The sequence below is a fragment of the Talpa europaea genome (assembly GCF_964194135.1).
Source record: "Talpa europaea genome assembly, chromosome: 14".
In the NCBI taxonomy this organism is placed as follows: Eukaryota; Metazoa; Chordata; class Mammalia; order Eulipotyphla; family Talpidae; genus Talpa; species Talpa europaea.
In genome coordinates, this window is record NC_140082.1 from 49101166 (window position 1) to 49245344 (window position 144179).

Below are 144179 nucleotides of genomic sequence, written 5' to 3' on the forward strand. Positions count from 1 at the left end.
AGCCACACCTGATCCATAACCACAAGCTCCTCTCTCTGTAACCAGCCCCACCTGCTTCACTTCCCTGCCCACAGTTCTTTCTTCCCCAATCCCAAGACTCCCTACAACTGTGTGTGATGGTACTGCAGGTGACATTTATGTCTCCAGCTTCTTGAGGCCAAGACGCATGTTGCCTGCTTCATTTTTCAGCCCTAATGATCTGGTTTTGAGTTGGGCACATTGCTATTTGTTCCACAGTTGATGGACCAACAGAGAACTACAAAACTGTGTTTTGTCCTTAGTTCACAGATTTTTGAGAGCTGGAATGACTCACTTTTCATGTCAACTTTTTCTTTTTTAAGAACTGGGGTACAGGCCAGATGTGCGGGAGAGTGAGAGGATTCACCAGAGACAGAGCGGGGAGCAGAACAGGCAGATCTACTAAAATATACTGCTGAGGGGAACAGGGGGCGAGACAGGAGAGGTCTGCTGCGCCATGTGGGTTGCTCCCCAGCCTGCTGGGGATCGAACTTGTGCTGCAAAATCCGCAGACAACCTTACAGCACTGCGCTCAACACCCTGTGCCACCAGGGAGGCCCTTCATGTCAACTTTTTCCTCTTTGTTTCAAAGACCTTCCTGTGCTCTTTGCCTCTCACTGTGCCAGAGCTTCCCGGACCACCCCACCTCAAGTATTATCCCCAATAGTCCCTCGCATGGTGTCTCTTTATTCTCCTTTATACAACCTACAAGGACTGGTAAGTATATGTTCACTTGAGTACTTATTTTTCCCAATGGAATGTTGTAGGGTAAGTGAAAAAGTATCAGGTTTTTCCACCCTCCTGCCATTAGCGTTGATGATGGATCCCTGCAGTCCTACATGCATGCCTGATGGCAGACATCTGGAGTGGGGTGTGGGCATGCATAGGTGGGCACACCTGGGCTAAGAAAATGGGCTCATAAGGGTGGAGTCACAGGGAACAAACGGGGGAGAAGAGAGAGAGAACAAGAGAGAAGAATGAGAAGGCCAGAGAGCCCAGAAAGAGTGAGGACTTGCCGGGGGCTGGGAGGCCTGTCAGCCTCTTGGCCCCCTGGTACCCCTGCCTGCCATGTACCCGGTAAAAGCTCAGTAAAAGCCTGAAATGCCATCGAGGGTTCCAGGACTCTTTGTTACCTCTCTTCTTCTCGGATCATAGAGTTCCTGCTCTGTGTCTTCCTGGTACTAAAAATGTAAATTCCCCAAAGGCTGGGGACCATGCATATTTTGTTCACACACATTTGTTGAATGAATAATAGTTACTTCCTTTGTCATCATTCTCTGAGCACCAATCGGGTATTGAATGAAGAGGGGCCCAAATAAGTCATCAGGCCCTGGGCCCTGGTTTAGGCTCAGTTACCCTTGCCAAGTTGTTCTGTCCACACTCTGAGTTAGGCCTCAGTTCTTTAATTACAAAGCAAGGATAATGGTTCTGCGCCTACGTGTTCTCAAAGACTGAGGTGAGATCATTTTAGATTTACTGTGTTGTTAAAGTTTAAGCCTGATACAAATGTGACTAATGATAGATCCCTTGGGAGATGGGTTCATGTCTAACTCTCTTTTTCTTAATTTTTGTGAATAGGCCATATAGATACATGGTTCAAAAAATACCAAAATACACAAAAATGTATAGAGTGACAGATTTCATTCCTCTGTCCTCACCCGCCCAGTTCCACCCACAGCTAAGAATTACTATTGGTTTCTTTTGTAGCGTTCTAGCCTTTCTTTATACATATATGAATAAACGCAAAAATATTTCATCCGCAGGATTGTGTCTTATACTTACAAGTTTTCCAACTATTTTGTTCTGTTCCAATACTGAGCACATCTCCAATAGATAGCTGTTGATGAACTTGATTTAAATAATGGATATTTGTAATATTGTAATTTGTAAGAAAAATGTTGTAGGATAAGGTAAAAGGTATCAGGCTTTTCTGCCCTCCCGCCATCAGGATAGATGAGGGAACCCTGTGATCCTGAATGCATGCCTGATGGCGGGCACCTGAAGTGGGTACACCTGGGCTAAGACTGTGCTTTTAAGGGTGGTGTCACGGGGACGCCAGGAGAAGCCAAAGCATAAGCTGAAAGAGAAGCCGAGAAGCAGCAGAACGAATGCTAGAGAGCCCAGATAGAGTGAAGACTTGCTGGGGGCTGGGAGGCCTTCCAGCCCCCTAGCCAGCACCCCTGCCTGCCATATGCCTGGTGAACCCCAATAAAAGTCCTGCAAAAAAATCACTGAGGACTCTGACTGCTCCTTTACCCAGTCTGCATGGGATCAGAAAACCTGGTCTGTGTCCTGTTCCGCCCTTACAAATGTCTATGTGATCATTTAGGTGGCCAAAATATATTGCTCATATATATTTGGTCTTTGACGAGGATTTCTGGGTTATCGCTCCCTCAAACCTTGGAATCTCCTGAGGGTTAAAATGAAAAAAAAAAAAAAGTGTCTTTTGTATGTTAATATGGTGGCTTTTGGACTTAAGGATCTGGCTGGTTGCCAAGCAGCTACTCAAGGATTGGAGTTTTTAGTTCCCCACTTTCTACCTCCAGATAGGAAGGCTAGAAGTAGATTCAACCACCAATGGCCAATAAGTTCATCAATCACCTTTATGTAATGTAACCTCTATAACCTCCCAAAAATAATAGGGATGTATTGTTAGATTCAGGATCTCTAGGGTGCTAATTTCCAGGGAGCAGGAGGATTTCATTTACCCCTCAAGCCAAATGCATATAACCACATATAATTTATAGGGGGGAATCCATATTGCAGTAAGCATAAAATTCAATTGGTATGACAAACCTCTTGGCTTTGGCCAACTTTGGTAGACTGGCAATGCAAAGCAGGCAGGATTGGGTCCACTGAGTTCCTGGCAGCTTGACAGCTGCAGGGGCAGGAAATACCACTGCTGGGGGAGAGTCCCTGCAGCTCTCACGTAAATCTAGAGAAGAAGTCAGGTTGTGGAGTCCATAAGCATCTCAAATTGCCTCAATTTTGGTGTCTATATTTGCATCACTTTTCAGAGGCATATTATGAGGATCACCTATTAATTTTAATTTCAGTAGAGCCTTTCAACACAGACAGAATTTATCTGTCCTTCCCTGTTGCATGTCTGGTTATAAGTATCTTTGTAAACAAATGGTATTTGTCATTAATATTGTAATTTGCTCCATCTCATTTACCCTCACCTTTCAATCAGTTAGAGTCATTACATTATTGATGCATATGATGGGGATTCAGAGATCTTCCAGGTTGGTAAACACAGGGAGGTTTGGACAGAGAGGATCTCTTCCATCTGCTGCTTCTGAGTTAAATCCTTTTATAATAAACTGGTGAGCTAATAAGTGAAATATTTCTGATTTCTATGAGCTGCTCAAGCTAATTAATCTGACCTGAGGTGGGGTTGTGGGGACCTCTGATTTATAACAGGCAGCCAAAAGTATAATAACTTGAGGGGAATGGGGTGGGGTGGGGCAATCTTGTAGGACTGAACCTTTAGGCCGTGGAGTCTGATGCTATCTCTGGGTAAACAATGTCAGAATTGAGGTAAATTCTCCAGCACCCTGGTGGTGTGTGGGAATCTCCTGTTGTTCATGAGGGTGAGCCCCTCCCTCCAGATTGAAAGTAGAAGGAAGGCCTTATACAATTACACTTTAGAAAGAAAGGTGACTTTGCAACATGCATTAAAGATGAGCAGACAGCCATGCTGAAAAGGATGGTTCCAACTGTTAAAAAGAAACTGTCCCCAAGTGGAGTCATTTATGCCAAGCTCCATCCAAACTTAATACCTAATCTAATTGCTGTTTTAGTCCCTCCCAAAAGTAGAATTTTAAACCAGTCAATTTGGAATTTCCTGGTCAACACTAGTGAGTTCATCTGCATGATAAGCCCCCTTCCCCATGCCCCAAGAGAAGGTGATTTTGCTAGAAACAATCATATATTTTGTAATAACTTTGTCCCACTCTTTCTAACTATAAATCTTCCATTTTGTATACCTACTTGTGGTATCTCTCTACTTGCTAGATGGGATGCTGCCATATTAAAGAATCATTGAGTAAAACCAATTATGACTTCAAACTTATTTGAATACAGTTTGTTTTTTAATACAGTTAATAATCAACACCACATCTTTACTGCTCCAATTCAACACCAGTCCCTGCATCTGGGCTTTTGTTTTATTTTACTTTTTATTTTTGACTTTTATGAATGTAAGCAGTTTATTGGGAAGCCTCAATTCAATGGTTGTTATTTTTGATACTGACCCAAGGGTCTCACTGCCTGATGAACATAAGGCCAATATTATGATAGCAGCATTTCAAAAGAAAGGACTTACTTGCAAGTCAACTAGCAAGGAGACAGGAGTTAAAATTCAAATATGTTACCCAGAAAAATATGTACTAGGAGGGAGTAGCATTAAGAACAGAGAAGTTAAACTTTATTTTTTTAAAGATTTGATTTTTTTATTTATACAAGAACCAGGGTACAGACCAGAAGTACATGAGGGTGAGAGGATTCACCAGAGACAGAGTGGGGAACAGAACAGGCAGACTGACAGAAATACACTGCTAAGGGGAGCAGTAGGCGAGACAGGAGAGGTCTGCCATGCCATGTGGGTATCTCCCTGGCCAGCTGTGATTGAACCCGCACTGCAGAGGCTGCGGACAGCTTCACAGCACTGTGCTCAACCACCTGCACCACCAGGGAGAACCAGTTAAACTTTATTGGCTAACGAGTAGACCAAGGGCAAAGGACTGTAGACTTGGCTAATGTTCATTAGATAGTTACAAATTGCCCACATGGGGGCCTCCCCTGGTGGCGCAGCAGTTGAGCTCTGGGCTGCGAGGCTGCCCGGAGCCTCTGCAGCGCCGGTTCGTTCCCTGGCCACCGGTGAGGGTCCCACAAAAAAACCAAAAAACAAACAAAAAAATTGCCCACATGGGGAGAGGTCCTTTTCAAGAGACCAGATCTTCCTGGTGAACAGACACCTCAATTCTGAACATGGTCTGTGTGGCTCTCTTCCTGGTCCTGGAAATTTATAGTCAATTACTTCTGTGCATTTGGGCTGTATGACTCATAGACAGGCGTCTTGTTCTGTTGCTTCTGTGAAGACAAGCTCCAAACGTAGTTAACCATGCCCAGCTGTTCCTGCTGAGGTGGATTGGCCATGGTTTCACAAGGATAAAATCAGTTACTTCATGAAAAGGTCTTAGAACAGAGCCTGGCATAAAGACAAAACCCAATGAGCACTAGAAATTATCATGTGCACTCTTACCTCCTAGCTACAAGTCACCTCAAATGACCTACTAATCCTTGAGTTATGGACTGAATTCTAGCTCCCTGAAATTCATATATTGAAGCCCTAACCCCCAGCACCTCAGTGCTGTATTTGTAGAAAGGGGCTTTGAAGAGGAATTAAGGTAAAACGAGGTTCTCAGAGTGGACCCTAATTCAATCTGACTGGTGCCCTTATAAGAGGAGACAAGGACATGGATACAAACAGGAAAGACAGGGAGAAGAGGGTCATCTGCAAGCCAAGGAACAAGACCCTCTGGAGAAACCAGCCCTACCAACACCTTGATCTTGGATTCCCTACCTGCAGAATGTTACAATGAATTTTTCTGTTTAAACCACCCCCTGTGTGGAGGAGCTTCCTTATGGCACCCCTCCCGAACCAACACTCCTTGCTTAGTCCCTCATTTCCCAAGAATATTAAACTGGAGAAGTTTTGTTTTTGTTTTTTAGTCAGGCCCTGTGCAACCAGTAAGCTAGGGATGTGCCAGGAGCATTTCCATCAGAAGAGGACCTGGAGGAGTGTCACCTGGAGCAGGCTGCGCAGCGCCTATCCTAGGATGTCTCCTCTTCCTGGGGTGGAAGCCGCCTCCCCGGTCAACTCTTTGAAAGTGTTCGTGCAGGGGCCTTGCTGGTGGCTCAAGGAGTTAAGACGCAGCACTGTGAAGCTGTCTGCAGCCACTGCAGCATGAGTTTGATCCCCAGCCAGGGAGGTGACCCACGTGGCACAGCAAACCTCTCATGTCTTGCCCGCTGCTCCCCTCAGCAGTGTGTCTCAGTCAATCCGCCTGTTCTGTTCCCCACTCTGTCTCTGGTGAATCCTCTCACTTCCCACACCTCTGACCTGTACCCCAGTTCTTGTATGCATAAATAAATAAATCTTAAAAAAAAAAAAAAAGAAAGTGTTTGCGCAGAGCCGTGGTCTCCAGAGCCCTACCATTGGGAGAAGCTGACCCTCAAACCAGGGAGACAGAGCAAATGCTGGCCTGGAGTCCTGCCTTGTCTCTTCCTTAATCCTAAGCTTTGATTTCTTGGTTAACCCACCCACTTTAATGCTAAAGTTAATTAGAGGTGGTTTGTGAAGTTTGCAACTTTAGAGACTAATACAGTCTCTATAGAATATGATGGTAACTTAGCAGCTCCTTGTTAGTAGCTGTGGGCAGGCCTTCAACATGTGCCAGTAGTGCCAGAATGTTCCAGGGACCAGGGGTCTTGGCACCCCTGGTTCTCCAACCTGCAGATATCACTCAGATTCCCCATCCTGAGGCCGAAGTGCCCCCGCCCCCCGGGACTTTCCTGTGTCACATGGGAGTGTGTGTCCCTTGAGTTTGGGCATCTTGGGCTCCTCAAGGCCCAGGCTGGAGCTGTAACTACCTCAGCATTCTCAGAACCTGCCATGTTACTGGCTTGTGTGTTGAATTTATCAGCTGGGAAGTCTGTGCGACTCTCGGCCTATTCATAGTGCTTGTCCTCAGTTCCCAGGGGGTCCTGTAGTGCCCACAGAGATGGCAACTGCAGGCCAGCATCAAGTCTCTAACAATTTGCAATTGGAGTCAAATGGAGTCAAATTGGAGTCAAACCAAGACCAAATCTATAAAGAAACTTGTAATTAAAATGCCACTGCAGAGTGTCTACTTGGGCATCTCTTACTGAAGTGGCCAGCTGCCTGCTGGCCCTGGGCTGGGCTGACCAGTCCAGAGCCTGGCTGTATATTAAAGGATCTCAGGCTAGGGAAGGGGAAGATGGTGAAGGGAGTTGCAGTTCATGAAGTCACAGCTCTGCTGCACCACACAAGCTGTGTCTTATCATGGTTGGTGGGGGGTGGGTGATCACTGTTTTGAGGGCAGCATTGGCATGGGCTTTGTGGTTCAGAGTTGACATGGGCTTCCTGGGCCAGCTCTGCCCTCTGTGAGCTGTGTGCCTATAGGGAAGGCCCCTAACCTCTGAGCCTTTCTTCTCCTATTAGCCAGAGAGTACAGTATTGTAAATTAATTGGGAGGTGCTGAGAATGAAATACTCTGCAGGAAAGTGCTTTAACACCTTAAAAAATGATTGTTGTTAGTCTGCTTTTTTGGTTTATCTCCAGCCTATTCAATATCATTCTCTCTGGTCCTTTGAACCCCCACCTTTTCATGTTGTGACCTTTTCAGAGTTATCCCAGACTGGCTCACCATCCTTGCTCATATTTTTATATGAGCTTTTACCCTTTCTTTCTCTATTCACATCTCTAGATCCTACTCATTTATGGAGCCTTTCCTGACTACATTTTTTTCTTTAATGTTTTTATTGAGTTAACATTGGTTTACATCATTGTTTCCATTATAGAAGTGTTGGAAAATTCATTTCTGTTGTCCAAGCCCCCATCTATGGTGTCTTGTTATGGCAACCCTAGCAGATGAATAGTATGTTTTCTTATTCTCAGTTCAGTACAGGAGAATGGACATACTGTTGAAATTATCCCTGGTCCTGTTTGCACATTTTGCAAGCACAATTAGCAATCTCTTTGTTTGGGATCCACTTCTAGATTCTTTTGAACCAAAGTATAAATTCTCTACACTAGAAGGATTGGTCCATTTCCAGGGTGTGTGTCCTACTCTCAGCCTCTGCCAGTCAAATCCTACCAGCCCAGCCTGCCAGATGCCCAGCTGGCCCCTCCCCAATTGAGGAGCCCCTCAATTGGCCTTGTTTGCCTTCTCTTCCCTCCCCATCCCGGTCTCCAAAGTAGAGGACACCAGAGGACTGGGGGACCGTGGGCAGGGAACACATTCTTCCCTTTTTATTTATTTATTTTTTAATGGTTTTTTAAAAAGATTTATTTATTTATTTATTTATTTTTTTATACAAGCACTGAGTACAGTCAGAAGCACAGGAGGGTGAGAGAATTCACCAGAGCCAGAGCGAGGAACAGAACAGGCAGACTGACAAAACACACTGCTGAGGGGAGAGCAGGCGCGGCAGGAGAGGTCTGTCGCACCATGTGGGACCCTCACAGGCCAAACAGGTGCTGCAGAGGCTGTGGGCAGCTTCACAGCCCAGCACTCAACTGCTGTGCCACCAGGGGAGGCCCCCTTTCTTTCCTTTTAAACATAAAGCAGGCACTATACACAGTACAGGAAAAATGCAAATGAGACTCTGGGTGTAGCTGAGTCCAGGGCCCCAAGAGCTGATCTGCAATTTTTTTAGGATGACTTTTGTTTTCCTTTATAGCAGACTGTCTAAAATATGAAGATGACTTATAGATCTTAGTACTCACAACAAGAACCTTACAACAAACTGGGTAATGAGTGTGATCAATTCAAAGATAACTGAAGGTTAATCACAACTTGAGAAAACATGAGATGCCCTAAAGCCATGAATCATAAATGAAGGAAAAGTTCATGGAAGTTTCCCAAACTGACAACAATCCTTAAAATCTACAATAAGGAATTGTCTAACTTAAACTTTGCTGATAAAAAAAAAGAGTTGAGCAATCATGCCGGAGAAAAAGTTATCTCAATTATCACAACAGAAATCATATTACAGAGTCGTTCTTACATGAGGAGTCAAAAAGTATAGGGAAAAGGTACTGAGAAATGCCTCAGACAATAAGTAAAATTGTTATATTATACTCCTGTATTTTGTGATGTTCATACTAGTCAGCTTCTTAAAATGTACAATTTGTTGCTCTAATATTTACTTTAGTGCCTAATTTTTTTATTTGTAGTATTTTTTTTTCTTCCCTTAAAGAGACTTTCTGGTATTGAGTACATTTCAAGATCTGGCCTCTTCAGCTTTCTCTTGCATGACTTTTTATATACCCTCACCTCATTCCTTTTTGCACTGCCCTGTGCATTACTCTCTGGACTGAGATAGCCCAATTGCTCTCAGTGGATAAACATGTGTATGACAGGGAGACCCGCAGTGTGATCATAATAACTGCTTTTTCCTCCTGTGCATGAATCTTACAGACCTGAAAATAAGACATGGTTGTAATGATGTGGACATGTAAATAGAATGTGGACCTAATGAAGTTCCACAGGAGGAATGCAGGCATCTCACATGACTTTTCAAGAACTAGATCAAGTTTTCTTTCCTCAAACTTGAGCAAAGCATTTACAATGACTCCCCCTAAACAGAATCATGCTAACATGCTTTAGGAAATTCATTAAAAATTCACTTTTTTAGGTAAATAGACAATATTCCATGCTCTTGACCCAATTTATACTGAGTTCCCTTTTTATCCCAGATCCAATTAACACCCAAGTTTCAATGAGGTTATATAATTGTTAATGTGCAGCTGAGGGTACCCAGCAACTCCAGACCCAGGGACTCCAGACTGTTAAGGGGTGCATGCTGTAAATGGGGTCTGGGCAGCTACAGGTAAAAAGGCAAGCAAAGCATAGTCTTAGCATGAAAGGTTTTTAATAGAATTGGTGTGCAGAGAAAGAGAAGAAAGGATTCCAAATAACAGATTCCCAATAAAACTATAAAAGTACTCATTCCCTTGCGGACAAATGCCTGGCAAATAGGCCCGGCCCGAAGTGGGGCTGTGGGAACCCAAAAGCTTGCCACAAGTCTAAGGCACCTTCTGGCCGGGAACCCTAAGAGAGGGGTTAGGCTGTTACCAGAGTGCTGGGACAGGAGAGAGTCAATTCAAAATGTGCCACATAATCCCACATGAAACCAAGATAACGGCTGCCATTGTCCCTGCCAAGGGCCAGGAACAGCCTCCCTGTGTGTCTCTCAGCCAAGCCACGTGTCTCTTCCAAATACCTTGAAGATGTTGTCGTGCCCCCTCCTAAACACCCCCCCCCCCCATTATATAGTTGCCTCACTCCTTCCCAGGTGCCTCTTGTCCGGAAGGCTGGTTCATGGCCTCCTGGGAGTCTGATCCAAGGCAGCTGTGTGTAGCAGGGGTGGGGAAAATGGCACCTATTCAAAGCTCTTCCCCCTTTCATGAAGATGTATCTGTAACTGAATCATTAGGTACTGATTCAGGATTGTCCCAAATTGGAGGTTGTTATAAATAACCCCAGTAGGGCTACCTGAGTTGAAATCTGTTATAAAATCTGGGGGGGGGGGGCAGCTAAAAACATTCCAGCAGAACTCTCCCACCCGCTTGTGACTATGCAGGTGGCTCTCTTTTTCTTTCTCCTTTTCCTAATAAACCTGCCCCTTTAAAATGTAAAAAAGGAAAGGGAAAAAACCTACAAAAACATTGTAACAAAGAATTATGGTGAAGTTGCTCAAGGTCACTGAATTACACACTGGATAGGTGAATTTTATGATCCAATAAAATTGTTTTTAAAAATCAGATAGTTGATGGCTTTTAAATTTAATTATAATCATGACAGCAAAAAAAAAAAAGGTATACAAAAAGTAAGATTGATTGAAATGGGAACTTTACACAAGAATAATCTTAGCTTGAAAAAATACCTTATCACTTATGCTATCTCAACTACTCCCCTTTGAATCTCTTAGCATTCCTGAAACTTTTGCAATCCTAAACAGTCAGTTTAAGATTGCAGTTTAGACTGAAAACCCACAGGCTGACTTTATCCTGAATGGCTAAGAACAAAAATTACAGACAGCAAATCAGTTGCTTGTTCAATAATGAATCAAACACTCTGTGCTGATCACAGAAATTAAGTCTATTACTTTAGCCTTAGCTAAGGGAGACACATTGTTGCTTAGGGCAAAACAAATGTCTTTTAGGTGTGAAATCTGGAGACAAAGTCATGTGACTTTAAGATTTCTGGGTTGAATTTTTAAAATATAAAGTAATAATTCTGTGGCTACTTTCACTGTTTAAGTAATTTCATCCAAGAATTTGCATTAATACAAAATGGAAATACTTTCCATTTTCCCAAAAGCAGATCCTACTCACTGGACCCATATTCCTGGTTAGTGTGTCTGTGCAGGGGGCCCCTGTTAATATCCCAAGCTAGGCAGGCTGTGCTTGGATTTGTTGTTTCTAAAGATCATATATTTTTGTAGCTAGAATCAGCAGTAAAGAACAGTGCCAAGTGTGTTTTCCCAGGAAAATAACAGCAAGGACTTGTTTATTGAAATGAGTCTCTTGCCACCGTGGGAATCCTAGTTCCACATCCCTTCGATGAGGAACACAGGCTGATGTGTTGCAGGGCATGGAGCATGGATGGGGGCATGACCAGCAGTCTGTGGTCAGTAAGCCTGGGGCAGCTGCACAGCTGGGGGTTCCCAAATGCCTGGCTATTCTTTCAGGATAATTCAGAGCTGAGAGGCCTGGTGGTAGCTGGATCTCAGTAGCCAGCCAAGGTGCAAAACAGTCCTTCTTTGGCTTGCCTTCTCCTTACCCTTTAAATATTTGAAAGAATGTCTTAGGATAGCTGATAGATACTAAAATAAGGTAACTTCACACATATGTTATATCCTTTCCCAAAGAGTTCATTCTAAATTTTTAACAACCTGCAAACAATCATCTGGGAAGATCTACAAGATGGGAAGATAATTTTGGTCTCCCAGCTACTTGTTTTGCAACCACCCCAGGCTGGGTAGGTTCATTGTCGGTTCAGGCAGCTTAAAAGAGAAATTTGGAGCTCTTGGTATCATCCTGACAGGTTTTTTAATAGTATACAGGGGAAACAAACCAGCAGGGAGACCACAACTTGGGTCCCTCTGCGAATCTCTATACGCTCTTTCCTCTGGGCTGTCTCTGGTATTCTCTTGTGGTCTCTTTCTCTCGTGGCCTTGGCTCATGTCCTCATAGCTGTTCTTCTCTGTGTGACGTTGCCCTTACAGCCTCCGCCTCCAGGCTCAGGTGTGCCCACTTGTTCATGCCCACACCATACTCCAGGTGTCCACCATCAGGCATGTGTGCCCCGTGCCCACGCTCCTAACCTCCTTCTCCATTCAAGTCCACAGGTGATAGCCACAGAGGGTATAAAAGCCTGACTAATTCACTTACCCCACATACTGAACTCCCTTCCTACACTGGGGATTTCTACTTTAGGAAGTAGATACCCCCACCAGAAAAGCTGAAGATGCTAGGTTTCCATGTTTGCAGCTGCTATTACTGCTGGTAATGGGGGCCTATGTTCCAGATGCCAGTCAGATGGTCCTGCCCCAGAATGAATGGGAGTTTCTTGACTCAAAGAAGCAGGAGCTTCATAATCTAGTCTAGAAAGGAATTCACTCAGCCAACACCATTTAACCCCTTCCCCATGCCTGAGCTTACCCCTGAGGCTGGTCATGCCTAATAGGTGCTTTCCTGGATTCCTTTGTATTTCTAGATGGCTGTTGGCATACTGCTGGCCCTGGAGATGTAGGAGGAGACCTATCATGAGATTTCTTGGAAAACTCTTGCCTTCCTAATATAGGAGCCACCCTTCTTTGGTAATATGTAGGGATGAAGCAATTATCTTGCATCCATGGGGAGACAACTCGGAGCATCAAAGTCAATGTGCTGAGGGTGATAGAGCAGCTTGAAACAGTCAGTGCCCCTGGGAGATTTTTTAGACAGTTGAATCCATGCTTGCAACATCTGACTTCTAAGAAAATTGTGCAAAAAAGTAGTTCTTTACTTTTACCTGTCATTAGCCATGTTACTTAAAACAGTCTTCATTCCTAACTGACATAGGCTGTTTCCAGTGTCCAGCATTGGCGTAGCTGGTGCTGCAACTACCAGTTGGAGCCAGTGGTGGTAGCAGCAACATTGTTATAGAACCAGTTCTGCAGCATTATTTTCGGTTTCATTCCTCTTTCTTAACCTCAACTCCTTCAGAAGACTTGAAGATTTTGTGAGCTGTATAATGAGCCTTTCAAGACATTCTTTTTCTACTTAAATGAACCAAAGTTTCATAAGAAAAAGAGATGAAATCATTAGATAGGTTCTAATCCAATTATCACTGACTTCCTTATAAGAAAAAAAAAATTTGCCCTCCCCCCCACAGAACATCAAGTGAAGATGAAAGCAGAAATCAAGGTTTAAAAAAATTAGCCAAAACTTATTTTTGTTGCTTACAATCAACAACTCTGAGAAAAAAAGAATTTGATGCCAGGAGAGATGACAGCAACATATCCCAGGGGATGGGGGAGAATTTGAGATTATCTGATCTGGTTGGATCTGCAGACAATACAAATTCAAATAGTTTTAGACAGTTTCTGGCACAAATGATCACGTGCCATGAAAGTTACCCAGAACAATGAAGTTGCCACAGAAGTTCAGGTCTTTAGAAATCTACTGGTCGCTGTTGAATTAAGGGCACAGTGAATCTAAGAACTTTGGAATGGATTGATTGATGCCCATGGCTGAAAACTTAGGAAATGAATGACAGGGCTTATATTCCAATTCAAGGTATAGAATGAAAACCAGGGATTTTCAATGACTACACTCAAAGAATATCTTATCTTCTGCAACCACAATGAAACCCAAGGGAGGTGCTGTGGCTTCTTGAATTACAACATCTACTAGATTCGCAACTTCCTCTGGTCTTGCTTTGATAATTTGGGGGCTGATTGGAAAGAGTGAAAACTGGGAGATTTCGAATGGGGACTTAGGGATGGAGCACTCACTACAGAGAGCTTCCCTTGTCACAGGAAGTAGCTCCTTTCCCTGTAGGAAAAGCTGTTTCTCACCTGCTTAAATATCTATAATGTTCTTGTCTGAGGAAGTCACTTTGCAAGGGAAATTCCAGTCCCTTTCCCACTCCCCTCTTCTTATTGTCTTCAGAACAAAACCAGAGCTAGATAGCACCCTGTTCCTCATGGTACAAAGCCGAATCAGAGTAGAGGAGACTGTTACACCAAAACCGAAACAAAAGTGTGACTTTTATATTGATACAAGTCTTGGGAATACATATGGGAATTAATTCTTAGGGTGTTAAACCAGGGAGGAAGGAACAGGATCTCTCCCAAGAGATTCTAGGTCAATGTACATTCTGGAGCAATGGGAGTGGATCTAACTGCTTGCTTCCTTGACTGTCTGAAACCTGGAGGAACAGTTAAGATGCCTGAATTTCCTTTGCATAATGTAGAAGCAGGAACCCAAGAAAGTAGGATTTGGTGTGGATATATTGTGTATGGCTTACCACTTCCCTAATCATCCCTTGATAGGGACCAGAAGACAGTCCTTTCATCAAATCATTGAGAAATACATTGGTGAGTGAAGCACCCCCACCTCTTACAAGCACTGTCACGGTGATTTTATGACCATCAGGGATGTTGTTGAGACATGCTGGTTGAACCATGCCCTTCACCCCCTCAGGATCCCAGGTGCCAGAGGCCAGAGGTGATACAACCACCGGGATAGGTGAGGTCATCTCAGGTGAAGGCATCCATTGTGATACAACCAGTTCCAGGGCCAATCTGGGAATCAAAGTTGCCTGCTCATCATATAGCTTTGGCAAGGAAGATATCTTTGGCAGATCATAAGTCCCTAGGACCTACATAATTCACATGACAGAACAACAGACAAACAGACAATAATCTTGCATCCATGCTTAGACCTGAACTTAAATGAACAGAAGTTGCAAATTCTTACAACATCCCATCTACCTCTTCATTTTATGTGGAAGATGGCCTTAGAGAGTGACAAATCTTTACCATAAACTTACTAAACGGCTGACTTCAATGCAGCAAACCCATACAGCCCCTAGAGGAAAATGCTTCCCCTGTCCCCCTTCCCAATAAGCAGAGAACTCCAAAAGCTGTTTTGTTTACTCTGGCAAGTATGACTTCCCATCTTGCTTCAGAATTATGTTAACTCTGGCTCCACGCCACATTTTGGTCTTAGTAAGATAACTAAATTCTGCCAATGATGTGAAAGTGGATTCATTGTGCGGTATTTCTGGAAAGGCTCGATAACCAGGAGAGGACAAGAGACCTGGAGTCCTCCCATGTTCCTCTTAAAGCCAGGCTCAGAGGTGGACACAATGGTTGGAGAGCCGGCAGCCATCTTGGAGTCTAAGGCAGTCTTGGGAATAGAGACTTTCATAGTAGAGGAGAATATCAGAGTCTGGATCTCTGACTGACAAACCATATTCTTTCAGTAAAGTGAAATAGGAAGAGGTCTTTTTTGTTAATGTGCTAGGCAAGCCTGGGGAAGGTTTTGAGAAACAAGACATATCTTTTTCCTAAGGAAACTTATAAAAAAAGTTGTTGGGGGGGGGAGCATAGTGACTGACAATTATGCAAGCATGTTCTGTAAGTACATGCATGGTGCACCTTAGTCTAATTCCCAGTAGATGGTGGGTGGAGTGATCTGGGAAGATTTTCTAGAGGCACTAACCCCTTTACAGATGAATAGGATTTGACCAGTTGTAGAAGGAAGAGATAGAAATAATTTTGTTGACCCAGGAGGTTTAACACGCATTAACACCTCTTGAGTGGACAGGTCAGGGAGGTAAGCTAGAGTAGGAGTCTGGACTTTGTCCTCAGAACAGAGAGGGGCAAAGGAGTGACATGGCCAGCTTTATTCTTAGACCATTCCAGTTACTCTGGGCAGAATGGATTGGTGGGAACAAGATCAGAAAAGAAATTTCATATTTTTACTTTGAATAGTGACAGGGAGAGAGGGAAAAAGAATAGAGGAACTGGAAAGGCGTTTGACAAAAATATACACTTGGCCTTGATGAAGCATCTGTAATATATTGGGAGTATGTAAATATTACTTAGGAGGAAAAGCAGGGTTGGATCTAGGATCCATGGGACCCTTTTCTTTATGAAAAACACCCTCACAATTAGGCATGGAGTAGATTATTAATATAAGGTGGTAAAGAAATCACAAGAAATTCCTGGAGCCTTGGCGATTCATAGCCCTTTCTTCTCTTTACCCAATTGCTCGCCAAGAAATGCTTTCAGATGGCAGCTTAGCACCTCATCTGTGCCCAGAGCACTTACAAGTGCTGTCACCTCTGGTGCAATGCCAGAGAGGCATAAACGCCTGCTGAGAGACCCACCCAGTCATAGCAACAGGGGGTTTGTTGATCTGGGTGACTGCTCAACCTACTGGTTGTTACTGGTCAGGGTGAGAGGCAACCCAGAAGCCCCATACCGGCCCACTCTAAATAGGTTTTGCCATCAGCCGCATCAAGACAAAACATACTCTAGTCCATAACACGTTCAGTGGAAAGGAATTTTAATACAATTAGTGTAATACAGAAAAGGGAAGAATAAAGTTTCGAAATCAAGCATCCAAAGTTGCCCATTCCCTCATGGGTAAATGTCCAGCCAAACAGGGTTAACCCAAAGCAGGGCCACAGAGGGTTAACCCAAAGCAGGGTTAACCAAAGCAGGGCCACAGGCACGAAAGCCTGCCACAACTCTAAAGCACCCTCCGGAGGAGACCCATAGAAAAGTGTCATAAGCAGGCATAGACAAGTCTGGGAGGAAAAGAGCAAAATCAAAAACAAGATAAAAGCTGCCATTGTTAACCTCCCCACGTCTCCCACCCACATCTATTTCAATGGTCCAGGACAAAGAAGCAAGTGCCATTTTTTTTCACGTCCTCTGTTCCATGTACCTCCTCCTGGTCTCCTAGCACCCAATCCTCTTCCTTACTGCTCCAATCTCCTCTCCAGCTTCTCACTGCTCAGCTCCACCCTCCCTTGGATGAGTAGGAAACCTGGGGCTTCTCCTTTGCCGGGGGACCACCCTGTCACAGTTGGGATGTCCCGTAAATGTGAGGCACATCACTCTGAAGTCCCGCGGGCTACATCGCCAGCCCGCCCCTAGCGTTCGTGGCACCAGCCGCTTTGCTGCAAAGGGAGGGCGCAGCATCCTCTCCGGAATCGCGATGCGGGACGCACTGCAAGGAACTCTGCAACCAAGATGAGGCAGCATCCACATGCAGCGCGATCCTGAGTACCCAAGCTTGACCTCAAAATCGCAAACCTGGCCTTTGTGGTTCAGAAATAGACATCACTCAGCAATACATTTCCAAGGGGAAAACGCCAGCCAGCTCACGGCCGGAGCCGTCCAATTTCACTATTAAAGGACTTCCAGCAGTTGTTTTTGAAAGAAAAGATTCAACTTTTGCACAAAGCGCCCTGGGCACAGTTTCGGAGCGGCCTCAGGTGGGGCACCTGGGCGGGAGGTCCAGGGGGCTTCGGCTAAGGCGCAGGGCGGCGGCGCGCAGGGCTCAGGGCGCAGCGCGGGGGGCGGTGCGCCCGCGGGTGGGCGTGGGGCGCGGGGCGGTGTCCCGGGCGGGGCGGGGCGGGGCGGGGCGGGGCGGGGCGGGGGAGCGCCGTGCGGGGCGGGCGTGCGCGGGGCTGGGGGGCTGGCAGCGCGGCGCCGGCTGGGGGGGCGTCGGGGGGCGCACAGTGCGGGGCGGGGGCGCGCGGGGCCGGCGGGCGCGCGGGGGCGGCGGGTTCGGCGCGGCCAATCGCAGACAAAGGCCGCCCCAGTGAATCATGTGGTGCCGGGGGAGGAAGTGCTGCTTGTTTTCTTTCCTCCAGTCGCCCGGCTCCGGGAGGAGCGCGATGCCCGGAGACCCCCGCGCGGGGAGCGGCGGCGGGCGCCGGCCCCGATGAAGCCCGAGCGCCCCCGGCAGCGCCGCAGCGCCCCCGGTCCGATGGCGGCCCTGCCGTGGGACCCTCCTGGCAACGACACGCTGCAGCCCACGCTGACCCCGGCCGTGCCCCCCTACGTGAAGCTCGGCCTGACCATCGTCTACACCGTCTTCTACTCGCTGCTCTTCGTGTTCATCTACGTGCAGCTCTGGCTGGTGCTGCGCTACCGCCACAAGCGGCTCAGCTACCAGAGCGTCTTCCTCTTCCTCTGTCTGTTCTGGGCCTCCCTGCGGACCATCCTATTCTCCTTCTACTTCAAAGACTTCGTGGCGGCCAATGCGCTCACCCCCTTCGTCTTCTGGCTGCTCTACTGCTTCCCGGTGTGCCTGCAGTTCTTCACCCTCACGCTCATGAACTTGTACTTCACGCAGGTGAGTCGCGGGGACGCTCACCTGGGGCTGGTGGCGGAGCCACGGGGCCGAGAGCGAGAGCGAGGGCAGGCGGATCTGGGCTCTCGGGGAACAGTATCTGACTCCCCTTCCCCAACGAGGCCAGGGAAGAGGACAGCGGGCGAGCCCCCACTCACCAGCCTCCGCCCTTACTCAGCTCCGCATCCAGTCGCCAATCCGTGGGTCCTGGGCGCGGCGGCATCTTTGTGCACACCCAGCTCAGAACTGGCACCGAGGGGTGCCCTCTAGGGAGACTTGAACTCGATTTTCCTCTGTCCCCTCATCGAAAGGCACCGCACCCCGTGTCCCGAAAGGTCATCTGCAGTTGGCTTCTGGCTTTGAATGGACACTGGCTTTTTATTTTTATTCTTTTTAGAGATTTATTTATTTATGCGTACAAGAGCTGGGGTCCAGGCCAGAGACGCGGGGGGGGGGGGGAGAGGATTCGCCAGAGGCACAGTGGGGAGCAGAACAGGCAGATTGACCGAAGTACACTGCTGAGGGGAGCAGCAGGCGAGACTGGAGAGGTCTGCTTCCCATGTGGGTTGCTGACTGGATGGTCAGGGATCGAACTCGTGCTGCAGAGGCTGCATATTGCTTCATAGCGCTGTGCTTAACCCCTTGTGCCATCAGGGAGGCTCTGACATTGGCTTTCTAAAAAAAAAAAAATTTTTTTTTTTTTTTTTGAGTGGGGCAGGGAGGGACTGTCCTGGTTTGTATGAGACATTTGGAACTTCCAGCCCAGGAACCCCACTGAACTACAACTTACTAACTCATTCCACAGGGTTGCTAAACAGCAGTCTGGGGTAACACCCTGCTCCCGAGCTGCTGCTGCAGGTCAGGCTTTGTTGTCTGAAGTCTTCTGAGACCCCAAGAAAAAGCTGTAAAAGTTTACTGAGGCTCTTTTACTGGCGCACTCGAGTCACTTTATGAGGCGTGTTGTTAATAAGTTAATGGGAGAACATTCAGCTGGGCTTGGCTGCTGTGACCGCTGACTTAATGAAAGTGCAGTAATTGTCAAGTACTTTGCAAATACTGTGTGAAGTTTTTTTTTTTTTTTATAAAGGCTTAATAACACAATACCATGCCCTTCCTCATTTCTGATTCCTGTCAGCTTTCCAAACTCTAAAATGTCCCTTTCTCTCTGCTCAGGCACCAGTGTGTCATGATGAGGGTAATCCCCAAGGCTTCTCATGGGCCCAGGCTGAGTGTAGGCAGGCATGCCTTTCCTTTTATCTGTGTCCATGTTTCTCAAAAGAAAATGTCTTTGGTTAAGGAAAGAAAAGAAAAGGTAGAACAAGGATTGCCCTGTGTAGGGGGAGCCCCTGACTGAAAATTTGGAGGAAATAACTTTTGGCTAAAAAATAGCCTATGTACCGTTTAGTAACGATCACAAACTTATCAAAAGGTATACTCAAAGCCTTCATAGAAAACCAGTGCATCCGCCTGTTTTCCAGTCCCCAGTAATGTACATGATCTCCAAATGCTGCTTCTAAACCTGAAAACCACTTTCGACAGTCTGAGACATTGCAGACTCTAGTTATTTAAACTGGATTGAAAGGGGTGCTTCCAGGAAGGTAGCAAAAATATTTCAAGAGCTATGACTGTGGTCACAGCACACCTTGAGATCTTCATTCTTGTCCCTTTTTGAGAGAGAGCGAGAGAGAGAGAAATGTAGGGCAGCGCCATTGCTGTCTGATAATCACATGCAAATTCTCCACTTGGAGCTGGATTAGGGGCAGGACTGCACATTTTCTGCACCATCTGCTGGTTGGCAAGTAAGTGCTGAGTGAGGAAAAGAGTGACCAGTTAGACAAAGCCAGTCAAGCAGAAAGGCCCCAAGCCTTTATATCTCCAGGTCTTTATTCTTCTCTGTCTCTGGAGTGACTGACAGGGAAGCTGGCACCTCAGGACTGACACCACAGAGCGTGGCAGAACAAAGTCCTTCCTTGACTTGCTGACAAACGCACAGATCTTTCTGAGTAGGAGACTCCCAGCTCAGACACTGCTCTCCTCCACACCCCTTCCCTTACACAGAGTTTTCAACCACAGGCGTCACCAGGCGGGCTTTAAGAATGACTGCCAGTAAATCAGATTTTGGAGGGAAGGGAATAGCAGAAGTGTGTGCTTAATATGTGCTAGGTGCAGTTTTAGGTGATTTGTCTCAGTTATTCTTTCCAACAACCCTCCAGAGAAAGTACTGGTAGTGGCACCATTTTACAGAGGTGGCTCAGAGATTAAATGGCTCACTCAAGGTCCGTGCATGGTGGAGCTGAGGATTACACCCCCTCTGTGACATCTGAGTGTAAGACTTAACTTTTGGCTACAATCTTTGAAACCTACAAGGGAAAACATACCCTTTTCTAAATGTTAGCACCTGTTCTCTAGGAGCTTAGCCTCCAGCTGGGTAGACAGAGTTTGCACATACATTAAGTAATAACACAAGGGACTTAGGGGAGCATATATTTGAACGTTAGGAGACTTCAGGGGACTCGCCAGCCTCAGAGAGGAGGTGGTGGGTTTGCACCAGCTCCCAGGTTAGGAGGTTGGGTGGCAAAGAGGAAAGGGCAGTGGAAAGTGCCCTGTGGCCTATGTGGCACTTCACTGAGGGCTCCAGTTCTGGCCACTGGAGTTGTAGTCTTGTCCCTCCTGCCCTTCTGCGGCCCCCTCCCTGCTTCTCCCCCCCACCCCCGCCCCAGCACCTACTGCACAACTGTGAGTAGCTCTGGCCTGGCCGGAGCCTCCCCTCTTCATGTAATCCAGTACTGAGGAGACTCAATTTGATTGACTGTTTTCCCCACTTCATTGTTATAAAACTCGGTTAAGTCTCTTTCTATTCAGCCATGACCACTACCATGCCCAGTGGTGAAAGCTTTACATGCAGTGTCAACCTGTCCATTCCTCTCCAGGGCAGGCCAGGCTTAGAGTCCGGGTTTGGGCTGGAAGGGTGTGTCCTGCGCTCTCAGCCTCTCCCCCTCCATCTTGGGAATCTGACTCTTCTGGGCTTGGCCCAGGAGGTTGGGGGCAGGGTTGTCTCATGTGACTGTCTGCCTGGTCACCTCCCTGTCTCGCTCTGCCTTTGCCTCTGTGTGTGACTCTGCCATGTCTACATGGTGGGGTCAGCTTCATCCTGGCTCCCTGTGCTCATCTCCTCTCCCCGTTCCCCTTCACCGGGGCACCCAGGTTGGTGCCCACCCACCACCTCTCACCTGCTTCTTCTCACTCTGCACTCTGCCTTGCCCCCTACAGGATCCCAGGGGACAGCAGACCCCATCCTCCAAATTTCTCAGACCCCCAAGACACAGGCTGGTCTTGGCCAGGACTCCCCTTCTACAACCCCTTTTGCTGTGGGGTCTACACCTTTTAGGCCTATATGTTCCCAGCTCAGTGAGCACCTGGGAAGTGGGGGGCTAGGGCCCCTTTCTTTTTCATTTCCCTGAGTTCCTAAGGAGCTTTCTCCTCACAGACCAGGGGGGAGGCCCATCATGTCCCACGTGAACTCCACTCTCCTGCTGACAAGCTGCTAACTCTTTTCCTCATGTCCCTTCACCTTCTCCACAGGAGCAAAGGCAGGGAGGTGGCTAGTAGTAGGACTGGTTCTGCTAATGACTCTTAGGATGTCCTTTGTGTGGAGTATGTGAGCCTGCCCCCAGATGTTTGGGGCTTTCCTTGGGACGTGGAATATCGACTGCCTGTTTCCAGCCTGGCCCTAGTGCCAGGTCTGGGCTATAGCCAAGCTCCCACTCAGCTGCCTGCTATGTCAGAAAGTGGTTGGACCCAGGCCTACATGGGGCATTTATGCCAGAGCCTGTTCTTCTAGCACCATGTTAGTTGTTGCCTTTATAATCCGCCTTAGATTGGGGAAGACCTTGACACCTGAGGCACAGGCTCTTCGTGCTGAGGTATTGGGGTGTCTCCATTGCCAGGCTTTTGAGTAGTGCTCAGCAGCAGAGGCCCCTCACTTCTGTGCCAGGGCAGCTCATGGGGCAAAGGGTCCTGTGTGGCGGGGTGTGGTGAGGCGGTGGGCTCGGTGACACCCAGGTTGTTGCATGTCCCAGCCATTTTCTCTCAGAATTGAATGTCTGGACCTCAGACTTCTGGGGTTCCTGATTTTGTTTGAAGGCAGCAGGCTCAGCTTCCCCATGGTTCAGCCATGTGTTAAGCCCTGTGATAAATTCCTGCCATTTCAGTTAGGTGGTTTGCGGAAGGAAAAGGAGAAGTGGTCCCTCTCGGTTGGGGGAGAGGTGGCGTGATTAATAGATGCTGACACAGCTGGGACATCAGACACCATAGTGTGCGGCTGCAAGGGAGTGTGGGGGCTACCTGAGGCTCAGGGTGGGTGTTGGAGATCACCATGGGGCCTGGGTGTCCCGATGGCAGTGAGGACCTGTCCATCAGGAGGCAACTCTGAACCTGGAAGGGGAGGGCAAAGCTAGGTTCGAATCCTGGCTTTGCCCAGTAGCCAGTTACTGACCTCCCTGACTGACCAGGGGCTAGAAACCCTGGCATTTGTTCCCCCGGGTTGGAGCAGGTTAAAGGAGATCTAGTCTGTGCAGCATCCCTTTGCTCTTTCTACACTAACAACCAGACGAGGCTCTTGCTTAGATACCAAAAACCACAGTCCTGAAGGTCAGGCCCCAGCACTGGTTCTGCTCTTTTCAACCCTGCACGTCATTAAAATGACTTACCACCAAGTTATAACTTTTAAGTTTGTAAAATGGCAGTGACACTTGGCACAACACTTAGTGAGGGTATGGGAATCACCAGCTCCTCCCAGCTGCAGCCCTTGAATCTTAGAACTCAAGGGAGTAGGAGACTCAGCAGCCCAATCCTTCATTTTGCAGATGAACCATCTGAGGCCTGGAGACCTCTGGTGACTTGTCCAAGGTCTCCAGCCAGCTGTAAAGAGCTGGGACAAGGTCTGGCATCCCTGAGCCTGTGCTTGCTGCATATACCACCCCTAACTGGAAATGCATCCCGGTCCTCATCCTTCCTGATAGAGACGTAGAAGGCAGCCACAGTTGACTTCAGGGACTGCTCCCCCTCCCCCGCATCTCCACCATGAAGAGACAGGTGTGATTTTAGGAGTATAGAAATAGGCCTTGCTGTGACTCTTGGCAGTGGATTTATTCGAGAAATATTTCCTGAGCGCCTATTGTAGGCAGGCCCTACGCTAGCTAGGAAATGTGAAGAAGGAAGCTTCTGTTCCTCTTGAGCTTAGGAACACACCAGGCATGCCTTTGCCAGTCCCCAAGTACCTTATGTCAAAGCTGGGACCATGGTCACCTGGCACAGGGAATATTCTTGATCTTGCCTCTGTGCTGCACACCATGGGCCCTGGCACTGTCCCCTCATGATCACCCAGTGGGTGCACAGCTACCAGGAGTGTACATGCGTGCACGCCTGTGTGCAGGCACACACCGGACCCAGGAGAAGTTTCCTTTTCTGCATTCAGCCTACCACCCACTACCAGCACCTCCCAGGAAGTAGCTTCCTAATTTTACTTCTAAAAATTTCCCCCAACAAGAAGCCTTCTAATTATACAATCCAGTTTCCTGAGCTCTCTCCTCTAAGCACTAGTTTTTCCTTCTTTCCAACCCCATTGTTGTTTGGTGCCTAAGGGGTCATCCACCCTGCCAAATTAAGGTGAACCAAATTTCTCTAATTCCCTCCATGCTCTTGGGAACAATTGGACTACTCAAAGTGTATCTGAAATCCAAGCCCATTGACCACGAAGTCTTGATTTCCCAACAGGGCAGACTGAGCCAAGCGCTGCCAGCTTGGTCTCTGGCAGTGAGCACAGACTGGCGGCTCTTAGTCCCCTTGGGAGGCTCAGTCTGGGTCCCATACACCCCAGTATCTGCAGGGTGTAGCTGCGTCTTTTGTTTTTGTTTTGTTTTGTTTTTTTAATATTTTATATAATTCTTGCATCATTTTTCATTTTTGCACAATGTATGCATTTTCATTTTGGTTATATTCCCCATACAGTTGTACCCTCCCTATTTTGACCCTCGTCCTTCCTCTCCCCGCCCCGGGGTAGTGTGTCTCTGGTTTATCATTGCTTGTTGATTTTGATTTTTACTTTGTATTAATTAGTCTTTTTCCTGGTCCCTTATTTAGGTTTTCTAAATTCCTGCAATGAGTGAGACCATCCGGCATTTTTCTTTTTCTTTCTGACTTATTTACGTCTTTTTGCTCCCTTGCCTTTGCTGAGTCAGACAAGCAGAGACTGGCAGGGAGAAAGAGCTTTGCCAAGGCTGGGCTGACCTTAGCTGTGTCTCACAGCGGCCCCCTCTCCTGAAGGCCTCAAGGGCCCCCCACCATCTAAACACCCAAGGTGTCCCCCTTGTCCCAGCCCCTGGCAACCAGCCAGCAGTCTGCTCTGCCTCTCGGGAGTTACCTATTCTGGATATTTCTCATCAAAGGAATCAGATAATACGTGGCCTCCTGCGTGTGCCTTCTCTCACTTAGTGTCCTGTTTTCGGGGTTCATCCATGCTGTCATCCCTCCACTCTAAGGGGGGGTGACCTTCCACTGTAAGTGGTTCCCACTGTTTGCCCATTCCTCCCAGCTCCCAACCCCAGGGACTGCTTGTGCCCAAGGTGAGGGAGAGGCTGAAGGGAGGAGGACAAGGCTGCTCGTTCAAATACCATCACCAAGAGACTCTTAGGTTCTTTGAAAACAACGCATCATGTGATCCTAAGAGCTGCCTTCCTCAGTCAGTTCCTGTTCACCTCCCAGTTCCAGTGAGAGGAGCAAGGCCGCTTCCTGGTTTGCGGGGCCGCCTCGGCCCTGACGTTCTGGCAGGTCAGCTTTCTCAGGACAGAAATAGCCTCGGCAAACAGTTCAGACAATACCCAGCACACAGGCACCCGCAGAGGTCTGCAAGGCCTTGTAAATATTTTACTTCTTATTTATCTTGTGGCTAAAATTTAGAGTCTATTAACCCAGGAGGACAGATGAAGTCCGCGTGGTTTTTTTTTTTTTTTTTTTCCTACAAATGGGTTGATTTCCTTGAACTTGTGCCTGAAAGGAAGCAGCGAGCCCCTGGCAGTATCTTTGCCCACGCGTGGTCTCTTTCGCATATTTTTTGTTTTTGTTTTGTTTTTGTTTTTAAACATCTCTTAAAAAAGATAAAAACTATTCTTAGCTTACAGGCCATATAAAAACAGGCTGCTGGACTTGTTCTAAGACAAGGTCAGGACCACTTTTATTCTGTTCATTTGGCCAGGACACATATTCGGGCAAGTTGGGAAGAGGCTGTGGATTGTTGTCTCGGGGTCAGAGAGTGTCATTTGCTCAGTGAACAGCTCGCCATCACATACATGCAGGTCTCTGGGGTCTCAATGTGTGGCGATCGCTGCTCTAAAGGGTCACTTCCTATTGGGAAGAATGGACATAAATAGAAATGAGTCTTATGACCCACCTGTCATCCACAGCACACAAATGAACCTGTCCCCTGCCTGCTGGGGGCCAGGGAGATGCAGGTGTGGGGCTTCAATGGCCTTGATGTCATGTGATGGCATCAGCTGCCCCTTTTAATGGCAGATACACTTGCTAAGAGATGGTCTGTAAAACACAGGGTAAAAGTCCACCCAGCTCCCTGGGCTGGACTCCACCTCATAAGCTGCTCCCAGACCTAAGTGCTGTCAGGGGTCAGTTTCCCCTCAGGTGATGGCTGTCCATCATGGATGACCAGCGGCAGAGAGACAGGCAGGGAGCGCCACCGGCCCCCAGGAGCCAGGCTTTGTTCAGGACCAACTCCTGTCCTGAGAAAACGTCTGTGCACCCTCCCGGCTTTCACAGAGTAACATAAATTGCCACTGCACAATAGAACATAAAATCAGCCAGTTTGATAGGCACAGATAAGGGGCATTCACACACTCACTTTGTTATGCAATTCTCACCTCTATGTGGCTTGTGAATATTTTCATCCCCCCCAAAAGACAGTCCCTCCACAGTCATCAGTTGCTCCCTGTTCTCCCTCGCCCCTGCCCCTGGCAGCCAGCCACAGTGTACTCTGCCTCTCTGGATTTACCTATTCTGGATATTTCACATCAGAGGAATCGGACAAGTGATCATCTGTGTCTCACTCTTTTGAGGTTCACCCATGCTGTTGATGCACCACTGCATCGCCCCCCTTTAAGGTGGGGTGATCTTCCACTGTGAGTGGCTCCCACAGTTTGCCCACTCATCCCAGGGTGGGCAGTTAGGTTGCTTTATCACGTGTGGTTGAGTGCCTTTGATTCTCTAGACACTAGGTTAAACGAGGGTCCTGCATTCATGGAAATTAGTGTGGAGCAGGGACAACAGACTCCATTGTGCCAGTAATGTCTCCATTGTGGCGTTGACTCAACTGACTTGGTGACAGACCTTATGGAGTGGCTTGTAGCGTGGGGTGTTTCCAGTAGAAAGCTGGAGCTGCATTTACTCCTTCATTTCTAGGATTCTATCTCTGTGATTATGCCACCAAAATACATGTTTTAAAAAGAACCAGTGGCCCTTGCTACTATATAAGTATAAGCCAATGTCTCGACCCTGGTTTGGTCAAGCAGCTCCCTGGGGTGCAGCCCATATCAGGATGGGAAGGTGGTGCTTGGGGTCCCCTGGGGCCATGCAGAGAAAGTACGTCACTCCTCCCACCACAGACAGCCCTTCCCAGTTTTGACCACATCTGTTGCTTCCTCCCTGCTAAGAACTAACTTTCTTAGTTCCTTCCATTGTGGTTGATAAGATGGGGGGTTGACCCTTATCACAGCGGTGTCCCATGGTGAGTTGGGACTGTTGTCTTGCTCTCAGCAGACAGTTTCTCTCTCACTCCACGTTGCCTCCTGTATGGGAGGAACCACAGCAAGTCTGTCTGGGGCAGGAAGCAAGGACGCCACCTAATACTGTCTCTGTCCATTCGGGCTGCTCTAGCAGAATAGTGCAGACTGGGTGAACTAAAGAGCAGACATGTAATTCTTACAGTTCCAGAGGCTGGAAGTCCGAGATTAGGGTATTGGCACGGCTGACTTCTGGTGAGGGCCTCCTTCCAAGTTGTAGCTGCTGACTTCTTGTCGCTGGAGACCAGAGAGAGTTCTCTGAGATTCCTTTTAGAAGGGCACCGATCCCAGTCATGAGGGCACCAGCCTCATGCCTTCAAAAGGTCTCGTTTCTTAATATCACACTGAGGGTTAGGATTTCAACCTATCATTTGTTGGAGGGTGTGTGTGGTGGTGGTAACACAGCCATAAAGCCCATAATAAACACCGATCTGCTCCTGGCAAGGGCCAGAGTTCCCATGAAACCAGAATTTTCCTTACTTCTGAGGCAGAAAGTTATTTTGTGTGTGGGGAGGGGCAGAAGCGTTGCCATTGCTAACAGAGCTTTTAAGTGCTCTGCCACCAGGACAGGGTACAGTGTCAGACATGATTGCCCCCAGTGTGGATCCTTCCTTCATGGAGCCAGGGGACACCCTGCCTCACTTCCCCTGCAGAGAAATGTATCTGCCATGTTTGATGTGTTACCTTATTTAAGCATATTTGGCACAATTTGGGGCTGGTAATGATGAGCTGCAATTGTGGCGGGAGTGGTTCAGAAACAAAATAGCAGTAATGTTACCTTTTGTGGCCACAGCCCTTCCCACTCTTGCTCTGGAGAGAGCATCCTGCCAGGGAGGCCCATCTGGGTGAGTAATCTCTGCCTGCACCAGTGAGTGGGCAGGTGCATCCCTGCATGGCCTGTGCCCCAAGGAGTCAGTGGACATTGGCAGGACTGTGCTGCTCTGCCTGTGTTGTCCCTGCGGCCTGCTGGCCTCCTTGCTCCACAGACAGGTGGGGCCCACTCTGAAGCAAGGCTGAGTGTCACCAGGTGGGGATACAGGGAGCCCTCCAGAGAGCCACTTCCTGCCTTAGTTTTTCAAAGTAGAAGGCATCTTAATGAATATTTATACTAATCATCTTATCTTGTAGATAAAAGACAAAGATAGGTCAGGAGAGTTCATGGGGTGAGCAACTCAGTACCCCAGCCAGCTGCGCCCTTGAATCCAGATTCAGGTGACAAGAGACAAGAGAAAAGCAGAGAAACTGCAGAAAGACAGGGCAGGTACCCATTTATGATGTTGTTAGGTTGATTTGGACAGAGACTCACTCGCTAGGGTCACTGGCCCGCTTGGGGCTGCCTGCCCGGCCGGACTTTGTCAACATGAGCCGGGAGCCTTCTGGGGGGGGGGGGCCCAGCTGGCATGGGCACTGTTTGATGGAGACACAGTTCCATTTGCAAGGGCAGGGAGATGCTTATGAGTCCATGGAGGGATGGAGGAGGCAAAGGAACTCAGCCAAAACAGACAGGAATCCATAAGGAAGGGACGAGGCAGCCCTTTATCATGAACTAAAAGAGTCCTCAGAGAAGCCATTGAGGTGTGAGGCTGGCTGCCTGCCTTCATGGGGTCCACAATCTGACTGTGAGGGTAAGTCTGTCAGCCTGTCTGTCTGTCTGTATATATATCTCTCTGCTTGTCTTTCTTTCTCCAGTCACCTGGATAGGCTATGACAGAGGCACTTTCAGGAAGGCTGAGAATACTTCCAGGGAGTTCTGGGCTTTACACAAGTCCAGAGCAGAGGCACTGTCGCTGTTGTCCCGAGATTGCATTTAGAAGAAACTTGTCTAAGTGCTGGGGACTCTGTGCTCCCAGGGTAGGTATAAGGCCAGGAAGTGAGCAGAACTCGGGACTCCCAAGGCCACAGCCACACACTTAGCAAGTTCACAGGCAGGAGCTGACATGGTGTAGCCTTAACGCTGGAACCCAGTCACCTTCTTGGGAGCCTCAGACACCTGGCCAGCCTGGGACATAGACTGCACACCTTGGCTTCAGGTTACTGTTCCCCAGAATTATATGACATGGACAGCATATTCCTTTTTCCTTCATGGGGTCCCATGGCTTTAGAAATATGGACCGTCTCTTCAAACATGGAGACATTGCCCTCACCTTGGGTTGTTTAGAGAGTTGACCTCAAATGCTGGTCCCCCTGAAAGGTGTCCTCAGTGCTTCTTCGGGACAGATGCTGCATTTGGCTGCAGGAACTCTGGTGGCTGTGATCTCTTGCTCTGGTGAATGAGATGCTCAGCATGTGGAAAAAGAGGCAACTGACTCATGACTATCACCCTAAGAGGGTGACAGGACCTTGGGCTTTGCATAATTTCCCCAATATATCAGGAAGTGGGTAACACACAGGGACCACGAGAGCAAATAGCAAATATGTCAGTGGTTCCTAACCATTTTGTATATGAAAATTCCTTTTATGGTCAAGAAAGCTTTTATGGTCACAGTTCAGTCGTTATACATTCAGAAACATGGTTTGAGGACATTTACAGGACTAATAATCATAGCAGGGACAGCAGATGTATATAAACACATAGGGTCTATTAGATGGCAGGCATTTATCTGAGTGCTCTACTTGTATTCAGCTGGTCTGCACAAAAATCTATGAGGTGGTTACTAGTGTCTCATTGTATACAAGAGCTACTTGAGGCACAGAGAGGTTAGGTAACTTTTCCAAAGTCACACAGCTGATGATTATTGGTAGAGCCAGGATTCAAACCCACAAGACCCAGCCCCAGAATCCACACTCTTAACCATCTCTAGTTGTCTCCCTGCTGGAGAGGGGACACACAGTTGTGACCTGTATATGGAGGAACCCTGTGCCTTGGTGAGGAGGCATGAAGTAGACCTGTGTGTTTCAATCTTGATCCATTGCACACACACCATGTTAGGTGAACAGACACATTGCAGAAGGAGATGGAAGGCTTTAATGCAGTTGTTTAACTCACGTGAAAGACCATGCAAGATAGTAGTATATATTGTTTGGGAATACATACACATATAGTGAAAGAATAATCCTGCCTGGGTATGATAACACCAAATTCAGGTCATGATGACCTTTGCAGGGCAGGGGAATGTGTGCACAGTAGCACAGTATATAAGATCAGGTATCAGCCTGGGCTTTGGGGCCGCAGCCTGTGAAGGGTTGGGTGAGGTGGGAGGCATTGTGAAGCGTCCACTCTGTCATTTATCTCTAAAAGGGCTGCAGTTCAGGGAGTGGTGGCACCAAAGTGAAGGCTTGGAGGCTGAGGTATAATATTTATTTTTTGGGGAGAGGGTGATTTATAAAGCAAAATGGCTACATAGAGAAATTCCGAAAAAAGGGCAAGTCTGGAGGCATAGTGCTTCATTTCATCGTCACAGATGCTGCCTGTGGGGACAGAAGAGATTACTTTTGTTTAGTTTCACTGAATGCACAAGGGATACTGTCATACCCACAAAGAGTAGCTTGGGACGTTTCTGCCAGCACCGCCACCATGACATTAAGAAAAATGATTATAAGATAGCAAATGCCAACTCGAGTCAGTAGAAGAAAAAACCAGGCGGGCAGGAGTTCAAAGGGTGGGAACAGAATCAGTGATATTCAGGGATTGTAATTTATTAGGGGGGAGGCAGAGTTCAACAGTTACTTCTAGAACTTAGCTCTTTTGGCAAAGCAAGCACGTCATCCACTAATCTCTGGGCCCGCCTGCGTCATCTGAAGGGTGGGTGGAGGGCTAGGGGTCACTGAGGGGGTTCTGAGGGCAAACACAGGTTCGGGGCCTGCACCCATTGTCTGGGAGAGCAGAACTGTGACCCAATGCAAGCAGTCCAGCTTCCTGTGGACCAACCTGGGGGTGTCTTCCCAGGCCTACCTGGAACTCAGTCAAATGAGAATCAGAAGTGGGGACACACACAAGGTTATCCCCATACTTGAGTTAAATCTTCAGTTATCTAGCTTGGCTGTCATTGAGGTTCGTTCTAGGCAGGACTTTTAAAGCAGTACAAATGCCGGGACCTAAGGGCGTGGGTGATGTGGGAGAAAGGAGTTTCTAATGGAAGCTGCTGCTGATGTCTCCAGCTCTCCTCCCCTGTCTTCCCTCTCCCTCACCACACAGGGAATGCCTGCAAAACTCTGGGGTGCTCACAGACTGTGTAGATGCTGAGAGAGGCCAGATCCTCTTTTACACCTCCTTATTTGTTTCCTGATCAAGTTTCCTAAGGAGCAGCTGGGATTCAGCCTTCACTTCAGAGTTCCAGCCTGGCTTCCTCCCCCGACTTCTGTCCTGCCTCAGTTTCCCTTCTGACTCTCCCTTCCTCCTCTCTGCCGTCATCAGACTCCTGGTCATGTTTGGGTCTCTCAATCTTGAAAACAGCCCTGGTCTCCTTGAATAATCTCTTTCATTTCACAAACATGATTTTAAGAGGTAGCTTAAGTTCTACAGTTGACTCACAGCTCCCACTTTCTCCTGCCTGTTTCCCTCCTCCAGGGCCCTTCCCAATTTGCCAGAGCAGGTGGCCAGTCGCTGAGGTCATTCTGTCTACCCTTCTGGCAGCTTGGACACCCTGACTGTCCCCCCGACCCAATCTCTCTCATGGTTTCTGAGGTCTTGATGCCCCATGCTGCTCTGACTGCCAGGGCCACTTCTGTGGTCCTCACTATTCTTTTCTGTTGATTGAGATGTAATTCATGTTCCAGACAATTCTCCATCAAGAGTGAACTATATTCACTGAGTTGTGCAGCTGTCATCACTATTCACTTTATTTTTTTAAAGATTTATATATTTATGTATACAAGAGCTGGGGTACAGGCCAGAGAAATAGTGTGCGGGGAAGGAGGATTCACCAGAGACAGAGTGGGGAACAGAACAGGCAGATTGACTGAAATACACTGCTGAGGGGAGCAGCAGGCCAGACAGGAGAGGTCTGCTGCGCCATGTGGCTAGTTCCCTGGCCAGCCAGGGATCAAACTCAGGGATTGAACTCGTGCTGCAGTGGCTGCAGATAGCTTCACAGTGCTATGCTTAACCCTTGCGCCACAAGGGGGGCCCACTATCCACTTTAGAGCATTTTTATGTACCCAAAAGAAACCCTGTGGCCAATAGCATCCCTTCCCCATTCTCCCCAGTCTCTCAGACTTAGACACCCACTCATCTGTGTTCTGGAATTTTGATCTGCTTTAAACATATACCTTCATTTTTACTTTCTCTCTCAACTCATAGTCCAGGCCCTGCCCCCCTCTCAAAGCACAGATCTGATTTCTAATTGCATTAACTCTGCTGAAAGCCTTCTGTGTTCTCTCACCCAGGGAGGTGCACAGTCCTGACTCGCATCCAGCCTAGTCTCACTGCTGCCTATACTGCGGTCCCCAGGGCTTCACTGCTTCCCTCTGGCCACCTCCTCTCCCTGCCTTCTCAAATTTCCTCACACCCCGACAAGACCACATTGTACCTCCTTACACCTCCCTACACCTCCCCCATACCTCTCCACTCCGGAGCACACCATCCCATACCTCCCCACAGCTCTGTACACCTCACATCACCTCACATCTTCCCATACCTCTTTACTCCTTATATCACCTCACACCTCCACCTTCCTCAAACCACTGGTGTGTCTCTGCCTAGTTCCTCAATTTCGTAATTCTTCAGTCTAGATGAAATGCTCAGTGCCAGTTAATACGATGTGAACACTAATTTGAATGTGAGGACAATTTGAATTTTTATCTGACCTCATTTGATCTTCACTCACATGGTCCTGGTCTTCCTGCTCTCTGGGTCTGTAGGCCTGATTTTGCCCTCAGTGGATAGAACCTTGGCTGTCAGTAGCACCATGACACATAGGAGTGATTAATCTGCCTGTTCCTGCTCTGGAGGCCTCTCCTCCTCCCAGCAGAGTTGCTGCTGAGGTCAGTGGGAGCCAGTGGGAGCCGATAGGAGATGGGCAGTGAGATAAGAGGTCACCAGCAGGCCCGAGGACAGGAGTTGGCCTGGGAGGTTGAGCTCTAGTTCTGGGCATAGTCAATCTTAAATGAAGTCTCTGGGAGCACAGAGTGGGGTGGGGTGTGTAGGAGAGTTTGGATTTATTCTTTTTAAACTTAGTCCAGACTATTCATGAGATTTAAAAAACAGTGTTATGTAAATATTAAGTTTTGTATTTTATACAAATCAATTTATATATCTATATTGATATACATGTCAGGAGTTGCAGCTTAAAATGCTAGGAATTTAAATACAGCTTTAAGGAAGTTGAGGTTAAAGATTAACTGGCTTGGGGGCAAGGAAGGTTCCTAAGCATGGCTTGAATAGGCCCAGTTGATATCAAGGCATTTAATTGGCACTGATGATACAGGGTGGGTAGAGCTTTTATAGATCATGGCCAAGACTTTTTTTTTTTAATTAATTAATTTTTTAAAAAAAGATTTATTTATTTATACAAGCTCTGGGTACAGTCAGAAGCGCGGGAGGGTGAGGGAATTCACCAGAGCCAGAGCGGGGAGCAGAGCAGGCAGAAGGACCAAAGTACACTGCTGAGGGGAGCAGCGGGCCGCAGGAGAGGTCTGCGCGCCATGTGGGACCCTCCTCCGGTGGCCGGGGAGCAGCCGGGGATTGAACTGGCACCACAGAGGCTGCGGGCAGCCTCGCAACCCGGCGCTCAACCGCTGCGCCACCGGGGAGGCCCCCCAAGACTTTTAATTATTTTATCACCTTTGCTTTTAGCCTGGAAGGTTGAAATGATCCATTTAATATCTGATTGTACCCTTAGCTGCGGTGACTTCTTCACCTCAGACAGGGATCTGGACTTAATGATGAAATTATTTTTTAAAAGATTTATTTATGCATGCAAGAACTGGGGTGTAGGCCAGGGATACAGTGGGTGAGAGGATTCACCAAAGACAGAGTGGGGAGCAGAATAGGCAGATCTACTGAAATACACTGCTGAGGGAGCAGCAGGTGAGTCAGCAGAGGTCTGCTGTGCCATGTGGGTCACCTTCCTGGCCGGGGATCGAACTCGTGCTGCAGTGGCTGTGGATAGCTTCATAGTGCTGCATCTTAACCCCTTGTGACACCAGGGGGGGCCCAATGATGAAATGACTTAAGACTTTTGAGAGGCTGCACGAGTCCCTGTAGGAGGTTGGGGTGGGATAGAGCTTTATGTTTAACCTGTTCTCAGCTGCTTGATTTCTGTCCATATTCATGGAAGCCATGACTGAGCATCATGTTAAAGTTGTCATTGCTTCTTATTGTGGTTGTTATTATTGTGCATTAATTATCGTTGTTACTGTTATTAAGACTGCAGGAGATATGCCATCCATGCTTAGGGCCACAGGGCAGTGGTTCCCAATTTTGTTCCCTGAAACACTCATTAAGAAGACCTTAAGCCTCCAAATAGGTTTGGGAAACTGCGGCATACCCTGTTTCCCTTGAAGGTTTACAGAAGAGGTTCTGGGAATGCCTGCAGGGGTAGAGAGTGAGCTGTTTAGCCGAGCAGTTACTAAATCGAATCACATGGCATTTAATTCCAGTAACAGTTATTAATTCCCAATTCTGTGGAAACACCTTGAGAAGCCCCGCCTTCCACTTGAAAATTCTTGCAAGTGGAATTTTGGGACAAGGCATATGCATGTTTATAAAGCTCTAATACTGGACCAAATGTTTGACAGCTATGACTGGGATCCTGTCTATTCCAGGGCAGGGCTTTCTAAGAAGGGTGTTCTTGGGTTCAGGCTGTCCTGCTGTTACAGAAAGGGGTTGTTATAGAAGAATCTCCATAAAATGGGGAGGTTCCATGCTTCCTGCCCCACCTAATGAAGGGTGGAGCAGAGCAGTCAGGAGAAGCTACAGGAGACTTGGAGAGACCGGAGGAGGCACCTGGAAGCAAAGGGCATGCTGGTTTCTCCGCTTTGGACTTGTGCTAGGGGCCTGAGAGACGTATGAAGCTGAGACATGCAGAGACACTTGGAAGAGAAACGTGGGTGAGAGACAAGTGGGGAGGCTGGCAATAGCAGTTGCTACCCTGATTTGTACTTTGATTTTTCTCCTTTCATCCCAGACTTGCCTGGCTCCTTCTGTCCCTTTCCTGTACTTCCCTGCCAGAAGGTGCCTTGGATTTATGACAAGTTTTCAGGCCTTAGCAACCCTGCTTCAGGCCAGCCCTGTTTGGCTGGGCATTTGCCCACAAGAGGATGGGTAACTGGGTGTTTTATTGGGAAACTATTACCCTTTCTTCTCTTCTCTCTCTAGGCACACTAATCCTATTGAAGTTCTTTTGCACTGAGAGTATGCTTTGTCTTTATGCAGCAGATGGCAGAAGCCCTTTAGAGCATATAAGTTTGGGGGGCCCAGGGCGCCCCTCAGTCTGCACACTAACATTGCCACTCCCATTGCCACAGCTGACTGTTCACTCCATTCCTCCATTGAACATGTGAGGATTGAGCTGCGGGGGGCCAAGGGTGATGGGGGGAAGTATTTCTTTTTCATAAAGGATGATAGTGAGTAGGTAGCCTGCACTTCCAGGTGGAACCGCGTGTCGCTGCTTTTGCAGCACCTGGCTGGGAATAGCATGCTGCAGATCCCAGCCCAGAAGGCCAAGCACTAGCCAAGTGGTGGGAGTGAGCTGGGGTCCAGTTGACCTTGAGTTGACCCTGGTCCACCCATACTCCTGCCTTCCATCTGGGTCTAGGAGCTGGACATGCAGGACAGGGCAGGAGAGAAGAACGGGCACTGTGCGGCTGAGCCCACAGCTGGTGAATCAGCTACCTGTGCCCCCACCAGTTTGGAGCCAGAACCTTTCTGGTTTGCAACTTCTCTGTGGTCTTGTCTCTCCGAATCTTAAGCCTGCAATAGGACTATCAGCCTATTGAAGGTGGGTTGTTCATATTTTTCTTTGATTCCTGACAGTACCTTGCATAGAGCTGAATCCATAGGAAAGGACCACCTAGTTGTGCCCAGCAGGGGGTTAAGAGGGTCACTCCACCCATGGAGTGACCTGTGGGTGGTGGCTGAGCTCTTCTGCAGGCCATGGTGAGCAAGAGTAAACCCAGCGACATATGCTGAGGCTACCTGCCTCTTTGGAAGCTCCTTCCCCACCCCTCCCAGCATAGCTAAATCTTAAAACGATATCAACTAATAGCCTTAACAAGGTCAAATGCTTTTTTAAAATAGCATAGTTTCTTTTCATTTTGCTATTGGTGAAGAATTTTCTTAGTTATTAAAAGCAACACCCCCCAGAACTGTGTCACAGAAGAGCGCTTTCTGAGCGTTATTACCTTATTATGAATCAGTATTTTGTCACAGAACTTTGGAATCATGTATCAATCTATTATTGGTTGTTCCTCAGAGAGGCTATTTTTTGGCTATTTTGTTTTTTTTGTACGCGTGGCATAACCTGTAACCTTTACTACAAGAAGTGTTTTTTCCTCCTCCACCTTCCCTTAAACCTCTCTGACCCTTCCCCTCCCTCTTAACCTCAGAAACCACACTTTGCTTATGCATGTCTAGCTTGTAATTATTTTGCTTTGTCAATTCATCTACTATGATTCATCATTTTACTCATTTATGAAAATGTGCGGTATTTATCTTTATCTTTCTGACTTATTTACTGCTCATAATTTCCACAAGCTCCTTCCATTTTGCAGTGAATGATCAGTTCCTCTTGTAGCTGAATAGCATTCCCTTGTGTGGATAGACCCATCTTCCCCGTGTAGTTATGCCAGTGGGCACTTCACTCACTTCCGTGTCCTTGCTAAAGTAAAAAATCCTGCAATAAACCTTGTGGAGCACATACTTTTGGAGGTGGATGATGGTTTCCTATTCTTTTTTTTTTTTTTTTTTGAAGATTTAGGTTTCCTATTTTTTTCACTAAATACCAAAGAGTGGGATTACTGGGTCATTTGGTAGTTTCCTTTTTAGATTTTTTTTTAAAAGATTTATTTTATTTATGTATACAAGAACTGGAGTATAGGCCAAAGGTACAGGGGGTGAGAGGATTCACCAGAGAGAGTGGGGAGTAGAACAAGCGGATGCACTGAAAGACACTGCTGAGGGGAGCAGCGGGTGAGACAGGAGAGGTCTGCTGCACCATGTGGGTTAGCTTCCTGGCCGGGGATTGAACTCAGGCCACAGTGATAGCTTGACAGTGCTGAGACTTAACCCCTGCACCACCAGGGAGGCCCCTCCATTTTTCATTTTCTAAGGTAAGTCCAAATGGTTTTCCAAAATGGCTGCACCGGTTTATGTCCCCACCTACACTGTGTAAGGGCTCAAGAGAGGTTGCTTAGTTGGAATATCTCTCCTTATGGACCAGGGAGAAATACCAAAGGTATTGCGACTTACCTAAATCCCATGGAAGGATGTCAGATAAAGCTGTACCCAGCACCCTTCAAAGCAAGGGATTGGACTTATGCCATCCATTTGTGCTGTTAGCAGCAATTTTAACTAACTTACGATTGAAATCTTATCTCCTTCCAGAAAGGATGTAGGACAGAGACAAAATGCATCCAGAAACCAAATAATTCTTCCATAATTTTGGAATGCTCATCTTGTGAAAAAAATTTTAATGGGGGCAGGTAGATTTGTTGATTATAAAAACTGTAGGCACAGCTGTAATTCCTGTCCCCGCCAGATCCAGATTCTGTGCATTCAAACTGTCACAGCACTGTGGGTACCCGGCCTCTGGTTTTATGCCTCACTCTGACTCTTTTGGTGTCATGCAGATATTGTAATCGCCTATTTCTGTATGTTTTAGATTAATGATTGCAGAGTTATTCAAGAATTTTAGGTCAGGCGGTTTCCTTCCCTCTAGGACACTATTTCTCAAGAGGTGGTCAGAATTATTGAGGCAAGGAGCTGATTAAAATGAAGATTTCTGGGCCAGCCTGGTCCCAAAGGTTGGCACTTGGGAGGGGGCTTGCATCTTTATTAGTTCCACAGGATGTTCTCCTGCACACATTAAGTCCAAGAATGAGCACCTAAGGGCCTCAGAAGAACATCTTTAAGAGGCCCTCAAAGGGAAATGGTTTCTACTGCACACGTCTTCTGGGAATTGGCCCATAGAGTCATGTGTAATGTCATGTCATCTGCCCCTGTGTGATCTGCATCAGCCACCTTGGCCGGGCCTTTGGGATCCACTGAAGGGTTTCCTGTGGTTACTTGCAGATATCCCGCCAGCAAGGTGATTTCTCACTGCTGCTTCCTCCTCAGTCAGGGGGCAACGTGTCTCATCCCTTGGTGTCCCCACAGGTCCTGGGTTTCCTGTCCCTCCTCCCTCCCTCCAGAAACCCCCACTCACTCTCCGTCCTGTTCTCCTTTTGTCCTTGGCTCTGAGTCAGGCAGTGTGCTCCTGCCCACAGGGACTTGCAGGGGCTGAGAGCAGTCCGAGTGCAAAGTGAGCTGAGAAGAGGGAAACAGTGTGTGTGCCTGGGCGGGGTGAGCGAAGGGAGTTGGGGGTGGCGGTGGGTGAAGAGGACCTTGAAGCTCGTTGCAACAGGAATGCCGTGCAGAAGGCTTGCTTGGAAGCAGGCAACACATGGCTTCTGATACCAGGTTTCTCTGGGAACATACCCCCTCTTCTTCATGCTGCTAGACCCCTTTCCTTTTCCCAGTGCTGCTCCCAGCCCCAACACCAGGGCAGGGTACTGCTGTTGTCCCCCCACCCCCACCCCCCGCACCTCTACCCTCTAACCCAGGCCCTGGAGAAGCTCCCACGAACACACTGGACCTAGCAGCCATGTCTTTTGGGGCTGGAGCTTGAACTGACACCTACTTTGTCCTCTCTTCACCTTCTCAAAGGCTCCCCTGGGCCAGAGGCTACTGCTGTGCTGCTTCGGCCTGTGTGGACACGTTAGCAGTTGTGCAGGCTGCTAATGAGCAGGAGTAATCCCAGCATGCAGCTTTTCTCCTATAGGAAATGAAGGGGCTTGACTCTTCTGTAGCGGAGACATTTTAAGTGTAGCGTTCCCTTATACTCCCTTGTGCTCCCCCTGCGTAAACCGGGTTCCTTGGGAAATGCTAATGCAGCGTGAGGGTGGCCTGCTGCTGCGCACATTGAAATCTTCAAATAAGACAAGTACTTGGCGGTGGTGAACAAGTCAAACCTTTCCTTTTTTTTTTTTTTTTTGCATTTTATTTCTATTTTTTTAAATATATTTTTTACATCATTTTTCATTTTTGCACAATGTATGCATTTTCATCTTGGTTATATTCCCCATACAATTCCCACCCCCCTTATTTTGACCCTAATCCCTCCTCCCCTCTCCACCGCTCCCCCCACAGTGTGTCTCTGGTTTATAGCTGCTTGTGGATTTTGATTTTTACTTTATTACTTTGAAAATGGTAGGTACAGCCTAAAAGTTTAGCTTAAACTTTCTCACAAAGCAGACATCTCAGTTTCAAAAACTGTCCCAACTCTTGGGTATGAAGGGAAAGGGAAATCAGTTGAGAGGGAAATCAGATATCAGCAGATCGTGTCTCCAACCACCATGTTTTTCTGTCATTGCAGGTGATTTTCAAAGCCAAGTCAAAATACTCTCCAGAATTACTCAAGTACCGGTAAGTCTGCACCCCAGGGTGCTTCTATCTCTGATGGTAAGTAAAAGGCTCACATGTGAGGCCTGTTTCTCCAGGGGTGGGAATTGCACATCACTGTGAGCTGCCCCAAGCAGACCTGCTGCTTGTTTTGAAAAAACAAAATCAAACTGAGTTAATTTTAATGCTCTGATTTATTTTATATTTTAACGATTTTATTTATGCATACAAGAACTGCGCTATAGGCCAGAGGTGTGGGGGTCAGAGGATTCACCAGAAACAGAGTAGGAAGTAGAACAGGAAGATCTACTGAAATACACTGTAGATGGACACAGCGAGCGAGCCAGGAGAGGTCTGCTGTGCCATGTGGGTAGCTCCCTGACCGACAGGTCAAACTCGTGCTGCTGTGGCTGGGATTGCTTCATAGTGCTGTGCTCAACCTCTTGCGCCACCAGGGAGGCCCCTGTTTGACTTTATTAAATGGTTATGAATCAGGCAGCATTCCCTCTAGCAAGTAGAAAGGAGTCACAAAAAGTTGTACAAAATGGAAGGTTTTTATAGCTGGAAAAGATGGTGGGACAAGAGAAGAAAGATTTCAGGCTGTCACCTTTCCTTGGGTAAGGGGAGTAGGAGGATTTTTATGCAGATTACCTTATGAGTGTGGACCAGAAAATTCCAGATTGATTAGTTTAAAATCTCACTTTTGGGAGAGGGTAAAACCACAGTAGGTTAAGTCGTGGTGGGGCTAGGCATAAACGGCTCCATTTTGCCCGCCCGCTCTTTTTTTAACATTGCTAAGTGAGGGGCTGTAAGCATCTTACCCATTGCATGAAGAATCAGCTCTCTGAGTCACCACTTGCTGGGTCTGCAGCGTATATACCTTGTTTAGAAATAAATCTTTGATTTTTTTTTTTTAATAAATAAAAAATGTGAGCCAGATTTTGCTTTTCCCTTTCTATAAGAAATCTAGGCTACTGGGGGAGAAATTTAAATTGGCTTCACAGTCCCAACTCTCCTGTCTTGGTGGGAGGTGGTCAAATACTGGATTTGCTGGCAGCACTGGCCTGCACTTCCTGTCCTGGTTCCAGCATGTCCTGCTTGAGGCCAACAGGGTCACGAGAGTGTGTCTCCTCTGCGTTGACTGACCAGCCAGAAGCTGCTGCTTCTGGTCATGCAGCAAGGTGTTCTGCTCAGATGTGCGGTCACACTTACTTTCTTGTTTTTGGTCTTTTTCTCCCTATCGGCTGGTTATTGTAACCCTGTGGTTTGGTTTGAAAGTGTTTTTTGGTCAATGTACAAAATGTTTTTCCCACGGAAACACACTCTTGTGATACGGTCTCCTCCCCCCGCCTTCCCTTTTAAAATTCTCTATCTCCAAATCTCCCTCTTAATTCCAGAACTTCAGGCCAAGGGGAAAGGTTATGTCTTGCAAGTTATTTTTCTTTTCATTATAAAAATTACAGAAGCTCATTGGGAAGGTGATAAAATAGAAAAAGACAGCAAATATGTGGATTTTGACATATGGAAAGAAAGAAGACATGTCTGTGAACTCTCCCCTTACCCCCAACCCTAAGGAAATAAAAGGACGTAATCCACTGTAGGTTTTCATAGACATTTTCCAAGACAAATCTGATACCTGATTGCATTTCCAATTTTGCTTTCTGACCTCTTATTTTCGTGTTCAATCATAAGTAACTTTTCCATTGTTTCACATCTCACACACCTTCTGTTTCTTTCAGACAGTACCAGGTTTTTGCTCAGCAAGTGGTCCTGTAGGCTCAGAGAATAGGATTTGATCAGAAGAAATCCAGAGGGCAGGGAGGTTTGAGAAAACAGAATGACCAGCTTGCATAAAGACAGGGAGTTGGGGGGCACACAAGAAGGGTTTGAGGGACAGTGTGAAGACTGACTTCATTAGCATGTGGGGTGCCCACAGAGTGGTCTGGCTCCAGAGTATAAGGGAGTAGGGGCTTAGGGTGGGGATGAATTCGGACACACAGTGGTCTCTGGCCAGAAGGTGTGTGGGAGTGGCAGTGATAGGAGAGGGCTCCGACAGGAGACAGGAGCGGGTAAAGAATGGGCTGAATCTGATAACCGATTGAGTGGGGGTAGAACACGGATTCAAAGAGGAGCTCTATGGTTTCAGAATCTGCAAAATCACAGCGCCTTTAAGCCAAGACATGAAACTGAGGACTGACGTAGCAATGTTCCTTTGGTAGAATGTGGGTTCTGAAAATTGTGTGACAGACTTTGCCAGTGGATAGTAAATTATTAATTGTAAGACATAAAATCCCATTCAAATTAACTATGCTGTCAGGAATTATTATATAACCTTGATATGAGGGCAGGAAATAAAGCCACAGCTGTACCATTGCCCCTCCCCTGCCCCCAACACATGCCCTGTCAGTTGCAGTGTCTGGAGCTGGGACTGGACTCCATATCCCATGTCCCCATCTTTGATGGATTTTGAAGACTCCCTTGTCATCTCTAGCTTCAGAGCTACCTTTTGTTGATGGTTTTCTGTTTTGGGACTTGCAAGCATAATTAACATAGGCTTTTTTTTTTTTTAAAGATTTATTTTTATACAAGAACCAGGGTACAGGGTACAGATGCGTGGGAGGGTGAGAGGATTCACCAGAGACAGAGCGGGGAACAGAACAGGCAGACTGATGAAATACACTGCTGAGGGAGCAGTGGGCGAGACAGGAGAGGTCTGCCTTGCCCTGTGGGATTCTCACCAGCCGGCCGGGATTGAACCTGCCCTGCAGAGGCTGTGGACAGCTTCACAGTGCGGTGCTCAACCACCTGCGACACCAGGGAGGCCCTAAGCCGTTTTATTTTTGAGCTGAGTGGTCTGTTCCTTATTTGCATGTTGAGGACTGATATCTACCTGAAATAGACATGATGGGGACAGTCCTGAAAAAGAATTCAAGGCTGATGATTTCAGTTTTAGTAGATCTAAGAAATCTTTGTGTAGACTATACACAGTCCCTTAGGAAGTGTGTAGCTCAGAAAGACCACGTTAAAAATGGCCAGCGACTCAGCCTGCGTCCATTCAGCAAGTCACAGCAGACCACTGCACCCCGTAGCAAGTGTGCAGTGAATGTCCCCAACATGCCCACTTCATCAGTGATTTTTTTAGAATAAAACCTTTTCCTAATTTATCTCAATCCTGAAAAGCAAACTGAAAGGTAGATATTGTTTATTGTATTTCCAGATGACACTAAGGCTCAAGCAGTTTGATTTCGCTCACGTTCATAGAGTGTAGAATTCCTCGTGCTCTGAGAAGCAGCTGCTTCTCCAGCCTGTGTGCCTCATGCTTAGCTTGTCCCTGGGAGCAGTGAGGTGCTTCCCCTATCAGGGACACAGTCTCATTCAGTCCTCACAAACCTCCCAGCAACAGGAAAAGGGAGGTGCAGAACCTTCCTGAGTACAATCTGCAGTCCGTTTGTAATTTGAGTCCAGGAACTACCACTCCAAAAGGCCATGCTTTTTAAGTGTTTAACTTTGGTGCATGTTTTGCTTTGCACAGTTAACTAGACAATATCCCATTTCATTCTAGATCGACACCGAAATGTGCAGCCAATGTCTAGAGGTTGTGCCAGCCGCCATATAGGGAACGGTGCCTTCAATTTCTCTCTTGTCTTTTCCAGGCTGCCCCTCTACCTGGCCTCATTCTTCATCAGTCTGGTTTTCCTGCTGGTGAATTTAACCTGTGCAGTATTGGTGAAGACAGGGACTTGGGAGAGGAAAGTTATTGTCTCCGTCCGAGTGGCCATTAATGACACGCTCTTCGTGCTGTGCGCCGTCTCTCTGTCCATCTGTCTGTACAAAATCTCTAAGATGTCCTTAGCCAACATCTACTTGGAGTCTAAGGTAAGGTGGAAATGTGCTCATGCTCCATTAACCTTTTCTAAAAACAGTTTCCTTGTTTGCCAACAGAACTCAACCAATACCTTTCACACCTGACCTCCTACAAATGATTAGCCAGGCTGTGGTGGCCAAAACAGGCATGGAGTCCACCCAACTTTGTATGTGGACGATTCCACCCCAGGTGGTGTGGCCTCACTGAGTGAGTGATGTCTCTGGCTTTATACATGGCTTTTAGAGACTGACATAGGACGAACGAGATATTAGTGCTGGTGATAGTAACAGAAACAGATCTCTAATGTTCACTCTACTCAGGCACTTTTGTAAGCGTCATGATCCTCACAGGTATTCTCCTCACTAAGGAAACTGAGGCACAAGGTGGCTGGGAGCATGCCTGAGATCACGGTCTAGGAGGTAAAGGCCCAGGATAGAGCCTGGCAGTCTGCCTACTGCACCCTGTCATGCTGCCCTGGAGACAGATTCAGCTCACTCCCGGGTGGGCTGTGCCACAAAAGGGCTTCCTTCTGGGGTTCAGGACCACAGGCCTGAATGGGATGTGAGGCAAGCCCCTGAACCCTCTTTTTTTTTCATTGCTATGTTTCACATCCTAGAATCTTCTTTCTCCTTTCCTTTCCTAGGAGTGATGACAAGGGCAGATATGCCATCTGAAGCTAAGGTGCCACGTGCCCCTCATCAACTTGATCCCAAATTCTCCCTTCATTGGGAAGCCCAGTGCAGTATGGAGGCTGGGGGCAGATGCCCCAGGTTCTCCCTGGCTGTGGGTCCCCACCCCGCTGTCACATCTCTGAGCCTTGGCTTGCTTGCTTCTAAAGCGGTGGAGTAGATTCCTGTAGCAATTTTGCTTCTGAAACCCAGTGACCGTGTGTCTTCGGCACACCCTTTCTTTACCATGTGGCCCATCTGGCTCTATCTTTGGCCTGTCTCCCACAATATTTTGTCTTCAGTAGTGAACAGATTAAAATCTGTGCCTCTAACTTCAAAAAAACAGAGCCTTCCTCGGGGTGTTCTGTGATTTTACTGCACTCCTGCACAATCTCTGAAGGTAGTGCTGCAGAGACCTTTTTTTCATTTATAAATTTTGATGAATTTTAGATTAGATTTTGCTTTAACTTTCTATTGTGTGCCTTGTAGGGCTACACAAGACTTTTAAAAACAGATTTTGTGGCATTAAAGGGAGGGGTTAAATTTTTATAGTCAGAATACCACTTGAGATACCCCCTTGCAAACAAGCTAACAAACCACTACTGGCAAAATAAAATCATATCTTGGATTTAGCTAGTGACTTCCAAAGGCAAAACTCAAAAATGTTTAACTTTTACATTGTGTGAACTGCCTAAGTAGGTCTCCTTTGACTGGAAATTAATGGCGTTATATATCAGGGCACAAATCACTATTTGCACATAATTACAAACCCTGAGTCACATTAGGACGCCATTACTCCCAGGCTACAAGGTTTTGGGTTTTGAGGAAGCAAGTGCTCACTGTCCAGACAGTCAGAGCACAGCCTTCCTAGGGGTCGCCCTGTGAGATGGATTGGTTGTCCCCAGGACAGAGGCCAGGTGCTCTGCTCATAGCTGAACATCCTCTTCGACCTAGGCAGTGGTACTTAATAAGCCACCTTTCTTGTTGTATCAAACCTATGCCGTAGGCAACTGGCCCACATTTTAATCCCATTAAAGTCATATGCAAATCAAGTATCAGGATTTAAATCGTCTCTATGACGATCATTTGAATGTGGAATGAGCTGAGGTTGGCAGCGGGTGGGGGTTCCCACATGAGATTGCACTGGCTCAAGCACTTGCAGAGTTCCTGGGATGAGTCAGTTGGTGCTCGGGGAGGAGGCTGGTGTCCTGGGCCCTGAATGGATGCACCCTGACGGCTCCTGCTTTTCCAGGGATCCTCCGTGTGTCAAGTGACTGCCATCGGTGTGACTGTCATCCTGCTTTACACCTCTCGAGCCTGCTACAACCTGTTCATCTTATCGTTTTCTCAGAGCAAGCTCGTCCATTCTTTCGATTACGACTGGTACAATGTGTCCGACCAGGTCAGTGGGTGCCAGGGAGGTGCTGTCTGGCCCACGGCGCTTTGCCTGGCAGCCTTCATGTGACAGAAAGGCATAAGCTCCTTCTGTCTGCTGGAACATGCTAGGTGACCTCTTCATCTATACAAGGGAGTCATAGCACCCACCTTGTCCTAGCGCACATCTTCTGAGAAAACTAGGAAATGCACATGTATGCGCTTGGAGGCATTCATCAGGCAGTGCTTATATCTTTGTTTTTTTAAGTGTTCCCACATTTTTTTTAGTGTTCTCCCTTTAAATGTTAAAGGGTGAAATTTGCAAAGGTAAAAACATTACATTCAGGTTTCAGAAAGTTGGCACATATAATCTAATAGCCTTTGAGGAAATTAGGACAAACGACTGACGATATGCAGGTGTTAGAAAGAGCTCATTTTACTAGTGGTCTCAATGTGATTAAATTGCAAAAGCTCCTTAGGTTTTCCTGGAAAAATATTGAAGACCCAACGGTTGGGTTGTCAGAAAAGTCATGACATATTCTTTCTATGTTTTTCAAGCAAAAATGCGTCATGACTTTTCCAACAGTGCTCTATGTGCAAATCCACTTTGAGAATTCCACTAGTCCTCAAAACCTGGACTACATTAAGACTTGGGAAGATGGCCTCCCCGGTGGCGCAGCGGGTTGAGAACCATGCTGTGAAGCTGTCCGCAGCCTCGACAGTGCGGGTTCTATTCCGGCCGGCCAGTGAGAATCCCACAATGTGCCACAGACCTCTCCTGTCTCACCCGCTGCTCCCCTCAGCAGTGCATTTCAGTGCATCTGCCTGTTCTGTTCCCCACTCTGTCTCTGGTGAATCCTTTCACCATCCTGCGCCTCTGGCCTGTACCCCAGTTCTTGTATAAAAATAAATAAATCTTAAAAAAAAAAGACGGGAAGAAAGAATAAAATGACCATGGTAAGTCAGACCTGTGATCACGGAAAGATGAAATTCAGAAAAGGCACATGTGAGGCACTGCACTTGGAAAGGATGAAAAATAAAAAAAAACGACCCCTTCCACTGCTAATCACATCGATGCCACAAATACAGGCCGGGAGAAAGTTGAGCGAGGTGCTCAAGGTGTGCTCTGTTTTGAGAAAATCAAATAAATATGTAAACTTCTAAACTTCAAACAACGAAGAGACTTAGTCATAATACACAAAGCATTTGGGATGGTTTATAGTAAAATACAGCCATTCCAGGGTAGGTCAGCAGCAGGAAGCCCATTCACATCGTTGTGGCACCATCATCCTGTGGGAATTTTCCATCTCCCCAAACTTAACAAAATATTTTTATTTTTCTTTCAAATAAGTGCTTGTAATTGTAATGAATTTAAAATATCACAATTTTTAAAATTCTATTGTTTCAAAAATATTTATTTACGGCTATCCAGGCCTGTATGTTGTGACCAAAATAATCTTGGAGCAAGCAAAACAAATGCCCACGAGTTGCCCATTATTCATGTGGATTGGCAAAAAGAAATCTACTGTTGAGACATTATAGATGGAATATGAGATGTAAAATTTGAGATGAGCTGAGCATCCTCTTGGAGCTGGGCAGTGATTCTTCATAAAATAAGTTTGAAGAGTAACATCTTCCTAAAGAGTAGCATGATTCGTTTTGGTCACAGTATTTTAAGGAGGATGTAGTAGAGAAAGTAAAAGGATTAGATTAGGTGATTGGCTCTTTGTGGCTCGATTTTGGTGAGTTGTATTTCTTGGAAATGATGGTCCACCTCACTGGTAGACTTGGGCCAAACCTAACTTTGCATGTTAGTCACATAGAGGGAGGGGGGAACATGTCCAGTTGGTCCTCACACTGACCACTGGGTGTAGACCAGAGGTGGGGGTGGGAGTGAATGAATTCACCAGAGACAGAGTGGGGAGCAGAACAGGCAGATCCACTGAAATACACTGCCAAGTGGGGGCAGTGGGTGAGAAAGAAGTCTTCGGCACCATGTGGGTTGCTCCCTGGCCAGGGGTCGAAATCAGGCCATAGGGTTGATAGTGCTGGGGCTTAACCCCTAGGCCACCAGGGAGGCCCAGAACAGTTTTTTCTTAGTGCTAGCCTGAAATAAACTCTAGTGGGTAAATCATAGGATATGGTCAACGTGAAGAGAAGTTTGAATACTGACACGTTTATCCGAGGGACAAGGCTAATAAAGGGATCAGTTCTAGGCTGCTCTCAAGAATTTGGGAGGGGGGACCGTAACATTCTCACTGTTCAGTTGTTAAAAAGAAAATCTGCTTAAATTTGAGAGGTTTAATTTGGCCATAAGATTTTGGAGGGTGAAGATCAGACATGGGCAGTTTCTGTCTCTGAATATTTTGAAGAAGATAATCATCTCTCCTGTATGGTTTAAGTAATCCCCACCTGAGGTCTGGTATTTACTACCTGACGTCAACATGTACATTTTAGAGGCAGGGAATTATATTAGAATTAGCCTCTGTTCATGTTTAGAGTCCAATCAAATCTGTCTTCAGTCGAGTGACTTTCCCTTTCTTCTCCTCCGATTCAACAGGCAGATTTGAAGAACCAGTTGGGAGATGCTGGATATGTAGTGTTTGGAGTGGTCCTTTTTGTGTGGGAACTCTTGCCTACCACCTTAGTAGTTTACTTCTTCCGAGTAAGAAATCCTACAAAAGACCTGGTAAGTGATTTTATGTTTGCAGAAACAATCTGCTAATGCTAATCATAAACCATACTTACATTTTTCTCTTAGACTTCCAGCACAGTGTTTCTTCTCTCCTATTGCAATTTTTTTTTTTAAAAGTTCCTTTGTTTATCTGAGGCCTTCTTTTCCCTTCTCTTTAAGGGGAAATTTTTTTTTTTAAAGATTTATTGATTTATTTATTTATACAAGAACCAGGGTACAGGCCAGAGCGCGGGAGGGTGAGAGGATTCACCAGAGACAGAGCGGGGAACAGAACAGGCAGACTGACGAAATACAGTGCTGAGGGGAGCAGCGGGTAAGACAGGAGAGGTCTGCCGCGCCATGTGGGACCCTCACCGGCGGGCTGGGATTGAACTAGCGCTGCAGAGGCTGCAGACAGCTTCACAGTGCGGCGCTCAACTGCCTGCGCCACCAGGGTAAGCCCTCAGGGGAAATTTTTTTTTTAATTTTATAAAAAAAATGAAAAGTGAGTTTCATTTCAAGGCCTGGAGATAGTGACTCTTTTCCCTGATGCATCACAGCCTCACTATTCTGAGCCCTGACTTGCTGTGGACCAAATATATCAGCTTATGTATGTTTCAGCAAAAGAAACTAGAGAATAGTAATTCAGTTCTTCAGCCCTGTATTATGCTGGATGGTGATTAGGGAATGGGATCTTAGGGAAATAAAAACATTCTGAGGAATTCTAAAGCCACTCCAATTTGGAGTCATTCACATATTTGCTCAGTAAGCTTTATGTAAATGCCTTTATAGGGGCAAGACAGAATAATGCAAAACCTGGTAGAATGGGGACACTCTTGGAAGCTTTACTTCATAAATTATTTCAACCACACTTACTAGTGGTAGAATTTTGAATCACTGATCCATGAAACCCATAGACAAGTACAGTGAACGGTTTTTAGCCAATGTGAGCAAAGTGTGGGTAGTAAAGAAGCACAGATGTTAAACAACTCAGTAAGGAAGCACAGATGTTAAACAACTCATGTTTCATCTGTTTTTTTTTTTTTTTCTGATTCATCTCTAGTCATGGATGTGTGAGAAACAGGGGAAAAAGGTGAAATAGGAGTGGGGCAGATGGCCACAGGCAACATATTCTATATGTTGTTTCTCCACCTTATTTTTAGCTGCAGAACTGTGGTTCTGCACTGTATCTACTTGCATTGGGGACATTTACAGGCTTCTGAAATGTCAGCTCCTAAACACTTCATTGGCAAAAAAATTCGTGAAAGGTTCTAGTCCAATGACTAGGCTGAATCCAGTGCCTGGTATTCCTGTCTTTTCAGAAGATAGCTGAAGTTTTCTGGGACCGTATTTTGCCTAAAGGATAAGACAGGAGTCTCTTAAACAAAAACCTGTGTTCATTAAGGCTTCACTTAGGTTCTGCCTGTTCTTCCCTTCCAGTTTTCATCTCTAGTATTTCAGAGTCTTAGGAACTCCATTCCCTAAACCCAAGGTAATATATATCTGAATCCTATGGCATGAAAGGCTAATGTGATATTATTGCTCAGTGTTATTTTGTTTAATGAATACAGAATAATAATATACTCCAATCTCTACATGTCATCCTTGATCTACGCTGTTCCAACATACTATGGTGTCTGAATGTATTTATTGTTTAGGGTATTATCTAGAACAATGGTTCTCAAACTTGTCTTAGGACACTTCACACTTTGAGGAACCCAGAAAGCTTTTGGAGGTATGCATGTATGTAATTTTTAGAAAATATGGCTGTATTCATTAAGCCCAGAACATGTTACCATGAAAATTATTTAAAAAGAACATTTTTCCAAAACAAAATGAGACAAGAACTATTGTTTTAAAATTTTTTGAATCTTTTTAATGTCTGGCCTACTAAAAGACCGCTGGATTCCCGTATCTGCTTCTGAAATCTGTTGTGTTGTAATGTTTAGGTTGAAGTATATGAAGAGAAACCAGCCTCAAAGAGATATGTAGTTGCAAAAAAAAGCGTTTTAATATCCTTTTACATAACTGTGAATGTTATTCTCTGATGCTATACTCGAACTCAGGTTGTGGTTTCTTAAAAGTTGTGATATGGTATCTCAAGCCAATTCAATGAACATTTTGAATTGTGTTCTTGCTTAACATCTGTTGGTTTATCTTGCACTTTGAATGCAAGGTCTTTTATCTGTGCATGGTTTTATAATATCAAGCATGGGTCATTTGGAAATACTGACTTATTGAGTTACGTAGATCTTCCAACTGTTAACTTTTTCATTACACAATTTTGCACCACTACTGCCACCCCAAACCCACAGACTGATTCATTATTATCACTACTGATTTCATCAGAAAAATCTTTCATGTATTGGGGAGCTCATGATGGGGAACCCAAGTTTCCCAAAGCTTTAATTTTGCTTAAAAGCTCAAATCTGATCGGGGATAATACTTTTAATTGAAGTGACAGCTTACTTAATTCACTTTTGAGATAATTTCTGCCAAATACCCATGTCTGAAAAACCATTGTTTGAGTTTTGTCAAAAAAGTAGCTACAACTCAAAAACAGTTGTATAAGTTCTTTCCCTTAAAACCACCATTTTTACAGCAGAAGTGCTTTATGAATACGTTCTATTTTGTAACACAGACTATTAAAAAGACAGACTCAAGGGCTGAGATTTAATAGCATTAATTTTTATTGCTTCATCAAGGACATTCTCAAATGAGTTGGGATTTTTTTTTTAAATTTTTTTTTCTTTTTTTTTTTTAATAGAGGCATGTTTTTATTTATTTGTTTGTTTGTTTTGTTTATACATGCACTGGGTACAGTCAGAAGCGCGGGAGGGTGAGAGAATTCACCAGAGCCAGAGCGGGGAGCAGAGCAGGCAGAAGGACCGAAGTACACTGCTGAGGGGAGCAGCGGGCGGCAGGAGAGGTCTACGCGCCATGTGGGACCCTCCTCCGGTGGCCGGGGAGCAGCTGGGGATCGAACTGGCGCCCCAGAGGCCGCGGGCAGCTTCGCAACCCAGCGCTCAACCGCTGCGCCACCAGGGAGGCCCGAGTTGGGATTTTTTTAACTACATGTGAGGAATATTGTAACTAGTGCAGTGGTGCCATCTTTGAATATGTGCTACCACAGCGGGTGTACTCACCACTGCTTTTGTACCATTAGTGCAAATGTTCACACATGGAAAAGGCAAATAACGGCCTAATATATGATGAAAATAGTTACGAAAGGCTCTCAGGAACCTCTGGCTTCATGGACACTGAAAACTGCTCATCTGCGGCAGCATGTCAGTGTGTTAAGATGATTCTTTATGCTCTAAACATTATCTTCACATTTACTATGAAGGAGTGAACTCATTATGAATAACGCAATACCATAAACAGAAAATGTACTGATGAGGTCACTCTAATTAGCAGGTAATGTGAGTGTCGTATTTGGCTTGATGAAGCATTAGTGTTCCTGAAATATCCATAGGCAAGACTACCAGAGTTAAATGCCATTATTACATTCACAATTTAGTAAAAATAGCTAATAATTATACATTACTTTTATATATACTAGGTGCTGTCCTAAGCACTTTAAAAAAATATTAAATTCTTTTTCACAATAATGCTTGAGGTAGAAACTTCTTATACTCAGATGAGGAAACTGAGGCTCAGGGTCACATGGCTGGTAGGACAAGAGGCAGGATTAATACACAGAGCAGTCTAGCTCCTCAGTCCATGATTCCAGTTACTATGTTACACTGTGGCCTTCTTTGTCATAATACGGTTTGGAGAAGAAAATGAATTCCTAATACATATGACAGTAATCCTATCACTATCTGCAATCATTTGGAGAACAAAGCCTAATATTCTTTTGGGGCAAGATTTATAGTTTAACTCATAGTCCTTGGCTTATTTAAAAGACGACTCTACAGGTGGGGCTTTTAAAATGTTATCATTTGTTATCCGTAATTTAGTAGGTATAAACAAGCCAGTGTAACAGTATAGGGTGTAGCGTTTTGCAGCCCCTCTCAGAATCCCAAGGTGCTTGCTGTGAGTATTCTTGCACAATATTCTAGACCCAGATCAGAATCTCTGGGGTAGGTTCTGGGAACCCACATCTGAAATAACTTAGCAAGTACCCCAAGTTATTTAAGTGCACTGTGAAGTTTGAGAACCTCTATCATATTTAATGAAATGAGCAGTTTTATTAAGATATAATTCCCTTACTATATAGTTCACTCATTCCACATGTGCAAGTTGGTGGTTTTTGGTATATTCAGGTATGTGCAGCTGTCACCAGAGATCTCAGAGCATTTTTATAAGCTCAAAAAGAAAACCCATACCCTTTATCTTTCTCATCCCCTGCCCTAAGCAACTACTTTACTTTGGTCTGTCTCCCTGTTCTCGATATGAATAATGTCAAATTTGTGGTTCTGTGACTGGTTTCTTACACTTAGTATGTTTTCGAAGTTCATTCATATATTTCATTCCTTTTTATGGCTGAACAATATTTCATTGTATTACTGTATCCTATCTTATTTATTCATTTGTTGGACATTCAAAGGGTTTTTTCCATCTTTTGATTTTTATGAATAGTGCTACTGTAAACGATGTACAAGTTTCTATGTATATGTTTTTTCTCATGGGTACATATCTGGAAGTGCAGTTGCTGATCCTATTGTAATTTTGTGTTTAACTGTGAAAAATCTTTGAACTGTTTTTCAGAGGACGTAACATTTTACATTCCCACCAGTGGTGAAGATTCTGGTTCTTCCATATCCTCAACATTTGTTATCTGAATTTTTTGATTCTGTACATCTTGAGGGGTGTGAAATGGTATCATAACTTTTGATTGATGATTAATGATATAGAACATCCTTTCTTATGCTTGCTGGACATTTCATATCTTCTTTGGCGAAATGTCTGTTCAGTTCTTTTGTCCTTCAGTTGACTTGAATTATTGAGTTAGAAATTGATTATATATTTTAGATACAAATCCTTTATCAGATATGAATTTCAAATACCTTTTCCCATTCTGTGGATGTCTTTCCACTTTCTCAATGGTAGCCTTTGAAGCACAAGTGTTTTTAATTTGGATGAACTTAATTTATCTGGTTGTTTCTTTTGTGGCTAATGGTTTTGGTACAATCCTTTGTCAAATCCTGGGTCATGAAGATTTGCTTCTACATTTTCCTTCAAGAGTTTTATGGTTTTTACTCCAACATTTAGATCTTGAGTTACTATTTATGATGTGAGTTAAGGTTCAACTTCATTCTTTTGCATAGACATTCTCGAACTGCAAAGAGTAAATTTTAAGGTATCCCAACTTGTATAAAGTTACACTTTGCTTCCTGTATTTGGGCAGATTAATTTTGGAAAAGCAGGAATCCACATGTAGATGACCATTGTATAATGACTTTGTTTTATACTCTATTGGTTAAGTTTTAAATGGACCACTCTTGATATCAACAAGAACAGCACATAAATGCTGGATTTTATCACAGGACTAGTTTTTCCACAATATAATTGATTTTATGTTTACTTCAAACTAGTCATTTGAAATTTGAAGAGTGAACTTGGTAGGCTTGCGGGAGAGAAATAGGATGAAATTATTCATAGAGGCAGGATATAAAAAATCCTCTCAAACTATTTATTTTGGGGCCTCCCCAGTGGCTCAGTGGGTTGAGCACAGCACTGTGAAGCTGTCCACAGCCTCTGCAGCACCGGTTCAATCCCTGGCTGGCTAGGGAGAGTCCCACATGGCGCGGCAGACCTCTTCTGTCCTGCCCGCTGCTCCCCTCAGCAGTGTATTTTGGTCCTTCTGCCTATTCTGTTCCCCGCTGTCTCTGGTGAATCCTCTCACCCTCCCGTGCCTCTGACCTGTACCCCAATTCTTGTATAAAAATCTGTTAAAAAAAAACCCCAACTATTTCATTATTTTAATTTACTGTGAATGCCCCCTTATACAGGTTTATATCCAATTTGGGACTCTTCAGTTTGACTAAATTGGGCATTGTCTGGTTTTTCAATAAGGGATTTAAACAATTATAATTAACTGTTGGGAGAATTCTGAAATAAGATGTTGCCTATACTGAATTTAATTCCTCTTAAATGTAAAAGGAACTAAAATGAGCACTCCAACTGAACGAGGGCAGCCCCCACCAGGTGACTAGAATATATTCACTCTCTGCAAGAGAGGTCCTGTTTATTTTTGGCTAGTGCAAGGCACAATATCTGAAATACATGCTGAAAAATTCTTTCCAGACCAACCCTGCAATGGTCCCCAGCCATGGATTCAGTCCTAGATCTTACTTCTTTGACAACCCTCGAAGATATGACAGTGATGATGACCTTGCATGGAACATTGCTCCTCAGGGACTTCAAGGAAGGTAAGACCCTCTTTCAGGCTAGCCTAAGGTATGAGGGTGAGAGCTGCACCAATGAAATAGATTCGGACTAAACAGATTCTTACATAAGAGCCCCAGAGCGAGAGGGAGGGTATAGCAAATAGAAAAAGGAGAAGCACCCAAGTATGTGAAACTAACTACAATCATAGTAGAGATCTACTTATCCACCTGCAGTATGCACACTTCAAGAATGTCTGCCTCTGGCCTGGTCAGTTCTGCAGAGTGGTAGTTACTGGGATTCCTTCCCCTTTCCTCAGCCTGCTGATGCTTCAGCCACACTCCTCTGCCTAGGGCTCACTTTCCTCTTTCCACCTGTGGGCCTGGGACTTTAAGACCAGCAAGAACTAGAAAAGCAAAAAGGGCTGACTTGTGCATGCCAAACTCATCTCTGCTTTATGCTTGTCCTCCCAGGACATCTGCACTGTTCCTGTGAAAGGGGAGCTTTAGGTAGAGTTTATTTTAAAAGTGAAAATGTTGCAGTGGCTTGCGATAGCTTGGTAGCACTGTGTCTTTAACCCCTGTACCATGAGTTCCATGCTGGCCAGGGAGATAACCCACATGGTGCAGCAGACCTCTCCTGTATTGCCTGCTGCTCCCCTTAGCAGTGTATTTCAGTAGATCCACCTGTTCTGCTCCCCACTCTGTCCCCACACCTCTGGCCTACACCTCAGTTCTTGTATACATAATTAAATCTTTAAAAAAATAAAAGTGAAAATGTACCTTTATGCAATCCCTTGTGAATTTAAAGACCTGCCATTAACATTTTAATGTAAATCTTTCTTCTCTGGGACAAGATGGTAAAGAAGCTATGCTTTATTACTATCAATAAAAGTCCTTAGGAAACCTTAAAAGAGCTCTAAAATGAACCCTTGTTTTAGGAACAGGAGAAATGAGGATAAGCTGGGAGGGTACATTGCTTTCTCAGTGAATCAAGGAGCAGAGAAATCCTGGCCAGTTTGAATAAAAGATGATACTTGGGAAGAAAGTAGATTAGCTTACATTGTCAGCAGATGAAAAAGCATAGATAATTCTGGAGCCAATACATATGAGGTCAAAATTGTCCTAAAATTGTTCTCTTATCGTTACTACACTACATTTCCTGCTAACTATGTCCCTGGAAACCTGCTAGAACCCTTAACCCCTACCTGACAGAAGCAACAGAGAACTGAAGGATTCCTCACAACCTATGTAGAAGAAGAAAAAACTTTTCTATTACATAGAAAATCAATTTAAGACAATTTACATATATGTGTATAAATATACACAAAGATATTGTTCCAAGCACTTTATGGGTATGAACTCACAGAAGCCCAATGAGGATAATTATTGATATTGCTTCTAGTCTACAGATGAAGAAATCAAAGCACAGAAGTTATTTGCCCAACGAAGCAAGTATTGAGCTACATACACTTTGTTAGGATTCAGACACAATTTGTTGCTAAAACATTTTGTTACATACATGATTGGCTAATGGTTCTAGTAAAACCATACTGAATTTTATAGAATTTAGTAGACTTGTGGGTAGTTACTGCATAGCAGTGGTGAAATGAGCTTCAAGAAGCTACTTTTTAAAAAACTGGGATTGTCTATAGTTTATATAAAATCCTAGTTCTATCTAAAACATGTCATCAGTTTAAGTATAACGTTACAAGTCACTGAAATATCTTTTTTTCTTTTTTAAGTTTTGCTCCAGACTACTATGATTGGGGACAACAAACTAACAGCTTCCTGGCACAAGTAGGAACTTTACAACCAGACTCAATTTTGGATCCTGACAAGCCAAGCCATGAATAGGATCAGTTAACAGTTTTATGGAAGACTTCTCAGCTATAAAGCTTCAGAAAGATGAACTTAAGGACAGCTGAATTCTTAGGACACTTTTCCTTAAGATATAGGACTCTATTTTTACTTGTTACAGGTTTCTAATGACTCCATAGGACTAAGCAATAATATAGATTGATAAAACCTTATTTTAGTATACTAAAAGTGAGCCTGGCTGCCTACATCAGCAGGTGTAATTTAAACTTAAATCTGTACTTTTATAAAAATGTATTTTATATAACTTAAATAATAATGCTAAACTAGGGGTTTTTGAGAATGTTATTGCAATGTATGTTGTAGTTTGCACACTTTTATGCATAATTCACTTTAAAGGTATATAGTATATGGTCTGAGAGTTTTTAAAGACTTTCGGACTGAAGTACTCCTCAATGCTTACCTCTTCAGGTCACTCAGATTCTGAGCTGCACACTGACAGATTCTCAATACAGTTGAGATCTAGAAAGCCAACTGCAATGCCAGTGTTGAACGTTGTAAGGTAGCAGAATATTAACGACAGACTACAAGGTAAATGGCTCAAGAGTTTTTGGGTTTTTTTATGGCTCAGTTAGTCCCTCAAAGAATTTCCTAAATTTTGCCAGAAGTTAGGTACTCTTTCAACAGGGCACTAATGTACATACTCCAGTGATAATTTGATGTTAAAACTGTTCATAGAGTTGACTTATACTATTAAATCTCCTCTTCTATATTCGTAAGAGATTTTGCATAGTTTTCCGACCCTATGAAATCTAATATCCCTTACCTCAGTACTTCAGCAAGACTACACCTTTCCCAAGTGACTGAACATTCATCACACTAGGGGAAAAAAGATGATGTTCCCAAAAGGGAATTAATAATTCCAATCACCCTTGAATTATGAAAACTATGTAGAGTCATAATTATTTGCTTTGTAATCTCCAATATTCAAAATAACCCCCTATGTTTTAAAATGGCCCTGAAAGCAGCCTCCTGGAAGCTGCATGTTTAAAATGGCAGCAGCATTGCAATATTCTCTAGCATGATTCCTATAGTCTCATGAAAGGGCATGTTCCAGACAATTGTTTACAAGTTGTCATTCATTTATGTGAAAAACATGTTATGCAACACCAGTTCCCTAACCGTAAGTGCCATTCTAGAATTTCTACCATGGGTATATTCTGCATTTGTAAAATGGTCTATGATAGGACACTGTGTACATGGCTCTCTTTTTCTACAAAACAGAAATAAGGTACTAGAGGCAATATTGTTTCCAGAGAGAAAGTATCATTCTGCCCTACCTAGGAAATCACATCTGGGGACAGAGTGAGGGGCAGAAAAAAAGGGACTGACACTAGTTAATAAGTCCTACCTACATGATGAAACCCACTTCAGATGTCTCTTCCCATTTTGGTCTTCAGGAATAATTTATCTCTGGACATTGATTTCACAGAAATCAAGTCTACTACTTATTTTGATGGTATTTAAGATTGTAATCTCAAGTTTTAAATCTGTCATGATTGGGTTCCTCATTTGCTTAGAATATTTTGATCCTGCATAATCTCACATGATATTGCCCTTTACTATATGGAAGACTTTGGGTCATATTTCATTTAAGAGTCACTGTCAGGGAAAATTCTACACTGAAGCAAAATTTGCACTGACAATTCAGTTTGCCTTAAAATATAAGCTGTTATTCTAAATAGCTTTAGGAATATCCTACTCGTCATGCTGTTTAAAGGCAGATTTAGCATATGCTTAAAACTCCTTTAAATCATGCTTTTGGAGAAAGTTCTACAATTCTTCAACATCAAGTCAGCTGAGGGTAGATATTTTTAAATTCAGTGGAAAAAAGTCACAAAATCATGTAATTACTACTCACCCTATGATAATGTAAACACTTTTATACTGTTATTACCAGAAAGAAAATATCCAGCATTAACTGATACAGGCCATAGTCTATTATTTTTATAATAAAGCTGCTAGTATTTTAACTATTACTTTTCATTAGAAAGGATAAAAATGTTCCAAGTGCCTATTTTTCTTTGCTCTTTTAAAAATAAGGCTAAAAATGTTCAAGTGTCACAAACACACCTGGAATACAAAAAAACATTCTGTCACATGATCTTTCTCTTATAGTAAACAATCACATATTCCATAAACTGCTGCAAGACTGGAAAGGAAAATTAACATCTCCTTTAATTTCCTAGATTTATTTGTGCTACTAAGTTCACTAACAAATTACTTTATGTGAAATATTAAGGCTAAAAGGGGGCAAAGAATGGTGATTAGAAGTTCTGAAATACCCAAATGTCCTATTTTTAAAGGCAACACAAGGAAATTAAAGCTCTGATAATTTAAAATGAAAAGTGGGGAAAGAGGCAATATCCCTGAAATTTTTTGAAACATTATTATTATCCAATTCTGATTCAGCACGAAAAGGCTGTATGTGAATGTTTCTATTCATCTGTTGGAAATATGCATAATAGGTGTCCACTTCTGCAGTTAATTGTCTAAGGATTTCAACTGATTTGTGTAGAGATCAGTCATTATCTTTTTTCCCTTTTTACAATTTAACCTATTTAATTTAGCTGGTTAAAACATCTGTGTGTGTTATACACACAGCTGTGGACTATAAGAAGTTTTGATTCCCATAATACCTATGATTAAGATTAACAGACAGATTAATAAGACAGAACTATATACTGTAATAAGTTATGTGAATGTGGTCTCTCAGAATAATATACTTACACTTACTGTGATGTGGGATGATCCAGTGCCTACACGAGGAGATGGAGATGAAATGGTGGCATTGTGATGAGCTTTAGGCTACTATATGCCCTTCTGGTAATATGTCAGAGGAGGATCGTGTGCTTCAGATGATCCTGGATTATCGATGATCTGGTTATTAGGTACAGACTATGTTGATGATTGGGGATCCTCAGTAGTTGGTTATTTTGCTAAAACCTTTTAGAAGAACATTATAATCAAATTTTCTCTTCAACTCAGCTAAGTGTTGGTTGCAAAGGTCATAATCCTTTGATGATCACTAGGTGATTTTAATGTTTATTCCATCAGAGGAATCCAGTCCACATTTTGTCCCTTAGTATCTGCAGTTTTAAACATTTTGGCACTGTCCACCACATTGCTGGTTCTGCTTTAATCTTCCCCTATAGATGACTTAAGTTCTTCCAATTTCTCATTTGTTAACACTTCTACGTGGTCTTCAATGTGTTCTTCCACTTCAAGAGTGTATGCAAATCCTTCTTCACTAATTTTTTTAGTGAAGTGCAAATGCTTTTCCTAACTTCTCCATCAATCATACATGACTTTTCTAGCAGGCATTTATAATTTCTGGTTTTATTCATGCATTGCAGCCGTGATAAATGTTGTGTCAGCAATAGTGATTTCCAGCACTGCATTAAATCAGATTAGGGACTGCATCAATTGCTGATAGAATGAAATTTATACCAAGGAGTATGTATAGGCTTGGCAAACCAAATGAAATCCTGGTCTAGGGACTGAAGCAATGAGGTTGTATTTGGAGGTAGAAATGTAACCTCAACATTTTTCTAGCAAATAGATTCAGGATGGCCAGGTGCATTGTATTAATAGGGCTTTAAATGCCAATGATTCCTCTTCCATGTATTCTTCATTTCTGGGATGAAGTGGAACCATCCATAAACAAGATGGCTGTCACCTACTCCATGTTATCTGAACACAGGGAGATAATTTTTGAGTGTGGATTCTTCCCTCTGTATGCTAAGCCTGGCTTTATCTGCTATGCCTGTAGCATTGTGCCATGGTACCAAAGTTAATCTGTCTTTCCATGTTTTATGTCCTGGTACTTCCTGTAAAGAACTTTCATGAAAAGAGGTTCTACTGAGCATCTTCCAGAAGAGCCTTGTTTCGTTTCAGTTGAGTACTTGCTTTGGATAGATCCTTTCTCCCAATCAATTTCCTCAATTCTTCCAGTAACAAGGCAGCAGCTTCTTCATCAGTATACATAGACTCTCCAGTAATTTTTATATTTTTCAGTTGAAACCTATTTTAAAGTCCATGTAACTATCCTTTACTTGTAGTAAGTGACTTGGGATCACTCACTTCAGAGGATCCCTTGAAGTCTTCCTATATGCTAAATGCTTTCTGGTGTCAATTGAACATTTTCTGTTCCGATCTTCCACACACAAATTTATACCTGCCTTTTTCACTTAAAATATTTACCACATACTGTGAACATTTTCTGTCTGAAGTGCAACAGCAATTTTTTTCCCTCATTAAGCCCTGAACCTTCACCATTTCACTTAAAGGAGGCACTTTAAGGCTGCTTTTGGCATATCATAGTTGCCAGCATCACTACCCTCATATCATTACTAAGTGAAACAAGACTAGCTTGAACACAGGCACAGTGATACTGTGACAGTGAATGTAATAGCCAAGATGGCTACTGAGTAATGGGGCAGAGAGCTTCCACAGTGTGGATACATTGGACAAAGGGATGATGGAGCAGGACAGTATCAGATTTTATCATGCTACTCAGACTGGTGCACAATTAAAAACCTACTTCTGCAGTTTTGCATATCATAATTTTGGATTGTGGTTGGCCATAGGTAACTGAAACCATGATAAGCAAAACTATGGATAATAGGGGAACTACTGTATACATATAAATCATAGTTATGCCAAATCTTTCTTAACTGTATCAGGCACACTCAACTGTACTGGTTATCATGTTTAGCTGCTTAGATCAAGTGCACTTGCTAATACATCCCCCAAATTTTCTTTCACCAATATCCAAGAGAGCTGTTTGTTGACCTTGAATTGTTGACCCCATTAAGAAGACTAAGTACTAGTAAACCCTCAGTCACCTGAAATGCTTTGAGAAAAAGGTTTTTTATATTTACATAGTGGGTATAACTATAGTTTTTTAACAATAAAAAACTAGAACTAAATGGTCTCAATTTCCCCTGAACCTTGGTGACTTCCAGTCCTTGCAGTCTTTTTGCAGTCTCAAGTTATGGTGCTCCTTGAAGGCATTAATTGAAATATAAAAAGAGTATATACTTCAGATAAATAATGCCTTACCAGGATTACTGAATTTGTGTTACTGAGCATCCTTGATGAATTCACTAGGTGAGTGCTTAGGCTTCAAGTTTACCAACTTAAAATCAGAATACTCATCCATTTAGAGAAATAGTCTGTGAAGGAAATGCACATGGAAAGTTAAATTACATTAGAATGCTGCTTGGTGAATGCTACCTCTGTTCTGATCAAAGGGCATTGCATGGATAGTTATAATCATCAATCTATGACAACTTAATGGCATAGTCAAGCAGACACTAAGATTCATTCAGATTGAGGGCACCTTCACTAGAGAGGTTCCTGTGTTAACCATTCCTCATTTATATTGACGAATGTCAAAGAACTGTCATTCTTTCTCTGAGTGCATTCTCATTATAAACTAGATACAACCCATTTAGGTTATAGAATGTGTAAGTTACGTGATGGCAGGGATACCTGTTTTGTTCACTGCTTTAATCTTAGTTCCTACAACAGTGAATGAATAGTTAAATTCTGTTTTTTTGTAGATTTTTCTTAAGATAACACCTTGAATTTATACTTTTGCCCACTGCATACTAATATTTACACATTTAATGTTCATTTGAGGGCACTCCCTGTTTACTTATGAATCATTCACAAATATCCAAATTTAGGACAAATAATTCATAGTGGAATAAAAAAGAAAATATTTTTGTATCAAGATAATTGTCAAATCATTCCTAAAGGCCAAGTCTTAAAATAGAAGCACTGAGATGAAATTCTGTCTACATAGACACTACACATTTTGGTTCCTTGCCCTACCTACTAAAATAATTAACGGGTAGTAAGAGATCTTTTTCAGGTAAAGTATAAAATTAAAAGAATGGTGACATTAAATGGGTAAAAGTACAACCTTGAAAGAAAACAGTTATTTAGAGTTTTAGCAAGATCCACATGTCAAAATTTTTTAAAGCTCATTTGGAATAAACAAGAACAGCTAAAGAAAATAACAACAAAAGGTGGGGGGGGGGCTGAAAATGAGTGGAGACCCACAACCAGATATTAAAATATAGACAGACCCTAAGTAATTGTGGCACTGGTACATGAATAAAGAGAACAATGAAATAGAGAAACTAGATATAGCACTAAATATATAAGGAGTTTTAGATAAATGTACCATCTAAAACCAGTAAGGAAAAGATAAACTTTAATAAATGGCATTAAAACAACTTTTTTAATGGAAAAGTTAGGTTAGATTCATTACTTATATGTAAACTTTATGCCAGGATTCACTACAAAGTAATCAATTTATATTTTAAAAAAAACAAAATCATGAAAGTTCTATCAATAGAATAGGTGAATTATTGCAATAGAGTGAAAAAGACATTCTAACTAGGACTCGAGGTCCAGAAACTACTTAAAAGCTGCTAAGCTAGACTGCATCTTAAAAAGTTGCATGGCGAAGCCACTATAAACAGTCAAAAGACAATAAATTGAAAAAAAATATAGCCAAAGGATTTATATCCCTAAGAAATAATGCACTCCTAGAAATTGATAAAAGATCAACAATGCGCTAGAAACAATGAGCAAAATATGAATACAAAAGACAATACAAATGGCTACTTTCACATATTAAATGGCAAAAATCCAACTTTTTTTCCAGAATGGCAAAAATCCAACTTTTAAATAAAATCTAAGTTGGTAAGGTGGGTAAGCAAGAACGTAGGGTATGAGAATTGGTACCTACTCCCTGCGGAGGGCAGTATTCTATTATCTTTCAAAATTACAAATGCATTTTGGACAATTTATTATAGAAATACATATTTATATACATATGAAACAACATGTACAAAGTCTGCAAATAATCCACATGCCCATTAATAGGGGACTGGATAATTAAATAATTACACATTCATATAATGGAACACTAAGCAGCTACTACAAAAAAAATAGTAAGCTATCTGGTGACATATGAAGAAAATTTCAGTGGAGGGAAAAAAACAACAGTATGTATATGATGCCACTCTGGGTACAAATATGCAGAAAATGGCCACATTTGTATTTATTTGTATATGTCTTTAAAAGTATGGGTAGGAACATAGGAAGCCAAAAACAGAGGTTTTATGGTGGGATAAAGGGAGATGGCTCAGGAAGTTGAGCCAAGGACAGAAGGAAAATATTCCACTATATAGCTTCTTATATTTTTGGGTTTTTGAATCATGTGAATGTATTACTATTCAAAAAGTTAAATAAAGTATATTTAATAAACCTCATGACTCAATACAAATTAAAGGATGCTTTAAAAGTCTCCAATTTTTAGTTGAACGGTAAGGGGCAACTTATGAAATAACACAAATACACCATATTCTGAGCAGAAGTTCCGGAGTCAGTATTTCCTGTTTCAAATTCTAGTTCCACAACTTAGAATTTGTGACTATGGTTAAGTTACTTATTAGTCTCACTTATCCTCAGTTTTCTCATTTATAAAACAGAAGTAACTGTACCTCTCTATAAGGGCTGTTGTGACGATTAAATCATGAATGCAAAACCCTTAATACAATGTCTGGCTGCCAATGCGTATATTTATAAGAAACAACTTAAGACTAATAAATTTTCTCTCTCACAAATTACTATCAAATCCTATATAAAAGTAAACACTTAAAAGGGGATAAGAGGGGGACAAGAAAAAGGAAGATTGCAGATACACTTTAATTCAGTTTCTAGAATCTGATAGGTACAACAGCAAATTTTTTCAGAATTCTATTCCAAACTGAAGCTGCACCTGTAATGTTACTTAAAAGAGTGCACATAAATTCTCTCTCTGTGTGTGTACTGTTGTTTTACCAAGTAACTTCCATGATACCATGCACTCATTATATTGGTGAATAGCTATGGTTTCTGCAGGTACTTCAGTTTACAAACTGTGAACTGTTTCCAAATTTCCAGCTGAAGGCAATGTTGATGAAGATCAAAATAGCTGTCCTTATATACAATGGCACCTAGGTAAAGTTGGAACATATAGCACAGTGTTTCAAATACATAATTATCATACACTCATCACAAGTACTGAGTAATTCACATTGTTAAAATGTTAAATACAACATTTGACTTATCAACTTTCAAAACTGAAATTTGTTACTGTTCTGTCTGATCCTCCCCATATTCAAAGAATCAACACAGGAGAAACATTCAAATTGTACCAATTTTAATATATATTATTTCTAACTTACATAGATGCCACTTAAGAAAAATATAAACTCATGCTCTTGAAGAAAGGAATATATTCCTTTTCTTCATTTTCAATACTTCAACAGCTGGTACAATCATTTCTGTCATTTACATTATCAAGTCCTGGATTTTTAAATTAGGTAAAGAGATAAAGAAAATGCCAAGCAGTATTACCAGCCTAGCATTTTCACAATGCAATCATACTCTACTTTCACTTCACAACAAATGGCATGTGAACTAGAAAATATCTGTATCACAAAGACTATCTAACACCAGACTCAAAACACAAAGATTCCTACAACTTATACAATCATTTAAGAAATACACACATACATGAAAATGTAGGCTGCCCCCCTATTTAATTTATAGTAAAATAAAGTCAATCAAATAAATTTCAGCTTAAGAATACTTCATTTATTTTCTTGGTAGTGAAAAAAATTTGTCAAAACCCTGAAAAGAACTTTACCCCAACCAGACCTCTTAATTTCCTAAAAGTCACTCTAATATACAAATTTTCCTAAATTTGAAAAAAAAAACACAATAAAGAAAAAAAAACAATAAAAGCAAATGACCAAAGATTTTCTCTAGTAAACAGAGTTAAAATAATAGCCTTTATCTTCAACTGAGGGAATGGTGAAGTAACACTACCAAAAGATTTTTAAACTTACAGTAATAGACAAAGTGCAAAACTTTCACATTTTCTTAAACTCTAAATGAACACAAAGAAAACTATTAATTTACCAGCAAGATTACTTACAGGCTTACATTTTAGACAAGTTTACATAACCTACCATACAATACTTGTATCCCTAAAAAATTAAAAAGTGAAAGTGGACGCGGGCCAATCAAGTTAGCCTTTTCTATAACAAAATCCACCACCTCCATCATCCACAAAAACCCCTCAAGGTCTATAAAGGTTAGATATTATGTAAGAACTAGTGAGCCCTTACTCCCACCAAGCATCTTTCTTCTCCAAGGGTTGACTAAGTATTTTTGAAAGAGGGTGAGCCAAGTAAATACAATTTAAAATATACCACTAAATCATCAATGAACACATTTCAGACTTTGGCAGGGATAAGGTTTAAGAGCACTTATTTACTTCATAAAAGACTGAAGAGTCTGAGGAGAAACTATTTTGTACCTGCATTACTTCAATACAGATGCAACTGTCCAGATTAATCACATCTACTAACACCTTTTAAAAGAATCATTATTTTAAATACAGATGGTATTTAAATCCAGGTTTAGAAAATGACAGGGACTTAAACATCAACTGTTGGCAGAAGTTATACAAAGTACCATTTATCTGCAATGAACTAAAATGACAAGATGGAAAGGAGAAACATAAAGGTGGCTTGAACTAACCTATTAGTTTAAATATCCTATAGAAGAAAATCAGATTGAGAGAGGATTGCATAGACTGTAATCTACAATAAAATTTTTTAGAAACACTTACTTTAAAATACTAATATTTGTGTTTGTAATGTTTTAAATGAACATAAATCCACATGATTCCATTCACATTATTTATCAAGGTGGAACTTGAATATTTATGTATTTTTTGTTTTCTTAATTGAACATTTATAAATTGGAATGGGGCAAAGAAGAGCAAAATGAAGGTAAATGCAAAATCAAAAATTGAATTTTAGGTTATTTAAGAATCCTTTTGATTCAACCCACTACACACATGAAATGTGGCTGGGAGTACAAGGACAACACTTATTTACCTTAACTGGAGCAGGTCCTTAGACCAAAACCAAAACAACAGCAGCAGCAAATAAAAAATCTTAAATAAAAAACAATGAAATTGAATTCCTGGGGATGCCAAAGTAACTTCTATTACTATACATTGAAAAGGCCAGTCATCATTCTGACAGTTCAATATTATAGAAGGTGACATATATAGAACGAGGCTAGGCTAAAAAACACACTTAAAAATTACTGAAAATTTTTATCACTGATACCAGTCTTAAGCAACATTTGTTCCCTAGCACTCCTTTTTCACAACAGATTGTTAACAGTGTTATGAAAACGGAGAAATAATCATTTAAGTTTGACAACCAGAAATAGAGAATTATTCTGAACAAATAGAATATTCAACAGATGGAAAACAGGAGATTAAACACAATTAGTATAATTTACATGTTTTAAAAGCATATACTTCATTTATAAATAGCTCTAATTGATAATCTACTATGAATCATAAATATTCTAGACATTTACACTTTTTTTTAAAAGAGTTCAATATTCTTGAAGTCTTTGAAGATTAGTCTCCTGCTGAAATGTCCAAGATTAATAGGCTTCATTCACATAGTCACTTTATGTCTCTAAGTGGACATAGAAAAAGCCTTTATTACCTACTGTGTTGTAATAAGACTTTAAAATTCTGTAATTCTCTTATACTTGTGGAAAGCCTATAGGAGAAAAAAAAAAACATATTAGTATAGCTAATATGATGTGATGTATTTCAAATTACTGATAGTCATATGGGTTATAATTTGAAAGCAAAATCCAAAATAAAAGAAGCAACACTGAAGAGCAAATGCAAATGGCTAACAGGCATATGAAAAAATGTTCAACATCACTTATCATCAGGGAAATGTAAATCAAAACCACAATGAGATACCACCTTACGCCAGTAAGAATGGCACATATCCAAAAAACCAGCAACAACATATGTTGGCAAGGATGTGGTGAAAAAGGAACTCTCCTACATTGCTGGTAGGAGTGCAAACTATTCCAAGCACTATGGAAAGCTGTCTGGAGGTTCCTCAGTCTACTAAAAATGGAACTACCGTATGACCCAGCAATTCCACTCCTAGGGATCTACCCAAAGGACACAAAAACACTGATTAAAAAAAAAATACCTGTACCCCTATGTTTATTTTAGCACCGTTTATAACAGGTAAAACCTGGAAACATGCCAAATCCCCAAAAATAGATGACTGGATCAAGAAGATGTGGCATATATACACTTTGGAATACTATTCAGCAATCAAAAGAGATAAACTCATGCCATTCACAGCAACATGGATGGAGCTAGAAGGAATTATGCTCAGTGAAGTAAGTCAGAAGGAAAAAGAAAACTATTGGATGTTTTCACTTATAGGAGGAATATGGAGGACCAAATAAGACATCAGGGGAAAAAATAGTAACAATACAAAACACAACAAAAGCACAACAAAAACGAACAGACAATTATAAACCAGAGACATCCTGCAGAGGAGGAGGAGGGAGAGGGATCAGAGGGAGGGAGGGAGGGAGGAGCACAGGGGACTATGGAGATGGTGCACAGGTGCACTGGTGAAGGGAATTTTATGGGGACTACACCTGGGGGGATGGGAGGCAAACCTTGTTTTAAAATGAATGATGTAAAAAAAATATAAAAAAAATTGAAAAAAAAAAAGAAGCAACACTGAATGATGAAGCTTCCATTATTTTAAATGAGAATGCTGTAATTATTAAAGGTGAACAAAGCACAGAGCTATGGTTTTTTAGTCTTTATTTAGAAGGGGGAAAGGATGCCAGTTACTTCTTATTAATAGATTCTAGATTAATGGTGGGAGCAGTGATATGAATAATTCATTATAATAAAGAATCTCAAGTCATTTGCATTTTGCACATTCCTCTCCAAGGTTCTGTCTTATTGTTCTCCAAACTCATTTATTTGTTTTATTAGTTTCAAAAGGGTAAAGATTCTGTATGTCAACTGCTGAATCCCTATGGCCTATACCTACTGATACTTATTGGTGTTCTATAAATAATGAATGAATGAAATGTTTCTGAGCCCAGGCCAAGAAGTAAAACTCTGGAGTGGGAATCACAAAAAAAAAAGTACTGTGTAAGCTAAATTATCCTTAGTGTATAAAATTCAGGGTTGATACATAAAATCCTAATGTTTTCCCTTCTATAAGGACGAGGTAGTATGCATTATTAAGCTCCTTTCTCTAAGTACTAAATAAATGATAACTTTTCTTATATCAAGAGTTTTGGCTATTCCAGACACTGGTCTGAGCAAATATCAACCTTTTTAATTGTTAAAAATCCCACCAAGACAGATATAAATTAACTCTGATTTTACATTGTATGAATACTGAGGTTCAAATGAATCAAATAATTTTTCCCAGGGTCACCCAATTAGTAGGTGGGTTGTAACTGGTTCTTTAGGTCCCAAGACCACATAGCCTGTCAAATTATATGCTTTCCTTATACTCTTTATACTTTTACAAATTGTATGATTCATATAGAATGCCTCTGCCCATTAGCATCACATGACAAGGCAACTCTCTCCTCGGTGTCCTGAGGTAAAACTGTATTCTACATGTTGTCAGAGAAAACTACCAAATTCATGTAAGAAAAATTAGTGCATAAACTCCCCAAAGTGTAACAATAACTTTTGTATTGATGCAGCCAAAATTGTTTACTATTTTAAATGGATGGTCAGGTGGCAAGTATAATGAAGTTAAACAATTCTGTTAACAATCAAGAAAAACTATAAGAAGTATGAAATATATAGAATTCATATAAAGGAAATAATAAAACTCAGCTGAGAATAAGAGAATGACTAAGTAAATATACATGATGTGTCCATGTAATAGAATTTTAATAACACTGGTACAGAATTACAATATAATGCCAAGTAAAATAGAGTGAGAATATGAAAGGATGCTTTCGACTCTGTATATACATAGACATGCAATATACACACAAACACAAATGCTAACACACAAACACAAACATTGCATGTAAGTTTTTACTTAAGATGTTACTAGTGGGACTATACACATTAAAAATACATCAACTATTAAAGTAGTTAAGGATGGTAGGAAAATGGGTGATTTTTAAATTTTGATTATTATACTGTCATTTTTTTCAAATTTCCTATAATGATCATGAATTGCTTTTATAATTAGGGATGGGGGAAATAGTGTTTTAAAAGAGCTTTGAAAAGCAGAAGGGCAAACTGCTATTTGCTTTTCCCTGGGGAGAAAAAAGGAGATGAAATCAGGTGGGCCTTTTTTTGTGTCTTACCACCCCACCCTTTAAAAGAAGAAAGGTTTCTCACATCTAGTTTAAGTCAGAAAAAAGTAAGACTATTTTAAATGGTGAAAAATGAGAGCATTAAACATCCAGTGGTGACTGTGTATCACCATCACAACATCCTCCACTACCATGGGATTCAGACAGCATCTTGTAGTTGAAAAAGTACAGTGACATATAATTTCATTTTGTGTGCATATTAACTCTGTGAGAAAGGTCATTATCATCTCATTTTACAGAGAAAGGAAACATGCTGAGAGAAGTGATTTGTACAAGCTCACACCACTAGTGAACAGCAGGGCCAGGATTCCAGAATTCTAGGTTCCCTGATTTTAAAGCCAGTACTCTTTAAAGAGCAATAGCAGGTTATACCAACTTCCTGACACAGAACTAAAGCTGGAAGGGTTGTATTTATGAATATTCTTAATGAGACTCAGAAATTTTGAGGAAGTCTACATCTGTTTGTCTGCATTTAACTATATTTGGACTTAAAATGTCTAAGCTGTCTAAATTCTTTGGAATTTAAACTTTCTTTTAAAATAATTTAAACTTAATTCCATTTCTCCATTTTTATCTTACTACAGGTCTTGTAACTGGAATGAATTTTTTATGAAATTTCAGTTAACTATGGATAGTCTATGTCTATATTGTATGTGAACTTTCTGTAAATAATGGGAGCAACAAATGAAATCTTTGCCATTAAGATAGGGAAGGGGTAACTTTTAATTTAACTTCCTCTCTTTCACTTAATAACTCTTTAAGAAAATATAAGAAATGATATGTCACTTGATTCCCTATTTTTTTTTTTTAAGATTCATTTATTAATTTATACAAGCACTGAATATGGTCAGAAGCATGGGAGGGTGAGAGAATTCACCAGAGCCAGAGCAGGGAACAGAACAGGCCAACTGACGAAATATACTGCTGAGAGGAGCAGCGGGCGCGGCAGGAGAGGTCTGTGGCGCCATGTGGGGCACTCGCTGACTGCCGGGGATCAAATGGGCACTGCAGAGGCTGCGGGCAGCTTTGCAGCCCAGCGCTCAACCGCTGCGCCATCAGGGGAGGCCCTGATTTCCTATTTTTTAAAAACATTATTCCTTGACATTTTTGAGCTTTTTCTTAGGGCAACACAGTATTATCTTCTGATTTTTTTCCCTTTTGTTCTATATTCCCTGTTCATTGGTCACTACATGTAGCTCTGCAGAAAAATTTAAATTATTTTTTAAACCATCTGTGGTATAAACAAAAAGCAAACCATAATGTCCCTATACAGAAAAAATACGTGGTTAGAAAGAATAAAAGAAACTTTTCAGCTTAAGAAATGAAGAACAGATGGAAGGGTTTAATCTCTTTCTTTCAGCTTCTTGACAATCAAGCTTTCCTTACTCTAGCTATTGTGCTTGTACAGCTTAAAGCCAGCTAAAGAGAATACTAGGAGGATATTTTCCCCATAAAATTGAAAAGGCAAACTGAGAAATACTGGCTATCTGGAAACTATTACTTTTCCTGTGACTATGGAGAAATTGACTTTTTTGCATGAAGGACACGCTAAGTCAAATGAGTACAGGTAACAGTTCTCTCTGTCAGCAAAATAAAACAAACTACTTTAGCAGGTAAATGATCTCTGCAGTTTGCTAAAACCACTAGGGAAATCAAAAAGTTTTCACTGTGAAAATAGTTCTTACCGTCCAAAAGCATTTAAAAGAGCAACTATTTCCTGTCGAGTAAGTTGGAAGCCTTTAGATGGGCTGTTCTCTGGAAGCTTTTGGATTTCTTTTTCAGAGAATAGTATCTTCAGGGCAGTTCCTAAACCCTGAGTCTAGAGAAAATAATATTAAATCACAATTAAAATCATATATTATAATAGCTATTATAAAGTTTATATAAGGAATACTCAGTCACTATAAAATACCAGGAAACTTGCATGAACTGAACTTTTCACCAAAATATTAAACTATACAAAATATCATTTCTACTTCCTCATACATTATGCATATGATAAATTATACTAAAATCATTTTTTTAACCTGGAAAATATGATAGCAGATTACACGGTTCAGTATGTAGCCCTAAAAGCATTCTTTATAGCCCCTAGCAATACAAAGTTCACTAGTTATACCTACACTTAATAATTTCTTAATTATTAGCATTAGAGAGAAAAATCTGATTTCACTGTAGCCCTCATTGAAATAATTGCCTCTTGATTTTCTATGACTTACTTTTTCTTTGTGGTATCAAAAATGCTAAAATACTCTTATTAAACAAACAAATCTGAGATTACCAATAGAAACAGAAACAATAAAACCAAAATCATTAACACAGAATAGGAAAAACATCTTCACACATACATATACGACATAGTTTTATACTAATTTTTTTCATCAATGAAACAGGACAAATACACTGGACCTACTTCTAGACTAATTCAATGAATGGTGAGGACATTTTAATAAAAATGTTCAACTACTCAGTGGAGAAGTTTAAGGTTAATAATAGCTTCAAAGACAACACACAAACCTGTAATTTTCCCCATAATCTGCATTTGTCACATCCAACACAGTCCATTATACGGGAGATATTCTTGAAATGCAACCGGAATTCCTCCTATTGTGAAAAAAAATATTTTCATTCTTATTAGACTTTTAAAATTACACTGCATTTTTCTGAATTAAAAGAAATATTTTGAAGTTTAGTAATGAATGAGTTGTGTTTTTGAACAGTGAAGAAAAATACTTGAATTGGTATAGTATAACTTGGAACATAAAACAACTTAACATGAATAAAAATTAAAAACATTCATTTTGTAGATTTGCCAGTTTTGCTCTCTACTGTCTCTGGTGAATACTTGCCCTCCCACCTCTGGACTACACCCCCATTCTTGGCATAAATTTAAAAAAAAATTCATTTTGCATATTAATTCAACAAACAATGTACTATTAGGGACACAAAATTAATATATAGTTTTTACGTTTAGGAACCATAACTCATTTCCATTTGATAGCTATAAAATCAGTAGTAAATGATCATAGACACGGCTTACATTCTCTCACATTTGCTGATGCAGCTTTATCCACAGTTTGTCTGCTAGATTCTTCTATAAGAAGTTTTGAGACCTATATCTGTGAATATCTGTGCATGGAATCTATGACTCTAAGGTTCAGTTCCATATTATCTGAAGATAACACTAGTTAAGAGAAAAAGTTTCCTTTTCTTTTTTAACCGGACAAACATTTAATGCATGAGATAAACATTTAATGCATGAAGCTGGGAGGAGAGTAGCTTAAAAACTAATCACTACAAGTCCTGCAAAGCTACCATAAGGATTTTGAGGAAATCAATACCTTAATAAAGAAAGACAATATAAATAGAACACAAAACTCCTTTGCTCTCCATTCTCATGTAATGTTCTTTGGAACAGATGGAAAAGTAGATTTAAGCCCTCCTTCAAAAAATAGCAAACAAAATATCTAGCATTTTGTAATTGAAAACCAGTGTAACCTTATGTATTTCTCATCTACAAAAAGGTAAAAATTATAGTTGCCCTATCTATTACATAAGGGAATTCTGAAAATCAAAAACATATTTACATAAATACTGAGAAAACAGGGAACATTACAAAACTGAATTAACATTATATCAATATGCTAATAGCAATATACTTTAAAACAATCATGAAATAAAATAACCTTCCAAACTAAAATACAGTTGTGGTCAAATTACACACTTCATTTTAGAAATATTAAGAAACTTACCAGTGGAGAATCACTCAGTACTAATTTATTAAATGTTCTTAAGTATATCCCTATCTAAAACACTTCAAATGTGTTTCAGAATTCCAAATTTTTCAGATTTTGGATTGTATGAATAAAAATATCATACAAAGTAGGAAAAAACACACTACAAATATTCTTAGATTAGTTCAGCTCAGGTTTTGCAAATAAATTAATTTGCACCAAACATTAAAAAAGTTTTTGTTTTTGGAGTTTTTTTCTATATCAGAATCACTTACAAAAGATTGTGGTGCTGCCAATCAATTTCAAGCACTTTTACGAACATTTGAAGGATGTAAGCAGATGAAAACAAAAAGCTCCAAATGTTAAGTTTCATCACGTTCCTAAAACATACTCTTTCTGATCACACAGATTAATGAGTAATTTTTGCCTTATACTCGTCTAAAGAAAAAAATCGTAATGGTTTCAAGAACTGTAACATGTCATAAAACAACTTCAGAAAAATACATTATTTCTTTCTCTCAAAGTAGCCTACAGTTCATCATTTTTTGAAAGAAGCATCAAGACAACAATACACACTGTGATTTCAAACTAAGACAACTTATATACTTTCTCTCAAAACAGTAACTTATAGAAAGACATTAATAAAGGCCCCATACTCATTGGTTATAGTAATGATTGAGAAGCCACTCAACAATTGGTCAAACTAAAAAAGGAAACAATAAGAAATAAGTTTGGAAAAGGCTTTTTTTGAGTATTATTTATGGTACAATCCAATCAGACCAATTTCAACAAATTGGAAAACTGAGAAATAGTAGTTTAGATAAACAGGACTAAAATACAACCACTGGACTGCTCTCCTCCTTCTCCCCTAATCAAAAGCATTTTACCTTCAGTGATTTGGCCCCTTTTTTGTCACCGGCAAACATGGATTTCTCATCAAAGTGCATGGGGAAGGACCTGATGATATGACAACAATATAGTAAGTTACAGACAAAAATTTAAGAATTATGTAATAGAGTTCTGATATAATTATCTGTCCCTCAAATACTTAAAATTCATTATTCATGTATATGATCTAGTAATATAAGAAATTCTAGGCTATTCAGTAAAAACTAAAGTGAGATGAAAACGGCTTAGTGATTTGTAAGATTGTAATGTTTTAAATTACATGATAGTTATCTAAAAATTAAAATAATTAATGTGAACACATGTAGCTCTTAAATGTTAAAATGTTTTAACATGTCAATACATAATTTACTTTACACATTTTGCATACTATCTGAATTTAAAATAGCAACTAGAACAATACAAAATTAGCAGAAAGAACATTCACGTAGCATTAAATTTTGATACCACAAAATTAAAAATTTTATCTTAAAATACAGCCTATTTACAAGTATTAAAGTTTCTACAACGTATTTTAAACAGATTCTTTAAAGTTATTTTAGAAAAGTTTTAAATGTCACTGTTCTACTGACCATTTCCCTTCTCAGTTCTAATTTTCCCTCTTGCTAACTAATACTTTCAGAAGTCAGTTTCTGTACCACCTATTTCAAAGAGTGGAGAATTTCAGATCCCTGGTAATCAACTCTTACTTTGTATCTTGAAAGATATTCAGTAGGAGGGTTTTTGTGTCAGCATCTTCTTCTACATTTCCAGTGTACAGATCAACAATTGAGCGCTCAAAATATGGAGCCACCTTTGATAGAGCTCGAAGTTCAATTAAGTATAAAAAGTACAGATTTTTTAGCCTTCTTGGACCTTCTCCCTTGGTTTCCACAGGGTCAAAGCGGCGTTTAAATTCTTTGATATTAGGTCCCCAACTAGGTTTACCCCAGGTTTCTAAAAAGAAAAGAGAAATAAATCACATACTTTTTATAAATAGGATTTTTTTCTTAAAAAAATATGTATTCCCCACCCCAACATTTTTTACCCTAATAGAAAATAAACTACTTAAACATCCGATTACCTTCCAAAAGATAATTTGCACACAGATGTAAATTGATACTAGCATGAAGTCCTGATATAAGCTTATAGAAGACTCTTTTCTCCAGACACAAACCTATTCAGAAAAATATTAAAAAGAAATCACATTTAATAAGAAAATAGAAATACCAAATTACAATAATTCAGAAAGGATGCTCAACACTTCACTAAGCACCAGGGAAATACAATTCAAAATCACAATGAGATTACTTCACATCAGTTAGAATAGTTATTACCAAATATACGAGAAATAACAAATACTGGCAAGGATGTGGAGTGGTCTACCACATAGACCACTTATTATATAATTCCCAGCAGTATTTACCTATCAATACTATTCACCTCAGTAATGGTAAATATATGAATAGTTTTTTAAGAACAAAAGCAATCATATTTGTAAGATAACATAACTGACTAAACATAAACTAGAATTAATTAGTTTAACTGTGGAATTCCCACATAAGGTTTTGGTTATGAAATATCTATTTTCCTGTAGCATTCAACTTGCTTATCTTTCATTAATATATTTTAGTTCTTGGATTGATTAATGGCAATTTGGTAATTTTTACTTTTTTAAAAGATTTATTTAGGGCCTCCCCTGGCGGCACAAGTGGTTGAGTGCTGTGCTGTGAAGCTCTCCGCAGCCTCTGCAGCACTGGTTCAATCCTGGCTGGCAGGCGAGGGTCTCACATGGCGCTGCAGACCTCTCCTATTGTGCCCGCGGCTCCCCTCAGCTGTGTATTTCAGTCAGTCTGCCTGTTCTGTTCCCCACTCTGTCTCTAGTGAATTCTCTCACCCTCCCATGCATCTGGCCTGTACCCTGGTTCTTGTATAAATAATCTTTAAAAAAAAAAGATTTATTTATTTATTCATACAAGAACTGGTGTACAGGTCAGAGGTGCTGGGGGGTGAGAATATTCACCAGGGATAGTGGGGAGCAGAACAGAAAGATCTACTGAAATACAATGCTAAGAGGAGCAGTGGGTGAGACAGGAGAGGTCTGCTGCACCATGTAGGTAGCTCCCTGGCCAGCCGGGGGATCAAACTCACGCTGCAGAGTCTGTGGATCATTTCATAGTGCTGTGCTTAACCCCCTGCGCCACCAGGGAGGCCCAATTTGGTAATTTTTCAAAAAGCATCATATATCCAGTTATGAACCAAAGTTGTTAAAATCATAGAACATTCAGCATTCAAATAGTAACACTCTATATTTTCAACATTTACCAGATATAAGAATGAAAAATTACATAATATAGTGGGATCTCTATTGCTTTAATTCTTTAAACAAGTTTAGACTATCTTAACATGTATTGATATAGACCATTCAACAATATAATTTGTTCCACCTGAATTTCAAACATAAACTCTTCTCAATTTCATATATTAAAAAGAGTACGTTTCCCCAAAATGTCTCTATTTGAAAAATTATATGTGCATAATGGTTACTAGAAAAGGAGATTGGGTAAGCATTATACACAGAATGAAAGTAAAACTGGGGAATGAGTTATGACAACTTGGTGACCGTATCTGCCCTATATATTTTCATAATGTTTTTTGGTTGACCAATATGCTCATATTTTCCAAATAATTTTATTCCAAAATAACCTAAAACATGTTAATTTCTTTCAAAAACTGTCAATATTAATTGTCTAGGTAATGAATCTTAAAGCTTACAAAAATATATTATACAGATCACTATTTTTTTAATGGGAAGCCAATAAATTTAAAACAGACATTAAGTTTACCTTCTAGCCATGTGTAGAATGATTCTCCTAAAAGCAAAACCACACACAAAGCATTGGATTAAATTATTTTCCATGATCATTTATAAATAAGTAAATTAAGTCTATAAAATATTTCTTATGACCAATTAGGAATAACTCTAGGAATAACTGCTTCATGTGAAGTGGAAAAATAGGCATATGGTTCTAGACAACAAAGCCCCAAAGTAATTTAAGTAACTTTACAAAACTGTTCTTCTTCTTATTGTTGAGAAAAAAATTTCAATCAAAATAGGAGGTTTAAGCATTCACAAGTATGGGAGAAAAAGTCTAACAATCTTTAATGGACTTTCAATGATAATCATAGCCTCTTTTAAAATAAAAAAAAAGAAAAAATTTCCAGAGTTTTAAATAACTCTTTTAAATTTCCTAAACCAATAATACTAGGTATATTTCCTTATTTATCTAGGACTACTAAGTTTCAAGGAATAATTCTTTTTAAAAATCCTTTAATTTTAAATATAATTCTTCAAAAGTTAATGACTAAATATGGAAGGCCCCGACTTACCTATGTACTAATGCTGAATGTACTATTTCTAGCCCAAAAACTGTTTCTCTTTAGTTAAAAAAAAAAAAAAAGGTAGCCAATAAACATCAAAATAGTTAATGTACTCTTCAAGTTACATTTCCTTATTTTGAGAAAATCAAAGAATAGGAGATACTCAACACACAGATGTGTTGAGCAAGGGGCTTGGTGAACAATCAGTTTGGAGGGAATAACTTTTCCTCCCAAAAGTCTTCACATTTTGCAAAACAACGCAAACATCTTCCCACAGATTCACTTATTCAACACATTCCTAACTAAGGTGCATTCATCATTATCTCACTTATCTATTTAGCAAACCTCTCGTGCTAAAAGGTCAGTATAGCTCCCAAGGTCCTCAATAATCTGGCCTGATTTTATATTTCTAATTTAACCTACTCCTATAACAAAATCTTTCCTACTGCTAACAAGATTTCTCCAAACATGCTTGATTTTTTCCTAACTCCTTAGTCCATGCTATTGCCTCCAAATAGCATATATTGCCCAATTCTACCTAAATCTGCCCTATTACTCAAAATTCATCTCAAATGCCACCTCCTCTAGTAAGATTTCTCAGATCACCTTAGTGATATACGATTTGTACCATCTCAAAAGAGTTCTATCACCTACTGATTGTACTACATATGTAATACTTCATCATTATGTATAGTACTTCTCATTCTTATGTAGTGTCAGCTTCTAGATGGAAGATATGATTTATATCCACAATGCCCCTTATAGTGCTTTTGAATATAGATAAGTGAACACATTTGAATTATTTTTGTTGCTTTGGGGCAACTAGGACCAATATTCACTCAATAATCTATAATATCCAATTGCTGATAAGTTACTATTCATCAGATTACGTATTAGAGTAACAGTAATGCTACAAATTTCAAAGTCAACAGGAAAAGAGTCACCAAGACAATCTGGTAAAGCTATATTAACTTCTCTCCATTTCCTCTGAATATTCAAGTACATTAGAATAACGAAAAAATGGGGAAGTTGGAAAGTGATTGGTTTCTATAGCAAACATTTAGGTAAAAAAATATCTTTATTTTTAACACAGGTTGACTCTATGTTATTAAAAAAAACCTCAAGTATTTTTGGTCACCATTCACTGGTAGCCATTTTTTGAAAAACAAAAAACAAAACTTTCTTTTGTACGGATGAAAAATCTAATTTTAATCATTAAAAATATTATCTCTATACTTGCAGAAAATACAAGTTTTTACTCACCATCACCTTCTCCTGAAAGACAAAATAACAGAATTTAGAAAATGCCATACAGTTCAGATTCCAACCCTATGTATTCTAATATGTGTTGTAACACTTAGTGTATATTAAACTATTAATTATACTATGTATCTTGGTCAACGTGTACTCATCCTGCAAATGAGACTTCTTTATAAGAATTTAGCCCAAAGAACCCAAGATTTTCACACATTTTCTACAATACCAGAAAGCAACAAAAACAATCATAAGCTCACCAGAGTTCAATAATTAACAATTACAGGGCCTCCCCGGTGGCACAGCGGTTGAGCGCTGGGTTGTGAAGCTGCCCGCAGTCTCTGCAGCGCTGGTTCAATCCCCGGCTGCTCCCCGGCCACCGGCCACCGGAGGAGGGTCCCGCATGGCACGCAGACCTCTCCTGCCGCCCGCTGCTCCCCTCAGCAGTGTACTTTGGTCCTTCTGCCTGCTCTGTTCCCTGCTCTGGCTCTGGTGAATTCTCTCACCCTCCCACGCTTCTGACTATACCCAGTGCTTGTATAAATATAAACAAATAAATAAAAAATATTTTAAAAAAACTTAACAATTATACCAAGTCACTCCTGTATTCATTATATATACAATCCTCTCTGAACATTACTGTTTATATGCTGGAATACTTTTCTCTTTTAAATTGCTGCTCCTGACCATAGAGACACTTCAATAAGAATACTTCCTAAAGAAATCAGTGAAGCCCTCTCTGCAAGGTGCTACATGGCTGGCTGGACATGGAGAAGAGGGCAGAAGGTTGGGCTCCAGGGCTCCACAGCAGCTTTGCTTTTATCAGCTGTATATCTGGAATTCTAACAGATTTCATTTTTGGAAAAAAAAAATTCTTTTGCTCAAAAGCTGTTTGAAAGCTAGTTGCAGAAGCCAAGCTGTTATGGCTAAGGAATAGTGTGGAAGAAACACAATGTTAAAGAACTGTTAAATGGCAATTAGCAGTTTCAATGGAGATAACACATGGCATCAGCAAGTGCTGTTTAATTATTTCATGGAGTACCCACCTATCAGCTGTGACTCACTTTCTCTTATCCAGTCTTTTTATTCCCTCCTCCTAATTTTTTTTCCTTTTCTTCTCTTCCCTCCCTCTATTTCTATATAGCAATTTCATCTTGCCAGCAGTTTCATGTCTCTCGTTTATCATAATATGACAGTGAAATATTTCTTAGTACTTTATTGTATTTTCTGTTTAAAAGGGTCATGGAAAAGGTATGGAAAAATACCTTGTAAACATTGTACCTTGAAACAGAAAGTGTGGAGGCAGGTGGGGTAGAGGTGAGGGGAACTTTCTTTTTGTACTTTATTGCTTCAACTTCTATAAAATTTAGTGTGATTAAAAACATTTAGACTGAAAATAGAAAAGTTATGAGGTAAAGTAGTAAAGGAGACAAAGGAGAAGGCATGTATATGTTTTCATGATCCAATTCCTTTCTCTAGGCAGCTTCAGAATGAATTTGGGGAAGAATATCTGCCACATTATGGTAGTCAGTATCTAAGAGCAGCCAATCATCCCAAGTCTCTGATTCTCAGAAATGCCTATAGATGCAAATCTACACCAGGAAATTCTATCTCATATCAATCCTGGTCTAAGGAAAACATTAGAAAGCAAGTCAGCTATAGAATCTGACCCCTCACTGAGAACAGAGTGAGTATGTGCAAATAGATCTATATTGAATAAACCCCCCAGTCAATAGTAGTGCTGTCCCACAGAAATAACATGCCAGCCATGTATATACATTTTTTTCTAATAGCCACATTTTTAACAAGTAAAAGGTACACTTGCACTACAATACAGCAGGGTCATGTGACACAAGAGTTAAAGTAGTCCTACCAAAACAAAGTTCTGCTTAACAGCAAAAATAAATTACTTTAGTTTTCAAGTAAGTGAAAATTTAATACAATGTGAAATTTAGCTTTACACTTGTACTTAATTTGCTCAATTTCTCTGTTTGCCCTTGACAAAGCAAGTTTACAGCAGAGCTACAGGCAACCTAATTTTCTAAAACTTCTCTACAACTGTCTTACTCAAAGTGTGGTATGTAGATCAGCACCCTGGGCAACAACCTAGGAGCTTGTTAGAATCTTGGGCCGCACCCAAGACCTACAGGGTCAGAACCTATATTTTAACAAGGCTCCTAGGTGATTTTTATGCACACTGAAGATTGAGAGGCACCCAGTGCCATTGGTTTATCAAGCTTGGCTGCATACTAGCATTTTATACACCTGGGGTCCTAACCCAAAGATTCTGACTTCACTGGCATAGGATAGGGCCTGGGTATCCAGACTTTTAAGTTTCTCAGGAAATCACTGAAAGAGAGGGAGAGAGAGAGAGAGCGAGAGAGAGAGAGAGAGAGAGAGAGAGAGAGAGAGAGAGAGAGAGAGAGAGAGAGAGAGAGTGTGTGTGTGTGTGTGTGTGTCCCAGGGGAGAAATGCCACACTTTTCAAGTAACTGCCATATATAAATATCTCTATATATGGAGATATATCTATCTATATATATACAGATATATACATATAGGTTACTCATATGACTCCTAGTTTAAGGCATGGAACACATTAGGAATGCAAATAACAGCAGTTACATAAAATGTGTGGCAGTCTTGATACTTAACTACAAATTATTCTTTTTTTTTTTAAAGATTTATTTTATACAAGAATTGGGGTACAGGCCAGATGCATGGGAGGGTGAGAGGAGCCAGCAGAGACAGAGCGGGGAACAGAACAGGCAGACTGATGAAATACACTGCTGAGGGGAGCAGCGGGCGAGACAAGAGAGGTCTGCCGTGCCAAGTGGGACCCTCACCGGCTAGCTGGGATCGAACCGGCGCTGCAGAGGCTGTGGACAGATTCGCAGCGCGGCACTCAACCGCCTGCACCACCAGGGGAGGCCCTACAAATTATTCTTAAAACTTACTACTCAGACTAAACAAAATATTAAAAAGTCAAAAAAATTTTTCACTATAAACTTTTAGCTACAAAGACACTTGTAAACAATCTCCTAAAGCATGAAAATGTATTAAAAACTCACCTCGGCTGGGTGCCAGAGGATTTAAAGGGCGGTAAACAGATCGAGGCCTGGAAAAAGAAAGCACAAAACCTAAACATATAATGGTTTGACTCTTTTAATGTTATTTTTTTCCAACAAAAACAAATATACCCCTTCTCCCACTTTCCCTTCAGTAATTCCTCCTCCTTCCCCTACCCCCTCCAGTTACTTGAAACAATTTTCTTCATAGATGCTGTTCCACACTCTCCATGCAGAGGACCCCTTATAACCAGTGTATCGCTCTGGGTTCAGCAATAGATCTACGTATTGAGCAGCTGGCGATCTCTCATCTGAATAAGAAATAATTAAAAAAACGATATTTCACCGTTAATTTAAAATTTAGCATTACAAAGCAAACAGGAATACCCAAAGATTAGAGAAATGCCACACTTTCAAAGTAACTGCAAAATTAAATGGTAGAGTGGTTAGCAGACTTGTGATTTATAACAACTTGGACATGAGAGGAAAAAATAACTTTCCTTTCTTTTGGATAAAGACTCCAGGCTCTCTGAAGTAACGTAACATCCCTCACCTTATTAGAAGTATTATTTCATAAGTTTTAACCACACAGGATTGAAAAAAACTAACAACTAATATATATTAATCATAATATATATTTATGTAACTTATTTCCCATAACAGGATTACCTAAACACATGCTTGAAAACATTTTACTAGCATATACTGTATTAAAAATAGAAACCAATAATACTATAGGGATTTCCTTGTATCTTGGACTTGTGAAATTAAATGGATCAACTTTGTGATTCAAATTTGATCATTCATAGAACTATACCATGCTATAGCTAAAAAAAAAATTTACGTTATTTATTTTTATTAATGTTAACATTGAAATGCTCTCTCCTCTCAAATCAATATATAGTAGGCAAAACTTCAAGAAATTGTTAAAACTTTTAAAATTAAATAACCACTTTTGTGTTAAAACCCAAACGAATACTTTATTAGATCTCAACATTTTCATACAGATCTCTGAGGGATGCAAAAGATAGAGAAAACTGGTTTTAATTACTGAAGTTTATATTCTAGGTAGAAAAGGGAAACTCATGCTTTCATACCTATAGAAAAATTACACTATGCTTCAAAATGTAGGATCATAATAACAAGCTTTAAGTGCTATGTACATTGGCACATATTTGTTTATATTTTCCTACCTTTTGGTGTCATGAGATTAAATAGTATATTGGCACCTGACTTAAAACAGGAGCCAAATAAGTCTCCTAAAATAGTCCCTCTTCATTACCTGATAATATATTTTTATGTAAGTCGGCAATATTCACTGGCCATTTAATGACCACAGATTGAGGGGCCTCTCTGGTGGCACAGCGGGTTGAGCGCAGCTCTGTGAAGCTGTCCACAGCCTTTGCAGCGTGTGTTTGATTCCCAGCCAGCCAGGGAGATACCCACATGGTGCAGCAGACCTCTCCTACCTCGCCCGCTGTTCCCCTCAGCAGTGTCTTCAGTCCGTCTACCTGTTCTGCTCTCCACTCTGTCTCTGGTGAATTTTCTTACCTTCCCGTGCTTCTGACCTATACCCCAGTTCTTGTATAAATAAATAAATCTTCAAAAAATAGGACCACACATTGAGATTATGCAAAATCATAAGGGGAAAGCTGTCATCCTGATCCATGCCTCAAAAGAACTATACCTAGCACTTTTGTGACATGAGTACAAAGATAATGATAATGTATCACTACTGTATTAGTTGTGTCTACCTAATAAACAATGCAAAGATAATTTTAAAGAACATTGGGTCTAGTTCTAGCCCTAACATTATATTAATTCTTCCACTATAGAAGGCACAGGAAAAAATTTACAGATGGATGGACAGAAACTTTCCAGACACAGGATTACTCAAGATTTTAAAATCACTGTAAACAAATTTTAATTAAAAAATAAAAAGCCAAATTACAAAGTTAATAAAGGTGGATAGTAAAATTCAAACATGTTATTTTTAATTTCTTTGTGCTATTCTTGACTATATTCATTTGCAAAGTTCATTAAGTTATGTGTATAGGCTTTACAAATACTATATATATTCAGTTACACACATTATGTATGCATATATAAAGAATGTGTAATGTTATGTGTATCTAAGCCTACATACATGTGAGGTCATCTATGAAATGTTCCGATTGGACTAGTATCAACCTCTTAAACCCAACAAAACCAACTTAAACAACTAATTAAAAAAGCAGATTTTAGATATTAAAGTATGATTTATATTTTAAGGGAACAGAAAATCATAAAAGTCCATTATATCAGCTTTTTAATTACTTTCTTAAAACTTGCATTCTCAATGTTGCTAATGTATATTCCTTAATTCCATCAAAAGTTGTTTAAAAATTTTAGTATTTCTGCAAATGAAAATGGTGGGTGTTGTTGACCCATAAAAGGGGTTAAGCAAACTATGACCCATGGGTTAAATCTGGTCTACTTTATATTTTCGTAAAAAAAGATTTATGGGAACACAAGTCATTTTTCATCTGCATGTTACATGCTGATTTTACTCTATAATGGCAGAATTGAATAGTTCTGACAGAAATCACATGGTCCATTTACCATCTGTACATTCACAGAAAAAAAATTATCAACCCCTTACATCCAGAGTGAGAAATGAGTGAGTGAATAAGCATGCACAGGTTGAGTCCCCCTATAAACACACCGGTGCTAGAGTACATCTTTACTCCTGGAGTAACCTGCAACATGCTTTTAATTCCGAAATTGTAACTTCCTTATATTTATATAGTTATATTAATCATTCAGATAATTCTCTTTGCACCCTATGTTCTCCCTTCAAAAAAATATTTTCTTCCTCCTTTTATAAAGCTGCTTCAAAGCCTTTCTTTTATTTGAACATGCCAACCATTACTTAAGGGTTCAAAGATTTCCAATGAATCAAAATACCTAATTCTAGGGATTTATCAACTTGAATGTTTTCTCCTCCTCCTCAAGTATACTTTTTTCCCACCAGACTTTTCTTTTCACTGTTATATTTCTCAAAACCTAACAGTAGCATAAGCCAATTAATTGTTCTTGTTTTTTGTTTATGGACACACATTTAAAAATACTAAGTTATGAACTCAGAATTGAGTCTATAATCTTTACAACCAACTACCCCAAATTGCCACTAACTCATTATTAAAACATGATTTACTCAGTTGAGGAATATCTATAGTTTATAAAGCTCATAAGTAATTTTGATATACATCATTTAAAACACTAGTTTCTAAATTTGCCTATTTTTAATTTATTAACATTTTAAGAGGGAAAATAAAAGTAAATGACTTTCACACTATTTAGGTTACTTATGAACCAACTACATTCAGTAAAAATTTGTTGGGCATGTATCATGCCTAAGCACTGTTATAGGCGCTAGGGCTACACAGTGAAGCAAAAAGGCAGGGCCTTGTCCTCACAGATTTCACAATTTAGTTGGGAGAAGACAGACAACAGATAAAACATGTCACACACTCTCAGGTAGTTCTTAGTGCTCCGTGAATAGGCAGCAGTGTGAAAATAATGATAGTAGTTACTACTTTATAGAGGGAGGCGACAGCAGACTTCTCTAATGAGGTGACATTTAAGCAGAAACCTGAAGCAAATGAAGAAACAAGTCATGCATAAAGATAACAAAAAGTTAAGGGCAGGGAGAGTAAATTACTTTAATCTGCTAAATTATTTAAAAACCTACTATTTGATCTGCAGGAATCAAATTCCCTTCAAATAAAAACAGTACCATGGCAGAGAGCAGGGGTGTATGGCTCTATTACAGTAAAATAGGGTGAATAATCTTTAGATTTTTGTTTCAATGTAGTGATTTTAGATAACTGAAATAATTAATGACTCTCAAGCTACTCTGACAGTATGAAAAAGATTATAGGTATAAATCGTGTAACTATCCAGATTAGTGGTAGCCCAACCCATAGCATGATTTTATATATTTAGGAAGCACATAAAATATGAAAGTTACTAATTACTATAATTATGTAATCCTAAATATCTTAAAGCTTGATTTTATGTGCATTCTTTTAGGACATCATTTCTAAATTTAAGAAATTTGGAACTTTCACAATTTTAGAAACTGATGTTAAAAAAGTAGTTATTCTTTGATGACAGTTAGTTAATTGGGTACATCAATTTAATCATAGCAAAATGATCACTGCAATTGAATAGTACTAGACACCTATTTACAAAATTCACAAAAATGATTTTTATCTCTGAAAAATATCTTTTTCATTTTACTCAAAAAATATGTAAAATGAGAAGTTGGAAAGAAATAACTGAGGGCTAAACACTCTAAAGTAATTAGAATGACAACCAAAGAGCATGTAAAAGAGTAAGTAGTGATGTGAGTACTTAACCTAGACACAATGGTTAGCTTTGAATTCTAAAATAATAGGGACAATGTATTAACTGTCCATCATTATACCAGCTATCCAAAGTAACTTCACTTAGGTTTCTTAAAAATTTCTTTGCTGAAATCATATAAACCATGGTAATAACTTTCTCTCTGCAAGCAATCTTTCCATTTTACCATACTATTGTAGCTCACTGTAACTTACTCCATTATAGACTGGATAAATAGGACAATTCTCTCTCTCTCTCTCTCTCTCTATATATATATATATATATATATAATTTTTTTTTTAAAAAAACCTTTAGAAAGCAGTATGATCACTCTAGATGCTTTTGAGCCTAGAAAAACTTACTCTATTTCTAACTGTGCATACTTGAACCACAAGTTCTTTTCTACCACCAGAAATACAATACTGAGGTAAAAGGTAAAGAGAGAGGCCAAATGAATTATCTGCCTACTCAAAACAATTCTTGGAAATGTTCTCCTATAGATAAAGAATTTTGAGTCACTTCAATTATCTTCTATTAAGTGGTGGTTACTGATGAATAGTGCCCTATTTTTGTAGCATTCCAAGGACTCTTGGAAAGACGGCTGTGAGGAAGCCAGATTGGAATCCTCATCAAAACTGGAATGTGACTGTTAGTTTATTAGGACCTCCAGCAAATTCCAGTGTGAACATTTTTATAATATGCTCAAAGATCTGCAATTAAATGACTTGAATTGAAAGTCCTCAGGCAATAGTATGACATAAAGGGAAGAATAAAGGTTTGTAATGAAGTCCTGTCTCAGCCTTTTGCTATTGTGTGGATCTTGGTGAGTTAGTCTTTTTGAGACCCAGTTTCCTCATATAAAATACTATATGCCAATTAAGCTAGCTGCAAAGATGAAAAATAATCATACTAAATACACTTAACACAGGGCCTAAAACATTGGCTCTCAAATGCTAATTGAACAATAAGATCCACATAGCAAAATCAAATATATTGAAGTTATAACTGATTATATTTTCACTGATTTCAATGTCTCAAAAAAGGGTAAAGTTAAAATTATTTACAATAGTTTATTACCATCAAGTTCACAAAAGTGGTCCTGTGAATCATCATATCTTGCCCAGTCAATGAAAGCTTCTTTGCTTTGATTACTATGAGAAGGGAATAAAACAGAAAAATGATCAAAGTTAAAAATTCAAACATTGTATTCTAGTAAATTAAAAATAGGTAATTTGAGGTTTCTTCTTTATTAGATAGCATCACAAATTCAGTTATCAATATTTATATGCAAGAATGATGAAAACAAGTTCTATGAAAAGCATAGATATTAGCTTCTAAGAGTGATTCATGTACCTTAAATACATTAAAGTTTTTAATCCTAGTGCAATTATTTTGACTAAAAAATTTGTAAGTATATAAAATGTAGTTAAGTCCAACATTTAAAACTGGCCTTTTTGGCCTCCCTGGTGGCACAAGGGGTTGGGCACAGCACTGTGACGTTATCTACAGCCACTGCAGCACAAGTTTGATCCATAGCCATGTGGGGAGTTGCCCACATGGTGCAGCAGACCTCTCCTGTCTCCCCTGTTGCTCCCCTCAGCAGTGTATTTCAATCAGTCTGCCTGTTCTGTTCCCCGCTCTGTCTCTGGTGAATCCTCTCACCTCCCCACACCTCTGGCCTGTACCCTAGTTCTTGTATGCATAAATAACTGAATCTTTAAAAAAAAAACAAAAAAAACCCTGGCCTTTTCAATTGACTTAGAAACTGTGGTAAATCGTTATCATTTTTCCCCTAAAGTAGGAATTAGTTTACTTTTATAATTTTCAGTTTACTTTTAGTTTAAATTTATTTAAATTTTAGTTTACTTTATTTCTAATTTAAACTGCATCTTTACTTAGAGGACCCAAAATACCAAGAATTGTATTTCTATGCTCTCCCTTCAAAAATGGTATCACTTGCAACACTAAATGTTGCTTTTGTAATGGTATGTCATTCAGTTACACACTAGCTCACATTTAACAAAATATATGAAGAGTTCTGACTTGAGGAACTAAAAAAAAAAAAGGAACAATTACATTCATTTAAATGAACTTTGACCTACACTCAATTTACCCTATATTCAGACTTTCTTGACCTGTCTTGAAAACATGATGGCAGCATCTGTAAAAGAAGTATTATTATCCTTTTTTATTCACTACATGAAAGGAAAAAACCAAGGTAAAAAAATTGTGTAACTAATGTAAATTAGATAATTCCTAAATATGGTATTCTTACAGCCAAGAGTTTATTCTGTATTTGAGAAACTGCTGCATCAACCATAACCATTACATAACCACTAACAAATATATGACTGGTTGCCCTACATCAACTTTATCAATAAATTTTTTTCAATTTAATTTACTGTGGAAACTTTCTCCTATGGAAGCATATAATTAATAAAAGTTAGTGGAAAAATCTGTATGATAGTGGACCAAGTTAAAATATCTGATGCCTAAATGCCTAAATTCAAGTTACAGCTAAAATGATAACTATGTTATGTTTCATCAAATATTCCCATTTTTTGGTTATCAATATGACTAAGGGGAACTTTTTTCTTTGAACATTCCAATTTGATAAGGCTTTTGCTGAAAGCTTCATCTAACCCTGCTTAAAGCCATGCTGGTGGAAAGATTAGGAACGCTAGCTCAATGCTAACAGAGCTGGCCCAGTTAGGTTTAGAAATGGGTTAGAAGAAACCTTAGAGGTCATAGTCCAGTTTTTCCAACAGTCTGTTTGAAGATGGATGTCAAGCTACTTGCACAAAAATTTTTAGGTATTAACACAGAACTTCCTGTCAAAAGGGTGCAGTGAGCTAGTGGTTTTTCAAGTGGGAAACAAAGGAGCACAAGAGATGAAATGGAAAGATTCTAAAAAAGCATGAAAAAACTTTGAGGGGGATAGATAACTATCTTGTTTGTGCTGATTTATATATATTTTGTGCTGAGTATATAATGTCAAAATATCAAACTATTTTGAATAGGTTCAGTATAATGTATATTAACAATAATTTATTAAAACTATTTAAAAATTCTAGTACCAACTGTTGAAGAACTGTACACTATTAGTGGCAATGCAATTTGGTACATTTTGGAAAAGCACATAGTACTATTAATTTCATTCCTAGGTATATTCTCCATAGAAATATGTCCACCAAATACTTTGAAATAGCCCCAAAGTGGAAAACATCTAGGGATCAACAATAAAATGGAAACATTATGGTAATTCTTACTAAACAATGCTATATACCAATGAAAAACAATAATACATTCTGTACTATTCCATTGATACAAATAGGCAAAACTAATTTCTGCTAATATAATTCAAAATCATGGCTAACTTTGGAGGGTGGCATAAGACTAGTAGAGCAAGTATCGCAATCTTCTGGGTAGCAATCATATTTTTCTGGATGACGGTTAGAATTAGGCTCACTTTGTAGAATTAACTTGACCCTTACACTTAAGATTTGTGTACTTTATTAATATGTGTATTAAACTTAAATTTGAAAGTTTTAGAAACAAATTTTGTTCAATAAAAAAATAAGCAAAATTAAAAGATGAGTTCTAACAACACATAAAGACAGAATTTTTATCAGATTATATAAAAATGTTTACAAATTAATAATTTTAAAATGGAACACCCCCACCTAATGGTGAGATAACAACAAATAATACAAATAGGAATTAACTTCAAAATTTTGTAATGATTTAAGGCCCAGTCCCTCTGTTTAGATTCTCTTTGTAATCTCATTTAGGTCTATGGTTTTTAAATATCATGTATTTATTGAATGATACCCACATTTTATCTATAGCCAGCCTCTTCCCCTGAAATTGGGGCTTGTATATTCCATTGCCTACTTGATATCTCTAATTGAGGTCTCATAGCTAGCTCAAACTTAACAAGTCCAAGATTGAACTATAACTATTACACTCATTCCTCCTGCCACTATAGCAAATGACAAAAAATGGAAACTACATTTATTCTAGTTCCAAATCTTGTAGTCATTCATAGGTCCTATCTTTTCAGACCTCACATTCAGTTCTTCAGCAAATCCTGCAGCTATACCTTCAAAATCTATCCAGAATTCTGACCCCTTATTTTCATTGATATCACTCTGATCTCAACTAAACCACTACCATCACGCCTTATCTGAAGTACAATAATCAATGACTGACTTCTATAACATAATACCTGTTTCCCTCAACATATTTTCTCAAAATCCTCCAATGGCTTTTAATTCCACTCAGTTTAAAGCAGTATTCATAATGATACTTCAAGGCTTTATAAGATCTCTGCTCTACCCCACCTGTGTCCTCATCCCCCAGGTAGCCAGATTATAACTCATACTTTCATGACAATTGGCTCAAATGTCATTATCACTTTAGCCTTCTCTGATGCCCAATTTAAAACAGTGCAACCTCCCTCACATCCAGTCCTCCCTATCACTTTCTTGCTTTATTTTTCACCCTGCCACTCATCATCACTACTTCTCATATACTTTACTTGTTTATTGTATATCTCCCACAACTGGAATTAAGCTGCACAAGGGTAGGAATTTGTCATGTACACTGCTATACTCCTAATACCCTAGAACAATAGTTGACCTGTTATAGGCACTCCTTTGTTGAATGAATAAAAACTCAAATATCCAATAGAATAAATGTATGAAAAAATGGGAGCGAGTGGAACACAATTCAGGGAGAGGACTCAGTCTTAGCAGTTTTTATTTATTATACATAATAAATATTTTTTAATTATTTAAGGGACTATGGGGAGGACTATGGAACCTTGGTGGTAGGTGCAGTGTGGTAACATACACCTGAAGAGGTGTGATCCAATATTTCTGAATCACATACAGTATTATGACCAATGTTATCTCAATTTAAAAAATTGATCAAACTCTCTAGTAATCAACAAAGCATAAACAAAAATGAGATACTATTTCACACTTATCAAATACTATCAACTTTTGGCAAGGATGTGGTGAATGAAGCAAGTTCTCAATGCTGCAGGCAGAATAAATATACATACAAGGATTTTGGAAAGCAATTTCAAAAACAGTTTCAACTGGGCAATCCTAAGTTTCTGCATTTACTTTTAAGTATATATATATAAAAAAACATATTCAAGGGTGCTCTAGGTGGCCTAAGTTACAGAAATAAAAAAAAAAATTGAAACAAGTTAAATGTCCATCAGTAGGAGAATGGCTGGCTAATATATGGTATATTTGTATGACGAAAACCATTCACTGCTAAAAAGAATGAAATAATCTGTTTTAACCTGGATAGATCTAGAAAGCAAAATGTGTTGTATAAAAAGAAAGTTGCACAATGTTAAGGACAGTAACACAAAATGATCTACATAAAGGAAAAATAACTGCATACACAAAAATATATATACACACATATGTGTGTGTATATATATATATATATATATGAAAACAAAAATATGAACTGTCTATATGCTAAATTCAAGACAGTAGTTACCTCTCAAGAGTAAGGGATAAAAACAGGATTAGAGAATAGAACATAGGGAATTTTTAATTTATCGTCAATATTTCTCTTAAAAACGTGGTAGATATTAACATTTATTTGGCACAGAGGATACTGAGCATTTATTATGTTATCATTTCTATCTATATTAAAATTTTTCTTCAATAATTAAACTGCTAAGACTAACAATTATAGCACATGAATACAAATCTAAACAGAAAAAATTTAAAAAACTGAGTAATATTCCATTCCCCATTCTCAATTGCAGTTCTGTTCCTTTTGTACTGCTTGAGACCGTTTACAAATTATTTGTTGGCCCTCAAAAATAGGCTTTGATCAAGTAAGGCCGTCAATAGAAAAGAATCTATGAAACTTAGTTGTTAATAGTAACTTTTATCAATTTAATATAACATATAGATTGAATTACTATTTATAAAAGACTTAGAGGTTCAGGCTTCTTTTTCCATTATAGAAAGAATTCAGATGCTCTGCTAGTTGAGCAATCTTCTAAATCTTTACTTTTTAACATAGTCACTGTTGATGATACATTCTAAAAATTTAAACAAATCAGTTAAGAATCAATCATGCAAATCAATCATGGAATTTAGGATAGAAACTTCCTCCTCTAGGGCCTCCCCGGTGGCTCAGTGGTTGAGCGCTGGGTTGCGAAGCTGCCCGCAGCCTCTGCAGCGCCGGTTCGATCCCCAGTTGCTCCCCGGCCACCGGAGGAGGGTCCCACATGGCGCGCAGACCTCTCCTGCCGCCCGCTGCTCCCCTCAGCAGTGTACTTTGGTCCTTCTGCCTGCTCTGCTCCCCGCTCTGGCTCGGGTGAATTCTCTCACCCTCCCGCGCTTCTGACTGTACCCAGTGCTTGTATAAATAAATAAATCTTTAAAAAAAAAAAAAACTTCCTCCTCTAAAATTAGTTGAACTTTAATGTTTTATCAAAATCACAAAAAACCCACAGAATTTTTTATATAAACTAAGTAAAAATATTTTATTAATACAACTAAAATAAAACTTGCCTTAATGTGCTGTTAATTGCTCCAAGTTTATTTGCTTGCTCACAATCTTCTAATTCTTTGGTATTATTTGCCACTTTCAGGTACTGAAACAAAGTATGTAAGGTTTGAAATAATTATTTTTCTCTTTATTTCTTGTTCCACTGGCAGAAATCAATGTGCAAAGCTGATACACACTAAATAGAGAAGCATTCTATAAGCAAAATTCTTAACATGGAGTAAATACAAATAAGTCCCAAATTTCCTCCTACTAAATTAAGACACTGAAAAATTAGCATTTGCATGGTGATAATGTAAACTGGAAATTTTTTCTTAGAAATTTGACAATATTTAGAGTTATAAAAATGCACAAACATTTGAATCAGCAGTCCCACTACTAAAACCATATCCAGAGCTACATTACAAACAACAACAACAAAAAAAGGGGTACAATCACTCTAGAAAGTTATATGTATCTTGTAATGCTGAGAGATATTCCTTATGGTTCAACAATCTTACTTCGAAATATAGACTCAGAAACTCTCACATGCATGCACAATGAGACCAAAAAAAAAAAAAAGATGCTACTGGCTCATTGTTTATAATAGCAAAAAACTAAAAATAAGTGAAATGTCTACAAACAGAGGAATGGCTAATTCATGAGGCAGTCATACAACTGAATACAATGCAACTGTTAAAATTAACAAAATCTACTGAACATATCAATAGAGACAAAATTTCAAAAGCTTTATACTGAGTAAAAATGCAGACTGAAAAAACTGTTTTTAACCTGAATTTTTAAAGTAAGAGTATTATTTTTTAAATTTCATATAAGAGATCTACATATTATTTGAGGATATATGTACAATAATAGTATAGATGTAAAAAAATCCTAACAGTATATACATCAACTTCAGAACAGTGGCTAGGAATGGGGAGGGAAGAAACAGAATGGCACTCATGAGTCCAGAGAGGATTTTAACTGTCCTTATACTAAGTTATCTATTCTAGATCTCAAACAAAATAAAATGAGCATAAACAAAAGGCATCATAGGGAAGAGAAATCACAAGAAGTAACTGGAGCAAGGAGGCATAAGGAAACAGTCAGAGAGGGTATGATGAGGTTTATTACGTATGTACAACAGTGAGAAAGTATCTACAACAATGAAAAAAGAAGTAAACTATTACCTTAACATGAATGAACAGCGCAGTAAATTATAGCATGCTCATAAGAGGCAAAGAATAATCTTTAAAGGAATATTTTAATGCCACTTTAATAAAACACTATGTGCAAAATAGCTTGATAATTGTTTACTCTGTACAATGTAATCCTGAATACAGGAGAAGACTAAATATATATGTATGATAAAACACCTGTTGAGTGGATCATCTGATATAGTGTTATAATTTACGGTTTTTCTAGAGGATCAAAAAACAAAAGTACTTCAAAAAAAGCTATATAATTTAATGGGAAAACAAACCACTTCTTTTCTTGCTGCAAGAATTAGAGATTTGGGATTCTGAGAGAAAATGTGGCTATTCCCAACTAACCATATGATGATTTTCTTCTGCAATCTCTCTCAAGCAATAAATGGCAACTTTCACTCTGTAAAGTAGAAATAGTCACAGAAGAAAAATGACTCACCTTATTAGAACTTCCAGCTTTAATTCCGACTGGAATTTTACTCTTAAAAGAATGACAAAAAGATTTCAGTGATTTTATATATTTTGAGATTTCGTCACAAATTAGTAATGCTACCAATATAATTCAAAAGCTATTTTATTCTATGAGAAAACAGACATTCATTCACATTCTGTTTTTGCACTACTCTTGAGGTAAAAGGTAAGGTATCCCAATTTACATATTTATGATTCATACTATAGAAAATTGAATGACATAAAAATTCAGTCAAAATCAGCTCTACTACTTCTCAATGCAGTATTTAATAGTTTATATGCTTTTCAGGTTACAAGAAAGGAGATGATTTTTTCATGAACTTTTCCATAGGAATAGAGGCTTTTAAGACTCTCAAAATTATTTGAATTATGTTATACTCAATTTTTCTTTCTTCTTTAAGTTGACAATTAAAGTTTAGGCAATTTTGAATTAATATTGAAGGCAAGAGTAAGTTCTTTGGCCCAAGTGATTAGCAAAGGGTTTACCAATCTAGGTAATACGATATTTACAAATGGAAGAACTGCATGTAGATTCAACTTTCTAACTATATAGAAAACACTTTTTGATTTAATAAATGTATTAAGTATTACAACTAGATTATCAAACAGCTTTATTCTTTTCCCAATACAAATTGAAACTGAAAAACAATCCTAGTTTGATTCCTTAATCAACGTAGTGGACTGATTTCTAATATTTGAATCTATGGGCTATCAACAGCAAATTACCTATTGAAAAGGTCATATTTCACATATAAATTTTAAACAAATATTTTCATGTGAGAGTAAAGAACATAAATAAGAGATTTTCCCCTAATCAATAAAAAAGATCATGATGACATCATGTGTCTCCTGATACACTATGTTGAAAAGGACACAAGATATCAATTCTATAATATTCCTGTCCATGATGCATGAGCTGAATCTGATGATTAGGAAACATCCCAAAGAAATGAGGAGAAGAACCTCCCTGGTGGCACAAGTGGTTAAGAACGGCATGATGAAGCAATCTGCAGCCAGCCAGAGAGAAACCGACATGGCGAAGCAGACCTCTCCTGTCTCCCCTGCTGCTCCCCTCAGCAGTGTATTTCAGTCAGTCTGCCTGTTCTGTTACCCACTCTGTCTCTGGTGAATCCTCTCACCCCCCGCATCTCTGGCCTGTACCCCAGCTCTTGTATGCATAAATAAATAAATCTTAAAAAAAAAAGAGGTGTATTCTACAAAATAACTGGTATATATTAAAGAATGTAAGAGGGGAAAAAGATAGGTTCAAGAAATCAAAACACAAAGAAATAGTGATGGGCTATTTCAGATTAAAATAAGATGAAACAGAAATTCATCCAATGCAATACACAGTTCTGGATTGGAAATGTTTTGTTTAGTTTGTTCTGTGATAAAACAATATGTAATTAAGGTCCATATATTAGAAATCAGTGACATATTAATGTTCTGATTCTGTTAATTATGCTGCAGTTAGGTAAAAGAATAACCTTGTTTTTTTTATGTTTTATTTTATATATTTTTTACATCATTTTTCATTTTTGCACAATGTATGCTTTTTCATCTAGCTTATAGGGCACCTGAACCCTATGTTTATAGCAGCACTATTCACAATTGCTAAGCTATGGAAACAACCTAAATGCCCAAAAATAGGTGTCTGAATCAAGATGTGGTACATATACATAATAGAATGCTACTTAGCAATCCAAAAAGATAAACTCATGCAATTTGCAGCAACATGGATGGAGCTGGAAGGGATCATGCTCAGCGGAATAACTTTGTTTTTAAGTAAATAAGCACTGAAGTATTTAGTGGTAAAGGAATACACTGGTTGTGTATTGCAATTGTTTCAAGAACTGGAAACAACCAGCCTAAGTACCCATCAATTGATGAAGCGATGAAGATCATGTGGTAAATACCCACAATGGAATACTACTCAGCCATATTAAAAAAAAAAAAAAAAAAGGAAATGAAATCCTGCCATTTGCAACAATACAGATGAACCTAGAGGGAATTAAGTTTAATGAAACAAGACAAATACCACATGATTTCACTCATGTGATACATGATGAACTAAATGGACATGTGAACTAAAATAAATTTCTGTACTATAAAACCAGCAAGTGGACAAAGATGGGCAAGGGAAGGATTGGGTAAATCAGGAAAAAGAGAACAATTGTATTGTGAAGGACAGAATTGGACTTTTCGTGGTGAATTTAATGTAGTATGTACAAGTACTGATTAGCAATATACACATTAGAAATTTATATGATGTTATAATGTAATGTTATCTAAAAAAAATTTTAAGATGCCATGAAAGGAAAAAAAGGATCATATTGGTAACATACACCTAATTGATTCAGAAAATAATATATACTTAGAAAATTAAAGCAAATGTGATAGACATTAACAATGAGATGATCTGGATTAAAAGTATATGGGAATTGTGCTATACTTATAACTTTCCTATAGGTCTGAAGTTATTTCAAACCCAAAACTGGAAAACATTTTATTGTTAAAGGAAAATGAAGATACTACATTTTAAAAAAATTTCCTCTTAGGTAGAACATTAATTAGCTCAGATGTCTCTAAGGACAATAGGCTGACTGATTAGGTTATAAAAGAAATAAAATGAAAACAATACCTTACAAGTAATTACTGTTGAAGGAGAACATAATCATGCTACACACCAAAAAAAAACAAAGTCTAAAATGTAGCATTCCTTACTACTAAGTTATTTTCCCCAATGTAACAAGACCAAGTGAAGCCCTAATTCCAAACCTGAAATTTCCCCACTTTAATTCCCATTCTAAATTTGAAATTTAAGGTGCAGTAGCTTTTTTTTCTGCCTATGAAACAAGATGCAGATTCAATAAAGCATGAAGTAAGAGTTGGCCAATTGAAGATTCAATCCTAGAACAGGTCTGATTTTCTATCTCTTTTAGCATCAAACTCCACTTCCACATTCAATTACCAGTGCCACTGGATACAAGAATGTCTTCAAATCCATTTTGGTGGCAAGGATAGAATTTTCAAAAATTGAGTAAAAAAGTGTAGCGCTGAGAACACATGCATTTGACAAGCCCAAATTCATCAACATAAAAAAGAGTTCATGCCTATTTAAAATCTCAGAAAAAGCAATTTTTCCCCTATTTTATTTTACCTCTGGACAGGGTTCCACATGACAGTCTTTTATTGAACAATGGCCATCTTCTGCCCAGAAAGGACATGGTCGCTTCAGATTAACCTTGAGAGAAAGAATGAATTAACATTTGTAAATGTGTATGACAGTTCTGCAATGCTAAGTGTCACTGTGCCACTTCCATCAATGACACAGTGGTGAAATGACTGCAGTCTTCCAAATGCCCAGATGTAATACTAATTTTTGACAATAAATGACTACTATTAATCTGACACTTCAAAAGGGAATAAAGTTCAAGTACACTGCTCTATCTAAAAAACCTGGAAAGCGTTTCAGGACTACTTTAATATAACTCACGAATCAGGGTTCTCTCTAATACATTTACTTAATATGTGTGTACTGAGCACTAACTATGTATCAGGCACTGTGTAGGATCTAGGGGAAAAAGCACTCCAGCCCTCCCCCATCCCCAGAAATTACAGTTTGCTAGAAAAAAAGCATCTATTTGTATGTTTATTTAATTATAAACTGTGGTAAGTGCTACAAAAGAAAATACAGAATTCTGTGACACAAAATAGTGAGGCTGGTGGAAGGATACATCTGAGGAGGTAAGATTTTAGATGTATCCACATGACTCGCTTTCTCGCTTCCTTTTGGTCTTCCTTGAACTCCACCTTCTCAGTTTGTTTTAGGCTTATTTGCTATGTTAGAATATACAACCTATGCATAGCATAAGGAGTGGATTGTGATAGATACTGTAACATGCCACTTAGATCACCCTTCAGGAATAAAGAGTACTTTACCCCAGCTTCTGTAAATGTTACAAGCAACCAGCCTCAGCTGAAGAGTCACTTTGCCCAAGGTTATTTGACCTCTATAATGACATTGATCCAATAATTAATACAGGGATGTAAAGGTCTAGATCTCTCCCACAAGTGGGGACAGATTTAGAGGGTCATCCCATTTTTAATAATTCCTCAAAAGGTCACCTGGAGATTCCTAAGGTTGTACCACAGCTTTATTTCTACCTTTGCCCAATACTGATTTCTTCCTTTTCTTTTCCCTCCCCAAACTCTTGGTTCCAAGAGTAGTCCCTAATTAACCTCAAATTAGCACATTTAAATTAGCACATAATCATTGCCTTGGCGGCTGCTTCCCAGGGAACTTGACCTGTGACAACTTGTCCAGCTCCAGGGGAAAACAATGATTGGTAATATTAAATTTATATATTATAAATATTAAATTTATATATTATCTTGGGTATAATTAACATTTTTATACTAACATTACTTTAAGCCTACTTTTGTATTTTTTCCTGAGTGTTTTGAAGTTTTCCTTCTTTTGGAACCTTGCTATGTTAATGCATTTTTATTGTGTTGTTTTGTTTCGGTTTGTTTTCTAGGTATATTTTTGTCATTTATAGATGGAGATGGTTTTAGTTATTCGTTTAAATTTTTTTGTCTGTTTTTTCTTGTTTGACTACCATAATACATCTAACAGTACAGGAGATAGTGGGCACCTAAGTCTTGATTCCTGACCTAAGTGAGAATTCCTCTGTTTTCTCAAACATTAAGATGCTAGTAATGCCAATGGTAGAACAGAAATAATCACATTAAGGAAGTATTCGTTATTTTATTAATTTTTTTATAAATCAGTAATGTGTGTTGAATTTTGAAGACCTGAAAAATCCCTTGTCCTTGCATTCTTGGAATAAAATCCAACTGATTAGGTTATTTTTTGGTAACAGGCTTCAAAACTTAGGCATCATCTTTTGAGGTCTAGCCTCATACCTTACATTCAATTCATCAAAAAAGCTTGTTGGTAACCTAATTTATATGACACTAATTATATATAATACACTTGTACACGATACTGATTTGATCCGTTTTCACCTCTCCCAACTCTACTACCCTATTCCAAATCCACTTCATCTTTCATTGAGATTACTGCAATAGCTTCATAGTTTCTCTATTTCCTATCCCATACAAATTTCCTACTTCATACAAATAATATTTATACATATTACTATCTCCTCCTTTGCTTAATTTATCACCATAGCACTTAACATATAACCACATGAAGTTATATTTTATTTTTTACTGCCTTGTTTGTCTTCCTTATTAAAAGTTTTTTTTTAAAGATTTATTTATTTATATAAGCACTGGGTACAGTCAGAAGCACAGGAGGGTGAGACAATTCACCAGAGTGGGGAACAGAACAGGCAGAGTGACGAAGAACACTGCTGAGGGGAGCAGCGGGCACAGCAAGAGAGGTCTGTGCGCCATGTGGGACCCTCGCTGGCAGCCAGGGATCGAACCAGCACTGCAGAGGCTGCGGGCAGCTTCACAGCCCATCGCTCAACCGCTGCACCACTGGGGAGGCCCCAAAAGCTTCATTCTTGAAGACAGAATCTTTGTCTTATTCACTATTTTATCCACAGCACATAGAACAGGATCTGCTACAAAGCAATCACCCAAAAAGTATTTGATAAATAAATTAACTAGATAGTACAAGAGAGGAATTATAAATCCAGCTATAGCAGCCAACTAACAGTTGACAGAAGTTGACTTATTTCTACCTATATTTCCTTACTTGCTGAATCATATGTACATGTGTCTAAAACTAACCTCTTCCCTAAGCTTTCCTTTTCTCCATCTATTACACATAGAATATACTAGTGGTGGTTAAATTTTTCATTTAGTTGATAGGTTATGAGACCCAGAGATGTATAAATACCATCCAAATCTTCTAGACTTGGAGCTGAATGCATTAAGTAAATCATTGTATTGCCCTCCTTTGGGAGTGGGTATGAATATATATTCTGATTATAAAAGGACTAACTTCATTATGTTGGTTGAAACATTTTTTAGTTACATGTATAGAAAGAATGAGTCTTATATTGGGTGGCCAAGTTTTTTTTGACTCTCCAGCTTTCATTTTTCCTTCTTTTGTAATATTCCCTAAATTCCCCGTGAGAAACAATGACATCTGTTATATTTATGCAAACAGAATGGTATACTAAATATCTTCTCCTCTTTTGGTTAAGGAATCATAGGGTCCTCTCTAGATCAATTAGACCCTTTCTCTCAGAAATAGGAGTCTTGTATAGTGTTCCAGAATATGGAAAATGGTTAATTTGATCCAAAATTTTAGTTGGTACCATAAAGAGAATGGTCATTAGTTTCTGCTCTAATTTCTATCTTTTCTGATATATGTTCCCTCAGTTTATCTTTTAATTTTGTGAGCTGTTTCACACATTTTCCCAAAAACCCTCATTTTGCTTATTGGCCAACAAAAGTGCCTTACTTAGGATACCTACACCACTATTTCTTCAATTTTAAAACATGGATAATGCTGATCTCCTAGGATTTCAGTATAAAGATTAAATGAAGTACTCTATTTATTCAAAAATTTGAGTGTCTATTTTTTTTTAATTATAAATTTTATTTTTATATTCCCCATACAATTGCGACCCTCTTATTTTGACCCCAGCCCTCCCCTCCCCGGCCCACCCCCATAGAGTGTCTCTGGTTCAAAGTTGTTTGTTGATTTTGATTTTTACTTTCTTATAGTTATTCTTTTTCCTGGTCTCTTATTTAAGTTTTCTAGATTCCTGCTATGAGTGAGACCATCCGGTATTTTTCTTTTTCTTTCTGGCTTATTTCGCTGAGCATGATCCCTTCCAGCGCCATCCATGTTGCTGCAAATTGCATGTGCTTATCTTTTTTGAATGCTGAGTAATATTCCATGGTGTATATGTACCACATCTTCTTGATCCAGCCATTTATTTTTGGGCATTTGGGTTGTTTCCAAAGCTTAGCTATTGTAAATAGTGCTGCTATAAGCATAGGGGTGCAGGTGCTCTTTGGAATTGATGTTTCTGTGTCCTTTGGGTAAGTACCTAGGAGTGGAATTGCTGGATCATATGGAAGCTCTATGTTTAGTAGGTCAAGAAATCTCCACACAGCTCTCCACAGTGGTTACACCAGGTTGCACTCCCACCAACAGGGCAAGAGAGTTCCTTTTTCTCCACAACCTCGCCAACATTTGTTGTTGTTTGTTTTTTTAATATGTGCCAGTCTCACTGGTGTAAGGTGGTATCTCATGGTAGTTTTGATTTGCATTTCCCTGATTACAAGTGATGTTGAACATTTTTCCATATGCCTGTTGGCCATTTGCATTTCCTTTTCAGAGAAGTTTCTTTTTAGCTCTTCTGCCCATTTTTTGACTGGATTATTTTCTGTTTTTGTTGAGTCTCATCAGCTCTTTGTAGATTTTTGTGATTAGTCCTTTATCATTAGTGTTGTGTGCAAAAATGATCTGCCAGTAGGTGAGGTTTCTGTTTGTTTTAGTTATTGTCTCTTTTGCTGTGCAGAAGCTCTTTAATTTGATGTAGTCCCAGCTGTTTATCTTTGCCTTCACTATCACTGCTTTGGGTGATGTGTCTGTAAAGATGTCTTTGATGTGCATATCACATAGTGTTTTGCCTATATTCCCGTATACGTATTTTATGGTTTCAGGTCTTATGTCTAGTTCTTTAATCCATTTTGAGTTGGTTTTTGTGTGAGGTAGTAGTCAAGCTTCATTCTTTTGCATGTAGCGACCCAGTTTTCCCAGCACCATTTATTGAACAAACTTTCTTTGCTTCGATGCATATTCCTTGCTCCTTTGTCAAAGATTAGTTGACCATAAATCTGTGGGTTTATTTCTGGATTTTCTATTCCATTCCATTGGTCTGTATGTCTGTTCTTGTTCCAATACCATGCAGTTTTGATGATTATGGCTTTATAGTATAGTTTGAAGTCTGGGAGTGTGAAGCCTCCATTCCCTTCTTTTTTTTTCAGGAGAGCTTTGGCTATTCGGGGTTTTTGGTGATTCCATATGAATTTCATCAATAATTATTCTATTTTGATTCCATATGAATTTCATCAATAATTATTCTATTTCTTTGAAGAATGACATTGAAATTTTTATTGGAATAGCACTGAATCTGTATATTGCTTTTGGTAGAATGGCCATTTTAATAATACTTATTCTTCCAGTCTATGAGCAGGGGATGTCTTTCCATTTCTTTGTGTCTTCTTCTATTTCTTTTAACAGTGTTTTATAGTTTTCTTTGCATAGTTCCTTTACCTCTTTTGTTAGATTTATTCCCAAATATTTGATTTTTTTTTGTTTCGATAATAAAAGGGATGGGTTTTTTTGATTTCTTCTTCTTCAGATTTATTGTTTGTGTATAGGAAGGCTACTGACTTTTGTGTGTTGATTTTGTATCCTGCTACTTTACTGAACTGATTGATGAGTTGAATTAGTTTTTCTGTGGAGGTTTTGGGGTTCTCTATGTATATTATCATACCATCTGCAAATAGTGATAGTTTGACTTCTCTTTTCCTATTTGGATTCCTTGGATGTCTTTCTCTTGTCTTATTGCTCTGGCTAGGACTTCCAGTATTATACTGAAGAGCAGTGGTGAGAGTGGACATCTTTGTCTTGTTCCAGATCTCAATGGAAATGCTTTCAGCTTTTCACCATTGAGAATGATACTGGCTGTTGGCTTGTCATATATGGCCTTTATGATGTTGAGGTATGTTCCTTGTATCCCAAGAATATCAAGGGCTTTTATCATGAATGGGTGTTGCACTTTGTCGAAAGCTTTCTCAGCATCTATTAATATTATCATATGGTTTTTATATTTCTTTTTGTTGATGTGTTGGATAACGTTGATTGATTTTTGGATGTTGAACCATCCTTGTGTCCCTGGAATGAATCCTACTTGGTCGTGGTGAATTATCTTATGGATACATTATTGGATTCTAATAGCTAAAATTTTATTGAGGATTTTTTTACATCAGTGTTCATTAGGGAGATTGGCCTTAGTTTTCTTTTTTTTGTGTTGCCTTTGTTCGGTTTTGGTATAAGTGTAATGTTGGCTTCATAGAACGTGTTTGGTATTATCCCTTCCTTCTCAATTTTTTGGAAGAGTTTGTGAAGGATAGGCACTAATTCATCTCTGAATGTTTGGTAGAATTCATTTGTAAATCCATCAGGTCCTGGGCTTTTGTTTTTGGGGAGGTTTTTGATTACCATTTCAATTTTGCTGCTTGTAATTGGTCTGTTTAGGTGTTTATTTCTTCTTTATCTAGCTTTGTGTGATTGTAGAGTTGTAGGAATTTGTCCATCTCCTCCAGATTGTTGAACTTGTTTCCATATAACTATTCATAGTAGTTACTGATTATTCTTTTGGTTTCTGCTGTGTCCATTGTGATTTCTCCTCTTTCATTTATGATCCTGTTTATTTGTGCTTTCTCCCTTTTTTCCTTTGTGAGCCTGGCTAGGGGCTTGTCTATTTTATTGATTTTTTTCGAAGAACCAGCTCTTGGTTTCATTGATCTTTTGGACTGTATTTTTAGTTTCGATTTCATTTATTTCTGCTTTGGTTTTTATTATTTCTTTTCTTCTACTGGTTTTGGGGGTTTTTGTGTTGTTCTTTTTCTAGATCTTTGAGCTTCGAGATTAGGTTGTCTCTTTGAGTTCTTTCATGTTTCTTGATGTGAGCCTCTATTGCTATATACTTTCCTCTTATTACTGCTTTTGCTGCATCCCATACATTTAGGAAATTGGTGTCCTACTTGTCATTCAATGCAAAGAATTTTTTAAATTTCTTCTTTAATCTCCTCGTTAGTCCAGTGGTCTTCCAGAAGTGTGGTTTTTAATCTCCATGAGGTAGGAGAGTTCCTTGCCTTCTTTTTATGGTTTATTTCTAGTTTGATGCCTTCATGGTCAGAAAAGATGGTTGGTATGATTTCAATCTTGGTGTATCTGTTGATGTTTGTCTTGTGTCCCAGTAAGTGGTCAATCCTGGAGAATGATCTGTGTGTGCTTGAGAAAAATGTGTACTCAGATTTTTTTGGGTTTAGTGTTCTATAGATGTCTGTTAAGCCCAAGCACTCTAGATCCTTATTTAGAGCTTTAGTGTCTTTATTTTTTGTCTCATTGATCTATCCATTGTTGATAGTAGTGTGTTGAAGTCTCCCACTACGTGTTTTCTCTGATATCTGTTTTCAGAGATGACAATAGTTGTCGGATATATTTTGGTGTTCCTTCATTTGGTGAATATATGTTAATGAGTGTTATTTCTTCTTGAAGTATTGTCCCCTTGATCATAATGTAGTGACCCTTGGGGTCTCTTTTTATCTTTTCGAGTTTGAAATCTGTTTTATCTGATATAAGTATAGCTGTTCCTGCTTTCTTTTTTGGTCCATTTGCTTGTAGAATTGTTTTCCATCCTTTAACTTTGAGTCTATTTTTATCTTTTGTAGCTAAATGCATTTCCTGGAGACAGCAAAAGGTTGGATTTTGTTTCTTAATCCAGCCTGGGACTCTGTCTTTTTATTGAAGAGTTTAGTCCATTTACATTTAGAGTTAATTTTGATATGTTAACATCTGTATTTGCCATTGTATTTGTCTTTCCTTTATTTTATTTATTTATTCTTTTAATAACTTTTTTTTTTGGCCTTCTTTCATTGTTATTCGTACCTCTGAGGTTATGGCTTTAGGAGTCCTTGTAGTATTTTTTGGAGTGGGGGTTTAGTCGTAATGAAATTCCAGAGTTTCTGTTTGTCTGGGAAGGTCCTTATTCTTTCTTCATAGAGGAAGGAGAGCTTTGCGGGATAGAGTATTCTTGGTTGGCATCTGTTTTCTTGGAGTCTGTTGACTGTGTCCCTCCACTCTCTCCTTGCCCGTAGTGTTTCTTTGGAGACATCTGATGTCAGTCTGATTGGTTTTCCTTTGAATGTTATCTGTTTCTTCCCTCTTGTCAGCTTCATTATTTTTTCCTTGTCCTGGATTCTTGGGAGCTTTACTATTATGTGTCTTGCTGTATTTTTCCTTTCGTCGTGGAAGTTTGGTGGTGTTCTTGCTTCTTGTATATCTATTTTCAGCTCCTTCTTCACGTTTGGGAAGTTCTGTTCAATTATCTCCTGGAATATTTTCTCTGTTCCTACATCTTGCTACTCTCCTTCTGGGATTCCTGTAACTCTTATATTTCCTTTCCTCATGGAGTCAGATAGTTCCCGAAGTCTTTCTTCATTCTTTTTCATTCGCACTTCTCTTTCCGTTTCTGTTTTGGTTCTTTTTATTTCTGTGTCTTCAAGAGTACTTTCTCGTTCTTCCTTTTCATCTATTTTGCTTTCACTGCTTTTCCCAGAGTTCTTTAGCGCCTCCATTAATTCTTTGATCTCCTGCATTTCTTTTACTTTCCTCTTTAGGGACTCAACTTCATTCTTCTGATCGTTGATTATTTTTCCCTTATCACTGTTTTCCTTTATGACTTCTGTCAGTTTTTTAATCACGGCAATTTTAAATTCTCTTCCTGGAAGACTCAGAAGTTCTTCCAAGTTACGGTCATTGCAATCTGGGGGGTGGTTTTCTTTTTGTGGTGTGCTTTTTTCCTGAGGACTTGCTGGGTTGTGTGTGGTTTTTCTACTCCCTACTGTCTGTTTTCTAATTTGCCATATGCATTGGGACACTGTGTTGCTGGTACTGGCCGGCATCTTGGGCGAACTTCCCAGCTCACCTCTGGCTCTTCCAGGAGCCATCTGCAGGTTTCAAGCAGTCTTTACTGAAGAAATGTCCCTGTTCTAAAATGGTGATGCAGTAAGCACTCCCTGTGCTCCCAGTCTGCCCCAGTGGTGGGTTCCCGCTCCCCCTCTGGGCTCTGACTGCAGGCCAGAAGGGGCCTGGTGTGGGCAAACTTCCCAGCTCACCTCTGGCTCCTCCAGGAGCCTTCTCGAGTGTCTGTTATTGATACAGGGATACAGAAATAGAAGACACAATCACAAAAAGAAGTAGGCCAGTACATATTGACCTAAACATTTTATGAAGGGATGGTCTGATAAAAGGAATGCTTCCTCAACTGTGTTAAACCATTTGAAACTGGCAATAGTCAGCCATTTTGACCCCAAAATGTAATAAACAATTTCATATGTTTAAACCTGGGTAGTCGAAGGGAAGGAGAGAAAGCAGCTACCAATGCAGACAGATTACATATTTAATTTACAAATTTAGTGGTGGAAATTACAAAAAAGCAATTTTAACCTGTCTTATTTGTATGTAAAATGCCAAGAATAACAGATAATAGTTCATTTTTAGGTATAAGTTACTCTCTGCAGAACCTTGAACTGTCAAAATACTGGGTTTACTTTTTACCCTAAAAAATAAAGGACTAAGTTAGCCTATATAGAATCAGGGTTTAAAAAAGGAAATTATGATCAATTTTTAAAATAAAAAAATGTAAATCAAAGAAATTATAATCTCCATTAAATAATGAGACTAATAGCATAGGCAAAGCAAAAATACAGCTTTTAAAATGCTACTGGTCTTAATTTAAATTATCATTTCAATACTGCATCATTGCTTAATTTATAAAGATCTAGTGTGGACTATTGTCAGATTTAACAACCAATTCTACAATATTATGATGAACAGTGTTCTACCAGCTTTTCCAGTGGTCTGCCCAATAAGCTTGTGCTGCTGTGTACTTTGCACTGCTGACAATGCTAACAAATGACACTACACATGGTCAGCACAACTCCAAGCCTGGATAGGTGTATCTAGAAGGCAGGACCTAAGTTACAAGAGAGGCTGACAAAATAAGTCCCTGGCATTTTCAGCTTCTGAAGAGAAAGGAGTCTTTGCCTCAAAACCAAAACTGAAAGATGAGAAATTTACCAAACATAGGAAGAGGGTTCAGGTTCTTCCTGTTCAAAAAGATAGGTTTTCACTACAATACTTAATACATTTCAATAATAAAAATTATACATAGGGTGCTTTCCAAAGGTTATAACCATACCTTGTAATAACGGAAATAGTCTCGCTCTTGCAATTTTTTCATTTTGGGGAAGATTTTGAAGGTGTTGAAGTTATCAATGCTATCAACATCACACAAGCAATCATCCAGAACTCCGGTGACCTAAAAAAATATAGATAGATACAATTTAAAATATATGTTACTGATGTTTCACAACCTTATCAAATCTGTACTATTATGTTTAAAAGATACCTTATTCATTCAAGTAAACAAGTATTTGCTGATTAGAAAACCTAACATTAAGGCAGTCACTTTTTATTAAGCTCACTTAAAAACAACAGGAGAATTAGATATATCAGACCATTCTGAAGAGCTAAACATTCTTGCCAAAAAGATATTAAATGTTCCTTCTCTTACCTAAAAATTCATAAAATCCATGTAGTCAATGGAATGTAAAGCAACTTCTTTCAAGAATAAGCTAGATGTCACAGACTTCTAGTCTACAGCAAATAATTTTGTTGTGGTAATCCTGTCTTTTCCTTACATCATAACTTACAGAACACTTATTTAATATGAATGGTGCTAAGAGCATTACCTATCTATCTTTATTCCTTAAATACCCTATGAAATGGGCATTGTTACCTTCATTTTACATGCAAGGAAATTAAGGCTTAGCAAGGTTAAAATTTTTCCAAAGTAGAAGTGAGACTTAGTGCCAAGTTCAACATTTTAAAATACGTGTTTTTACCGCTACTCAAAATATATATTAATTAAAGAGAAACTGATGTTTACAAAGAGATTTCAGAGTCCAAAAATTATATAAAACATTCTTCTGCTAAATTTAAGAATGGGATTCAGTGACATGCATAACTTTGATGAATCTTCAGGGAACTATGCTGAGTAAAATGTCAATCCCAAAGGTGACATGTGATTTAATTTATGCCACATTTTTGAAATAACCAAAATTTTAGAAATGAAAGACAAACAGATTGTTGGTTGCAGGGTTTAGGGACTAGGGTAAGGGATGGGAGCTGGAGAGAGGCAGCGGGGTGCCAAAGTAGGTAGGTGTGGTTATAAAAGCGTGTGGTACTGTGTTCTCACACACACACACACACACACACACACACACACACACACACACACTTTCCTTCTGATTCTGAACTCCTAAAATCCTTTTAATTTCCCAAGTGATCAGTGGAAAAGGCATCTTTTGTTATGCTAATGAGGTGGCTTTTGGACTAGGTCTGAGGATGGGGGCTGGTTGCCAGGAGAACAGAGGATGTGATTAAAGGACCTAGAACTTCTACCTCCCCCCAGGATTCCACCACAGACCTCATCTCAAACCTTTGGGGAGGAGGGGACCAAGAATCTGGAGGTTCAATTAATCACCAATGGCCAAATATTTAATCAATTCTGACTATGTAATGAAACCTCCATAAAAATCGAAAGGAGGGCCTCCCTAGTGGAGCAAGGGGTTAAGACACAACCTATGAAGCAGTCTGCAGCCACCACAGCACAAGTTTGATCACCAGCCAGGGAGCAATCACATGGTGCAGCAGACCTCTCTTGACTCACAGGCTGCTCCCCTCAGCAGTATGTTTCAGTCAGTCTGCCTGTTCTACTCCCCACTTTGTCTCCTCTCACCCCCACACCTCTGGCCTATACCCCAGTTCTTATATGGATAAATCAATCTTTAAAAAAAAAAAAAAACCTAAGGACAGTTTAGAGAGTTTCTGGGTTGGTGAACACATGGATATTTGAGAACAATGGAGCACTCCAATGGAAGCGCCACACTCTTTCCCCGTATCTTGCCCTAAGCATCTCCTCCATCTGACTGTTTCCAAGCAACATACTTTGCTAATAAATCAATAATCCAGTAAGTAAAGTGTTTCAGAGTTGTATGAGCCACTAGAATGGCTCATAGATCCTAACTTAATCCAAAGGGGAAGGATTAGGGAACCTGTGCTTTATAGACAATTCATTAGCAGCACAGTACAGGTTAACAACCTTCACTTGTTACTGATATCTGGAGTTCAAGAGGGACCCCAAGTGGTAACTGGTCATTCAGAAGCAGAGATGTCTCAAGTGGCATGAAGAGAGTGTTTTTTTTTTAAGACTGAGCCCTTAATCTGCAGACTCTGTAGTTATATCCTGGCAGATGGTGTCACAATTGAGTTGAATTTGTAGGACAACCAGTTGGTCTCTGAAGAGTTACTTGGTGGTATGGGGGAACACCCTTTTCCACACTCACTGGAAATCTGGGTCCCAGAATGCCTATTTAAAGGGCAACGGTAAGGATTCCTCTAGTCATGAAACTGCTCAGTATTGACTATAATGGGGATATATGAATCTACATGTGTTTAAAGAATGGAGAACACACAAAAATGAGAAAAGTAAAGAAGAATCTGAATGAGTAGACTGTATCAACATCAATGTTCTGGTTATAATATTGCACTGTGTTTATAAAATGTTGCCATTGGGAGAACTGGATAAAGGGTTATCTTATTTCTCTGTATTATTTCTTACAACTGCCTGGAACCTATGATTACTGCAATTAAAATTAAAATTCTAAATGGGATTCAGTATGTTAAACATTGTTTATGTGACCTATAGGAGAATACATGCAAAGAAAGGATCAGAAAATTGAAAGCAGTCCTTCCTTCTTATGCTTTTCCTCTAGGAATGTAAATGTGCCCCTAACCTCCCCACAACATAAAGAGAGCTAGTTTACATTAAGAATTTTGGCTCTGGAATTTTATAAGTTTTGCTATCCCACTTACAAGATTCCGTCTCTAACTCCGAAAATCTTTTTTTTGTCCCCTCAAATTTCTTTTTATTTTTTTCTGCACAGAACTGGGGTGTAGGCCGGTGGGGGTGTGTGTGTGTATGTGAGAGAGAGCACGGATTCACCAGAGTGGGGAGCAGAATAGTCAGATCTACTGAAATATACTGCTAAGGGGAGCAGCTGGTGAGACAGGAGAGGTCTGCTGCACCCTAAGTGGGTTAGCTCCCTGGCCCTAGATCGAACTTAAGCTGTAGAGGTGACACTGCTAAGACTTAACACTTAGGCCACCAAGGAGGCCCTAATTAGCAAATATCATTCTATTATTCTAGCTTACTGTAACTTACAAAACTTCAAATTCTAGTCCCAAAACAATAAGGGGGAAAAAAAATACAAATCAAAACTTTCTAGGTTTAGAAAGTATTTTCAGTGATTGCTCTTTCTCAAAAAAATTTAAGGTGTTGACTTTTCATTAGTACATCACCATCTTTTAGGCTATTTTAATTGCTGCAGGGACTGGGATAACTATACAAAATTATCATCTATAGACTACTAGTAAGACAAAACCTGTTGATCAACAAAATTTAAAAAACAAATGGAATATTGCCAATCTTTTAAGTCCCTCCTGAATTAGACCTATTTCCCTTCTCCTGAAGATTTAAAAAAAAAACTTATTTTATTAATTCCTTTACATTTCTTTATAATTTCACCATGTATGATGTACCCCTAATTTACAATTAGAAGTTTCTAACTGATGTACAATTAGAAGTTTTTATCATTTTGAACTTTAGTAACAACAGGATCTAATGTGTGAATCCTTCTGTGATGTGTTGCATTTGCTAACATATGGCATATATCCAAAATGATGATTTTTATTCTAACTCATTCATTTTTATACTGTATTACATTACATGAAAATACCAGTTTATTTATTCTAATGGTAAACACTCCATATGGTAAACACACAATGCCCTCCCTCCCAGATGCCCAAGTTTTAATTCCTGAATGGCCTGTGAATATGTTGTTCACATGAAAAAAAAAGTATTTTGCAGATGTGATTAAGAGTCTCGAGATGATAAGATTATATTGGACTATTCAGTGGGTCCCATACAAAAGCTCCTTACGAGTATCAGAGTCACGGACTGGAGGATGTGACGCTGCTGGCTTTCAAGATGGAGGAAGAAGCAACAAGCCAAGAAACATAACAGCCTCTAGGAACTTGTAAAAGGCAAGAACCAACTCACTCCTAGAGGCTCCAGAAGGAATGAAGCCCTGCTGACACCTTGATTTTAACCCAGTAAGACCTATCTTTAGAGATCAGGCCCTCAGAACTATGCTTAAGATTGCTTTAGGGCCTCCCTGGTGGCGCAAGGGGTTAAGCACCACACTATGAAGTGATCTGCAGCCTCTGCAGCATGAGTTCAATCCCTGAGTTCAATCCCCGGCCAGCCAGGGAACAACCCACATGGCACAGCAGACCTCTCCTGTCTCTCCCGCTGCTCCCCTCAGCAGTGTATTTCAGTCAATCTGCCTGTTCTGTTCCCCACTCTGTCTCTGGTGAATCCTCTCACCCCCACACCTCTGGCCTGTACCCCAGCTCTTGTATGCATAAATAGATCTTTAAAAAAAAAAAAAAGACGCTTTAAACCATTAAGTTTGCAGTATTGTGATATAGGAAACTAACAGGTTGTTTCCAGATTTAGTTAAAGAACAACTTTTGTACACATATATGTAAAAATTTCCCCAGGTTATATGCTTAGGAGTGAAAGTACTATAAATATATGTTCAATTTTACTAGAAGTGACAGGTTTATTTCTATTTACATATAGTAATATATACATCTCATTTACAATCCTACCAACCGTAGATGAGTTACTATTGAGTCATATCTTTGCCAATATTTGATATCTATGCTTTAACTTTTGCCAATCTATTAAGCATGAAATAGTATTTTTTTTTTAAAAATTGAGCACAATGTTCTGTTTTATAAGATGTTTGTATTTCTTCTTGTATAAAATGCCAATTTCTTTGCTCATTTTTTTTACTGAGTTCTTTTTCACACTGATATGCAAGAATCAATACTGCTTTTTCTCTAGTCTATTCTATTCTGAAACTCCAACAAGACATATTAGACCTTCATATACTCTATTCTTCATGTCCCTTTAGTCTTTTTTTTTTAATATTTACTACCCAATTATCTTTCTGAGCTTCATTCTGAATAATTTATTTGCATTTATCCATTCATTTATTCAAAATATCTATTGAGGACCTAACATAAGCCTTTGCACTGTTATAAATGCTGGGGATAAAACTTAGGGAAAAAAAAAAAAAAAAACAGGAGCTCACATTCTTAGAGGGGGGGGGAAATGAGCAGAGTATACCCTATCAGATGATAATCAAGTGTTATGGAGGAATACTAGAGAATGAAGATAAGCTGCAGAACTGAGATCATTGAAAACAAGAAACAAGATCATTGTGGAAGGCCTCACAGAAATTTGGGAGGTAGGGCAAAAAGTAACATTCCAGATTTGGGAAACACTAAATGTAAAGGCCTTGAGGCAATAAGCTTGTTCAGTGTTTTTGAGGAACAATAAGGAAGACAATGTAGTAGGTAAAAAGGAAACCCACCTAACTCCCTCATTAGCATAAACTCGTATGTTATTGAAAAAGGCTCATTATCAATAACAAAAGGTATTCTTATTACTTAGGAAATTCCAAATATGTTAGGAGAGCTAACAGGAATAGAGGACAAAGACCAAATACATTTTTGTATTATATCACACTGAGTGCGGGAAGCCACTGGAGAGTTTTAAGCAGAGGATAAAAGAAGCAAGGACAACAAAGTGAAGTTGGAGGGTTCTCTTTTCTATTGTAAGGTTGGGGGAAGCAACAATTGAGAAAAGTGGACAAGCTGAATAAAGTGACACTTTAGCAGAAACTTAGGAAAGCAAACAAGCATATGAAGACATGAGAAAAGTATGCTAGACAAATAAAATTTCTAGTCCAAAGACCTCAAAGAATATTTATCATGTCTGAGGAACAAAGAAAAGGGAGGTCAGTTTGGCTGCAGCATCTTGGTAAGAGAGAACAGACAGAGTGGGAAGAGCAAATTTGAGGGAAAAGACCAGGAATTTGGTTTCTGATACACATCAAGTTTAAGATACCTATCAATCGTCCAAACTGGGCTGTAGAAAAGGTTATACAGACAGAGTTGTGAATTCCAGTCTGGAGGTTCTGAGAGTTAGTTATATTGGTGGTATTTAAAGCCAAGAGATGAAATTTGATAACCAAGACAAAGAAAAGCAAAGCCTGAGCTTCAAATGATTAGCAGTCAGGGCTGAGGGAAAATGAGCAAAAGGTAGCTATTAGGAAAATCTAATCTGTAAGACAGGTAGAAAAATCAGAAAATAGGTCCCTGAGAGACAAAAAAGTACTTTAAGTGAAACCGGAGTGAGTGATGATAAAGCTCAAGCTCAAAACCTACTGGCTCTAATAAAAAGGAAGACATTAGTTACCTGGACAAGAGCAAAGGTGTGGTAGGGGCAAAAGTCTGACTGGAATAGGCTGAAGAGAGGACTAGAATAAGAGGGATAATCTTTTAAAAAGTTTGTATATAGAGAGGGACAGAAAAATGGAGCAAAGTCAGAAGTAGTATTTAAATCTTTTTAATAATAAAAAAAGAATAGCATGTATTTTATTATAGTAACAGTGCTTTAGAATAAGAAAAATTTTCTACCTAAAGCTTTCCCCAGCATGAATTTGGCCTACACATCTGTATGAGCTGGTTCATGATTATAAATCCTCAAGGGAGTTTCTCCCCTGACCACCAGCAAGTTTCTCTCTACTTTCTCTTTCATTCATTGCTCATTTACCCTTACATTGTGGATGTAACTCTTTGGAGTCCAAACTTTATGGTGGGGTCTCATTTCAGTTTCCTCTCTTGGGGCAGACAGTCATTATTTCTTGTCCATTCCACCCATGCAGCTGTTGAAGCAGAAGCTCAAGATCTTGAGGGTGTGGGGAAAATCCTCTGTGTAATGGTCTGGAATAATATTGTGCGAATCCCAAGGTTCTGCTTTCTTTTTTCTTTTTCTTTTAGGGAGGGCGAAAGGCTCTATGTATTCCTTGATTTCAAACTACCTCAAAAATACATTTAGAAAGATTTAAAAATATGTTCAACAGAAATTACTTCTTTACAAAAAGATTAACTGTCTTTAGTCCCTGTTTTGGCAAATACCACAAAGCAAATTTGCATTTCCTTTATATGAAAAAGGGGTTTCAGACCTACAAATACCTATTATGTGCTCAAAAAAAATTTATGCTTATATTTCAAAGAGAGATAGCCTCACTATTCATCTCAAATGATTTTTTATGAGCAGGATTTTTTCCCCAGAAAATCTATTTCTTTCCTTTTATGCTTTACTGTTTTTCTTCCAATATACAGAGGAGAAGTAAAAGAACTTAGTTCCACTTTTTAATTTTCTGGGTTTTCCTCTGCTTTATTTCTACACCACAAACTATATTAGAAAGGGCTTAGTAAGATTTCAGTCTAATCTTGTTCATTTAACAAATGTGGTATCAGTCATGTAAGCTCTTGAAACCTCAGTTATCCCAATGGTCCCACTTTGGGGAGATATTATCAAATAAAATGAGATAATATGTATTTAAACAAGTTTCAGATAAAGGTACTATCTAAAACATGATCAAGCACTATATTAGGAAGTACTCTGGAAATAAAAACCAAATATACTCACTTTTGAAGATTGTTGGGGACACGACCTTGAAAATATACAAATCTTTAACTACTGAACTATATATACTCATTTGGACATAATAAAATTAAAACTAGATACTCATTTGGATATAAAATTTAAAGTACACATGCAATTGTAAAACATTAATACATGTAATTAGTGGTAGGTGAAAAAAACTAAAGGGAATCTTCTAAAGTAGTGGCAAAGTATATGTGATACACAAAAAGAGAAAAATCTCAACCATACATTTAAATGTAAATTCCACTCAAAAATACCCTAAGTAACTAGAAAACAACTTTGTCAAAGACAATTTAGAAATTTTACATTTCATAAGTCTGGTAGACATGTACAGATTTGCTTTCAAGTGAGGCTCGAAACATAGGTCAAAAGAACTGCATAGTTACTTGCAAGGCTTGTTTACAATGCTGATTCCTGGGTAACATTCAGATCCACTGAATCGGAACATCTCCCGGTGGGGTGAGCATTTTTAAAACCAAAATTTTGTTCCTTTTATGTTTATCATTCATTTAACAAATACTTATAAACTTGGACACAAATTTAATATGCAGGCATTCTAAGCATTTAGTGCGGTACACCCTAACAACAAGAAAAAAGCGAATACAATTAGAAAAACATGTTTACCCTGTTACAGGTGCCTTCAGTTTTTCTTGGCAAGGAGCATTAATTGCTGCCAATGACATCCCTCCTCATTATCAGGCCACCTGAGGCACACTATTTCCCCTCTTAGTAGTTTTGCCACTTTGTAGCAGGTGCAGTCAAGGCACAGCAGCACCTGGCAGCAGTCTATTCAAATTCTACCGTATAAAAAAAGCAGCAAACACTTCGCAGAAGGCAAAAGGTTCTGCTCAGGTAACCCTCTGATTTCCAGCATATTCAAAACACTCGTGTAACATACACTTCACAAAGACTCATTTCCTCCAGTCATCACCTCTCTATTGACAAAACCATAGGGCCCACAGACCCCCAAGTGTCCTACTTGGGCTCACCACTTAGCAGACAGTACAAGTTCCGCGAAAAACACAGCAGTCCTGAACGAGGGAAGGTGCCAGAGCAAAATCCAAGGGGACCCTCTAGCAGAAAAGTTCACGGGAAATTAAATCTTTATGTCCCCCCCTCCCCAATCCACTCTGATTTTGCAGGGCCGCGGGGTCTGTCACCTACTCCCCACCAGCCCCCCTAACTCCTGAAAGGGAGGGCTCCACCATTCCTAAGCGTGCTCTCCTTGCAAACCAGCTGATGCTGTTTACATGCCGGTCGCAGTGCTCCCGCCACACTCCCAGCTACTTAAAAAAATTAGATTAAAAGCGAAAACACCTCAAGGGACCGTCACCATCTTCCTCTTTTTACTGCCAGTGACCGTGGATGTCGCCATCTCCCCCACACCGCAAGCGGCTCGCAGACGTTTCCTAGACTGTCAGGTTTTTAGCCCCCAGGTCTTTCCCGCTCGCAGAAACTACAGCGGGGTCGGGGGTCGGGTCGGGGGTCGGGTCGGGGGTCGGGTCGGGGTCGGGTCGGGACGCGGCCCTCCCCCCGCCACAGCCGCTACTGGTTGGCGGCTGCCGCGCGGGCGAACGTTCGGCCGGGGGTCCCCGCCCGGACATCTCCGGTGCCTACCTGGGCCTCGACGACGCTCGGGAGGAAGCTCAGGGTGACCAGCAGCTTCACCGCGGCCGCCGCCCCCCGTCCTGCGCCGGCCCGCCGGACCCCCCGGCTCATGCTGACCTCTCCCCTCGCCGCGGCCGGCCGGGCCCCTCGGGGCAGGGGAACGGCGGGCGGCTCGGGCGACGACCTAAGGGGACGGCTCCCGGAGGCTGACAGACTCCAGGGTCAGAGAGCTCCACGCCTGCCGGAAGGCGAGGGACGCTCTCCCGAGCGCCCGGTAGCGGCGAGTGAGGCTGGCGAGCCCACAGCCCCCACTTCATCCCCCAGGCGGCCCCGCCCCCGGCTTCCCCTTCGCCCGCGCCACGCCCCCCCTCGAGCGCGGAGCCTTGTGGGAGTTGTAGTCCCGCGCGAGGTCCATTGCTCCTCCGGCCGGAAGGCGGGGCCAGCGATCCTGCAAAGCCGGGAGCTACGGCTGCGGAGGCTGCTCCGCCTCCCGGGACCTCGGGCTTCGCCGCGGCCAATGAAGCGGGACCACGCGGGCTTCCAAAACAAGAGGAGGTGCGGGCGGGTGGAGCGGCGGGTCCTCGCCACCAGTAGGCCGCCGTCGCTGTACCCGCACACCCCACCCCCCCACTGCCGGCAGTTGCTCCTGGAAACGAGACTGGGGGGCCTCGTTGTGTCGTCGTTGGTAATAACGCCCATCCTCGAAGCTCCAGGATTCGCCCAGTATCTACGCAAATGAGGAACAGTGCGAGATGTTAGGCTTTGAATCTGAAGCATTCCCTTTCTTTGTCTTGTTCTCTTTTCTGTAGCCGCACATCAAAGGGAGGTTATCCAGATAAGCCACCTGTGCAACGTGGCGGTGGTTTTTGAGGCTCCTTTTCATTTTATATGTCCCAGATGTAGGTGTCATCCTCTGCTTATCACCACTCCCATAGTTATGTTGACAGGTGCAAACAATATGCACATTAAAGAAGGGATAGATCCAAAAGTTTATGAGAGTGTGTGTATGGATGAGGGTAAACACAAACACGCAGGAAGACTTGGTGTAATATAGAAGGGGTTAAGATCCCACCTCTAAAACATTCTAATTTGTGGCCTTAGACAAACGCCTTGATCTCTGAATAATTCCGTTCGTCCATCTATAAAGTAAGTACAATACTTGGGCCTCCCCGGTGGCGCAGCGGTTGAGCACTGGGTTGCGAAGCTACCCGCAGCCTCTGCAGCGCCGGTTCGATCCCCAGCTGCTCCCCGGCCACCGGAGGAGGGTCCCACATGGCGCGCAGACCTCTCCTGCCGCCCGCTGCTCCCCTCAGCAGTGTACTTCGGTCCTTCTGCCTGCTCTGCTCCCCGCTCTGGCTCTGGTGAATTCTCTCACCCTCCCGCACTTCTGACTGTACCCAGTGCTTGTATAAATGAATAAATAAATCTTTAAAAAAAAAATAAAGTAAGTATAATACTCAACCTCCAACATTGTTCGAGGATTATGTGAGATTATATGAATAAAAGATTTAGTAGCGTGCTTAGTATATAACAGCTGCTTAGCATATGATAGCTGCTACTGATATATTTGATTTTTACAAAACTAGTAATATATCACAGTACATTTATAAAGTGTGTATTAGTTTCCCATTGCTTCTAAAACAAACAGTGATTTGGAATACTTTTTATGACATATAGTTCTGGAGATCAGAAGCCCAAATTGGATCATCAGGATAAATTCTAGATATTCTACGCGGTTCAATACGTTCGCTTGTCTTTTCCAGTTTCTACAAGCCATCTACATTCCTTAGCTCATAACCATGTATTACTTTATCACATCTTTACTCCCTCTGCTTCCATTGTCACATGCGTTCTCTTTCTGATCCTAACTACTGCCTCCCTCTTATAAAGACTGTGAGGATTACATTGGGCCCATCCAGATAATCCAAGACAATCACCCCACCTCAAAATCCTTAATCACACATAAAAAGTTCTTTTGCCTCATAGGCAGAAGATAACACACACACAGCTGGGCATTAAGGCATGGACATCTTTGGGGGTACATTAATCAGCCTACACTTAGTGCTTTATACCTTTGGGAAAGCCTTCATAATTGGTGGAGTCATATGCAAAACGAAAATGCAGCAAAGCATTAAACCAAGTTCAGGGCTCTTCTAAGCACAGAGCCCAGTGCTGACTACACAGGTCACATGCCCATGAAGCCAGTCTGTCAGTCCTTTTCTTCTTCAGCGACTCTTTCTTTTCTACCTCCAATATGTCCTAATCTTCTCTAGCTTTAAAACAAGAAGAATTTTTGCATGATTCTTCCAACTTCTTTTCCATCTCTCTCCTTTTAGTTGCCAAACCTCTACTTTCTACCTTCTTGTTATCCTTCCCGTATATAAACATGTTCTATTCCCATCATTGCATTAAAGCTATTCTCTTAGGAAATGCTGTGGGCTTTTCTCAAGTTTCCTTGCCTCTGTACTGCATATAATATTATTGGTAAAGTGTACTTCCTAGGATCATGTTATAAAAAATCCTGGGAATATTTTGTTATTAGAAAAGGACTGGATCATAAATTTCCTATTAAAATCTCAGGTACTTTAAGGGAGCTTTAATCTCAAATCCTCTAGTACATATGATACCAAATACAGAATCCATGGTGTATAGTTAGAGCCCTTCAAGATTTGTCACTGAAGAATAATTTGAGTGGTCAGTTGATGGGAAGAGAAAAACTGACATAGAACACCAAAGCGGGGGTCAGATTGCTTTTGTCCTCTTTGTTACTTGATCCAGAAAATAACGGCAACAACAATACTCCCTATTTGCTTTCAGCTCATCCACCTGATACACAACTTCTAAAGGACAAATGCTTTTTTCTAGGTAAATGAAATTGGCAGTTGCAGTTTGTCATAAAATACAGTTTACCCAAATTCATTCATATGAATGTCTGTCTCAATTCAAGTTAGCGTTAAGTGTTATGAGTGTTGTCAGGGGAGTCTTCCTTTGTGAACACACTGCCCTCCTCTCCTTTTATCCCAGTTTCTTTGTTTACCTTTACTTCCCTTAAAATCAATTACAGATATAGATGAAGTCACCCCTACTTCTAGAATTTCTCAATGATGCAAAGTTTGAATCTTCCAATCTTGAATGCTGTGATTGAACTTTGTAACAGAGGAAGGAAACCCCCTTGGTTGCAAGCTACAAAAATCAGTTCTAGCTACCTTTTTTTTTTTTTTAGAATAGCAAATGAGAAAAGGTGAAGAACTTATAGTACCAAATATGAGATCACCATTTGCACCTCTGGAATTAAGGCAAATCCATCAGGATTCAGGAACTCAAAGAATCTTTTCCAGGATACTGCCTTTGGACTGATTAGTTCCAATGGCTTTTAGCCCTATCAAATTCCTTCTAGAATTAAGCTTGTGGGGAGGGAAGGAGCTCCTCAGTTAACAGCCCCACGAGACTAAGTGGAATGGGCAAGCAGTAACACAAATGAACAGTATAAGGTCAGGAACAGGACACAGTGCAGGTTTTCTGATCCCATGCAGACTGGGTAAAAGAGAAGTCAGAGTCCTCAGTGGTTTTGCAGGTTTTTATTGGGGTTCAGCGGGTACGTGGCAGGCAGGGGTGCTGGGGGGCTGGGAGGTTGGCAGTCCTCCCAGCCCCCAGCAAATCTTCACTCTATCTGGGCTCTCTGGCGTTCTCTGGCGTTCTCTGCTTCTGCTTCGGGCTGCTTCTCTTTCAGCTTCTCCTGGCGTCCCCATGACACCACCCTTAGAAGCACAGTCTTGGCCCAGGTGTACCCACTCCAGGTGCCTGCCATCAGGCATGCATTCAGGATCACAGGGTTCCCTCATCTATCCTGATGGCGGGAGGGCAGGAAAGCCTGATTTTTTACCTTACCCTACAAACAGCAAGTGCTACTGTCTTCAATTATTAATGAAAGGGGAAGGATGCTGGTCAGACAAAAGCAACAGATGGATGGCCTCTTTAGGAAATCATGTTTTATTCGGTTACTCCATTCTGATTTACTTTTATTTTTTTAAACCTTGGCTGTATTCACACATTCATTAAATCATCACAGATATCCTGAATGTAGAACACCAAAGAAGTACACATCAGGACACTGGCAACCCAGAAACAGCAAAAATATGCCTATGGTACTTTACTAGCACCACCTAGATTAGATGAACCTAATTATGGAGCTAAGGTGTAGAAAAATTGACCACATTTTTGAATGGAAGAATTTATGGGTCTCCCAGGTCTATTGATCTGAGGAGGGTCAGGGTCAGTTATGAAATAAATGAAAATAACTCTTTCGATGCAATGATATAATTGGTTTCATTGGGACAAATTATGGAAAGGGGGTTAACCTGGAGGAGTAATCTTAGTATAGATGGTAAATCCACTGGGGCCAGCCGTGGCTGCATTTCCCATGATTCTTAATGGAATCAAACAGAATTAGCTGTGAACCTCCATGTGCTTCCTCTTTTCAAATGGCGTGTCAAAATGGGTTTCAGTCACGATTAATTTTATTCATACTTGAAATACAGTCCACTGACAGCATACACAAAAACATTTATATTTATTATAGATTTACACCATGTTGCTCTAAAATATAAATGATTGACTTGTTGCTCTGATCACATTGTTCCTCTCTCTTCCGCTTCTTCTCTGAGTGGATAGTCTAATGATCTCATCCCTTTCATAGTCTAGAGTGAGTCATCCAGAATCTTAAGGCTGTTCCTACCCACCACATTCATTTAGCACCAACAGCCTGCTGCTCTGCGTTAAGAGCTATGTATTTATGTGATAGACATCTAGACTATAAAATTTTTTATACTCTCTTCTCTATAGTGAATCATTTTCTATGAAGAGTAATCAATGACATTTTGTTGATTGATTGATCGATATTATTTTGGATCTCAATTTTGCATAGAAGACATCTATGTAAAAATCAGTCCTGAAGGAGCAGCCCATGAAAATTTCCTGTGGACAGCTGGAAAATGGCTTTGATCGACAGGAACATTCCTGGAGAAAGCAGTAAGACAGGCTTTCATGAAGGCAAGAGATTACAGTTCCTTAAACAGATATATTTGGGGACTGTAAAATATACTGAGGGAATAATAGACTTGTCAGAGGACTGGCAGAGGCTAATTACTGGAAATCCATTACTTTAACAGTATGTTTCTTCCTCAAGCATTATTTGAAAATCTATTGCTAGTAGTTTATGAAGCAAAGTCTTGGTGTAGGGTAAAGAAAATGTCAGGCTTTTCTGCCCTCCTGCCATCAGGATAGATGATGGATCCTTGAGGTCCCGAATGCATGCCTGATGGCGGGCACCTGGAGTAGGGTATGGGCATAGGTAGATGGGATTCACCTGGGCTGAGACTGCTTTTAAGGGCGGCGTCACGGGGAGAAGCTGATGAAGAAGCTGAGAAGCAGCAGAATGAACAGAAGAGCAGAGAAAACGCCAGAGAGCCCAGATAGAGTGAGGATTTGCTGGGGGCTGGGAGGACTGCCAGCCTGCTGGTCCCCCAGCACCCCTGCCTGCCATATGCCTGGTAAACCCCAATAAAAACCTGCAAAACCACTGAAGACTCTGACTCCTCCTTTACTGGGTCTGCTGGATCCCAGAAAACATGCACAGTCCCCGTGCCTGCCCCTGCACTTGGGAACTATCTTCAGTACTTTAATGCTGAAGAGACTTTGAAATTAACAAAATTGCATTTTTGCATTTATGCAAAATTACATAAATATTTACATTTCGAAGATATCATTAAATGCATTGTGTTTCTTTGATAGTCAGTGTAGGGCTTTTCTGCCCTCCTGCCATGAGGATTGATGATGGATCCCTGCAGTCCTGAATACATGCCTGATAGTGGGTACCTGCAATAGGGTGTGGGCACGTGTAGGTGGGATTCACCTGGGCTAACACTCGGCTTATAAGGCAGCATCATGGGGATGCCAGCAAAGCCAAGGAACGAAACCAGAAGGAGAACCAGCAGAGAAGCAGAAGCCAAGAGAGAAAGCCAGAGAGCCCAGAAAGAGTGAAGACTTGCTGGGGGCTGGGAGGCCCCCCAGCCTCCCAGCACCCCTGCCTGCTGTGTACCTGCTGTGTAAACTCAATACAAGCCTGAAAAAGCCACTGAGGGCTCCTAGGATCATAGAAAACCTGCTCTGTGCCTTCCTGGCACTATACTTAGGGATTAGTGAACTTGTTGCTTCGAATTAAGGAGGAAATCATTGATGAACGGTTCTAAATAAATGTCAAGGTAATGGGGTGGAAATTTAATAACACCAGTAATTTTCACTCCTGATAGCAAAGTTGAATTGTGATTAATGAACCAGCTGAGTAATGGCAATCTTGTGTTTAAACAACTGTATTTGTAGATCGTACGGGTGAGTTAACAAGTGGCCACAGCAAATTTTTACAAAACAGACTTCTACCTACAATTGTTTAAAAGGGAATTTTTGCTTGATAATAGGATTTATGAATTTTATGGGGGGAATTTCTCCCCCTTTTAACAAGAAGTAGGGATTAAATGTAATTAAAATAAAAGAATTGGCTGGCCTTTGGCTTGTAATTAGTTACCTAACCAAAGCATTTCTTGTTTTTCCTTAATATTTACTCAGCTGTGACCCTCTCAAGTATTTTCACTTAACAGCATCAACATTGATAAACCTGAGTAAGTTAGAATTATTTCCATTTCTAAAGGAGTTACATGCTAATGTATGCAATTTGGATAAGACATACTTTTATATAACAAACATTTAGCATGCTAGAAATTCATATATAATATGATCAAGGCACAGTTCATAAAGTCTAAATAACTGGGAAAATTAGAATCAAAATTCTGCCAACTTGCACAATGTTCTATGTACAGGTAATTACAAAGTTCCATGCATCTACTTGCCCATTGGGGCAATCTGACTTCTACCCACTCTGCTACCACAGTCCTCTGCAGGGCATATCACAGTAAGTGCTACACCAAGGATGTTTTTACAATGTAGAAACCAATGTCTTGGGAATTACAGAGGGACAAGGTCATGGAGATGGTGACTACAAATAGGGAAAGGCAAAGGTCATAGGTAAGCTATGTGGCTGCCAGTGATTCTGTGTGGTCACTGAATTCTGTCTCCTTCTGTCAGTCTGTACCTTGTCATTGGGAATCTCAAAAAATTTAGTTTCTCCAAAGTTAGGTGCTTTTTTCTGAGTTCAATCAAGTTTGTATACCGATGCTATCAGTTGTTTCATCCTAGCTTTGTGCTGCTGTTTCTCCTCCAAGGGTCTCACTCACATTTCCTCTCCTTTACTACTCTACTGCCCTCTTCTCCCCCAGCCCCCCTTCTCCCAATAGGGTCAAGTTTTTATTGTACAGTCTCAGGTGGACAGAAGCCTGACCTCCCCTGCTTCATTTTTGCTTGCCAACATCTTGACTCAGATTTGGATTCCTGCAGGTCTCAACAATCACATACTGTTTCCGTTGTGTGGCATTTCCTTTCTTCCACTTAGGGATTGTTCTTGGTAATGCCTTCTAGATACACATTCTGCAAGGATCTTCTCCTTTGCTTGAGTAGGATTGTAACAGGGTGGTCCCCAGGAAAGGGGGAGGTTCCCTGCCCCACCCAAGGAAGGGTGGAGCTGAGCAGGAAGAGGAGAAGCGGCAGAAGAGACTGAGGAAGGAAGCAGGATGGAGCCAGGAGACCTGGAGGAGGCGCATGGAGCCTAGAGACATGTGAAGAAACTGCGCTTGTCTTTTGGTCGTGGACTGGGTGACACAGATGTGGGTGAGACCCGTGCGGAGGTGACAATGGCAGCTTTTATCTTGATGTTGATTTTGCTCTTTTCCTTCCGGGCTTGTCTGGTTGTTTCTGGCCCTTTTCTGTGGGTCCCCACTGGAAGATGCTTTAGACTTGTGGCAGGCTTTGGGGCCTTGCTCTGGGCCAATCCCATTTGGATGGACTTTTACCCACGAGGGGACGGGTAACTTTGGGTGCTTCATTTAGAAACTAGACTCTTTGCCTTACCTGTATTGTTTCCTAGTTGTATTAAAGTTCCTTCCCATTAAAGTCTCCTATGTTTTGTGTTGATGCAGCGGATGGCAGAACCCATTTAGAATAGGCAGGTTTGCGGGGTTTGGGCTGCCCCTCTCCCTGTCCTACAACAGGATGACCATCTTGTATTTAAAATGTTACAGAAAATAACCTTTATTTTTGTGGAAAAATGATGAGCATAGCACACACTTTGCAAGCCACTGTAAGTTTAAGGTTGAGACCTAATTGAATTGTCATTGTTAGTGACTGTCATTCACCGGGGCCAGATGAGTCACCACAGTGAACTCCATTCTTGGGACTCCTCTAGTCCCGCAAGAATGAAACAGGTCACTTATGCCTTGCCTTTGTGATTCTCCACAGATTCTTTTTTTCTGCTGTGCAATAAAAGCAACTAGCTATTTCTTAAATACTGCCTATTTTCACTAGTCTGCAATTGCCATCAGGTTATAAAACAATCAGAGGGTACAGAGAAAATATCCAGTCATTTCAGAGATTGCTTTACGATTGCCTGAGAGAAAACTTTCCTCCAATTTTCAGGTTCTGTTTTAAAGACATCTTAAAAATTTATGCGTCTAGTCTGTAGTACTTTTTTCAGATATTGCTGGATTTATCATCAATTAAGCTAAAGTGATTCATCATGATGCCATGTAATTTAACAAAGAAGTCCTCTTATCAAATACCTTTCTTGTAGTTTTTCATTTCCATGTAAGAAAATTTACAAATTTAACACAAGTAATTGTAAGATTTTTAATAACAAAAGAACGTTTTGGTAATTAGAAATCATGCTTATTCAAAAACTTGTTTTATATTTGAAAGCTTTGTGAATTTTTAAAACGAGCTTTATTTTTTTAGAGCCATTACTGATTCAGAGCAAAATTAAGAACGCCTATCTACCCCACCCTCAACACCTACAGCATCCACTACTATCAACATTACCACCAGAGCAACACCTACCAGACACATTTGTTACAACCACTGAAACAACATTGACACATCATGATCACCCAAAGTCCAAAGTTTAGAGGTCACTCTTTGTGTTTTACATTCTGTAACTTTAGCAAATGTACAATAACATGTGTCCATCATTATAGGATCACGCAGAATAGTTTCACCACCTTTAAAATTGCCATGATCAACCTATTCACTCCTCTCTTCCTAGTAAATCATTTTATTTTTTTAAAGATTTATTTATTTATGCATACAAGAGCTGGGGTACAGGCCAGAGATGCGGGTGGGGGGGGGGGTGAGAGGATTCACCAGAGACAGAGTGGGGAGCAGAACAGGCAGATTTACTGAAATACACTGCTGAGGGGAGCAGTGGGCGAGTCAGGAGAGGTCTGCTTCACCATGTGGGTTGCTCCCTCGCCAGCCGGGGATCAGACTCATGCTCCAGAGGCTGTGGATTGCTTCATAGTGCGGTGCTTAACCCCTTGCACCACCAGGGAGGCCCCAAATCATATTTTAGTAAAGTTCTAACCTTGAGGTTTATGTCCCAAATGGAAATTTTCATATCAACTGAAATTAATACTAACCATGTAGATTAAAAAAATTGAAACATCAAATTCATTAACTTTCAATGGTTTCTACATATTCAATTGTTTCTACACAACACTCTACATGTTGCGCTTTCAAGAGAAAAAAAAACAATTGATGAATAGTTGTGTCCAGTCATCTCATACATTAATCTTCTGACCAGAATAATGAAACCAGGAAGTGGGATATTTGACTGTAGCAGTCCAGGCACCTTGGGTTAAGTCAGAGGCCAAAAATGGTATCTCTTAAGGTAATTAAGATCACCCTTGGATAGCTTTAGAACAGCACCGTGCAGCATAGACTTCTCACATCATTCTGTACTCTCACCAATTAAGGAGACTAGTGCTTCAAATCAGAATCAACTTGGGATTCTCTGCACCTCAGCAGACTGTACAAGGTATTTATGCCACAGGCATGTCACCATCTTGTAAAAAGCATACTATGATGTATATTTTTTGAGTAAAAATCTCTCACCTATCCTGAAACATTATATACAATTTATAATAATTTTAACCACTAATGTGTTATTAATTTTTCTGATGTAGAGAAGTAAAGCTTGGCACTAGAGCTAAGTAACGGACAGACAACTACTTAGCAGGGATGTTTTGAGCATCCAATGAGGGGTTGGGCCCAATGATTTTTATGTTTTTCAATTCTGACTTTCATTGATTCTAACATAGAGAGCTGCAGCAAACCTTTTCAAATAACCAATGAACACAAAATCTTTTTCTAATGTATTTTAAACATTTTAGAATGTTTTAAAAATGATCTAGACTAATTATAATACCCAGGAAAGAGGAATATGATATACTATATAATAAAATATATTTTTGAGAAAAAAATCAAGAAAAATTTTTATGAATAAGATACAAACAAATAACTGATATTTAGCTAAAGGGAACAAGTTATTTATGGGATTATTTTAATAGAGCTGGTTGTTAAGGAAACACTTTAAAACATTCAGAAAGTAGTGTCAGAACTAGACACCAGGCTGTCTTAGAATATTGCTACACCATTTCTCTCAGTGTTCACAGTAGCTGCATTAGCAATTTAGGGCTTTTCAAATTTTAAAGATTATCTTTTTATCCCACAGTGAGTATCTGCTCTGTCACTAACATTCCATTTAAAATGTAAGTATGCTACCCAAAAAATTTATTTCATTTGCAAAAAAGCAAAGTATAGCTACATGACGCCAATCACATCTACCTACCCACAGACTTTTGTGCCCACATGTTCTGCCTTTCCTGGCATTGCCCACTCCTTACTAGCCCTAACCCCTTTGCCAATTTAGTCCATCGCTCTAACAATTCTCTCATTTCTTTCCTGATTGATCAATTTTCTATTCTTTGTCCTTATTCTTTCAAGATAACATGTAATTACTCCCATCTTTTGAAAACACTTTCTGCCACTTTCTCTCTTTATAAAACACTCCTTGAAACGGTGATTTATATTTGTTCTATCCAATTCTGTTCTTCTTGTTCTCCTATGGACCCCCCCCCCAAACTAAGTTTTTATTTCATTAATATACCAGAACTGCTCTTAAAAGCTCACCGTTGACTTCTGTATTCCTATATCCAAAGGTCAGGTCTCTGTTTTCACATTTTTTTGACCTAAAGCAGTGCTTGGCACAGCTACTATCTCCTGGACACATTTCCGTCATTCACTTGGCTTCCAGAATCTCATACTCGTAACTTTCCTATTACTCTTTAGTTTCTTGCCTCTCTGTCTCCTCTGCTGGTTCTCTTATCCACATGATCTCTAATCATGGTCTGTTTTGTTACACACTTTTACATCTTTGGCAATTTCATCCAAACACTTTAAATGCCATCATACATTAGTGACTCCCAGATTTATATCTGCAGCTTTGACCTCTGCCTTCAACTCCAGACTTGGGTCCACCTGCCCACTTGACACATGCACTTAGGTGTCCAACTAGCACCCCTGCCAGTATGTTCTTCTTACCAGCTTCTTCATTTCAGTACATAGCAACTCTCTTCCTCCAGTTATTCAGGCCAAAATTCTTGGTGTTTTATCATCTCTTTTTCTTTCCCTCCCATCCTATAATGATCCAATAGCAAATCCAGCTGGCTTTCTCTTCAAAATGAACCTAGAATCTGATCACTTCTCACCATGCCCTACTACCTCCCTAGTTCAAGCCACCACCATTTTTCATATGGATTATTGGAACAGCCTCCTAACTGGTCTTCTTGCTTCTTTCCTTGCCTCTCTATTTTTTTCTTAACAAAACAGCCAAAATACTGGTGTTATATTAGAGAATGTCGCTCCCCTACTCAACCCTTCATCAACTCTTCTCTCTTTCATCAAAAAAAGCCTAGATTTTGTAGTAACTTATGTGTCCTAATGTAGCCTGATCCCTGCTATTTCTCTAACCTCATCTCCACTTACTTTCTTCTTGTTTCATTCATCTTCAGTCATGTTTGCCTTTTTTGCTATTCTTCAAACATACTGAGCAAGCTTCCACAGGGTTTTGCAACTGCTGTTTTCTGCCAGGCATACTTGCCTCCAAATATCTACACAACTCACCCTCTTCAGACATTCACTCAAAGTTCAACTTCTCAGTGAGCCTTCCATATCTAGAATTGTAATCCCCTTTGTCCCAAAACTTGTCTCTTCTTTGCTTTATTTTCTCTTTAGAACCATTTAAAAAGACTATTATTTTATTTATCCTGCTTATTTCCTTTCTTTTTTAAAAAGATTTATTTATTTATTCATGCAAGAGCTGGGGTGTAAGCCAGAGGTGCAGGGGGTGAGAGGATTCACCAGAGAGAGTGGGGAGCAGAACAGGCAGATCTACTGAAATACACTGCTGAGGGGAGCAGTGGGCAAGATAGGAGAGGTCTGCTGTGCCAGGTGTGTTGTTCTCTGGCCAGCCGTGGATGGAACTTTTGTTGCAGTGACTGGCTACAGCTTGACAGCACTGTCTTTAACCCCTGAGCCACCAGGGAGGCCCTTATTTCCTTTCTTTTACACTAGAATGTAAGCTCCATGGAGGTGAGAATATTTGATTTGTAATCTGCTATATCCTCAGAATACAGAATAGCATCTGAGGCATAGTTGGCTCTCAATAACTTTTTGTTGAACAAGTGAAGAACAATATAGGTTTATCACTTTTTTAAAAAGATCTATTTATTTATGCATACAAGAACGGGGGTACAGGCCAGAGGTGTGGGGGGTGAGAGGATTCACCAGAGACAGAGTAGGAAACAGAACTGACAGATTGTCTGAAGTACACTACTGAGGGGATGTAGGGTAAGGTAAAAAAGTATCTGGCTTTTCTGCCCTCCCTCCATTAGGATAGATGATGGAACCCTGCAGTCCTGAATGCATGCCTGATGGTGGGCACCTGGAATAGGGTGTGGGCATAGGTAGATGAGATTCCCCTGGGCTAAGACTGGGTTTTTAAGGGTGGTGTCACGGGGATGACTGCAGAAGCCGAGAAAGAAGCAAAGAAGCAGAACAGAAGCCAAAAGAGAGAGAAGGCCAGAGAGCCCAGACAGAGTGAAGACTTGCTGGGGGCTGGGAAGCCTGCCAATCTCCTGGCCTCCCAGCACCCCTGCCTGCTGTGTACCTGGTAAATCCCAATAAAAGCCTGCAATGCCACTGAGGGCTCCAGGACTCCTCCTTTACCCCGGTCTGCTGGATCAGAAAACCTGCACTGTATCCATTCCTGCCCTTTACAGGGGAGCAGCAAGCGAGTCAGGAGAGGTCTGCTGTGCCATGTGGGTATCTCCCTGGCCAGCCCAGGGATTGAACTCGTGCTGCAGTGGCTGCGGACAGCTTCATAGGTTGTGTCTTAACCCCTTGTGCCACCAGGGAGGCCCTGGTTTTATCACTTTCTAACCCACAGTCCATAAATGTTCTACAATCCTCAGTTATGAAAGAAACCCTATGAGTAGTTGGGATAATACAATAGCCTTGGCTGAGGATAAGATCAGTGTCCCTATTTAGAATTGTTAAACCAATACCAGAGACAAACAGTGAAAAGCCATGAGTGATTTTTGTAGTGCTCCAGGTAACAGAAGAGAACTGAAGGGAAGTACTCTCCAATATAGTTATACTATTGCTGGTTCTAACTCAAGAAGTAAAATGTGGTATCATGACAAATTTATCCCAAAGTTTTATAATTTGTTATGCAGTAAATGATTAATAATTCCCCACTGTACTTCTCCAGGTTCCCTTTAGATATGGGGGTTTATCTGGTAGGCTTACAAATGGAGTCAAGGAACAGTTGCAAAGGTCAAATTGATCCCTGAAACATGATGACTTTTACCAAAATTAGTAAGCTAGCTAATGATCCTGAGAAAACTCAGAGTTGATGAAGAAACAAATGTATCTACTTCCATTCTTCCTGTTCAGCTTTTAGCAAAGACAAATACATTTCCTGCAGGTACACTTACCTATTCCAGTTTTATGTTTTAGTGCAAAATTAATAGAAACCCACCTGAGCCAATTTAAACAGAAAGGAGGAAAGTGTTATAAGGACGCAGGTGTGACTCATGGCCCACGTGAGCAAGGAAGTGGCCAGCTGCAGGAGCAAATTAGAATTGGGGGTATAAATTCCTCAGGAATCTTACTATTTCTCATTTCTCTGCCTTTTTCTGGTTGTCAGCTTTTCTTTTTCCTACATAGCAGCTTTCTCTGCTTATCAGTCCACATAAACAGAATAGGGCAGTCTGTAGGGTAAGTGATTATCAGGCTTTTCTGCCCTCCTGCCACTACTGTTAATGATGGATCCCTGGGGTCCTGAATGCATGCCTGATGGCAGGCACCTGGAGTGGGGTGTGGACATATGTAGGTGAATACACCTGAGCTGAGACTGAGCCTATAAGTGTGGCATCACGAGGATGCCAGAAAACAGAACTAGAATGAAAGAGAAGAGGAGAGAGAGAACGAGACCATGAGAGAACGCCAGAGAGCCCAGAAAGAGTGAAGATTTGCTGGGGCCTAGGAGGCCTGCCAGCCTCCTCCCCGCCCCACACCCCGGGCACCCCTACCTGCCATGTACATGGTAAATCTCAATAAAACCCTGAAAAAGCCACCAAGGGCTCCTTTACCCATCTGCATAGGGTCATAGAGAACCTGCACTGTGCCATCCTGCCACTACAGGATAAATAAATACAGGATAAATAAATCTCTAAGATGTATTTCTTTCTTAGAATGAGAATATAATTTCTTGGTCCTGATTCTGAATTTTCAGAACTGCTCAGAGGTGGCAAGGGTGTGAATCCCTCTAAAGTATTTCAGTTATGTTTGTAGCCAGGGGATATTGTTTTTATTTGTAATCTTGTATGCATCCTTATCAAAATAAACAGACATCTGGAACAAATGATAAGATATCACTAGTGGTTGTCCTTGCTTTATTTCCTTCTCAGGCTTGACATATCAACAGAAACAGTAATGAAAGCAACCCACTCTCCCTCCATTCTGTGGAGGACAAGAGCTAGTGTTGCCAGGAAAGGATGTCCTGAACAAACTCCACAAATAGGTTTTATGGATCCCACCCCCACTCCAGACCAAAGAGGTCCAAGATACCAAGAATTACAAATCCCATCACCACCGAAGGGGGGACTGCTGAGAACTGAGGGTGGAGTTAAGCAGCCAGATTTGGTATAAAACCCAGATGTGGGCCTTGGAAGTCTGTTGGTTTTTATCCAGCTCTCAGTGTGCTATTGGGATTTCCAGCTCAGCCAAAAAAGTAGTATGCATTCACAAATTTATCTCCCTCTCTTTCTCCCTGAGTTATTCATTTCTTCATTTCCCCTTCTTTTGTAAATAAACCCTTTATTAACCCTTTTGTGTGAGCCTGCAGATGAGTAGTGTTATTATAAGTCCGTTTTAAGCACACAAGTGAGGACCCACAGTCAGGCAACCCATTTCACATTGGGGTTGCCCTGAAACACTGGGAACCTGCACTATAAATCTATTGCTATTGCCCACCACCGCTTTTTCTCAAGTTGGTTTGTTTGTGGCTTTTAAGAAGTGTTAGCTGTGTTGTGACTATTGGAGGTATTTTTGTTTTGCCACACTTTAAAATTTTCGTCAATTCCATGCATCTACTTTCAAGGGCCTTCATAAAACTTTCCTCATATTCCATCTTCCCTATAAGTCCACTCTCTTCTCCAGAGGAAAGGGAAAATAGCCTCTCTTACTCCAAAATTGGAGAATTCTGATGGAATCAAAACAAGATAAGGCCTTAACCTGAGAGGAAAAGGAAACTGCCCTGTACATTATACTGTGAGGAAGTTATTCTGACCAATAGACTGGGAACCAAGGAAATAAAGATAGTAAAAGTGCCAGTGACTGATTGATGAGCTGAAAACAGAGTAGTTTGCTTTCCCTAGAGCAATTGTAGATAACATTACTGTGATTAGAAGGCTTAACTTTCCATATTGCCTGATGAAGTAGTCAATCTAAGGTTCCCCTTAAGCTAACGACCTCAAATCAGACTAAAATGTTCTCGGTGATAGTATCACATATTCCTGGTAAAAACAAACTCAAAAATTCTTGGTTGAATACAACTCCAATTTAGGTACTCTATATTCCCACAGGTTAACTTCAGTCAAATCTGAGCTCACAGCTTTGAAAAGAAAAAAAAAAAAAAATCACCAAATACACAGGAATCACCTGCTATTATTAAAAATCAGGGAAACAACAAATAACAGATTTAGGCTTTTGAGGATTCCAAATTATCATATTCTGAACATAAAATAGCTATATAAGACACAGTTAAAGTATGATCAAATTAAATGAAGTCTGAATTTAAAAATAAACAATCAGCAAGAGACTATGAAATCTGATGTAAAAAGAAACAAATAACATTAAGTGAAAATACAATCATAAATATTTCAAACTCAAGAGATAGATTTAAAAGTAAAGTAGACCCGGGTGAAAGAATTAATTATCTAGAAGATAATTCTGAGGAAAATACCCACCTTTCAGCACAGAAAAAGGAAAAAGAGGGTCCTCCTTGGTGGCTCAAGGGGTTAGGACACAGCACTATGAGGCTGACTGCAGCTACTGCAGCACGAGTTCGATCCCTGCCCAGGGAGGTGCAGCAGGCCTCTCCTGTCTCGCCCGCTACTCCTCTCAGCAGTGTATTTCAGTATATCTGCCTGTTCTGCTCCCCACTCTGTCTCTGGTGAATCCTCTCATTCCCCGCACCGATGGCCTATACCCCAGTTCTTATATGCAAATAAATAAATAAATCTTAAAAAATATATAGGAAAAAAGAGAAAAGGAAAAAGAACTAAGAGTCATGAGGAGCTCCTCTAGAATGAGGAAGTCCAGCAATCAAAATTCCAGGAGGAGAAAAAAGAGTGAAAGAAAGACAAAATTCAAATAGATAATGGGCAAGAATTTTCTGGACATGATAAAATATACCTATCCACAAATTTAAGAGTCCCAGTGACTCTCAAACAGCATGAATAAAAAGAAATCCAAACAGAGACACTTTATAGTAAAATTGCAGAATAGAAAGTCAAAGAAAAAAATCTTAAAATCAAGCATAGTAAAAAGGCAGATAAAGTCTGCAGGGATAACAATTAAATATACTGCAGATTTCTCAAGCAACAAGGTAAGGGAGAAGTCAGTGGAGCAAAATAACTTTAAAGTCTCAGAGAAAACAAGTGTCAACCTAGAATTATATACCATCAAACATATCTTTCAAAAGTGAGAGCCAAAGAAATGTTCATATTAATTAAGGCCAGAGTGATTATCGCTAAGCAAGATACTTTAAAAGAACACACAAACTGTCTGACTTTAAAGTAAGAAAAAGACTCCAGAAATGAAAGTCTGAGATGTACAAATGGATGAATAAATAAATTTGTAAATACAAATTAATATTAACAATCTGTGTATTTTTAAAAATTCAATTGTACAACAAGGAGTTAGAAAAGACAATAATAGCAAGTAAATTGGGAAGGAGTGATCAAATGTCTCATTTCTTGATCAATGTGTTAATACATGGATGAGGTTACTTTGTATGTATAGTTCAGTAAACACACACAGGGATGCATACATATGCACAACTAGTTTTGTTTACATACATTTTTTAAAAAATTATTTATGCATACAATAACTGGGGTACAGGCCAGAGGTGCAGGGGGTGAGAGGATTCACCAGCAACACAATGGGGACAGGCAGACTGACTGAAATACACTGCTGAGGGGAGAAGTGGGCGAGACAGGAGAGGTCTGCTGTGCCAGTGGGTAGCGCCTTGGCCAGCCTGGGATCCAACTCTGTGCTGCAGAGGCTGTGGATAGCTTTACAGTGTTGTGCTTAACCCGTTGTGCCCCCAGGGAGTCCCCATACATTTTTTTTTTTAAAGATTTATTTATTTATTTATACAAGCACTGGGTACAGTCAGAAGCGCGGGAGGGTAAGCTAATTCACCAGAGCCAGAGCGAGGAGCAGAGCAGGCAGAAGGACCGAAGTACACTGCTGAGGGGAGCAGCGGGCGGCAGGAGAGGTCTGGCGCCATGTGGGACTCTCCTCCAGAGGCCGGGGAGCAGCCGGGGATCGAACCAGAGCTTCAGAGGCTGTGGGCAGCTTCGCAACCCAGCGCTCAACTGCTGCGCCACCGGCCCCCCATACATTTTTTTAATGCCAGCCTAAAAGTATATATTTTCTACCAAACTTGAAAGAAATAGATTATTCCAAACTTGTAAAATATTTTCTGGAAAATGAAGGCACAGGAAATATTCTCCAATTCACTCCAAAAGAATAGTATAACCTTAATAATAAAACCAGACAAAGGCAGTATGAGAAGGAAAATCACAGTCAGTCTCACTCATCTATAAGATGTCAAAAACCTTAAACCACATATTAGCCAATATTTGCTAAATTGACAGCAAACTTTGAGGACAAAGTTTAGTTTATTCCAGGAATATATGAGTGGAATAATATTAAACAGTCAATTGATACAATTCAATGTATTAATAGATTGAAAGAGAAAACTCATTAACAAATAGGTGCAGAAAAAAATAAAACTCAATAGTTATGATTAAGGGGAAAACTGAGCAAATTAAGCCTAGATAGGAGCATCTTTTAATCAATAACATCTATAGATCAAGAATACTGCAAACATTATAGTTCATGAAAAATCTTAAGATAATAAAAAAGACAAGTGATGTCCAACATGGTATTTTGAGGTCTTGACCAACTCTGTCTGAGAAAAACAGAGAAAAGAGATGTATACTTAAAACAGAAGATGGTGTGAAGGGGGGGGGAAGGGAAGATACCCCATAATTTTGGATGGAATATCAATTATCTTCAAGTTAATCTCTAAATGAAATATCACCAAAAACAAAGCTCCAGTTGGATTTTTCTTGAGAAACACAATTACCTTGTTCTAACTTTATATAACTAAATTTGATATAGATAAATAAAAGTCCATAATGTCTATCTTTTTTTTAATGGAATCATGGGATTCAGTTTACTGTTCTGCTTTTTTCCCCTCGAGATTCCTTTCTTTTTAATGTAATTAATTAATTAATTTTTAACTGAGGTGATATTGGGCTACACCCATCAGGTATGACCACCATAATGCACCCACCACCAACTCACCCATATTCTACTACCATAGCCCATTGTGCTTCCCTCCCTCACTGTTCTTACCCCTACCCACCTTCTCCTCCCTTGGTGGTTCATTCTATAGTCAGCTATCAAGGATTAGTTTTTCCACTTGTCTTCATCTGACTACTAATTTAGTTACTTTATATTCCACATATTAGTAGCACCATCCAGTATTTATCTTTCTGACTTATTTCACTTAGCATCACTTAGCAACCACGTTGCTGCAAATGGCATGAGTTTATCTTTTTTTGATTGCTAAGTAGTAGTCCATTGTGTATATATACCACATCTTCTTGATACACTCATCCATTCTGGGGCAATTAGGTTGTTTCCAGTTTAGCTATAGCTATAGTAAACTGTGCTGCAATAAACACAGTAGTACAATTTCCTTTCGAATTAGTGTTTTTGATTTTTTTTTTTTTTGGATAGATGCTTACAAGCGGAATGACTGGAATAACTGTCAATCTTTAAAAGAAGAGAAAGAGGGGGCCTCCCTGGTGGCACAAAGTGTTAAGTCGCAGCACTGTGAAGCTGTCTGCAGCCACTGCAGCATGAGTTCGATCCCCAGCCAGGGAGGTGACCCACATGGCGCAGCAGACCTCTCCTGACTTGCCCACTGCTCCCCTCAGCAGTGTATTTCAGTCAACCTGCGTGTTCTGCTCCCCACTCTGTCTCTGGTGAATCCTCTCACTCCCCACACTTCTGGCCTGTACCCCAGCTCTTGTATGCATAAATAAATAAATCTTAAAAAAAATGAAAGAAGAGAAAGAGTTTGCAGGATGGCCACACAGTGAAGATGCTGGGCTTTCCTCTTCCACATAATAACCACCAAAGTATAACAAAAGTCAACAACCTCTGAAAGATAAGTAGATGACCATCAAACATATCAGGAGCATGGCACAGAGGAAAGGGGTAGAAAAATCTGTAACTGCACTGTGTTTATAGCACTACCAGGGCAGCAGAACCTGAGAGAAGGAGGGCTGACTGCTACATGAAGTCCCCTCTGCTGTGGTTGACTCAAGAACATATACTCACATCAGAGATTTTAGAGGCCAGGAACTGCACTGGTGAAAGGGGTGCACAGAGCTGGTATGCAGGACAGAGGATGCAAATCTAGAGCACTAGAGTAGCCAGGATAGAGAGGCTGTTACAGGGCAACCTCGATGTAAAAGGGGTTGCCTGACTGTGGGTCCTCACCTGCATACATAAAAGGGACTTAAACTGCAGGCACACACAAAAGGTTAACAAAAGGTTTATTTACAAGGGAAGGGGAAATGAGGAAATGAATAACTCAGGGAGAAAAAGAGGGAGGTAAATTCTTAAATGCATCCCACCCGTTCCTCTAACCTGGAATCCCAAATGACCCGCCAAGACCAAATGCTGCCTGGCCAAGAGCAGGAGCCAAGAGAAGGAGCCAAGAGAGCTATCACCCACTCACATGGCCAGTTAAATACCCAAACAGAGAAAATGGCTGCTTAACTCTGCCCTCTGGTCCTCGCACCTCTCCCTTTAGGGATCATGGGATTTGTAGTTCCCAGTGTCTTGATGGAGTGGGGGTGGAGTCCACAAAGCCTGTATGGAGTTTGCTCATGACATCCTTTCCCCCTAACAGGATGATTACTGACTTGAGTTCGATGCTCCTACACTAGAACAGTTGGAGCCTGCATTGACATAGAGAGCCAGATAGGATCTTCTCATAGAGGAGGCTATTATTTGCCAACAGGGACTATGATATGGCAAACACCTGCCTTAATTCTCCCCCAGAGCCAAAACCAAAATAACTAAATGCTCGCACTAATCAGTCTTAATAACCTGTTCTCACTAGCCTGAATCTTAATAACTGGCACACACAACGAAGCTTAGGCTCCATACTTGAAAATCAAAGGGAACAGCTTCTAGCTTGTGGCCCTTCCTCAGTTATAATCCTCATCCATTTTAAGTCTGCTACTGCTCAACAAGTGACCTTACCTAGTCATTCATCTGGCTGGGCCTTGACTTCTTTATCTTTAAATGATCACTAAGCCGCTTTTGAAGGAAGGTTTTATGACTATTGAGTACCTGCTATTAGAAGACCTTTGCAGATAGATGCTGAAGTAATAAAAATGCTTTTGAGTGAACTTTATGTGTACATTAAGTTTGCAAGGCCATTTAGTTCAGGAGGCCTCTTTTGATCTCTAGATTGCTACTCAACCCTGCCTACATCCAAAACAAGCTCCAAGAAATAAGCTTTCAGTTTCTCCTACCTTTAGATACATTTTATTTGGAATCCATTGTTTCTGGAGTGGCTTTTTTCTCCCCTACACTGGGTTAATACAATATGGCATGTACCAGCTTGGCCCTGTGAATCTTCCCACTATTGCCTGGAACCTGTTTTTCCTCCTTTGAAGAATTCAAACTTAATCACTTAGATGACTGCCTAGAACTACAGTCATTGATTCCTATAACACACTGAATTCCAATATAGCCAGAGTTTGCAGCAAAACCTACAATCAGTGAAACCCAATGTCATTATGAGAAAATTTGGGGGTGAAGTAATATAGACCAGAACACTATATCTGAAATCAAAGAGACTGGAGTTCAATTTTTACATCTACTTTTTTTTTTTAAGTTGCATGAATTTAAACAAATCAATTAACTTCTCTGAGCTCCAATTTCCTCAACTTTCCAAAATAATATTTTTTTTAAAGATCTATTTATTTATATAAGCACTGGGTACAGTCAGAAGTGTAGGAGTGTGAGAGAATTCACCGGACCCAGAGCAGGGAACAGAACAGAGTGATGAAACACACTGGGAGCAGCAGGCGGCAGGCGAGGTCTGTGCGCCATGTGGGACCCTTGCCCGGTGGCCGGGGATCGAACCAGAGCTGCAGAGGCTGTGGGCCAGCACTCAACCACTTCGCAGGCCAGCACTCAACCACTGTGCCACCGGGGAGGCCCGCAAAATAATATTTTTTTATGACAGCAAACTGTTGTATAGCACACCAACTACTGACTTATTTAATAACAACCTCATAGATGAATATTCAATTACCCTCATTTATAGGTGGGTGAATTTCAGACAGATACTAATTAAGTGAAACAGGCATTTGGCTTCAGAACTCATGCTCTTAACCATAGCAGAACCTTGATTGGCTTCATGTCTCCAACACCAATTCCCCAACTCCTTGGCCTGATCTTCATACTTGAAATCCTCAGGAATTTGTTATTGGAAGAGCCAAGTACTTATAAACACATAATAATTTTTATGTTCTTAAATCCTGACAAAAGTAGCAGCTGCATCTTCCATGATTTTATTGAACTCAGAAGATGAACCTGAGATTTCAGGGAAAGGACAGGGCCTCTGCTTGTTCTGAAAATGCTGAGAGTTGAATAACCTTTGAACTCCAGGTTCAGGAAAGGAGCTGGTCTAGCCCACAGAGATATTTATTGTGCAAAGCTTAATCATGACAGTCCACAAAGAGCAAAGGTGAGCACTCATCATGCTGTTAGCTCTAGGCTCAGCTGAGAAAAAGCTAGCTTCTGTCCTTAAGGTTCTTCAGCTTCCTTTGGGAAATGTTCAACTGGAGGTCCATGGCTCATAGGACCCACAGAATTAAACTGCTTGGTTTACAGATCTGTGAACTACAGATTTTTTTGAAATGTAGTTGGTTGTTTTTGTTTTGTTTTATTTTACTGTTAGTGGGAGTTCACTTTTATATCCAAGTTGCTGGCCCATTGAAAAAGGTCTGACAATAGTCCCATATGTCAATCACAACTAGAGCTCAGCAGATGCTACTGCCATTCGAATGGGCATGTGAAGTACTTCCCTACCCCCACTACCAGCAGCCCATTTCATTAATGCCCATACGTCCCACACTCCAAATAGCTACAGAAGTGGCCATCCTGATTCTAGCCTCTTAGTGTTTTTCCCTGACATCAGCCCTTCACCAGATGCCTGGCTGCTTTCTGATTAAAGACTGTTTGCTTCATTTACTCAATTAGAGACTATTTTCAGTTTTTTTTTAAAAAAAAAGGCAGCCTTGCTAAAATGCAAACATCTCCTTAGAAGCCATTAAGGAAATGGTGTTATTAATGATGATTACAGGTATCCAGAAGATCCATTTTCTCAAATGAACTTTGGGAAGACTTACTTGATAATAAATCATTTCAGAGCATAAAATATAGACAATTTTAAAGCTGTAGCTTTTTAAAACTTTTCATTTCACAAAGAATCTTTTGATAAGTAAATAAAAATGCAAGAATTACATAGCTCATATGCTTCAAATGTCATGCCTGCAGAAAGCCATGATGATGCTCAGATTATAGTTAATTTATTAAGGGAATGTTTCTTGAAAAATCTTGAAATTGTAAGTAGGTAAATAAGACAAAATCCTACATAGAGAGAATTTTCTTCATGAGAAAAATTTCAAAAAAAAAGAGAAAAATTTCAACCTCCAAATTAGAATATGTGGTCTGAGATTTATTATTATTATTATTATCATTATTATTATTGATTTGATACTTTCTAGCCTACTCTGGATTACTTTTGAGATATACTTCACAACTCATTCTTGATCATAGTTAAACCATGATAAGTCAAGACTTTGAAAATCCTAGAATCTATTTCAAATACAGGAAAAGTTCAGTCAGAGGTAAGTGAATATGAATCAAGACAGCAATATCATCAAGGCCATAACTGAGAATATTGCTTCCCCCATAAGTAATCTGATTGACATTATACTTAGCATCTCATAGAGCATGTACTGTTAAGTCTAAAAAGCATAACAATATATCATTTCTCTACTAGAAATAAGAAAACAATGCTGAAAAGCACATATGCTACCAGAAAGAGGGAGAAGTGTGTGTGAAGTCTTATATTTGCAATCCTAGCCCTATTGAACCACATGTGACACAATTAAAATTATTTTCTGTTCCTTAAAATATTCATGAAGCAACTCATGGTCTTTGTTTACCTCTGATTTTCATAGACTACTTTAACCACAGTATATTTGAAAGAAAGGAGGCAGCTGTCTGCTTATGTTTTATAGGACACCCAAAGCTCTCCGCCAGTCATTATCACTAGGCTTTAACAGTCTTTGAAATCACAGCTGTCGGAGATACCAAAACAACCAATAAAATCTGCATCCTCTCTTATCTTGGTCAAGTCTATCTGCATTGCAATCTCTGTCACCGCTAATTTTGTCCTATGTCCAATAAGTAATAAAAATCTGTGGCTTTACTTCATAGTTCTCCATCAGCCTCATTGTTACTACTGCTTCCTACCCTATTTAGACGACCCAGTAGTCTCCAAACTTTTTTCTGTAGTAGCTTTTTTGAGATATAGTTTACATGTAGTATAATTCACCCATCTAAAGTATAATATAATCATAAAATTGTGAAACCATCACTACACTGTATTTTAGAGCATTTCCTTTGCTCCCCAAAGAAATCCTAATAACCATTATCAGTCATCCCTTATTTCCTTCCAGGTCCACTGCCCCCTTGTGACCCTGCCAATCATTAGTCTATTATACTTTCTGTGTCTATAGCTTTGCCTTCTCTCATATTTTATAAAAATGGAATAACGTAATACATAGTCTTTGGGGACTTGCTTCTTTTACTTAGCATAATATTTTCAAGGTTCATCCATTGTAGTATGCATCAGTACTTCATTCCTTCTTACTGCCAAATAGATCGCATTTAAGTTTCTAAAAATACCAAGTATTTCTGTGAACAATGAGAATCTATATTCCTGAAAGAAGAGGGAACTATTACAACCATTATTAATAACAATTGGCAAGACTGGTATAGTTAAGTGGGCACCTTAAGATGCAGCAATTATACTCTTAGGTATGTATCCTATAGAAATTCTTGTGCAGGTGTGCAAAAGATACATACGCCTACATTGGGAAGCAGCATTATTATTGCAAAATGTGTAATCTTCTTGCTGTTCATGAAAAAGATCTTAATCAACAATATATCCATTCCATGGACTATTTCATCATGAACTATAGACATGGATGAAATCGTAAACATGACAGGCAACTATAAATCAGCGACATTCTTCGGGGAAGAGTGCAGGGGACTACGGCGATGGTGCATGGGTGAATTGGTGGTGGGAATTTTATGAGGACTACACCTTAGAGGAGAAGCAAACATTGTACAAAAATGAACAATGATATAAAATATGTACAAATAAATAAACTATATTAAAAAATCTTAAAAATGATGATAAACATAAAAGCAACTCTTTCTAGAACACATAAAATATCATGTATATAAATAAAAAAAGCCACATCTACATTTCTATTTCTCTAGAAGCATTTATTTACTTAAAAAATCTACTCTAATATCTGCCTCAGCTAAAGTTTTTAGAGGTTTAGAAGTCTTAGGGAAAAATACTCATTTTTTTTAAATAAAGAGGCATATTAGAATTATACTGAACAATCCTTACATTCAAAGAAAGTGCTGAACCATAAAATCTTGAAATCAAAAATCAAGGCAGCACAGAAGTCCTTAGCAACAGGAACTTCCCTGTGGGCCCTGCTATTGTGTTACTCTGCTTTTGACACCTTAAGTCCTTTGTGCATTTTCTCCCTGGAAATTAAAATTCCTGAAAGGGTATGTCATTGACATACCCTAGTCTCACTTTCTTTGTAGTAGGAGAGGGGAGGCTAGGATGTTCCCTTCTGTTACTGATTGTGCAGTCAAGGGGAATGCACTTCTCAGATCCCCAAAGGCAGGGATCCAAAATGATCTGGGCCCTGTGTTGTGCTCTGAAATCCACCAAGGGGTTAGGCCAGAGCCCAGACTCCTTGTCAGGCAACTCTGCCAACAGCTAAGCTCAGCAGGTATGTGAGGAAAGCCTTTCCTGGGATATGCAGGCTCCTTGGATGCAAGACTCACTGAATGGAGTAAGAACAGTTTTAATCTAAGATTCTTTTACTCCACCTTCCTACTTATTCTGCCTCTTCTTTAATCAGACCTATATTCGAATCTGATAGCTCTCTCTGTCACTTTTTTGCAACTGGCATTTTCACAAATACATTTCTTGCACACTTAATCCCATCTTGCCATCTGATTTCCAAGAACTAAATTAACCTACTAAGCACCATATGGAGCGGGGGAGGACAGTTCTCCAGATGATGGCTGCTGGGCAGAAAACTCACCCATATTCCAGCAGTGCCAATTCTGGCATCTAACTTCCCATCACATACAAGTATGCACTTGACAAATTCTTTTTCTGAAGCTTTCAAAAAATGTTTCTAAGATCATTCAATTTTCCCACTGGAAGCTTTCTCATCCTTTTCCAGTGAACAACAACCCTAAGTGTCAGGGCTATTTCTTGCATCTAGACATCAAGACTTAGATGTTCTCTGAGCTTACAAGCTCCTAATAATGTCCATTTTAAAAATCAATAAAGGGCAAAGAAATTAAGGAAATGCAGCACCCCTTTAGAGCATGCAAGTTTGGGGATCTCAGGGTAAATCTCAGTCTGCACACTAACAGATTCAGAAGCCTAACCAACACATAACAATCCAGGAAATTTTACTAGAGCCGAGGTGGGGAAGTGACTAAAGTTGGTACAATCAAATGTTGGGCAAGGATTGTCTTGTCCTACAAGCTACTGACATAGTGGAGGAGATAGTCTGCAATCCTGCCTTCAGTATTGCTTAAATATTTAATAAGGTTATCCTATCCTTATTCCTTTGTTTATGTAATTCATTTCTAATTTGTTTTAAAAGCACACTGCTCAAAGCAGTCTTCTGTTTTCCAAATTACTCAACAGAAACTTAGAAATTTTTTGGTTACTTAACATTTCATCTGCTAATCAAACACCTATTGAAGCAATGCAACAGATCTCTCCAATGTAATAATATTTCTTTTTCCATACATAATCAGGTTTCAACCATTATTAAACAAGTTTTTTTTTTATCAGATTAAGAACTATAAAAGATATTCTGGCCATTTGTTCTAATAACGTTCTACTGTCTTTTACAATCCACTGGTAAAAGGAAAAATTGCTGCCTTTTCCAAGAAGAAAGAAGCACAGAGTCACTAGGGAACTGATTTATCGCAATACAGGGTGCCAGATTGGGGGTTCAGTGTGAATTATGGTGGCAGGCTAATTAGGTACTGCACAGCGGTAACTTTGGTGATCAAGTGTCAAAATTACTGAACTTTCACATAAGCTGAAGATCTGCCACTGAGAATTTGGTCTTCTGGAAAACACATTGTATTGGCAAGGGAATTAGGAGACTAGATCTCAGGTTGTCCTGTGTACTTAATTAAAAACTTCCTCTGCAGTGGGCTATAAATAATTATCTTGGCCAATTTGGTGAGAGC

The 144179-nt window shown here is 40.2% G+C and overlaps 2 protein-coding genes across 2 annotated transcripts; one reads left to right on the forward strand and one right to left on the reverse strand.

Moving 5' to 3' along the window:
* Nucleotides 1–17785: 17785 nt before the first annotated feature.
* On the forward strand, nucleotides 17786–56350 carry GPR137B (G protein-coupled receptor 137B; the record flags this gene model as incomplete). The annotated part of the gene is made up of 7 exons (XM_084253645.1): nucleotides 17786–18199; nucleotides 39555–39604; nucleotides 43234–43456; nucleotides 45366–45515; nucleotides 48048–48176; nucleotides 54414–54538; nucleotides 56239–56350. The coding sequence occupies 7 exons, from the start codon at nucleotides 17786–17788 to the stop codon at nucleotides 56348–56350; spliced, it is 1203 nt and encodes a 400-aa protein (XP_084109771.1).
* Nucleotides 56351–66971: 10621 nt separating this feature from the next.
* ERO1B (endoplasmic reticulum oxidoreductase 1 beta) lies at nucleotides 66972–116795 on the reverse strand (the record flags this gene model as incomplete). The annotated part of the gene is made up of 15 exons (XM_084253713.1): nucleotides 66972–67032; nucleotides 71344–71477; nucleotides 72176–72262; nucleotides 74280–74349; nucleotides 74988–75234; nucleotides 75362–75454; nucleotides 77124–77150; nucleotides 81983–82029; nucleotides 82170–82290; nucleotides 87446–87519; nucleotides 92923–93005; nucleotides 94544–94585; nucleotides 97736–97819; nucleotides 107565–107684; nucleotides 116694–116795. The coding sequence occupies 15 exons, from the start codon at nucleotides 116793–116795 to the stop codon at nucleotides 66972–66974; spliced, it is 1392 nt and encodes a 463-aa protein (XP_084109839.1).
* Nucleotides 116796–144179: the final 27384 nt, after the last annotated feature.